This window comes from Gorilla gorilla, chromosome 20 (genome assembly GCF_029281585.2).
Source record: "Gorilla gorilla gorilla isolate KB3781 chromosome 20, NHGRI_mGorGor1-v2.1_pri, whole genome shotgun sequence".
Classification (NCBI taxonomy): domain Eukaryota; kingdom Metazoa; phylum Chordata; class Mammalia; order Primates; family Hominidae; genus Gorilla; species Gorilla gorilla.
The window spans coordinates 27,997,717-28,141,895 of NC_073244.2; the positions used below are offsets into that span (position 1 = coordinate 27,997,717).

The 144,179-nt window shown below is 42.1% G+C and overlaps 2 protein-coding genes and 2 long non-coding RNA genes across 4 annotated transcripts; 1 reads left to right on the plus strand and 3 right to left on the minus strand.

Moving 5' to 3' along the window:
- Positions 1-19,541: 19,541 nt before the first annotated feature.
- Positions 19,542-103,886, minus strand: LOC115931568 (zinc finger protein 724-like). Its single transcript, XM_031004015.3, is given in 7 exon segments — positions 19,542-20,034; positions 20,036-20,058; positions 20,060-21,038; positions 76,803-78,114; positions 89,728-89,823; positions 90,313-90,439; positions 103,725-103,886. Coding segments are annotated over 7 exon segments (2,727 nt in total). The 5' UTR covers positions 103,755-103,886; the 3' UTR covers positions 19,542-19,874.
- On the minus strand, positions 32,197-35,255 carry LOC115931570 (zinc finger protein 98-like). Its single transcript, XM_055370912.1, has 3 exons — positions 35,196-35,255; positions 33,125-33,251; positions 32,197-32,323 (listed from the first exon to the last, which is right to left on the minus strand). Exons 1-3 carry the CDS (start codon positions 35,253-35,255, stop codon positions 32,220-32,222), a joined length of 291 nt encoding a protein of 96 aa, XP_055226887.1. The 3' UTR covers positions 32,197-32,219.
- Positions 103,887-119,654: 15,768 nt separating the features above from the next.
- Positions 119,655-126,997, minus strand: LOC101144105 (uncharacterized). The gene is made up of 3 exons (XR_008674293.2): positions 126,778-126,997; positions 126,041-126,276; positions 119,655-119,885 (listed from the first exon to the last, which is right to left on the minus strand). It is a non-coding gene; the product is annotated as an uncharacterized lncRNA (long non-coding RNA).
- An 8,422-nt stretch (positions 126,998-135,419) lies between these two features.
- Positions 135,420-143,584, plus strand: LOC129528956 (uncharacterized). The gene is made up of 2 exons (XR_008674296.2): positions 135,420-135,814; positions 140,803-143,584. It is a non-coding gene; the product is annotated as an uncharacterized lncRNA (long non-coding RNA).
- The last annotated feature ends 595 nt before the right edge of the window (positions 143,585-144,179 follow it).

The window sequence follows — 144,179 nt, forward strand, 5'->3', positions numbered from 1 at the left end:
TTTATTTAGTTAGGGCATTCCATTTTATTAACTGGAGAACCCTATATAAGCATTTTTTTAAAATTATTGCTTCTTTTCACTTTTATAAGTGACAAGTAAATTTATTAATTGAGTCAATTTGTTCAGGTAAGTACTAGGGAGACTTCATAAGTCATGAGGATGTTTTTATATATAAATGTAGCAAACAAATATGAAAGTACCTCCTGTGTCACAGATGCTCCATAATAAGCCATAAATATTCCTGCTGGAGTTAGTTTGTATTTTCAAGTCAGAGATGAAAAATATCCATGGTGAAGAAATCTTCATGTGGCGAAGGCATTTTTGTCCAGGCTGCAAAGCTGACTCTTAATGAATTTAAAGAGAAATTTTGCTTCTCTTGTTTCTTATCCTGTTTTGTTTGTCTTATGTGTATTCCAAGGTTGTATGCATTACAATGAACTACAGTACTTCTTTTACTGTGTTATGGCAACAGTTTTCTCACTGTTGTCTTCATTTCACATGGTACTTTGAAGGTTCTAATGAGAAAGTTTTGTTTTGTTTTGTTTTGTTTTGTTTGAGATGGAGTTTCGCTCTTGTTGCCCAGGCTGGAGTGCAGTGGCACGATCTCTGCTCACTACAACTTCCACCTCCCGGGTTCAAGCAATTCTCCTGCCTCAGCTTCCTCAGTAGTTGGGATTACAGGTATGCACCACCACGCCTGGCTAATTTTGTATTTTTAGTAGAGACGGGGTTTCTCCATGTTGGTCTGGCTAGTCTCAAACTCCCGACCTCAGGTGATTCGCCCAAAGTGACTTGGCCTACCAAAGTGTTGGGATTGCAGGAGTGAGCCACCACACCTGGCTGAAAGTTTATTTTTTAATGCACTGAAAAAGTGGTTTTAACTGGGGAATTTGCTTATCAATATAACTTTTGGATTGATAAAATAAGAGGCACACGTTTTTCCTGGGTGAGAGAATTACATCACTTAGCATTGTTTGTCTGTAAAAGAAAAATCTTCATGTATTTTATTTTTTTGAGATACAGTCTTGCTCTTGTCACCCAGGCTGGAGTGCAGTGATGCAGTCTTGACTCACTGCAATCTCTGCCTCCTATGTTGCCGCAATCTCCTGAATAGCTGGGATTACAAGCACCCGCAACCACACCTGGTTAATTTCTGTATTTTAGTAGAGATGGGGTTTCACCCTGTTGGCCAGGCTGGTCTAGAACTCCTGACCTCAGATGATCTGCCCGCCTCAGCCTCCCAAAGTGCTGGGATTGCAGGATTGAGTCACCGTGCCTGGCTGGAAAAATCTATTAGATTCTTACACAAAGTGTGGTAAATATCAATTTTTTTTAGAAACTATCATTTTGTATTCCATTTTTTTGTTTGTTTCTTTGTTTTTGTTTTTTTGAGATGAAGTCTTGCTCTGTTGCCCAGGCTGGAGTGCACTGGCAATATCTTGGCTCACTGCAACCTTTATCTCCTGGGTTCAAGTGCTTCTCCTGTTTGAGCCTCCCAAGTAGCTGGGATTATGGGCATGCGCCATCACATCCACCTAATTTTTGTATTTTTAGTAGAGATGGGGTTTCACCATGTTGGCCAGGCCAATCTTGAACTCCTGACCCCAAGTGATCCACCCACCTTGTCTTCTGAAAGTGCTAGGATTACATGCATGAGCCACCATACCTGGCCAGGAACCATCTTTGAAATTAGATTTTTTTTTTTCCCTTTTGAGATGGAGTCTCGCTGTATTGCCGAGGCTGCAGTTCAGCGGCATGATCTTGGCTCACTGCATCCTCCACCTCCCCAGTTCAACAATTCTCCTGCCTCAGCCTCCTGAGTAGCTGGGATTACAGGCGCTCACCACCACACCCAGCTAATTTTTGTATTTTTTGTAGAGATGGGTTTCACCATGTTCGTCAGGCTGGTCTCGAGCTCCTGACCTCGACGTACACTCTTTGTGGACACCAGGATGCAAACTCTCTGTGGAGTCAGCAAGCAAAACGAGAGCAGAACACAACAGCAGAAGACCCAGAGACAGAACATGCATCCAGGGTGTGAGGAGGGGAGCTCAGTTCAAACTTCACATTGTCCAGAGAGACAGCAAATTAGAGGAGGAGGAAGGTGATCAGCAGGAGAGACATCTGCAGGGAAAAAAATGTAACCCAGAGATAATTTAAAGTTTTATAAACAAATGAAAAATATTTTAGGGCAAGTGTAAGTTACGAGGAGGTATTTCAGCAAGACTTAGCATTAGACATAAAATCAATCTACTATGGACTGCAATAATTATTAAAGAAATTTGTATTAACTAGTTGATAAAATCAATGTATACTGCTTGGATCTGTAGTTTTGCAGCGTTTACTGACTACAGTTTAGGTAAAATTACGCTATTAGTATTCCAAATTACTAGAGGGATGGGGAAGGGAAGTTGACAGAAAAGTGGTTCTCAAGTGTATGTTAGTATTGAAGAGTAATTTGTAGAGCTTATATGGTTTAGGTTCAAATGGAGAAAGAATGATTTAAAAACTGAGAAGGGGAGAAGAACTAGGCTGTATAAAAAACTGCAGCCAGGCACGGTGGCTCAGGCCTGTAATCCCAGCACTTTGGGAGGCTGAGGCGGGTGGATCACCTGAAGTCAGGAGTCCAAGACCAGCCTGGTCAGCATGGTGAAACCCCGTCTCTACTAAAAATACAAAAATTAGCTGGGTGTGGTGGTGCATGCCTGTAATCCCAGCTACTTGGGAGGCTGAGGCAGGTGAATCGTTTGAACCTGGGAGAAGGAGGTTGCAGTGAGCCGAGATCACTCCATTGCCCTCCAAACTGGGCGACGAGCAAAACTTCTCTGAATGAATGAATGAATGAATGAGCAAATTGAGAGCCCCCAAAGCAGCAGTTTCTGTGAAACTGGATGTTCTAGTACCAAACATAACAAACTGAAAGGACTAATAAAGAGGGGAACAAATTTAAAATAGTTTATGTGTCGACTAGTTTATGTATCTAAAAAGTAAAAATTAGGCCAGGCGCAATGCCTCATGCCTATAATCCCAGCACTTTGGGAGGCCGAGGTGGGAGCATCACCTGAGGTTGGGATTTCAAGAGCAGCCTGACAGAGAAACCCCATCTTTACTAAAAATACAAAAATTAGCTGGGTGTAGTGGCTCATGCCTGTAATGCCAGTCACTCAGGAGGCTGAGGCAGGATAATCGCTTGAACCCGGGAGGCAGAGGTTGTGGTGAGTGGAGATCATGCCATTGCACTCCAGCCTGAGCAACAAGAGTGAAACTCCATCTCAAAAAAAAAAAAAAAAGATAAAAATTAGGAGTCAATTTCACCATATAGTTTAAAACAAATTCATAGTTTTTTTTGTTTGTCTTTTTTGAGACTCTCACTGTCACCCAGATTGGAGTGCAGTGGTGCAACCTCGGCTCAATGCAGCCTTCGTCTCCTGGGTTCAAGTGATTCTCCTACCTCAGCTTTCTGAGTAGCTGGGATTACAGGCATGCGCTACCACACCCAGCTTATTTGTGTATATTTAGTAGAGATGGAGTTTCACCATGTTGGCCAGACAGGTCTCAAACTCCTGACCTCAAGTGATCTGCCCGCCTTGGCCTCCCAAAGTGCTGGGATTACAGGCATGAGCCACTGTGCCCAGCAAGAATTTTGTAATGCATTTATCCTGAATATACCTGCTTAGCATAATACCATAATTTTCTACATACATTTCTAAATACATTTAGGCTTATTTTCTACAAATATTATTCTGGACATCTTATAAATGCTAGGAACACTCTGGAAGAATGAATGTATTGAGTTTTACAGTATTTCAGGTATCTACCTAGAATATTAAATATTTCTTGTTTTTTGTTTTTTTGTTGTTTTTTTGAGATGGAGTCTCACTCTGTCGCCCAGGCTGGAGTGCAGTGGCGCAATCTCGGCTCACTGCAAGCTCCGCCTCTCGGGTTCACGCCATTCTCCTGCCTCAGCCTCCCAAAGGGCTGGGACTACAAGCGCCTGCCACCGCGCCCGGCTAATTTTTTTTGTATTTTTTTTTAGTAGAGACGGGGTTTCACCGTGGTCTCCATCTCCTGACCTCCTGATCCGCCCGCCTCGGCCTCCCAAAGTGCTGGGATTACAGGCCTGAGCCACCATGCCCGGCAAATATTTCTTAATCAAAATCCAATCTCTAAAGAATCTATTTAGAAATTTTAGTAGATTCTAATAAAAATGTTTTCCTGGAAGATTTTGTGAGGCGCATTATGCAGATTCTGGAAATATTAAGTGAATTAAAGCCTCTAAGCCTTTTTTTTTTTTTTTTTTTTTGAGATGGAGTCTAGCTCTGTTGCCCAGGCTGGAGTGCAGTGGTGCAATCTTGGCTCACTGCAACCTCTGCCTCCGGGGTTCAAGCGATTCTCCTGCCTCAGCCTCCCAAGTAGCTGTGACTACAGGTGTGAGCTACCATGCCTGGCTATTTTTTGGATTTTTAGTAGAAATGGGTTTCACCATGTTTGCCAGGCTGGTTTCAAACTCCTGACCTAAAGTGATCTGCCCACCTCCACCTCCCAAAGTGCTGGGATTACAGGCGTGAGCCACCATGCCCAGCCTCCAAGCCTAAATTTTTTTATTTTCCTGAATGCAATTTAAGGAATTTTATTTCCTGAATGCAATTTAAGGAATTTTAAATTGACCATTTGTCAATTTAAAAGGGTACTAAGGCTGTAAGAACCCAGTCATATGGACACACACACAGACACACAGAAAATATGAATCAGGTAAGTTGTGACCTCAAGTAGGCAAAAACCCAAATTATTTCTGAAAAGTTTCCTAGTTCATTTTAATATTTCAATATTCTTCTGAATATTCTACTTTTTGCCATTTTTTTTTTTGCTTCCATCTTTGCTATATAAGTGGAAAGCAACGAACATCCTATTGTTGAGCTCTTCAAAGAAGCCTTGGATAGAGAATATGAAGACTATTCCAGATTTTTCTTTGAGTGTAGACATCTTTGACAGTTTTCAAATTAAAGAAATATACAGGACAGGTGCGGTGGCTTACATTTGTTATCTTAACACTTTGGGAGGCTGAGTCGGGTGGATCACCTGCAGTCAGGAGTTTGAGACCAGCTGGACCAACATAGTGAAACCACAGCTCTACTAAAAATATAAAAATTAGCCAGGCATGGTGGCATGCGCCTGTAGTCCCAGCTACTTGACAGGCTGAGGCATGAGAACTGCTTAAACCTGGGAGGCGGAGGTTGCAGTGAGCCAAGATAGCACCACTGCACTGCAGCCTGGGAGACAGAGTGAGACTCTGTCTCAAAAAAAAAAACAAAAAACTACAACTAGAAATACTCTATTGTGTAGGATATATGGTACTGTCTTTATAACAATTATCTTTGCTTCAGTTTTTTTAAATTACTTTTATATTTTATTACTAAGTTTGGAAATTTTGTTTACTTATTTTAAGTTATTGTCAGTGCAGGCTAATTTCAAACTGTAATATTGGAATTAACAGAGTTTTGTAAGGATTTTTGTTTCTGCAAAATGTCCTCAATGTATGCACAAGTTTTTATATCCTAGAAACAATGTTAATTAGGGGACTTTTGTGTAAAATTGGTCTTCAACGGGGTTCAAATCATGGTGTGTATATATATATATATATATATATATATATATATATATAGATGATTTTATTTTTTATGTTTTTAAATTTAAATTTTTTATTTTAATTTCTATGATACATGTGCAAAACATGTAGGTTTGTTACATAGGTATACATGTGCCACGGTGGTTTGCTGCACCTATCAACACATCATCTAGGTTTTAAGCCCCACATGAATTAGGTATTTGTCCTAATGCTCTCCCTCCCATTGCCCCCCACACCCTGACAGGCCCCAGTATGTGATGTTCCCCTTCCTGTCTCCATGTGTTCTCATCGTTCAATTCCCACTTATGAGTGAGAAAATGCGGTGTTTGATTTTCTGTTCCTGTGTTAGTTTGCTGAGAATTATGGCTTCCAATTTCATCCATGCCCCTGCAAAGGACATGAACTCATTCTTTTTTATGGCTGCATAGTGTTCTGTGGTGTATATGTGCCACATTTTCTTATCCAGTCTATCATTGATGGACATTTGGGTTGGTTCCAAGTCTTTGCTACTGTAAAGAGTTCTGCAATAAACATATGTGTGCATGTGTGTTTATAGTATAATGATTTATAATCCTTTGGGTACATACCCAGTAATGGGATTGCTTGGTCGAATGGTATTTCTGGTTCTAGATTCTTAAGGATTGCCACATTGTCTTCCACAATGGTTGAACTAATTTACAGTCCTACCAACAGTGTAAAAGCATTTCTCCACAGCCTCACAAGCATCTGTTGTTTCCTGACTTTTTAATAATTGCCATTCTAACTGGCATGAGATACTATCTCATTGTGGTTTGATTTGCATTTCTCTAACGACTAGTGATGATGAGCTTTTTTTCATACGTTTTTTGGCCACATAAATGTCTTTTGAGAAATGTCGCTTTATATCCTTTGCCCACTTTTTGATGGGATTGTTTTTTTCTTATAAATTTTTTTAAGTTCCTTGTATATTCTGGATATTAGACCTTTGTCAGATGAGTATCTTGCAAAATTTTTCTCCCATTCTGTAGGTTGCCTGTTCACTCTGATGATAGTTTCTTTTGCTGTGCAGAAGCTCTTTAGTTTGATTAGATCCCATTTGTCAATTTTGGTGTTTGTTGCAGTTGCTTTTGTGTTTTAGTAATGAAGTCTTTGCCCATACCTATATCCTGAATGGTACTACCTAGGTTTTCTTCTAGTGTTTTTGTGGTTTGCGGTTTTACATTTAAGTCTTTAATTTTTCTTGAGTATATTTTTGTATAAGTTATAAGGAAGGGGTACAGTTTCTGTTTTCTGCATATGGCTAGCCAGCTTTCCCAGCACCATTTATTAAAAAGGGAATCCTTTCCCCATTGCTTGTTTTTGTCAAGTTTGTGGCAGATAAGATGGTTATAGATGTGTGGTGCTATTTCTGAGGTCTCTGTTCTGTTCCATTGGTCTATATATCTGTTTTGGTAACAGTACCATGCTGTTTTGGTTACTGTATCCTTGTAGTATAGTTTGAAGTCAGGTGACGTGATGACTCCAGCTTTGTTCTTTCTGCATAAAATTGTCTTGACTATACAGATTCTTTTTTTGGTTCCATATGAAATTTAAAGTAGTTTTTTTCCAATTCTTTGAAGAAAGTCAATGGTAGCTTGATGGGAATAGCATTGAGTCATAAATTACTTTGGGCAGTATGGCCATTTTCATGATATTGATTCTTCCTATCCATGAGCATGGAATTTTTTCCCATTTGTTTGTGTCCTCTCTTATTTCCATGAGCAGTGTTTTGTAGTTCTTCTTGAAGAGGTCCTTCACATCCCTTGTAAGTTGTATTCCTAGGTATTTTATTCTCTTTGTAGCAATTGTGAACAGGAGTTCACTCATGATTTGGCCCTCTGCTTGTGTATTGCTGGTGTATAGAAATGCTTGTGATTTTTTTTTTTTGAGACAGAGTCTCACTCTGTTACCCAGGCTATAGTGCAGTGGCATGATCTTGGCTCACTGCAACCTCTGCCTCCTGGGTTAAAGTGATTCTGTTGCCTCAGCCTCCCAAGTAGCTGGGACTAAAGGCACATGCCTCCACGCCCAGCTAATTTTTGTACTTTTAGTAGACATGGGGTTTTGCCATGTTAGCCAGGCTGGTCTTGAACTCCTGACCTCAGATGATCCACCTGCCTCAGCCTCCCAAAGTGCTGGGATTACAGGCATGAGCCACCATGACCAGCCAAATGCTTGTGATTTTTACACATTGATTTTGTATCCTGAGATTTTCCTGAAGTTACTTATCAGCTCAAGGAGCTTTTGGGTGGAGACGATGGGGTTTTCTAAATATACAATCATGTCATCTGCAAACAGAGACAAGTTTACTTCCTCTCTTCCTATTTGAATATCCCTTATTTATTTCTCTTGCCTGATTGCCCTGGCCAAAACTTCCAATACTATGTTGAGTAAGAGTGGAGGAGCCAGGTGCAGTGGCTCACTCATGTAATCCCAGCATTTTGGGAGGCCAAGGTGGGTGGATCACCTGAGGTTGAGAGTGCAAGACCAGCCTGACCAACATGGAGAAACCCTGTCTCTACTAAAAATACAAAATTAGCCAGACATGTTGTCATATGCCTGTAATCCCAGCTACTCGGGAGGCTGAGGCAGGAGAATCACTTGCACCCAGGAGGCAGAGGTTGTGGTGAGCCAAGATCATGCCATTGCACTCTAGCCTGGGAAACAAGAGTGAAACTCTGTCTCAAAAAACAAAAGAGTTGTGGGAGATGGCATCCTTGTCTTGTGCCAGTTTTCAAAGTGAATGCTTCCACCTTTTGTCCATTCACTATGATATTGGCTATGGATTTGTCATAAATAGCTCTTATTATTTTGAGATATGTTCCATCAATACCTAGTTTATTGAGAGTTTTTAGCATGAAGGGGTTTTGAATTTTATCAACAGTCTTTTCTGCATCTATTGAGATAATCATGTGTTTTTTGTCATTGGTTCTGTTTATGTGGTGGATTATTTTATTGATTTGTGTATGTTGAACCAGCCTTGCATCCCAGGGATGAAGCCGACTTGGTCGTGGTGGATAAGCTTTTTGATGCGCTGCTGGAATTGGTTTGCCAATATTTTATTGAGGATTTTCACATCAATGTTATTCAGGGATATTGGCCTGAAATTTTCTTTTTCTGTTGTGTCTCTGCCAGGTTTTGGAATCAGGATGATGCTGGCCTTATAAAATGAGTTAGGAAGGAGTCCCTCTTCTTCCATTGTTTGGAATAGTTTCAGAAGGAATGATACCAGCTCCTCTTTGTCTCTCTGATAGAATTTGGCTGTGAATCCATCTGGTCCTGGGCTTTTTTTGGTTGGTAGGTATTAATTACTGCCTCAATTTCAGAACTTGTTATTGGTCTATTCAGGGATTTGACTTCTTCCTGGTTTAGTCTTGGGAGGGTGTGTGTATGTGTCCAGGAATTTATCCATTTTTTTCTAAATTTTCTAGTTTATTTGCATAGAGGTGTTTATAGTATTCTCTGATGGTAGTTTGTATTTCTGTCAGATCAGTGGTGATATCCTATTTATCATTTTTATTGTGTCTATTTGATTCTTCTCTCTTTTCTTTATTAGTCTAGCTGGGAGTCTATGTATTTTGTCTATGTTTTCAAAAAACAGCTCCTGGATTCATTGATTTTTTGAAGGGTTTTTTGTGTCTCTATCTCCTTCAGTTCTACACTAATCTTAGTTATTTCTTGTGTTCTGCTAGCTTTTGAATTTGTTTGTTCTTGCTTCTCTAGTTCTTTTAATTGTGATGTTAGGGTGTTGATTTTAGATCCTTTCAGCGTTCTGATGTGGGCATTTGGTGCAATAATTTTCCTCTTAACACTGCTTTAGCTGTGTTCCAGAGATTCTGGTACTTTGTCTCTTTGTTCTCATTGCTTTCAAGGAACGTCTTTATTTCTGCCTTATTTTTTTTTTTTTTAATTGATCATTCTTGGGTGTTTCTCACAGAGGGGGATTTGGCAGGGTCATAGGACAATAGTGGAGGGAAGGTCAGCAGATAAACAAGTGAACAAAGGTCTCTGGTTTTCCTAGGCAGAGGACCCTGCGGCCTTCCCCAGTGTTTGTGTCCCTGGGTACTTGAGATTACGGAGTGGTGATGACTCTTAACGAGCATGCTGCCTTCAAGCATCTGTTTAACAAAGCACATCTTGCACCGCCCTTAATCCATTTTAACCCTGAGTGGACACAGCACATGTTTCAGAGAGCACAGGGTTGGGGGTAAGGTCATAGATCAACAGGATCCCAAGGCAGAAGAATTTTTCTTAGTACAGAACAAAATGAAAAGTCTCCCATGTCTACTTCTTTCTACACAGACACAGCAACCTTCCGATTTCCCAATCTTTTCCCCACCTTTCTCCCTTTTCTATTCCACAAAACCGCCATTGTCATCATGGCCCGTTCTCAATGAGCTGTTGGGTACACCTCCCAGACGGGGTGGTGGCCAGGCAGAGGGGCTCCTCACTTCCCAGAAGGGGCGGCCGGGCAGAGGCACCCCCCACCTCCAGAATGGGGCGGCTGGCCAGGCGGAGGCGCCCCCCCCACCTCCCTCCCGGATGGGGCAGCTGGCCTGGTGGGGGGCTGACCCCCCACCTCCCTCCTGGATGGGGCGGCTGGCTGGGCGGGGGCTGACCCCCACCTCCCTCCCGGACGGGGCGGCTGGCCGGGCGGGGGCTGACCCCCCACCTCCCTCCCGGGTGGGGCGGCTGGTCGGGCGGGGGCTGACGTCCACCTCCCTCCTGGACGGGGCGGCTGGCCGGGCAGGGGCTGACCCCCACCTCCCTCCCGGATGGGGTGGCTGCTGGGCGGAGACGCTCCTAACTTCCCAGACAGGGTGGCTGCCGGGTGGAGACGCTCCTAACTTCCCAGACAGGGTGGCTGTCAGGCAGAGGGGCTCCTCACTTCTTGGACGGGGTGGCCGGGCAGAGACGCTCCTCACCTCCCAGACGGGGTCGCGGCCAAGCAGAGGCGCTCCTCACATCCCAGACCGGGCGGCGGGGCAGAGGCACTCCCCACATCTCAGACGATGGGCGGCAGGGCAGAGACGCTCCTCACTCCCCAGACTGGGCAGCCGGGCAGAGGGGCTCCTCACATCCCAGACGATGGGCGGCCAGGCAGAGACGCTCCTCACTTCCCAGATGGGGTGGCGGCCAGGCAGAGGCTGCAATCTCGGCACTTTGGGAGGCCAAGGCAGGCGGCTGGGAGGTGGAGGTTGTAGCGAGCCGAGATCACGCCACTGCACTCCAGCCTGGGCAACATTGAGCACTGAGTGAAGGAGACTCCATCTGCAATCCCGGCACCTCCGGAGGCTGAGGCTGGCAGACGACTCGTGGTTAGGAGCTGGAGACCAGCCTGGCCAACACAACGAAACCCCGTCTCCACCAAAAAAATACGAAAAGCAGTCAGGCGTGGCGGCGCGTGCCTGCAATTCCAGGCACTCCACATGCTGAGGCAGGAGAATCAGGCAGGGAGGTTGTAGTGAGCCGAGATGGCAGCAGTGCAGTCCAGCTTTGGCTCGGCATCAGAGGGAGACCATGGAAAGAGAGGGAAAGGGAGACCGTGGGGAGAGGGAGAGGCTTCTTTTTCCTTTTTTGAGACAGAGTTTCACTCTTGTTGCCCAGGCTGGAGTGCAATGGCATGATCTCGGCTCACCGCAACCTCTGCTTCGGGTTCAAGTGATTCTCCTGCCTCAGCCTCCCCAGTAGCTGGGATTACAGGCATGTGCCACCATGCCCATCTAATTTTGTATTTTTAGTAGAGACAGGGTTTGTCCACGTTAGTCAGGGTGATCCACCTTCCTCGGCCTCCCAAAGTTTTGGGATTAGAAGCATGAGCCACCATGTCCAGCATCTTTTTCTGGGATTGCAGGCACCTGCCACCACGCCCAACTTTTTTTTAATATATATATATATTCTTAGTAGAGATGGGGTTTCACCATGTTGGTCAGGCTGGTCTTCAACTCCTGACCTCAGGTGATCCACCCGCCTCAGCCTCCTGAAGTGTTGGGATTACAGGCGTGAACCACTGCACCTGGCCTTCTTTTTCCTCTTGATGTGGTCATGTTTTGGTCTCCTCTATTAAAACCTATCCCAGGTGGGTGGTGATTACTTCTTGCATGAATGAGAGACGCCCCTTTTTCTTCTGCCATGGAATCCTCCTGTCCTTCCTATTGGAAGCAACACGTGTGAGGTATGAACAGTAAAAATACACAAATATATTTCCTGCCATATGGCCACCATAAGCAGCTTAAAACATGAGCCACCTAGAAGTCACTTACTTCCAGGCCAGCAAGGGTGTTTTACTATGTCTCTCTTTCTATTAAAAGCACCTCTGATTAAGTTTAGCCCAATCAGGACAATCTTTTCTTTTGAGGAAAACAAAGTCAACATATAAGCAGCCTGATTTCATGAGTAATGTTTCAACACAGTCATACTTTTTTTATACTCAAAAGAAAATGATTACACAGCAGGTGTGCAACAGAATGAGAACTTTGGAGATCGTCTTAGAATTGTGCCTATCCACTTGAAAAAATATATATATATTTTAGACGGAGTCTCACTGTCGCCCAGGCTGGAGTGCAGTGGTGTGATCACGGCTCACTGCAACCCCTGCCTCCCAGGTTCAAATGATTCTCCTGCCTCAGCCTCCCAAGTAGCTGGGATTACAGACACTTGCAACACATCTGGCTAATTTTTGTATTTTCATTAGAGATGAGGTATCACCATGTTGGCCAGGCTTGTCTGGAACTCCTGACCTCAGGTGATCCACCTGCCTCAGCCTCCCAGAGTGTTGGGATTACAGGCATGAGCTACTGCACCCAGCCAACTTGAACACATTTTTTAAATAATCTTTTTGTTGCTTTTGTCATCTAAGTAAACAAAGATATTATCTATAAATAATAACTACTTTCCAGTTTTTTTCATTACAAATATTAGCTTTTTTTCTGGCTTCTCCTTTATGTACCATTTTATACATTCACACACACATAGAATAAAAATGCATCCAATTATTCAATTTTTGTTAAATTTTTGTTTAAAGATGAGTGTTATAATTATTTTTTCACTTGAAGAGAATTTTTATTGTTGTACTTAATAGTGTTTTCTCTGATGACAAAGTTGCCTGTGTTTAAATACTGTCTCTGCTGTTGACAGCAAGTCATTTTTCCCAGGGTTCTGTTTCTTCCTCTGTTAAATGAGGATAATTATAATACTTACATTATTAAGTTACTGTGAGAGTTAAATTCATCAACAAATAGTGTTATAGTAACTGCTCAGCATAAATTAGCTACTTTTAGTAAGATATTTATATGCTGAATATTTCATATATGCTTTAACACAGATATATTCTTTTATGAGACACAAGTTTTTAAACCAATAGATATAAAAATTAATTCTTCTAAAAATGTAGGATACACAAGGAATATTATTCAGCCCTAAAAAGGATGAATCCCATTATACAACAAATATAAATTTAGAAGACATTATGCTAAATGTAATAAGCTGGACACAGAAGACAAATACTGCATGATCTTATTTATATGTAGAATCTAATAAAGTTTAACTCAAAAAAGTAGAAAGTTGAATAATGGCTATCAGAGGCTGCAGGTGGTGGTAAGGAAATAGGGTGTTGTTCATCAAAGGGTACCAAGTTTCAAATAGGGTAAATAGGTTTTCAGATTTATTGCACAGCAGGGTGACTAAAGTAAACAATTATGTCTTGTATATTGCAAAATAATAAAGAGTAAATTTCAAATGTCTCCACACAAAAAAATCATAGGTAAGCCAGTTGATAGACATGTGAATCAACCTAATCATTTCATATTATAGATATGTATAAACCTTACATTGTAATCCACAAATGTATACAACTATGATGTACCAGTCAAAAGGACTATTAATACATTTTTTAAGAAATAAACTTAAAAAAAATTGGATGAAAAAAAGTTTTTTCATTTAAAAATTCCAGAAAATATATACATATATATTTTTATTTCAAATGACTTGCTCATTTGGTGATGTAGGTAAGTAAACTTTAAATATGAATAGACTGACTCCAACACTCAGGAATAAAATATCTTGATTTTTAATATCCAAAATAATATAATACTTTGAAAGACAAATCCTAAAGCAACTTTTCAGAGTAAAATTCTCTCTAAATGTCTAAATAAATAATTTTCTTTGTTAGGAAAAAGGTATTTGAATATATATTTTACACTATATTTAAATTTATTCATCGAACATAATTACTCAACAATAAGACATTTCTTAAATAACTACATAAAGAAACAATTTGCCTCCTCTAATTTTAAAACTTTTTCAGTTGACATTTAAGTGCTTATTTAGTGTTACTGGAATGCTAAAGAGCAGTGCTAAAAGGAATCATTTCACAATATTTATGTCCATACTGTTTGTGAATATGTGGGAATTTGCCAAGCATAGTATTAAAAACATTCAACTACGGTTACAGCCCCAGACTAATTAGAATAAACATGGGTTCCAAACCATTGATGTGGCTGTCTCATTTTCAGGCTTAAAATTGATTATGATGTACCAGAATCAACAAATAGAAGTTAATAAATTTCCAGTACACTTGCTATGTGCTGGGCTTTCATCTCACTGTACAGGTAAAAACTCAAGCACATAAAGGCCAAAAAACTATTCAGGTGATACAGCTCATAAGTGGCAGAACTGGGACGTAATCAGGAACCACCTGATACCGAGTTTTAATCTTAATTATTATGCCCAACAACCTCTTACCAAAATCTTGTTTTCATTTTTGACTTAACATTTTGGGTTTGAATTTTCTAATTTAGTAGAAATAAAAAAAGAATTTAAAAACCACTTTTTTGTTTTTGTTTTTGAGATGGAGTCTTTCTCTGTTGCCTGGGCTGGAGTGCAGTGGTGTGATCTCAGCTCACTACAACCTCTGCCTCCAGGGTTCAAGCGATTCTTGTGTCTCAGCCTCCCGAATAGCTGGGATTACAGGCACTCGCCACCACACCTGGCTAAAGTTTTTTTGTGTTTTTAGTAGAGATGGGGTTTCGCCACACTGACCAGGCTAATCTCAAACTCCAGACCGCAAGCAATCCACCCACCTCAGCTCCCCAAAGTGCTGGGATTACAGGCATGAGCCACCACACCTGGCCCAAAAACCACTTTTTATAACTTTTAGATAGTATGTAGAACCTAATTTTTGGTTTAAAGTACTCATTACTAAGCTTAACACAAATACTTTGGTAAATAGAATCTAACAATATCCCTCTTATGACTTAAAAGAGCTTCTAATTTTACTTTTGAAATATATTGAATTTTTACATGAGAAGCTAGGATGAGCCTATAATTATATAGGAAATTTGTGGTCTGCATGTACATCATCATCCTATTTGGGTAGTCTAGTTTCTGAAAGTGTCAGAAATATTAATATAAAAATACTCTTTTGTTGAATAATTGAAAAATATTAAGTTTTCTCAGTGGCTAAAATGAAATAGATTGTTATTACTAATGACTTACCAATGACCAAGTAGTTGGCTATAGTCAAGTGACTTAAGTGTAAAAATTGTAGGCTGAACTTCACTCACTGAAAAAATTATGTAAGACTGTAAAACTTCTCCAAATTGTTATATAAATATGGAAAAGAAATTTTATTCCAAATTTCAAATCTATGAAGGTAATTTTATTTTGCAACATTTAACATTCACACTTAGAAGATTCTGCATAAAAACCTAAGTTGTACTCTATCATAGAAAATTAAATTTAAAAGTTTTCACTTACCATTCTCTTAAAAATCTAATTTCCAAAATAGTTTCTAACAAATATTGTATTTGCCATGCTTTGTGTAAGAATCTATTAACATTTTCCCTTTATAAACAAAACAATGCTAACTGATGTAATCTTCTCACCTGTGGAAAGTGTATGCCTCTTAATTAACTGATCAAAAGTTATACCCATAAGCAAAGTCTCCAGTTAAAATCGATTTTTCAGTGTACTAAAATTACCAACTTTCTCATCAGAACCTACAAAGTACCATGTGAAGTAACATGGCATGAAGACAACAGTGAGAAAACTTGCCATAACACAGAAAAAGAAGGGCTGTGTTGCACACATAGTCAAAATACACATAATAAGACAAAACTGAAGATAATTACAAAGAAAAGAAGCAGAATTTCACTTTAATTTAGCAGAAGTCAGCTTTGCAGTCTGGAAAAAAAAGTCCTCACCACATGGAGAATTAACGTTATTTTTCCACCAATGATATTTTCCATCTCTGACTTAAAGTTACAAACTAACTCGAGCAAAAGTATTTATGGCTTATTACGGAGCATCTATTACAGAGCAATAACTGTCATGTTTGTTTGCTACCTTTACATATAAAAACAAACTCATGACTTCTGAAGCTTCCCTAGTAATTACCTAAGCAAACTGACTCAATCAATAAATATCCTTTTGTCAATTATAAAAAGTCAAAGGACAATAACTTAAAAAAAGTAGGCTTATATAGGTTTCTTCAATTTATAAAACAACATGGAATGTTCTAACTAAGTAAAATGTAACTTAATACAGTAATTTTGGAATTAACACCTAAAAATTATTTTGTCTGCACTATTAAATTTCACATAAATTATTCATGTAAGCCCTGACCAGCTCACATAATACTTTATTAACTATAAAACAAACAAACAAAAGAAACAAGAAAATTATGGGCCTAGTATGAGTACCAGGGAAGTAAAAACAGAATTTTCATGGGGAGATTCTGAACCATAATGCATAAAATTTTACAGTAATAAATTTAATACAAAACAGAGTATAGATCTGCTTTCAGCATTCTTAAGGTTTTTAGTTTTCTAGTATATTAGTCCTTATTAAAATAATTTCATTCCAATATTGTTTTTTCTAAAAATAGGTACAAACTCATATACTCACTTATAATTTTTTTACACCTAAGATTTATCTTTAGAGTAATATATGAGTATGTTTAACTCTATGTAAATCAAAACTAAAAGTCTGTATGTGTTTGCAAGCAGAGAGGCCACACGTTCAAAGAAAAAAATATGTAACAAATATGTGAGAATGTCTATTCAGGACTCAGAAGTGTACTGGTTTTATTTATACTTTTTTTTTTTTTTTCTGAGACGGAGTCTCACTCTGTTGCCCAAGCTGGAGTGCAGTGGTGCAATCTCGGCTCACTGCAACCTCTGCCTCCCAGCTTCAAATGATTCTCTTGCATCAGCCTCCTGAGTAGCTGGGACTACAGGTGCACGTCACCATGCCCAGCTAATTTTTGTATTTTTAGTAGAGATGGGGTTTCACCATATTGGCCAGGCTGGTCTTGAACTCCTGACCTCATGATCCACTGGCCTCGGCCTCCTAAAGTGCTGGGATTACAGGCATGAGCCACCGTGCCTGGCCTGTTTATACTTCTATATAATTTTTATTATGACCATAAAAATGACTGTGTAGTCAACACGAATTTAATTGAACAGCATAAAATAACTAACGATGTATAATTGAACTGTTTGTAATATAAATGCTAGAGGTGATGATTACCTCATTTACTCTGATGTGATTACATATTGCATGCGTGTATCAAAATGTCATATATTGCATAAATATATACACATATTACGTAGCTATAAAAATTAAGAAAAATAAATTTAAATTAAAACCTGTGGGATATTCTTTAACTTATTTGCAATTTAAAGCCACTGGCAAAAGAGATTTCCTGAGGTGTTATTTTACAATATTACCAAATAGTACACTGCTATCATCTTTTACCTAATCCTTAAGTAAGGTGAGACAGGCTAAAGTTAGTGGCATAAGAATGCTTTTTTGAATACATAATAGTGTTAACATGGTATAAAATAATTAAGTTCACAAATAATCTTAAAATTTTTAAATTTACTGCATTTTATTACATAAAAGTACAATCAGTATGACATACTATTTAATTTTAATTCACTTTTAACTAAAATATTTTTCTCTCACTATAATACATTACTCTGAACACCCACCTCATACATCACTCAATAAATTAATCAAAGAGGCTCTCCATCTTATGCATCTCACATTTTAATGTCCTTACTCTTTTATATAAAGGGTCATAAATAATGCTCACCTAATAAGAACCTCTTGCATCTCTGATGCAGCAAGTGATCACATGTAAATACAATAGGAATAAAAAAAGCAAGAAATAATGAGACTTTAATTAATTCATCATTTTCTTTTCACAAATTTCAAATTTTGATTGGGCATGGTGGATCATGCTTGTAACTCCAACACTTTGGGAAGCTGAGGTGGGTGGATCACCTGAGGTCAGGAGTTCGAGATCAGCCTGGCCAACATGATGAAATCGCATCTCTACTAAAATACAAAAATTAGGTGGGCATGGTGGCTCATGCCTGTAGTTTCATCTACTCAGGAGGCTGAGACGTGAGAATAGCTTGAACCCAGGAGACAAAGGTTGCAGTGAGCCGAGATCATGCCACTGCTTTTCAGCCTGGGTGAGAGTGAGACTCCATATTGAAAAAAATCCATATTATTTTCAAGGAAAAAGTATACTTTTAATGTAATTTTAACTTTTCAAAATATCTTCTACTTTTAAAGTTATAGACATAATTTATCTAGAAACATTAGTTTTGGATTATTTTCTATACTTAGCACTCTTACTTAGTGTGTCTGAAGTTTCAGAGCCTTAGATGTTTCTACTGTGAATTTTCTGGTATTTACATTGATTCAATTTTGAATTAAATAGATATTTTTTTCTTTTTGAGATGGAGTTTCGCTCCTGGAGGCTGGAGTGCAATGGTGTGATCTCAGCTCACTGCAACCTCCACCTCCCAGGTTCAAGCAATTCTCCTGCCTCAGCCTCCCAAGTAGCTGGGATTACAGGGGCCCACTACCACATCCAGCTAATTTTTGTGTTTTTAGTAGAGACAGGGTTTCACCATGTTGGCCAGGCTAGTCTCAAACTCCTGACCTCAGGTGATCCGCCCACCTCAGCCTCCCAAAGTGCTAGGATTACAGGCATGAGCCACTGCACCCAGCCTAAATATTTTTCCATACTTGTTACATCTGCAATAGTATATTTTAGTATGAGCTCTCTGGTGTTTTCTAAGCTATAGTTTTTGAAAAAAATATTTGTTTTAAATTTATTACATTTGCTGGATTTTCTTAAATATAAGTTCCCTGATGTTGAACGGTTTGTGCAACTGCTTCAGGGTTTTCCTCTAGTACAAAATGTGTACAACAAGATCTGTGATATAAATAGAGGTACTACAATCCTCTTTGTATTTGTAACAGCAGTCTTCAGAATAAATACTGTGCCTTAAAGGCTATATTTTCTGAAAGATTATTTTACAGTACTTGCACTAATAATGCTTTTATTAAGTGTGAACTTTCTGATGTTAAGACCTGAGGAGATATTAATGGCTTTTCCACATCTTTCATGTTTGCACATCTTTTCCCAAGCGTAAATGCTTTCCTGTACATTAAGGTGTGAGCATTTAAGTTTTTTCATATTCTTCACACTTTTCTCCAGTATGAATTATCTTAGCTACAATAAAGTGTGACAACCATTTAAAGGCTTTCTAACATTCTTCATATTACTAGGCTTTTGCACCAGTATAATTTCTTTTATGTTTCAAAAAATTTGAGGTGTTGTTAAAAGCATTGTCACATCTTTCAGGTTTTTAAAGTTTCTCTTCAGCATAAATTCTTATGTCATTTAAGAACTGAAAACTAAGTCTGTGCCACATTCTAATTTAGTTCAATCATTGTGGAAGACAGTGTGGTGATTCCCAAAGGATCTTGAACCAGAAGTACTATTTGACCCAGCAATCCCATTACTGGGTATATACCCAAAGGAACATAAATCAATCTACTATAAAGACATATTCACACATATGTTTATTGCAGCATTATTTATAAGAGCAAAGATATGGAAGCAACCCAAATGCCCATCAGTGATAGACTGGATAAAGAAAATGTGGTACATATACAACTTGGAATATTATGCAGCCATAAAAGGGAATGAGATATGTCATTTGCAGGGATATGGATGAAGCTGGAAGCCATCATCCTCAGAAAACTAACACAGGAACACAAAGCCAAATACCACATGTTCTCACCCGTAAGTGGGCGGTGAACAATAAGAACACATGGACACAGGGAGGGGAACAACACATACTGAGCCCTCTTAGGTGATGCGGGGGTGAGGGGAGAAACAGCTAATGCATGTGGGGCTTAAAACCTAGATGATGGGTTGATAGGTGCAGCTAATCACCATGGCACACGTATACCTATGTAACAATCGTGTACGTTCTGCACATGCATCCTGAAACTCAAAGTTAAAAGAAAAATAAACTTTTTCACATTCTTCACATTTGTAGAGTTTATTTTTCATAAGAATTCCTGTGTCTAGTAAGAGTTGAGAATTTGGCTAAAGGCTTTGCCACATTCTTCACATTTGTAGGGTTTCTTTCCAGCATGAATTTTCTTATGTTTAGTAAGGATTGAGGACTGGTTAAAGGCTTTGCCACATTCTTCACATTTATAGGGTTTCCCTCCAGTATGAATTATCTTATGTCCAGTAAGGGTTGGGGAACAGTTAAAAGCTTTGCCACAAACTTCACATTTGTAGGGCTTCTCTCTAGTATGAATTTTCTTACGTGTATTAAGGTGTGAGGACTGCTTAAAGGCTTTGCCACATTCTTTACATTTGTAGGGTTTCTCTCCAGTATAAATTCTCTTATGTTTACTAAGAATTGAGGACTGGTTAAAGGCTTTCCTACATTCTTCACATTTGTAGGGTTTCTCTCCAGTATGAATTATCTTATGTTTAGTAAGGGCTGAAGACCAGTTATAAGCTTTGCCACATTCTTCACATTTGTAGGGTTTCTCTCCAGTATGAATTCTCTTATGTCTAGTAAGGAGTGAGGAACAGTTAAAAGCTTTGCCACATTCTTCACATTTGTAGGGTTTCTCTCCAGTATGAATTCTCTTATGTTGAGTAAAAGTTGAGGACACACTAAAGACTTTCCTACATTCTTCAGATTTGCAAGGCTTCTTTTTAGTATGAATTATCTCATGCTGTGTTAGATGTGAGTAACAGTTAAATGCTTTGCCACATTCTTCACATTTGTAGGGCTTCCCTCCAGTATGAATTATCTTATGTGTAGTAAGGTATGAGGACTTCTTAAAGGATTTGCCACATTCTTCACATTTGTAGGGTTTCTCTCCAGTATGAATTCTCTTACGTTGAGTAAGGGTTGAGGACACCCTAAAGGCTTTCCTACGTTCTTCAGATTTGTAAGGTTTCTCTCCAGTATGAATTATCTTATGCCGAGTTAGGTGTGAAAGTGTACAAAATGATTTGCTACATTCTATACATTTGAAAGGTTTCTTTCCAGAATGTCTTATGTGTATTTAAATTTGAAAATTCATGAAAGACTTTCACATATTCATTACATTGATATATTTTGCTCTGGATAGTTGTCAAACATTGGTTAAGTCCCTCATAACCTCTTTTGTGCACCTTACAGTCATCCACATTTTTACAGACTTTTCTTAATTGTAAGTTCTCATGTTCACATTTATCGTATCTCCTCAGTATCACTTTAGGGAAATAATCTTTTATGTCTTGCTCTAGGCAGAGGTCTTTAGCAAAATGAAAACACACAACTAAAAGAAATCAAACAACAAATTACTTCATTTACTAGACTCAGGCGAATACACACGTCTAACCTATAAAATTATATGAACTATATAAACAAGATAGCATAGCAAAATACCACGAGCTCTAATTTTTAAAACAAATGTATACATGTAACATATACTGACCAAAATACATTTGTGGAAAACTTATAAATGAGTTAAGTGTGTGTCATGCCCCAGGTGAGTACAATGCAAAGAGCCACATAGAAAAAAAAAATAGTCAGTTACATTTACCCAAATCAGGTCTTTTTACTCCCCAGTATAAAATAGTGCCTTCAAAAGTAAATTGCCAACTCTTGGTTTCTATTTTAAAAGTCAAGAAAAATACTGGGACATACATCTTCATTTCTCACTTCTACAGGTCTTTCCTGACACTGTTTCTTGTCTCCCATGACATAAAGTGCTGAAAGAAATGATGTTATACTTTGGCATGACAGTTTGAGTCTGATGAGATCGAAAATAAATGTTACAGCAGCAGAGAGACTGCAGTGCCCCAGATAGGGAACAGGTGTAGAAAATGGTTAGTATTAAGAAGAGACAGGCCAAGCGCAGTGGCTCATGCCTGTAATCCCAGCACTTTGGGAGGCCAAGGTGGGTGGATCACGAGGTCAAGAGTTTGAGACCATCCTGGCCAACATGGTGAAACCCCATATCTACTAAAAATACAAAAATTAGCTGGGTGTGGTGGTATGTGCCTGTAGTCTCAGCTAGTTGGGAGGCTGAGGCAGGAGAATCACTTGAACCCAGAAGGCGGAGATTGCAGTGAGCCAAGATCATGCCACTGCACCACTCCAGCTTGGACACAGAGAGAGACTCTGTCTCAAAAAAAAAAATAAAAGAAAAGAAAAAAAGAAACAGAAATAAACTATTTTAACTAAAAAATAAACACAAACTTTTAGACAAGAAACATCCTAAGAACATCTTTGAGAGTCTTTCAGAATCTCTAGTGAAGACAACTGGTTTCAGACTGCCAGGAAAAAGCAACATTATAAATATTGTGATGGGTAGCATTTTTAAAATGTCCAAATCTCAATTAAAGATTACAATGTATACAAAATACTAGGGCAACATGGCCCCATCATAAAAATTATCAAATTTTCAGAAAGCAACTACCAAAAAAGATGTATAGATTAATTTTACAAATGTAAAATAAAGTGAATAATACTAAATCAGTGAAATAGAAACAGACAACTATTGAAAATCAGACAATAGTTGATAACTATTTTGATAACACCAAAAATATTAAAAATATCAAAAAACAAATTGTGGAGGTAAAAAATACAAAAAGAAATAACTGAGACATTCTAGTAGTAAGATAAATGATATAAAAAACAAGTTCAAGTAACAAACTAGTACACACAAGATATTTATAATAAACACATACATAAGCACAATTTCAAAAGTCACAGGCAAGACAATCTTACAAGCTGCAAGACAAAAGTGTTGTGTCATTTATAAGCACAGTCTTATATGATAACCTGTGAATTTGTCAACATAAATTCTGTGGGCCAGAAATAAACTGTGTGATATCATCAAAGTCCTGAAAAAAAAAAAAATAGGTATCATGTGAGAATAAGACCATCAGCAAAAATGTCCTACCAAAAAAAAGGCAGGAAAGAAAAGACCTTCTAAAATAACCAAATCCCAAGAAAGTATGTTGACACTGCATATACCCTATATACCTAAGATGCTGAAAGGGTTCTTTCCACTGGAGAGAAACATGATGCAAGAATACAACACATAATCATAAGAAAATACATAACTTTCTGGGAAAGACATGCACATAAACAAAAATAAAATTCCTCAGCATTATCATAATGGTGCAGAAAATGTCTTATTCTCTACAATTTGAAAGATAAAAGCATAAAAGTTATTATAAACATCTATTAATAAATATACAACACAAAAAGATATAGTAAGCAACACACAAAAAAAGTTGAGGGCAGATGTAATGAGGAAGAACTTATGTCTACAACTGAACTTAATTTTTTCCAGATTAAAATATACTGTTGTATCTTTTAGATGTTTTATATAATCTCCAAAGTACCACAAAGTAAATATCCATATAGATACATAAAAGAAAATATGAAATAAGTGAAAGCATATCAATACAAAAATTAAAAAGACACAAAGGAAGACAAATGGAGAAAATGAGAGACGAAGATACAAGAACTGAAACTAACAAAATAAAATTAGTAAGTTTTTCTTTTTCATAAAATTATTTAAATATATATAAAGTTAACTTTCCAATCAAAAGACATACTTTTAATAAAAGGATTTTAAGGAAAAAAAATGGACAAGAATCAACTTGCCTTTCTACAAGAGTCAGTAAAGATCTAATGACAAAAATTACGAAAAGTGGAAAGACAGTAGACATTCCATGCAACTATTAACAAAATGAAAACAGAAGACATCAAAATAATATTACACAAGCTACATCTTATGTCAAAAACTGTCATATTTTATAAAATGTACTTGAAGTCAAAGCTCCAAAGGGACAAAGAAGGACATTAAACAATAATAAATTCATTCACTGGGAACCTATGAAAAATTTGTGTGTGTGTGTGTGTGTGTGTGTGTGTGTGTGTGTGTATCCCACACTAGGGTCCCCAACATGTAAAGCAAATACTGACAGAACTGAAGAAACACAGAGAGAGCAATAAATTATAGAAGGATATTTTAATACTTCTCTTTCTGTAATAATAATAAAACAAGACAGAATACTGGTAAGGAATATTACTAAGACAGAATATTAGCAAGACAGAATATTAATAATAAAACAAGACAGAATATTAGTAAGGAACCAGAGGAATTGAAGGCAGTATAAAACAATTATTCCAAGCAGAGGTATAGAGAACACTCCTCAACATCAGTATAGACACCCTTCTCAATAGCTCATACAACATACTCCTTAATAGACCACCTGTTAGGCCAAAAGAAAAGTCTTAACACACTTTTTAAAATTGAAATTTTATGGATTACTTTCTCTGACCAAAATGGAATGAGTATTTATAGAAAAAACTGAAAAATTCACAAATATACAGAATTAAGCAACACACCCTTTAGCATGCTCTTATTGAAAGGTTCAAATAGGCCTGGGGTGGTGGCTCATGCCTATAATCCCAGCACTTTGGGAGGCCAAGGCAGGCGGACCACGATGTCAGCAGTTCGAGACCAGCCTGGCCAACATGGTGAAACCCCGTCTCTACTAAAAATACAAAAAAAAAAAAAAATTAGCTGGACATGGTGGTGGGCACCTGTAATCCCAGCTGCTCGGGAGGATTCTCCTGCTGAGGCAGGAGAATCACTTGAACCCAGGTGGCAGAGGTTGCAGTGAGCCCAGACCATGCCATTGCACTCCAGCCTGGGCAACAGAGCAAGACTCCATCTCAAAAAAAAATAAAGTAAAATAAATAAAATAAAGGTTCAAATAATTAATATTGTGAAGATTTTCATACTGCTTAATGTAATCTAAGGATTTACTGCAATGTTTTTCAAATTTCTCATTGCATTTTTGAAGAAATAGAAACAGCAACCTCAAAAGTATATGGAATCTAGAGAGACAATAAAGTACTCAACAATTTTCAAAAAAGGACACAATGTTGGTGGCATCACAGTTCCTTATGTTATTTTTTTTGAGCCAGAGTTTTGCTCTTGTTGCCCAGGCTGAATTGCAATGGTGTGATCTTGGCTCACCACCACCTCTGCCTCCTGGGTTCGAGCGATTCTCCTGCCTCAGCCTCCCGAGTAGCTCGAATTACAGGCACCCGCCACCACGGCTGGCTAATTTTTGTTGTATTTTTAGTAGGGACAGGGTTTCATCATGTTGGCCAGGCTGGTCTCAAACTCCTGTCCTCAAGTGATCCACCTGCCTTGGCCTCCCAAACTGCTGGGATTACAAGCATGAGCCATGGCACCTGGCCTACAGTTCCTTATTTTAAAGCACATTACAGGCCGGGTGCAGTGGCTCACACCTGTAATCCCAGCACTTTGGGAGACCAAGGCGGGTGGATTACGAGGTCATGAGTTCAACACCAGCCTGACCAACATGGTGAAACCCCATCTCTACTAAAAATACAAAAGTTAGCCAGGCATGATTGCACACACCTGTAATCCCACCTACTCAGGAGGCTGAGGCAGGAGAATGACTTGAACCTGGGAGGTGGAGGTTGCAGTGTGCCGAGATCATGCCATTGCACACCAGCCTGGGAAACCAAGTGAGACTCCATCTCAAAAAAAAAAAAAAAAAAAAATCACGTTACAAAGCTACAGAATTAAAACAAGTTGGTATGAGTATCAAAGTGAAAAAGTAGTTTAATCAAGTATAATGCAGCACATATGTAAACATTCATATATATGGTGATATGAAGTCTCATTTGCATACCCATAAGTTTTTGCAACATTGTTGCTGAAAGCCAATAGGTAAAAATAATGCAAATTTTTGTCAGCAAATCATTCAGTAGATATAATTTGAAATATAAAAGTACTGGAATATTATCTAGGTTTTGAAAAGCAGAAAGTATTCTAAAAACTAAAAATAAAGCTCAACAACCTTTTCCAAAAAAATGAGCCAGCCATGGGTTTGGAGAACATAGACACCAAATCGTATTACAGACCGACTAGGCTTAACAGACTGGTACAAAACTTTCCAGTCAAAAGCAAAAGACTCTCTCCAGTCAAAATCACAATATTCTTATTTGTACCTGGTGTATTCTGTTCAAACACATACCAACTCATTAAATTTAAGAATTCCAGCTGGGTGCAGTGGCTCATTCCTATAATCCCAACACTTTCAGAAGCCATGGTGAGAGGATCACTTGGGGCCAGATGTTTGCGAGCAGCCTGGGCAACATAGTGAGACCCTGTTTCTACGAATAATAAAAAAAATGGCCCGACATCGTAGTGCATGTCTGTAGTCCCAGCTGCTTGAGAGGCTGAGATGAAAGAATCACTTAAGCCCAGGAAGTTGAGGCTGCATTGAACCAAAATCATACCACTACACTCCAGCCTGGGTGACAGAGTAAGATCCTGTCTCAAACAACAACAAATTTAAGATGACCAAAATTATACACTGTGTGTTTTCTGACCAAAACTGAATGAATCTAGAAATTAAAAGCAAAAGTGTAACTGGTAAATCCAAAAACATATGAAAATAAAACACTCTTCAACATTTTCTTGCTTAGGGTTCAAAACATTTAATTTTTCAAAGATGCCAAAAAAACCTACAGTGTTGAACAAATTCAACATAATCTCTATAACAATCTCTATAACAATCCCAATGGTATGGTTTTTCACAGAAATATTTTTTAAAATTTTTAAATTTGATTGTAAACTATAGCCAAATACCCAGGAAAAACAACAAAGAAGCATTACGCTTTCTGGTTTGAAAACATATTAAAAGCTACAATAAGAAAAACAATCTGGTATGAACAAAAAGATCAACAGATGAAAGAACAGAATAGAGAGCTCAAAAATAAACCCTTCGGTATCTGATCAAATGATCTTCTGCGAAGCTGCCATGAGCACACAGTAGACAGAATATAATTTATTAAAAAAAAGTTGAAAATTGGATTATGAACACTAATAAAGCTGGAATATTTCCTTGAACAATATACAAAATATATTTTAAGTAAAATACTTAAGACCTTAAAAAATAATTAATAAATCTCTTAGAAAAAATATAGGGGATCACATGACATTGGTCTTGGCACCATTTTCTTTTCTTTTTTTTTTTTCTTCAGACGGAGTCTCGCTCTGTCGCCCAGGCTGGAGTGCAGTGGTGCAATCTCAGCTCACTGCAAGCTCCACCTCCCGGGTTCACACCATTCTCCTGTCTCAGCCTCCAGAGTAGCTGGGACTACAGGAGCCCGCCACCACTCTCAGCCAATTTTTTGCATTTTTAGCAGAGACGGGGTTTCACCATGTTAGCCAGGATGGTCTCGATCTCCTGACCTCGTGATCCACCTGCCTTGGCCTCCCAAGGTGCTGAGATTACAGGTGTGAGCCACCGCACCCAGCCGGTCTTGGAACCATTTTCTTAGAGACGACATTAAATGCATGAGCAACAAAGAAAAGAACAGTAAAAACTTAACGGCACTGTACTTCAAAATTACTGCACATCAAAGAATACATTTAATGGAGTGATAATGCCTCCTAGGAAATGGGTGAAAATATTTGCAAATCACGTGTGATAAGAGTTAATATTCAGAATATATAAATAACTTTAAAACTGAACAATAAAGTTGAATAATTTGATTTAGAAATAAACAATTGAACTAAATTTTCATCAAAAAAGATACACAAATGGGAAAAAACATTTAAAAGGACATGCAAAGTTACTAATTTGTAGAGAAATGCATAACTATTACAATGAAAAACAAAATCACCTCATACCCATTAGAATGAAACTATAAATCTTTTAAAAACACCAAATCTGTTTATGATGCAATGAAAATGAAACTCATGCTTATTGGTGGTGGAAAACAAGAATGCAGCCATTATTTCAAAATGTTATAAATCTTGGTCAAATAACTAAAAATGAAATTATCAAATACAGAAATCCCATTTATGAATCTATATCTGAAATATACAACATAGGACATGGAAGAAATATTTGAACATCCATGTTTACTGTAACAGTATTCACAAAAGCTGAAAGGCTGAAGCAACCCAGATCTCTCTTAATTTACGAAAACATGAAAAAATGTAACACGTGTATAGAATAAAATATTATTCAGCCTTAAAAAAATTCTGTCACATTTTAAGTTAAACATTAAGAATATTATGTCACCTGAAATAAGCCAGTAACAAAATGATGAATACTGGATGATCTCACTTATATGACGTATTTTAAGTAGTTACACTCATACAAACAAAAAGTGGAAGGGTGTTTGTCAAGGGCTGCAGAGAATGTAAAATGGGTTGTTACTTAATGGGTATTGAGTTTTAGTTTTACAAGATGTAAAATTTCTAAAGTCTTTTGCATAACAATGAAAATATACTTAACATGCCCGAAATGTATAGTTTTCTTTTGAGACAGGCTCTCACTCTGTCAGCCAAATTGGAGTACAGTGGCACAATTATGGCTCCATTGCAGCCTCAAACTCCCAGGCTCAAGTAATCCTCTCCCCTCAACCTCCCAAGTAGCTGGGACCACAGGTGCAAACCACCATGCCTGGATATTTTTAAAAAATTTTTTTACTGAGGGATCTTTATATGTTGCCTAGGCTGGTCTCAACATTTTGGGCTCAAGTGACCCGCCTGTCTTGGCCTCCTAAAAATCCTGGGATTACATATTTGAGCCACCACCATGCCTGAGCCTGAAATGTACACTTAAATGGATTTCAGATGATAAATTTTATGTTATGTGTTTTTACAACAATTTTTTCAAAAAAAAAAAACAGAGAGAACTGTAAGTCTTTTCAAAAATTAACCTCAAATCACAAAAGTGTTTCACTCACACAAAGAAAAAAACACATTCATCATTAAACATATGGTGAAAATAAGACTATTCCCATAACTACTCACTTAGAGAAGATAAACAACCATTGCAAATCAGCTAAGAAACAATATATACAAGCCATAACTAAAATTGAGGTCATATCGACAGATAAACACACACACACATATAATCTGATTGTGATAAGACATATGGTTGACTTACCTACTATTTAAACCCCATACCGACTTAAAGTGTACAAGTGGAATTGCAAATTGTCTAAAAGTATAGTATATAAGTAAAACCAAAAAACAATAAACTGATATAAAAAAACTACACTGAAAAACACACTAATATGTAAGTGCCAAACAATACTAAGAAAAATGTTTATTTGTAAAATCTGGTATGCAACATTGGTGTACCATTAAAAAACAATTTGTATAGTTAACTATAATATTTGACTGTAACTGTGCTCAGGAAAGGCAGGTATTTTTAATCATTAGCATGTACTGTATGGAAGTAAAATTTCACAGAAAATGCAGTATAATCCCGAATAGAAGATTCTAATGAGAAACTTTTAATAAATAAGCATTTTAAAAATGAATTGTTTTATGTTTTACATATATGCTATACTTACACAAAATGAAATTGCTATAATCCAACTTAAGAAGCAACTAGCCTTACATCACTAAATAAAAATTATATACGTATCTCTCTCTCTCTCTCTCAGAATACAGTTAGAACCTCTGATATATAAAACACATATTTGGGAATATATTAGGTTATTATTTAGATATAGGCTGAAGAATGTGGGTGAAAATCCTATAATTCCTTTTTGCCTGCAGCAAACTTAAATTTACAAGTAACTATTTTAGTAAATATGGAGTGCCTACTAATTATCTAATTTACTTCGAACATAACATGTAAATGCTGGCATATTGTCCTAAATGTCTGAATCTAAAATTACATACAAATTTAAAACAGAAAACAGAAGTAAAGGCCAGACACCATGGCTCATGCCTGTAATCCCAGCACTTTAGGAGGCAGAGGTAGGTGAATCACCTGAGGTCAAGAGGTCAAACCCCATCTCTACTAAATAGAAAAATTAGCTGGGTGTGGTGGCAGGCGCCCGTAATCCCAGCTACTTGGAAAGCTGAGGGATGAGAATCCCTTGAACCTAGGAGGCAGAGGTTGCAGTGATCTGAGATTGCAACACTGCACTCCAGCCTGGGTGGATGACAGAGTGAGTGACAGAGTGACAGGTGACAGAGTGGGACTCCGTTTCAAAAAAAAAAAAGAGAAAATAGAAGTGAAAACATATAGGGAGAATGACATCAGTAGGAAAAAGAAATAAAAGGTTCCCTATTTACTTATCCCCCAAAGGCAAAAAAATCTGTCAGCCATCCCTGACAAAAATGCCTTTCTAAAAGAGTCAGGCATCATGGCTCACACCTGTAATGACAACTACATTGTACATTAAAATCAGAGAATTTCTTCAGGCCAGAAGTTCATGCCAGCTTGGGTTATGTAGCAAGACCCCATCTCACAAATAAATGCCTTTAAGAGAGCTTTGAGGTCCAGGGAGGGAATTGTGAAACGCTGCTAAAGCCCAGAATTGAGCAGTGTTCCTTTTCAGAGGGCAGGTTCTAATTCAGGTGGCAAACTATGGGACCCCTGTTCTTGGCTGCAGACAGGAAATGGCCTACTCAACTTGGTCCCACTGAGAATTCTGAACTTACTCTGTAATCATCCCAAACTCCTCCCAGCCACAGTCTGGGAGAGGTCCTGTCCTTCCAGAGGCCTGGAGGGAGACACCCATTTATAGCCATGCAGCAGGCCTGCAGACCTTGACCTTTACTGTGGTCCCTGAAGCAGTTCAATGACTCAGTTCCAGCTCGCTGAGCCACAGTTCATGGCCAGTTTTGCCTACATAGAAACCCACACAGTGACCTGGGGAAATGCTCTGTGGTTTTTAGTGAAAGCCATACTCTTCCACATCCCAATATAAGGCCCAGCATTTGGAGACCTGACTGCAAAAATCTGCCCTAGTGTCTTCCCTACAGAGCAAAGTCGTGAAGGATAGTCACTCTGTCCAAAAATAAAATGAGAATTACAACTACTCAAGCCCCTTGTAATGAACCAACTAAAGGTGGACCCTAGTGAAGACCCAGCAGCCTTTGTGACCAAGCTACAACCCCTCTCTACTACAAACCCGGAGGGCATCCCATCATTCTGGGGGCCCAACAAAGAGGACTTTTACCTCTTGAAAGCAGTTTCTAAAAACTTGAAGAGGTGTTTGCTCCTTCAAATTCACAGACACCAATGCAAAACTATATTGTGCCCATTGTTAACACTTCTATTTTAATATATCACTGAAAGTGTGTGGCAAAACAATCAGTCAAAAAATAAAAAATAGTCATTGAAATTGAAGACAAATAAGTAAAAAGTTGCTGTTGATGGATTATATAATGTTAGATATAAAAAAACCACAAGCAGTACAGTAAAACCTTTCTAAACTGACAAATACCCTCAGTAAATTAGTAAAATATAAAATTAAGATACAAGTTATGGTTCCATATACCTAAAACAAACTATCTGATAAAAGAGGAAGAAAACAATCTTATTCACAATAGCATTAAAATAATAAATTTCTGAAAACAAATTTAAGGAAGGAGGTTAAAAATCTTTACATTTAAACATATATTAAAGAAATCAGAAGACACATAAATTTAAAAATATTTCATGTCTACGGATTGAAAGAATAAATATTGTTAAAGTGCCACATTATCCAAAGTGATCTATAGATTCAATAAACTCCCTATCAAAATTTCAGTCATATTTTTTCACAGTAATAGAAAATACTATCCTAAAATTTGCATGAAACTACAATAAACTTTGAATACCCAAAGCAATCTTGAAAAAAATGAACAAAGCAGAGAGACATCCTACTTTATAATTTCAAACTATATTTCAAGACTATAGTAATACAAACATGATGGAATATACAGAAAAAAATTAACAACAACAAAAAAACCCCTAATGGAACTGAAATCACTACTCTCACACATTTCAGACAGGATGCAAAAAGAGAACTTAAAAAACAGTTTAACATAGAATTTCTCAAAATTATGCAGATATTTGTGTGTCCCCAAAAATAATGAAGAAACAGTCAAATTGCACAGTCTCTTATATGCCACAACGAAGACTTTGGTGCTCACTGTAAATTTGAAGGCAGTTCACTTAAGGGAAAATAGAATCCTCACAGAATTTAAAAGCCTAAGACAGAAAATGCCCCTAAGTAAGACAAAAATTAAAAAACAAAAACAAAAAACAGCTTTCAGAAACTATTTCTTTTGAAACACAGCTTCCCAAATCACATTTTAAAAACTGGCTTTTCTCCTTGACCTTTGGACCTCTCAACTGTGTCATCTGTTGTGTTCACTCTCACCTACCTGGGGTTTCATCTACCATCTCGTGTCTCTTCATATTCCAGGGCTCTTCTTCTTTCTCCAGACAGGTGATTAAATCTGGCTTAGAGGCAGCAATACCTGTTTTATTAAAAATAAATAACATAAATTTGCATATATTCTGTAATTACCAACTTAGTAATGTGCTCAGTAAAGAGAATGTAACAGAATATTCTAGGGCTGGGTGCATTGGCTCATGCCTGTAATCCCAGCACTTTGGGAGGCTGAGGCGGGCAGATCACAAGGTCAGGAAATTGAGACCATCCTGGCTAACACAGTGAAACCCCGTCTCCACTAAAAATACAAAAAATTAGCTAGGCGTGGTGACACACACCTGCAGTCCCAGCTACTCCAGAGGCTGAGGCAGGAGAATCGCTTGAACCCAGAAAGCAGAGGTTGCAATGAGCTGAGATCACACCATTGCACTCCAGCCTGGGCTACACAGTGAGACTCCATCTCAAAAAAAAAAAAAAAACAAAGAATATTCTAGTAAGTTAACCCCAAAATACTAATTTATAACAGAAATTCCTAAATATTTAGAAAATATTTTAAATGTGTAGGTTTTTAATTTTAGTACCTGGTACTACTAAATCAAAAATTGATGATGGCACTCAGATTTTAAGCTGTGGGCAACAGTATTTTATGCCACTAAATTTCTGGAATTACCACTAATTTAGATTGAAGTATTCAGATCAGCTCAGGAATGTAGAATGCTCAGGTCAAGATGTAACATCACGAAGGCATTCTTTTTTACACGGACAAATCCCCAAGATTTTCTTGAAAACAGGGATCTGAAAATAATTTGTGCAAAGCATAAATTACCAAAAAACACTCTACAAAGAAATGAAACATTTAGGGTATATTAGAAATTATTATCCTCACCGAGGAAGACCAGGTATCTGTAGTTTTCTAACATCACATTTCTATATAAATTCTGCTGTGTTGTGTCCAGGCATTGCCACTCTTCCAGGGAGAATTCTATGGCCACATCCCTAAATGTCAATGGTCTCTGAAAAGAAATCACACACAACACACACAAACACGCAACACACACACACACACACACACATACACATTTAGAAAGTGACCATGGGCAGAATTTTAAATTTGACTCAGTGTGAAATGAAAGAACTGGTTCTGGACTTACAGGAGTGACTGAAATTATCCAATAAAATAATTTTCAACACAGAAGTATTCCCTGATGTATTCTCCAATCTGAGAAAAAACAATGGCATAAGATCCACAACATCAGGGTATATGTGATATTTTTCTGAATAATGAAGTTTTAAATTAGAGGCATGAACACAAACATGTACATTTTTTAGTGCTATATTTACACCATACAGAATGAACTGTGCATATTTGTCAGATCAAAGAGACATGCTGAGTTAGCAAATACCTTTCAAATTTTAATGTGTACAATAAACTGAAAATCTTGTTAATGCAGATTATTTTTTCAGAAGATCTGGAATAAAGTTTGAGTTGCTGAATTTCTAACAAGCCCACCAGTAATACCAATGTTTTAGACCCAAAAATACTATTTTCTCAGACATCCAGTAAGTGAAAGTATTTTTCCCGGTTTTTCTGGCCTGTACAAAGATGAGAGCCTTCATTTTCCAAAGACAGATATAAGCAAAGAAAACCTAAGAAAGAAGGGCAGCCGCCAGATTAAATATGATGATTTATGCACATCAGCTGCATAAAGATACTTAATAATAAAAAGAAACATAATTAACTCTACAGTGAAAAAATCTGTGAGAGAGCTCTTTAACCAAGTGAATCACTAACATCAAGTGCACTAGGACAAGTTTTTACGATGTGCTGCTACACACAAAAAGACACAGCATCACTGCTGTGATACTGCCTCCCCAAAAGCAAATTATAGTCTGAATTTAACCATAAAGAACCATCAGTTTTGGACACGTGCAGTGGCTCACGCCTTTAATCCCAGCACTTGATAAAGGTCAGGAGATTGAGACCATCCTGGCTAACATGGTGAAACCCCGTCTCTCCTAAAAATTAAAAATAAAAAATTAGCTGGGTGTGGTGGCAGGTGCCTGTAGTCCCAGCTACTTGGGAGGCTGAGGCGAGAGTATGGCGTGAACCTGGGAGGCGGAGTTTACAGTAAGCCGAGATCACACCACTGCACTCCAGCCTGGGAGACAGAGCTAGACTCTGTCTCAAAAAAAAAAAAAAAAAAAGAACCATCAGTTTTATGCAAAGTTCAAGATACAGATATCTCCCATGTCCTGTAACTTTTAATAGTGATTTTAAGTAGTCTTTCTTAAGCACTCTAGAGAGCAGGTATCTCCTAATATTTTTTTCCAGAACATTTTCGGTAATAAATGTCATCCTGTTTAAATAAGCATTTTCTTAATCCTGTTCTGTATAGAGCTAATAGAGAACACAGATCAAACCTTCACACTACACATTCTCCATCTACACTAAGAATCCCAGCTTTTACGAAGAGGAATATTGAGTATCCACACCTTCCCATGTTCAACAGCAATGAAGGGAACATTTTTAACATTGCAACTTATAAATTCATAGTGAAAATTTTGCATGGTATATAAGCCATGATGTAGAGAATGTAAAAAAAAAAAACTCTGATATATAAAAAATATTTTTCAGAGACCCTTGACTACCATAATGATTTTAAAAAGTAGTTAAACTCATTAAGGAGGAAAAGCACAAGTAAAAAGTAAAAGTTTGCAAGTACTAAACGCATGGTATACCAGGAGGAAAAGTGGACACAGATGATTTGAGACATGTTTAGCTGAAAAAAAAAAAAAAGGCCATTTTTTCTTCTTTCTCCTCCTCCTCTGAAATTCCTGCTCAGATGAGATTCTCTGGACAAATTATACCTGCATCTTGAGAATATGCCCTTAAAGGTGTCAGCACTGCCTGTTTACCTGCTACCACCACACTCACAGGCAGAAGAACCAAGGCTTACAGAAAAAGTCCCCCCATTTCTGTCTAACAGAAGAGATTCAGGAACAAAGAGCTGCTCCATGAAGCTAAAAATGTAAGTTTCTCCTTTCCTGTCCTCAGGTGCCCTCCCCTGCCACAGACACCAGCAATTTCTGCTACAGTAATGAAAATGTGGCCAACTGCCCTGTCCCAACCAAACCCAAACAACGAGCAGGGCCTGTGACCACCCTTTAGTGCAAAGGTGGAATTTACCTCTCATGAATGTATCTTGAAGCCCTCATACCTGATTCTGGCCTCAACTTAGAGTCACATGAGCTAGTTAATTAAAACAACATGGATGCTTCCCCCCAGAACAATAAACAGAACCTGTGGAAAGGGCACAAGTAAAGAGTTTTCTGCAAATTGGCATTACCTCTCAAGCTTTTTTTTTTTTTTTTTTTTGAGACAGAGTCTCGCTCTGTCGCCCAGGCTGGAGTGCAATGGCATGATCTTGGGTCACTGCAGCCTCCGCCTCCCAGGTTCAAGTGATTCTCATGCCTCAGCCTCCCAAGTAGCTGGGATTACAGGCATGAGCCACCATGTCCATCTAATTTTTTTTTTTTTTTTGAGACACAGTCTCACTCTGTTGCCCAGGCTGGAGTGCAGTGGTGCAATCTCAGCTCATTGCAAGCTCTGCCTCCCAGGTTCAGGCCATTCTCTTGCCTCAGCCTCCTGAGTAGCTGGGACTACAGGCACCTGCCACCATGCCCAGCTAATTTTTTGTATTTTTAGTAGAGCTGGGATTACAGGTGTGAGCCACCGTGCCCGGCCAAATTTTGGTATTTTTAGTAGAGACAGGGTTGGCCAGCTTGGACCTCTCAAGCTTTAATGAGCTCAAAAATCACTTGTAAATTTAGCCCCATTTTATGTAATGAGATTCTGAGGTTTGGAAAGGGTCCAAATGAGAGTTTTAAACCAGTCCTCTGTCAATGCTGATGTTGCTACTCCTGGACTCATTATTGGCATTAGTTAGAGAAAGCAGGCACAGGCCAGGTGCAGTGGCTCACACCTGTAATCCCAGCACCTTAGGAGACCGAGGCGGGCACATCAACTGAGATCAGGAGTTCCAGACCAGCCTGGCCCACATGGCGAAACCCTGTCTCTACTGAAAATACAAAAATTAGCTGGAGGTGGTGGCAGGTGCCTATAATCCCAGCTGCTTGGGAGGCTGAGGCAGGGAGAATGACTTGAACCCAGGAGACAGAGGTTGCAGTGAGCCGAGATTATGCCACTGAACTCCAGACTGGGTGACAGAGTGAGACTCCATCTCAAAAAAAAAAAAAAAAAAAAAAAAGAGAAAGGCACAGCACAGAGTCCCTTACACTCAGCACTCTTGTTATAACACAAATACTTCTGGTACAAATGAAGACAACCAATCTCCATCCTAAAGTTTCATATTCTTTCCTGGCTCTTTAAAAGTTTACAGAGGAAACAGAAGGCAGCAGTGTCTGAATGAGTCTGCATTAGAAAAACAACATGTACATGTGTACTATTGCAATGTTTGCTATGTGCTCAAGAGTATGTTACAAAGCACTGTGCTGGGAATAACACATTATATGACTTAATCCTCAAAACACCCTGAAAGTTGGTACTAAGAGATTAACAATTCCCCAAATTTAGATAAAGGGCCCAGCATTTTTATTTCCTCTTCTGTTTCTCTATTATTGATTTTTAAAAAACTGTAGAGAATAACAGCTAAACATAGAACAGAGGAGAGGAATATAGAAAGGAAAAGTTTAATAGAGTTTAGACAAATTTTTATAGTGTTTATATTTAATTTTTGTGACTTGTGGAACAACTACTGGATCTGCAGGAATAGAAAACAAGTTGCTAAATGGAATGTCTCTGCAAGCACTGGTTTTAATAAAAATTAAGACCCTAAAATACATACTTTATTTTTCCTATTTATCTGCTTTTGGGTTTCAGGAAATCGTGAGCACCAGCTCTAGAAAGGCACCAGAATTCCCCAGCAAAAACTCATCTCTTCTAATCAATTTTGACAGGCAACACTCCAGGGCTGGGTCAGATCTAATAAGGCCTCCAAAAAGGGTGAATCTGAACAGAACTGGAGTACACATTGGACCCTATATGGAATTCTGTTCTCTATGCCACAGGGGTATTTCCAGTTGGCTATGATAGCCAAGTCTCTGGATGTGCTCTTGAATTCTTGGACATCTGAATTTCAGTAGACACGGGATTCACGCATTTAAATAGTAACCTCGGGCACCCTGTGTGCACTTAAAAGAATGTTTATGAAGAAAAAAGCAGAAGAGAGAAAGTGTTTTAAAAAAATCTATGGGTGCACATGAATAAAGCAAGTCCTATGAAGAGATGTCAGTTCTGACACAATAATACAACACCCCACTGACACTATTAGACAAATCACTGAGACAGAAAATTAACAAAGACATAGGACCTAAACTCAACACTTGACCAAATAGTCCTAATAGACATTTATAAAACTCTCCATCTAAAACCAACATAGTATACATTCTTCTCATTATCACGTGTGACACACTCTAAAATTGACCACACAATCAGAAATACAATAATCCTTGGCAAATTCAGTAATCCCAAAATCATACCAAATGCTCATTTAGACCACAGCTTCATAAAGATATAATTCAACACAAAGAAAAACACTTGAAAAGATACAATTACACGAAAATTAAACAACCTTCATCTGAATGACTTTTGGGTAAATAATGAAATTAAGGCACAAATCAAGAAGTTCTTTAAAACAAATGAGAACAGTGATACAGCATACTAGAATCTCTCCAACACAGCTAATGTGAGGTTAAAAGGGGAATTTACAGGATTAAATGCTCACATCAAAAAGGCAGAAAGATTTCAATTTAACAATTTAACATCATAAATAAAAGAATGAGAGAAGCAAGAGCAAACCAACCCCTAAGCTAGCAGAAGACAAGAAATAACCAAACTCAGATCAGAAGTGAAGGAGATTTAGACATAAAAAGTCATACAAGGCCAGGTGCGGTGGCTCACGCTTGTAATCCCAGCACTTTGGGAGGCTGAGGCGGATGGATCACGAGGTCAAGAGTTTGAGACTGGCCTGACCAACATGGTGAAACCCCATCTCTACTAAAAATACAAAAAATTAGCTGGGTGTGGTGGTGCATGCCTGTAATCCCAGCTACCTAGGAGGCTGAGGCAGGAGAAGAACTGCTTGAACTTGGGAGGCGGAGATTGCAGTGAGCCAAGATTGTGTCAAAGCACTCCAGCCTGGGCAACAGAGCAAGACTCTGTCTCAAAAAAAAAAAAAAAGTGATTCAAAAGATCAAGAAATCCAGGAGTTAAATCTTTTAAATAAATCAATAAGATAAATAAACCACTAGCAAGATTAGTGAAGAAGATCCAAATAAACCACTAGCAAGATTAATGAAGAAGATTCAAATAAACACAAGAAATGACAAATGGGACATTACCACTGACCCCACAAAAATGCAAGTAACTACTGAAGTCTACTATGAACACCTCTATGCACACAAACTAAAAAATCTAAAAGAAATGGATAAATTTCTGGACAAATACATCCTCCTAATATTAAACAAAAAGAAATTAAAGCCCAGAATAGAACAATAACAAGCTCCAAAATTGAATTAGTAGTAAATAGCCTACCAGCCAAAAAAAGCACAGGACCACACAGATTCACAGCTGAATTCCACCAGATGTACAAAGAAAAGCTGGTATTATACTTCCTAAAACTATTACAAAAAATTGAGGAGGGACTCCTCCCTAGCTCATTATATAATAAGAGCCATCATTCTGATACCAAAACCTGGTAAAGATAAAGCAAAAAAAGAAAACTTCAGGCCAAAATCCTTCATGAATACTGATTCAAAAAAACCCAAATGCAGCAGCACATCAACAAGCTAATCCACTATGATCAAGTAGACTTTATTCCTGGAATCAAGGTTGGTTCAACATAAACAAATCAATAAATGTGATTCATCACTTAAACAGAACTAAAGGCAAAAACCACAAGATTATCTCAATAGATGCTGAAAAAGCTTTCAATAAAAATTAACATCTTTCATGTTTAAAACCCTCAACAAACTAGGCATTGAAGGTACATACTTCAAAATAATAAGTTATCTGTGACAAATCCACAGCCAAAATACTCAATGGAAGCAAGCTGGAAGCATTCCTTCTTAAAAACTGACATAAGACAAAGATGTCTTCTCTTACCACTTTTATTCAACATGGAATTGGAAGTCCTGGCCACAGCAGTCAGGCAAGGGAAAGAAACGAAAGGTACAAACAGGAAGAGAGGAAATAAAACTAATGCTGTTGGCAGATGACATCTTTCTGTATCTAGAAAACCCTCTAGTCTTGGTGGAAAAGCTCTTTAAACCAACAAACAACTCCAGCAAAGTTTCAGGATACAAAGGAAATGTACAAAAATCAGTAGCATCCCTGTACTTCAACAGCATCCAAGCCAAAAGCCAAATCAAAACACAATCTCATTCACAATCGACACAAAAGAATAAAATATCTAGAAATACAGCTAACTAAGGAGGTGAAAGATCTCTACAAGAATGGTCATACTGGCCTGGCATGGTGACCATCGCCTACAATCCCAGCACTTCTTTGGGAGGCAGAGATGGGTAGGTAATTTGAGGTCAGGAGTTCAGGACTGGACTGGCCAAAATGGTGAAACCCCGTCTCCACCAAAAAATACGAAAATTAGCCAGGCATCTTGGTGCACACCTGTAGTACCAACTACATGGGAGTCTAAGGTGGCAGAATTGCTTGAACCAGGGAGATGAAGGTTGCAGTGAGCCGAGATGGGGCCACTGAGCTCTAACCTGGGTGACAGAGTGGCAGCTTGTTTCAAAAAAAAAAAAAAGGTATGAGGCCTAATGAAATTTACAGATTTAATGCTATTCCTATCAAACTACCAAAACATTCTGAACAGAACTAACAAACACTATTTTAAAATTTACATGGAACAAACAAACAAACAAAACCCCAAATAGCCAACCAATCCTAATCAAAAAGAACAAAACTAGAGGCATTACATTACCTGACTTCAAACTATATTACAAGGCTATAGAAACCCAAAGCAGCATGGTACTGGTACAAAAGCAGACTTACAGACCAATGTGATAGAGAGAGCTCAGAAATGCCACCCATTTACAACCATCTGATTTTTGACAAAGCTGATGAGAAGAATGTGTGAAGAATTCTCTATTTAATAAATGGTGCTGGGATAACTAGCTAGCACTACATAGAAGACTGAAAATGGACCGCTTCCTTACACCACATACAAAAATCAACTCAAGATAAACTAAAGACTTAAATGTAAAATTTAAAATTATATTAAAAAAAATAGGCCGGGTGTGGAGCTCACGCATGTAATCCCAGTACTTTGGGAGGTCAAGGCAGGCGGATCACCTGAGGTCAGGAGTTCGCAACCAGGCTGGCCAACATGGCGAAACTGTGTCTATACTAAAAATATAAAAATTAGCTCCCCCTCCCCCTCCCCTCCCGCTCCCGCTCCCCTTTCCACAGGCTCCCTCTCCCTCTCCCCTTTCCACGGTCTCCCTCTCATGCCGAGCCAAAGCTGGACTGTACTGCTGCCATCTCGGCTCACTGCAACCTCCCTGCCTGATTCTCCTGCCTCAGCCTGCCGAGTGCCTGCGATTGCAGGCGCGCGCCGCCATGCCTGACTGGTTTTCAAATTTTTTTGGTGGAGATGGGGTTTCGCTGTGATGGCCGGGCTGGTCTCCAGCTCCTAACCGCGAGTGATCCGCCAGGCTCGGCCTCCCAAGGTGCCGGGATTGCAGACGGAGTCTCGTTAACTCAGTGCTCAATGGCGCCCAGGCTGGAGTGCAGTGGCGTGATCTCGGCTGGCTACAACCTCCACCTCCCAGCCGCCTGCCTTGGCCCCCCAAAGTGTGGAGATTGCAGCCTCTGCCCAGCTGCCACCCTGTCTGGGAAGTGAGGAGCATCTCTGCCTGGCCGCCCATCGTCTGGGATGTGAGGAGCCCCTCTGCCTGGCTGCCCAGTCTGGAAAGTGAGGAGCATCTCTGCCCAGCCGCCATCCCACCTGGGAAGTGAGGAGTGCCTCTTCCCGGCCGCCATCCCATCTAGGAAGTGAGGAGCGTCTGTGCCCGGCCGCCCATCGTCTGAGATGTGGGGAGCGCCTCTGCCCTGCCGCCCCATCTGAGATGTAAGGAGTGCCTCGGCCCGGCCGCGACCCCGTCTGGGAGGTGAGGAGCGTCTCTGCCCGGCCGCCCCGTCTGAGAAGTGAGGAGACCCTCCGCCTGGCAACCGCCCCATCTGAGAAGTGAGGAGCCCCTCCGCCCAGCTGCCACCCCGTCTGGGAAGTGAGGAGCGTCTCCGCCCGGCAGCCACCCCATCTGGGAGGGAGGTGGGGGTCAGCCCCCACCAGGCCAGCCACCCTGTCCGGGAGGGAGGTGGGGGGTCAGCCCCCCGCCCGGCCAGCCGCCCCGTCCGGGAGGGAGGTGGGGGGGTCAGCCCCCCGCCCAGCCAGCCATCCTGTCTAGGAGGTGAGGGGTGCCTCTAACCAGCCGCCCCTACTGGGAAGTGAGGAGCCCCTCTGCCCGGCCAGCCACCCCGTCCGGGAGGGAGGTGGGGGGTCAGCCCCCTGCCCGGCCAGCCGCCCCGTCTGGGAGGGAGGTGGGGGTGTCAGCCCCCCTGCCCGGCCAGCCGCCCCGTCTGGGAGGGAGGTGGGGGGGTCAGCCCCCCTGCCTGGCCAGCCGCCCCGTCCGGGAGGTGAGGGGCGCCTCTGCCTGGCCGCCCCTACTGGGAAGTGAGGAGCCCCTCTGCCCGGCCAGCCGACCCGTCCGGGAGGGAGGTGGGGGCGTCAGCCCCATGCCCGGCCAGCCGCCCCATCTGGGAGGTGAGGGGCGCCTCTGCCCGGCTGCCCCTTCTGGGAAGTGAGGAGCCCTTCTGCCCGGCCACCACCCCGTCTGGGAGGTGTACCCAACAGCTCATTGAGAACGGGCCATGATGACAATGGCGGTTTTGTGGAATAGAAAAGGGGGCAAGGTGGGGAAAAGATTGAGAAATCGGAAGGTTGCTGTGTCTGTGTAGAAAGAAGTAGACATGGGAGACTTTTCATTTTGTTCTGTACTAAGAAAAATTCTTCTGCCTTGGGATCCTGTTGATCTATGACCTTACCCCCAACCCTGTGCTCTCTGAAACATGTGCTGTGTCCACTCAGGGTTAAATGGATTAAGGGCGGTGCAAGATGTGCTTTGTTAACCAGATGCTTGAAGGCAGCATGCTCGTTAAGAGTCATCACCACTCCCTAATCTCAAGTACCCAGGGACACAAACACTCTGCCTAGGAAAACCAGAGACCTTTGTTCACTTGTTTGTCTGCTGACCTTCCCTCCACTACTGTCCTATGACCCTGCCAAATCCCCCTCTGTGAGAAACACCCAAGAATGATCAAAATATATATATATATATATATATATATATATAAAAATTAGCCGAGTGTGGTGGTAGGCAACTGTAATCCCAGCTACTCAGGAGGCTGAGGCTGAAGAATTGCTTGAACCAGGGAGGCAGAGGTTGCAGTGTGCCAAGATTGCGCCATTGCACTCCAGCCTGGGTGACAGAGTGAGACTCCAACTCAAAAAATAAAAAAAAAAAAAAATTCCCTGGAAGGTAACCTAAATAATACCATTCCAGACATAGAAACTGGCAGATATTTTATGAAGAAGATACCAAAAGCAATTGCAACAAAAGCAAAAACTGACAAATGGAACCTTATTAAACTAAAGAGCTTTATCACAGCAAAAGAAACTATTAACAGAGTAAACAGGCATCCTACAGAATAAAATAAAATATTTGGCTCTCCCTCTCCCTCTCCCTCTCCCCACGGTCTCCCTCTCCCTCTCTTTCCACGGTCTCCCTCTGATGCCCAGCCGAAGCTGGACTGTACTGCTGCCATCTCAGCTCACTGCAACCTCCCTGCCTGATTCTCCTGCCTCAGCCTGCTGAGTGCCTGCGATTGCAGGCGTGCGCCGCCACGCCTGACTGGTTTTCGTATTTTTTGGTGGAGACGGGGTTTCGCTGTGTTGGCCGGGCTGGTCTCCAGCTCCTAACCGCCAGTGATCTGCTAGCCTCGGCCTCCTGAGGTGCCGGGATTGCAGACGGAGTCTCGTTAACTCAGTGCTCGATGTTGCCCAGACTGGAGTGCAGTGGCGTGATCTCAGCTCGCTACAACCTCCACCTCCCAGCCGCCTGCTTTGGCCTCCCAAAGTGCTGAGATTGCAGCCTCTGCCCGGCCGCCACCCTGTCTGGGAAGTGAGGAGCATCTCTGCCTGGCCGCCCATCGTCTGGGATGTGAGGAGCCCCTCTGCCCGGCTGCCCAGCCTGGGAAGTGAGGAGCGCCTCTTCCTGGCCACCATCCCGTCTAGGAAGTGAGGATCATCTCTGCCCGGCCACCCATCGTCTGAGATATGGGGAGCGCCTCTGCCCCGCCGCCCCGTCTGGGATGTGAGGAGCGCCTCTGCCCGGCCGTGACCCCATCTGGGAGGTGAGGAGCATCTCTGCCCGGCCGCCCCGTCTGGGAAGTGAGGAGATCCTCCGCCCGGCAGCCGCCCTGTCTGAGAAGTGAGGAGCCCCTCCACCCGGCAGCCGCCCCGTCTGAGAAGTGAGGAGCCCCTCCACCCGGCAGCCACCCCGTCTGAGAAGTGAGGAGCCCCTCCGCCCGGCAGCCACCCCATCCGGGAGGGAGGTGGGGGTCAGCCCCCGCCCGGCCAGCCGCCCCGTCCGGGAGGGAGGTGGGGGGGGTCAGCCCCCACCCGGCCAGCCGCCCCGTCCAGGAGGGATGTGGGGGGTTCAGCCCCCGCCCGGCCAGCCGCCCGTCCGGGAGGGAGGTGGGGGTCAGCCCCCGCCCGGCCAGCAGCCCCGTCCAGGAGGTGGGGGGTGTCTCTGCCCTGCCACCCCTTCTGGGAAGTGAGGAGCCCCTCTGCCCGGCCACCACCCCGTCTGGGAGGTGTACCCAACAGCTCATTGAGAACGGGCCATGATGACGATGGTGGTTTTGTGGAATAGAAAAGGGGGAAAGGACAGAGAAATCAGATTGTTGCTGTGTCTGTGTAGAAAGAAGTAGACATGGGAGACTTCATTTTGTTCTGTACTAAGAAAAATTCTTCTACCTTGGGATGCTGTTGATCTGTGACCTTACCCCCAACCATGTGCTCTCTGAAACATGTGCTGTGTCCACTCAGGGTTGAATGGATTAAGGGGGGTGCAAGATGTGCTTTGTTAAACAGATGCTTGAAGGCAGCATGCTCGTTCAGAGTCATCACCACTCCCTAATCTCAAGTACCCAGGGACACCAACACTGTGGAGGGCCGCAGGGTCCTCTGCCTAGGAAAACCAGAGACCTCTGTTCACTTGTTTGTCTGCTGACCTTCCCTCCACTGTTGTCCCATGACCCTGCCAAATCCCCCTCTGAGAGAAACACCCAAGAATGATCAATTAAAAAAAAAAAATTAAAAAAAAAAAGAATGTATGCATACCAAGAAGTGAAACAAAACCAGTTTTGTGCAGTATTTCCACTGTTCTGGTAATAACAAGATACAAGTATATGCCCAAGCTATGAAATTCCAGTGAAGTGATTCTGTATGTATGTGTGTGTGTGTGTATTCTTACATCTGCATCTAAAATTGGCATTGCACAACATAAAGATGAACAGTAAAATTTATGCTAATGGTTTAAAATTTTAACTTTAAAAAAATAAAAAAATAAAGTATTTGCAAACTATGCTTCTGACAAAGATCTAACATGCAGAATCCATGAACTTAAAAAAACTTATTAAAAAGTAGGCAAAGGACACGAACAGATCTTTTTTTCTTTTGAGATGGAGTCTTGCTCCGTCTCCCAGGCTGGAGTGCAGTGGTGCTATCTCAGCTCACTGCAACCTCCGCCTCCCAGGTGCTGGTTCAAGCAATTCTCCCGCCTCAGCTTTCGGAGTAGCTGGGATTACAGCCATGCACCACCATGCCCAGCTGATTTTTGTATTTTTAGTAGAGACAGGGTTTCACCATGTTGGCCAGGCTGGTCTTGAACTCTTGACGTCGTGATCCACCTGCCTCGGCCTCCCAAAGTGCTGGGATTACAGGCATGAGCCACCACGTCCGGCCTGAACAGATGCTTTTTAAAAAAAGACATATGTGTGGCTAAAAGCATATGAAAAAATGCTCATCACCAATCAGTAGAGATATGCAAAGAAAAACCACAGCAAAATACTTTCTCACACCAGTCAGAAAGGCTATTACTCAAAAGTTAAAAAATGACAGATGCTGGCAAGGTTGTGGAGAAAAGGGAATGCTTATACACTGCTGGTGGGAGTGTAAATTAGTTCAACCATCGTGAAAAGCAGTGTGGTGATTCCTCACAGAATTAAAGACAGAATTACCATTTGACCCAGCAACCTCATAATTGGGTATATGCCCAGAGAAATATAAGTTATTCTGTCATAGACACAGGCACATGCATGTTCACTGTGGCACTATTCACAATAGCAAAGACTTGGAATCAACATGCTCATCAAAAATGGCAGACTGGATAAAGAAAATATGGTATGGCTGGGCAAAGTGGCTCATGCTTATAATTCCAGACTGTGGGAGGTCAAAACAGATGGATTGCCTAAGTTCGAGTTTGAAACCAACCAAGGCAACATTTGTTGGTCTACAAAAAATACAGAAAGAAAAATTAGCCAGTTGTGGTGGCGTGCACCTGTAGCCCCAGCTACTTGGAGAGCTGAGGTAGGAGGATTGCTTGAATGCAAGATGTTGAGGCTTCAGTGAGCCAAGATTGTGCCCATCACAGGACAATGGGCACCCAGACTCCAGCCTAGGTCTCCCCCCAAAATAAAATAAAATATTTAAAAGAAAATATGTTACATAAACATCATGGAATACTATGTGGCCATAAAAAAAGAACAAGATTATGTCCTTTGCAGCAACATGAACAGAGCTGAAGCCCATTAACCTTAGAAAACTAATACAGAAAGAGAAAACCAAACGCATGTTCTCATTTATAAGTTAAGAGATAAAAACAAGAAAACATGAGGCCGGGCGCAGTGGCTCACGCCCGTAATCCCAGCACTTTGGGAGGCTGAGGCAGGTGGATCACGAGGTCAGGAGATCAAGAGCAACCTGGCTAACACAGTGAAACCCCGTCTCTACTAAAAAAAAATACAAAAAAAATTAGCTGGGCGTGGTGGCAGGCGCCTATTCGGGAGGCTATTCAGGAGGCTGAGGCAGGAGAATGGCGTGAACCCGGGGGGCGGAGCTTGCAGTGAGCCGAGATCGTGCCACTGCACTCCAGCCTGGGAGACAGAGTGAGACTCTGTCTCAAAAAAAAAAAAAAAAAAAAAAGGAAAAAAAAAGAAAAGGAAACATGGACACAGGCTGGGCACAGTGGCTCACGCCTGTAATCCCAGCACTTTGGGAGGCCAAAGTGGGCAGATCACCAGAGGTCAGGAGTTCAAGACAAGCCTGGCCAAGATGGCAAAACCTCATCTCTACTACAAATACAAAAATTAGCCATGCATGGTGGTGCATGCCTGTAATCCCAGCTACTTGAGAGGCTGAGGCAGAAGAATCACTTGAACCCAGGAGGCCAAGGTTGCAGTGAGTCGAGATGGCACCATTGCACTCCAGCCTGGGTGACAGAGCAAGAATCTGTCTTAAAAAGAAAAAAAAAGAAAAAGAAAAAGAAAAGGAAAACATGGACACAAAGAGAGGAACAGACACTGAGGCCCAGTTCGGAGTAGAGAGTGGAAGGATAAAGATCAGAAAAAATACCTGTTGGGTACTATGCTTAGTACTTCAGTGATAAAATAATCTATACCAAATTTCCATGACAGTTTTATCTATATAATAAACTTGCACATATACCCCTGAACCAAAAATAAACATTAAAAAGTAAAAACTCCATTAGTGGGGGAGAGTCTAATGTAGGTAGAAGAACTGGTTTGTGCTATTTCTGGGTCCACGTAGACTGATGAGGTTATGAACAGGTGGCCCAGAACCCTAAGTGGAGAAAACAGGTTTCTGCTGCAGATTCAGTGTCTGGGTGTGGGGATATGCCAGACTTATAGACACTTTTGTGGGTTTTTGGCAAGAAACACTAGAATGAAAAACACCATGGTGAAGTTCGTGATGGTGGTGCCTAGTCCGGGGAGGGGTGTGGACATGTCAATGTCTAGTGGGTATGTTTATGAGTGGGTGGGAATACTGTGGTGGCAGCTGTGGGAAAAGGGGGACTGTCATCAGAGCTCCTTAAGTTTTCATCCTCTCTTACTCTGGGAGGAGACCTAGAATCACAGGACAATGAGCAGCGTGACAGCCTGTGTACAGGAGAGCAGAGCCTCCCATTCCCAGACACCCAGAGATTAGTCCAAGCCAGGATTCCATATCTTTTCTCTGTCACCAAATCTGTAGAGTTAGCTGTACACCAAGCAATTCTGCAACACCAACTAATTGTCTAACATTTGAATTCTGACCCTACCCAGAGTCAGCACAGAACCTGATTCCAGGCTTAGTCTCAATACATTGACCTCACTGCAGATGCCAATCACAAACCCCTTGGGCCCATCTGTGCTTGTAAGCTACTGTTTAAAAATTCAGAACTCCCATAAGCTCCCTGAAGTTCAATAATTTGATAGAGCTACTCACAGAACTCAGCATGTTTACCAATTTATTATAAAAGCCACAACCCAGGAAAAGCCAAATGGAAAAAACATATAGGACCAAAAAAAGAGCCGGGAAAAAAATGAAGCTGATACATAATCCTAGAAAATAGCTGTGATTAATAAAATTATCCATCCATCGTGTGCTCCAGGAACAGCTTATGGAAAGAATCACCCTTCCCATTATGACTTAGATGGTGCTGTCTTTTCTTACCTATCACATAGCCAGACACAGACTCTGCACATTTTCTTCTTGTTCTCAAAAAAAAGGTGCCAGACACAGTGGCTCACACCTGTAATCCCAGCACTTTGGGAGGCCAAGGCGGGTGGATTACCTCAGGTTGGGAGTTTGAGACGAGCCTGACCAACATGGAGAATCCCCATCTCTACTAAAAATACAAAATTAGCCAGGCGTGGTGGCGCATGCCTGTAATCCTAGCTAGTCAGGAGGCTGAGACAGGAGAATTGCTTGAACCTGGGATGGGGAGGTTGCAGTGAGCCAAGATCACGTGATAGCATTTCCAGCCTGGGCAACAGGAGCAAAACTCCATCTTAAAAAAAAAAAAAAAAGAGGAGGTGAATTTGTCCTCAGTGGTGAAAATAAAACACTTATAAAGCAAACTTCAGTTAAGTTTATCTCCTTCCCACAGATTCCTGAACTTTGAGCTACCTTCACTTCGAGTCAACATAAAACCTCATTTTATATCCCTCCTAAGAACATGCTGACTTCAGGGAAAAACATTCTCTGATCTAAAATCTGATTTTTTTACCCTCCACTTGCCATTGCCCTCCCAACTTCTTTCTATTCTTGTTTGCTCTTCCCTATGAAGAAAGCCCTTGTCTGCCTAAACTTTGCAATCCTTAAAGATCTTATAGTTGGTACTTCCTCCTGTTGCAATGCTCCTTTGGACACTGAATTTTCTTACATAAATCCAACTTTATTTTTAAAAGTCAAGAAACTGCCTCAAAACAGTAACAAGTTCACCTTTGGTAAGATTCTCCCAGTCTCTTTTTATCTTAACCTTACTAGCATCTGCCTGTGGGTCCCCAGCTTTCCAGGGCTCTGTAGCTTCCCTCAGGATTAAGGCTTCTTTTATAGCTGGGCCGAGCAGGCTGGGACTTCTGCAGGGGAGGCTCCCCAGAAAGAACTAACTGGGCCTTTAATAACCTCCTTTTGCAGGCTCAATATTAGCTTTTTCTTGGAGTCACTGGGCTCAGGCTTTAATTTCCATGTCAGAGTTATACACTTGATTTTTGAAACTAAGTGTTTGCGAAATTCAGCAAAATTACTCAAACACAGTGTTCATATATGGAAAATAAATTATAAGGTGCTTAAAATTTTTTTTTTTTTTTTAGACAGAGTCTCACTCTGTCACCCAGGCTGTAGTGCAATGGCGCAGTCTTGGCTCAATGCAAACTCCGCCTCCTGGGTTCAAGTGATTCTCCTGCCTCCTCAGCCTCCTGAGTAGCTGGGACTACAGGTGCATGCCACCACACTTGGCTAACTTTGTATTTCTCGTAGAGACGGGTTTCACTATGTTGGCCAGGCTGGTCTCGAACTCCTGACCTCGTGATCTGCCCGCCTTGGCCTCTCAAAGTGCTGGGATTACAGGCATGAGCCATCGCCCCTGGCCTACATTTTATACCTCAATAAGACAGCAAAAGTATCTATTTCTTTCAGATAATAAATTTATTATTGTATTATTTCTATTAAAAATAATGTAGTAAACAATTAGTCATAGGGAAAAACTTCTAGGAGGTACCAAGTTTCATCTCATGAAATTTAGTATGAAACTCAGAAATCAAGATAACAGGATACAGAACAGAGATATCCACTCTCAGAAATTTACCCTGCAGAAAGAGGAACTAATGTTTTATAAATTTATGTAACTCACCAATTATCTACAATATTTCCTCGTGGAAATGTATTCATTTTCTACAGCCAAAATCGAAGGAGATTTTCCCTATTATTTTCCTTGGTAGCATTCTAAAAGCTGAGCCTTGGAATTCTGTTTGAAATCACCTACAGAAAACACACCTGAGAAAATTCCTAAACTCTCTCTGGGAAAGAAAAAGGTAAGTAAGAATTTTTAACATACGAAATATATGATTAGATATTAATATTTTTTGAAACCCACCACTTTTATGCCCTATGTAAATGTTTTTGAACCTTTCAAGCTCTACTAATAAAATGCAATTTACAGTTTAAAAAATTGAAGTCAATATAAGTGAACAAATCTTTTCAAGGTGACAAACCCAGGGAGTAGCAGTGCTGATTAAAAAACAGATGTGTCTGACTCATGTGTCAAGTCAGGTCATCTAATCACGTGAGAGATTCTCCCACCCCAGACTGCTCACTTAACTGCTCAATGACTAACCTCTCAGGAGACACTGCACTATGTTCCAGTGAGTGGCCCAGGTTTTACTTTCGGAAATTTTTGCAGCATCTCTCTGGGGTCAGGTTTTCTTTTGCTTTTTTTTGGGGGGGGGTTACTATTTTTTCTTTCACAAATCTTAGAGAATCCAGGGGACAGAAATTATTTCTGTTTTCCCCTTAATACCAGCATCTGATTGGCTGACCAGCAATGTGTCTCCAAGATATGAAAGCTGGGTTGGGTGAAAACAATGTTAATGTCTCAAGGGGTTACTTTTTTAAAGGAAGAGCACACCAGGAGACTTCTCTCAGCCCCAGTGCATCCATCTGCTTCCTTGAGAGGCTACACTCCATACCTCAGGCTGTCCTATGAAAGAAAATGACCCAGGATCTGAGATTCCCTAGACACTGTGGCAGACATAGCCATGGCTGATATAATGGTTTATTCACAGACAGTACTGAAACCGATGACCAAGAAAAAACTAAAGGGTGGTTGAGGACACATCACCCAATAAAGCTTCCCCCCACCAAAAAAAAACCTTTACCCCAAAGCATTCTCGTAAGAGCTCTGTGCGTAGGGAAGGTAAAAGGAAAAGAGGCACAGAGACTTTTCACAACACAGTGTCAGGGGTTATTCTTTGCTGTCTTCTCATGGGAAATATTTACAAACAGAAAACGAATCTTTTAAAATGTGCCATCCAATGGTTTGTACAAAAGTAATTAAAATACAGTATTGAAAATATACACTAAACGACAAATAGGTGACAAGGTGAACTAGGGAAGGCAGGCTGGCATTTGGGATTGTCAGAAGGAACTGGAAATTTAGTATTTTACTTCAAGCCCGAGTTAGGCTGGAGGAATGGGGGATGAGGGGTAGACTTGAGACCGCACTTGGGACACATTTAAACAATTCAGGGGGAAAAAAAAATCAGTCTCCTGTGAAGTGTGTATGCTCAAACGTATATTTTTTGTGTGTAAATTTTTGTAAATTGCATTGGAGAAAACAAAATTTAGGCTTAACCAACTAACTGTAAATAGCCAATTAAGCTCTGATTACATAACCAGAAAATTTACACGCTCAAAGTGGAAATTAAGAAAGTACTTGACTGCCTATAGTCCCAGCTACTTGGGAGGTTGAGGCAGGAGAATCACTTGACACCGAGAGGTTGCAGTGAGCTGAGATCACGCCACTGCACTTCAGCCTGGGTGACAGAGCAAAACTGTCTCAAAAAAAAAAACAAACAAAAAAAGTACGTAACTGTACCTAACCGATTATTGAATTTGGTTTTTTTTTTTAAACATGGACCTTATAAAAGTCTTTCCTTCAAGTTCCTCCCATGAACCACAAACTAAAACCCATAGCTGAGTACTCTACAATTTTTGAGCCACTCTTTGATTAAATTCTTTAATATTTTTGCGGTGACTCCATAAATTTTTAATAGATGAAAAGAGGGACTAGGAACCCCACCGACCAAAACTCTTCCCATTCATGAACCCTCACCCGAGTCGGGATTCTCCCCTGACTACCCTCCCGTGGTCCCTGCACAATTGGCCAGAGACAAGGCACTGCAGCTGCAGAGCTGCCCAGAGAGGCCTCCAGGCCAGGGGACCGTCACCAGGTCACTGCGCAGACAGGACGCCCAGTGTGGGGAAAAGCAAGAGAGATCAGATTTTTACTGTGTCTGTGTAGAAAGTAGACATAGGAGACTCCATTTTGTTCTGTACTAAGACAAATTCTTCTGCCTTGAGATGCTGTTAATCTATAATCTTACCCCCAACCCCGTGCTCTCTGGAACATGTGCTGTGTCAAACTCAGGGTTAAATGGATTAAGGGATGTGCAAGATATGCTTTGTTAAACAGATGCTTGAAGGCACCATGCTCCTTAAGAGTCATCACCACTCCCTAATCTCAAGTACCCAGGGACACAAACACTGCAGAAGGCCACAGGGACCTCTGCCTAGGAAAGCCAGGTATTGTCCAAGGTTTCTCCCCATGTGATAGTCTGAAATATGGCCTCATGGGAAGGGAAAGACCTGACCGCCCCCCAACCCGACACCCATAAAGGGTCTGTGCTGAGGAGGATTAGTATAAGAGGAAGGCATGCCTCTTGCAGTTGATACAAGAGGAAGGCATCTGTCTCCTGCCTGTCCCTGGACAATGGAATGTCTCGGTATAAAACCCGATTGTACATTCCATCTACTGAGATAGGGAAAAACCGCCTTAGGGCTGGAGGCAGGACATGCGGGCAGCAATACTGCTTTGTAAAGCATTGAGATGTTTATGTGTATGCGTATCTAAAAGCACAGCACTTGATTCTTTACCTTGTCTATGATGCAAAGACCTTTGTTCACATGTTTGTGTGCTGACCCTCTCCCCACTATTGTCTTCTGACCCTGACACATCCCCCTCTTGGAGAAACACCCACGAATGATCAATAACTACTAAGGGAACTCAGAGGCTGGCGGGATCCTCCATATGCTGAACGCTGGTTCCCTGGGTCCCCTTATTTCTTTCTCTATACTTTGTCTCTGTGTCTTTTTCTTTTCCAAGTCTCTCGTTCCACCTAACGAGAAACACCCACAGGTGTGGAGGGGCAACCCACCCCTTCAGCCCAGGGTCCTGCTGTCAGCACAGCCACCATGCTATGGCTGAAGAGGACTGAGGCCGAGTTGGGCAAGGAGAACTCAGGGCGCAGACTGTGGAGCTGACTGACGGGAGACCCGAGTCCCAGCACAGCCGCTTCCCACCAGTTCCAATCAACTCCTTCCCTTCTCTCAGGATGTCGGACCCGGCACTCTCACCATTTCTAGGCTTCCAGGGGGTCCTGGCATCTTAGCTGTGGATCTCCCAATACCTGCAGGTCACAAGGTCACGGAGACTCGGCCTCTGAAGACTAGACTAGAGCTCCAGCTGCAGCGGGAGACAAAGGCCCCCATATTCCGGAAGCTGTCCTGCCCGCTCCAGCTGAGTGCCTGATTGGAGGGTTTCCAGCCCCGTGTTGCTGATTGGATAACGCTTAAATCCCCGCCTCCTCAGGTCGTGATTGACAGAAGATGTGACCAAACGCTGGGCTGAATGAAGAAAGAGTGACCGCCTAAGCTGCAGCCCGCTCAGAAAGGGCTTCGTCCCTGAGCTGAGCCAGGCCCACCCCAGAGGTTGTTTGCATGTAATCTTGTGTATAAGGTTATATGCATTTATAAATAATATACTGTATGGCTATTCACAAATGAAAAGAATATAATAATAATGATTTTGCAATTTCAGGTTTTATAACCTTCCTGGCTTTGAGAAGGCAGCATGAGATTTTTTGTCTTTGCTTTTGTTTTTTGAGATGGAGTCGCTCTGTTGACCAGGCTGGAGTGCAGTGACACGATCTCGGCTGACTGAAAGCTCCGCCTCCCGAGTTCACACCATTCTCCTTCAGTCCCCCGAGTAGCTGGGACTACAGGCGCCTGCCACCATGCCTGGCTAATTCTTTGTATTTTTAGTAGAGACACGTTTCACCGTGTTAGCCAGGATGGCTCGATCTCCTGACCTCATGATACGCCCGCCTCGGCCTCCCAAAGTGTTGAGATTACAAGCGTGAGACACTGCATCCGTCTGTTGTAACAATTTAATTAAAGCAATATATCCAAAATATTATTTTAATATGTGAGCAATGTATAATTATGAATGAGATATATATTTATATATAACATATAATTATGTATCTATAGATTGCATTATACTATGTATTTTTATCCATATTATATATAGATATTTTTATCTATGTGTTGTATATATTTATATTTATGGAAATAAATCTTTGAAACTAACTCTGCATTTTACCTTTCTTGCAAATTGCAGCTCAGACCAGCCACATTCCAGGCACCCAGGAGCCACACATGGTCAATACCTGCCACATTGAAGTGCAGCTCTGTTGTCAGGTCTGTGAAAGGCCTGAATATCCCTTTTCTTCCTGTTAGGAATAACGCTCAAAATCCTAAGGAAATTGAACACTCAAACAAAGGATTCCTAGCAAAGCAATTTTAGTTCTGCACAGAGGGGTGCGTTCTTGTCCAGTCGCCATGAGAGCACACCTGAACAAAGGGGCACAAGAGCCTTTATTCCTGACACAAGTCCTGCCCCTGTACCCTTTCCCCATTGGCCAGGATCGGGTAGTACAATCTAAACTAATCCTGGTTGGCTAAACATTTGATTTTTTTAGATAAGGTGGGCATGCAAAAGAATGCAGAGAGGAAGGGGAAGGGGTGTCTGCATTGAGCTAGAAAGTTAGTCCTCTTTCCAAATAAGGGAAGAAATGTGAGCTGGTACTGATAATGCCTGGTACTGTGGCGTGCCTGGGCATCTAACAAAGGCAGAAAGGAAAAAGGAGAAAAAGGAAAAAAAGGAGTGTGTGTGTGGGTACTATGAATTAAAGAATAAAAGATTGATCAGGCTATTTGAAGAGAAACCTCATCATATCTCACATGCCTGAGATGAGGGAACAACCTCTTTCTACTAACATCTGTCTTCGGTTCCAAGGGTGGAACAGATAGTGGTCATAGAAAGAGCAGAAGGTAACAAGAACAAAATAACCACAGGTAGACCACTGAAGAATGATGGGGCCACAGGAGAACAAAACTCTATGTCTTCAGACCTGTCCACAGTATTGACCTCCAATTTTTAGATATGAAGAAAATAGATTAAAGGCAAACTTTGGCTATTTGGCCTTGGCCATAATGGTCAGGCTCTGGTTATTGGTTTTTTCCTGTGGTGCGGGGGACTGTGTGCATATAAGCACCAATCACATGCATACATGTCTACAAGTATTCCTGCATTAGTCAACATTGCCTTACAAGAAATTTAACTTTAAATCGGGAAAAATGTCAGTACCTTTAGGGTGCCCACTGTTAGAAGGTGACTAGTAATCAAACTGTCTTTAAATCTTGGCACCCAATCTGCACTGGGTGCATGTATTAGTTAGGTATGGCAGCATAACAAATCATCCAAAACTTATTAGCTCACAATTGAGATGGTCAGCCATTTAGGCTAGACTCTGTGGGGCCATTCTTCTGTTCCCAGCTGAGCTCCTTCAGACATGTATTGTCAGCTGTTTGTTGACTAGGCAGCTGTGCTTCTGGGAGTGAGCTTCTGCTTCAAGATCTGTCAACAGGGGCAACTTGCCACTCCTCCTCATGGTATTTTATCCTCTAGGTGGCTAACATGGGCTTTATTTATGGAGACAGCAGCATTCTGAAAGAAAAGCAGAAGCATTCAACACCATTTGAGCCCAGGCCCCAAACTAGCCCACTGTCATGTTCACAAGTATCTAATGCCTTGAGCAAATAAGGCTAGCCAGATCTAGGGTTGGGAAAACAGATTCTGTATCTCAATGGGAACAGCTGTAAGAGCACCTGGAAATAGGCATGGATAGGAGGGATGAAAAATTGCTACCATTTTTGCAATCAATATCATTATGCCTTTTTGCATATGTGGTTTATACAACTCTTTCGCATTAAGAAACTTGTCCAAAGACTCACAGCTACTAAATGGCTGGCCTGAGACTCTGTATCAACTCTTCTGACTCTAAAGCCCATGCATCAAACTCTTGGCTGCTGTAGATCCTTGAAATCCTGGAGAGAGATGCTGCTACAGTAAAAGCCAGATTTTTAAAAAATTTGTGCCCATATAGTACTATTTATGATTGGGAATAATCCTTTCAAGAAATTGCAGAAGCACAGGGTGCCTCACACCTGTAATCCTAGCATTTTGGGAGGCTGAGATGAAAGAATCACTTGAGTTCAGGCATTTACGTGCAACCTTGGCAACATAGTAAGATCCTGTGTCCGTGAAAAAAAATTTAAAAATTAGCCAGTCATGATGTTGCATGTCTGTCGTCTCAGCTCTTCGGGTGGCTGAGGCAGGAGGATTGGTTGAGCCTGAAATGTTAAGGTTGCTGTGAGACATGATTGGTTGCACCACTACACTCCACCCAGAGTGATACAGAGAGACACTGTCTCAAAAAAATTGCAGAAGCATTTGAATGGACATATAATAATTTTGAAAAATAGCTGAGGAATGAGTTAAGAAAATCAAAGCCCAAGAACACATTATTTATTTTCATCATAGAAAAAAGAAAAAGAAACTTTAGAGAAATTAAATTTATCAGAGTTTAATTGAGAAAAGAATGATTTGCAAATTGCGTAGCCTGTGTAGGCTCAGAGAGTCTCCAGCATAGCCACATGGTGGTAAAAAATTTATGAACAGAAAAAGCAAATTGACATACGGAAAATGGAAGCCAGGTACAGAAACAGTCAGATTGATTACAGCTTGGGAGTTGCCTTATGGTTTGAACAGTTGACATCCTTTTACTGGCCAAAACACAGTGATTGGTACAAGAATGGGTACCGTCTATTTACATATCCAGGTAGGTTTCAGTTTAGTATTTTAAAGAAAAACTATTGACCAAAATTAAACTTGAAAGGGGGCAGCTTTATGGTGTAATTAATTTAATAATTTGTCCCTTTGGTCATCTTAATTTTGAGAGATAGACCAAAACTTTAGACATTGGCCGGGCGTGATGGCTCACGGCTGTTATCCTAGCATTTTGGAAGGCCGAGGTGGGTGGATCACTTGAGGTCAGGAGTTTGAGACCAGCTTGACCAACATGGTGAAACCCCATCTCTATTAAAAATACAAACCAATTAGCCAGGCCTGTTGGTGAGTGCCTGTAATCCCAGCTACTCAGGAGACTGAGGCAGGAGAATTTCTTGAACCCAGGAGGCAGAGGTTGCAGTGGGCTGAGATCGCGACACTGCACTCCAGCATGGGCAACAGAGTGAGACTCCATCTAAAAAAATAAAACAAACTTGGATATCAATATTACTCTCTCACTATAAAAAAAGTACTTATTTAGTCTGAAATCCCACTGTGAAATAGCATAACTGTGGGTTTTTTAAAGTAGAAACAAGGACTTCAGGTTATTATTATTTTATTATTATTATTTATTTTTAAAAGAGTAGAGGGAAACTCCTTGTGTTGAAATCTGCTGTTTACCAAAACAAACAAACAGACAGACAAACCTCATCTGTTTTAGGATGTACCTATTTTCTTTTTTCTTTCTTTTTGTTTTTGAGATTGAGTTTCACTATTGTTGCCCAGGCTGGAGTGCAATGGCACCATCTCAGCTCACTGCAACATCCACCTCCCGAGTTCAAGTAGTTCTCCTGTCTCAGCCTCCCAAGTAGCTGGGATTACAGGCATGTGCCACCACACCTGCCTAATTTTGTATTTTTAGTAGAGATGGGGTTTCACTATGTTGGTCAGGTTGGTCTTGAACTCCAGACGTCAGGTGATCCACCCACCTCAGCCTCCCAAAGTGCTGGGATTATAGGCATGAGCCACTGTGCCCAGCCCTACCTATTTTCTGAAATTTTCAATTTGATTATGTCACATTTAGCATGAGTGACTTACTTTTTTTGTTTTGTTTTTCTGTTTGAACCTAGTGCAGAAGTTAAGAATGATGGCCTCCGATAAATTTGTTTAAAAAATTCTCCCATTTTGGCAAAGTTCTCACATAGATCAGAGTGTAAAAAACTCACGATCTTAGTGCCACTGTCAATTTCCATTACTTTTGGGTTTTGTCCATATTATGTCATTCGTAGGTTATGGTGTCTTCATAGTCACATATGTCTCAATTGTTGTCATTCTAGTTAAAGAGAGACCATTTGTCATTCTAGAGATGACTCATGCATGATAACATTTATAACTTTTGAGAGAATACAGTGCAGTAGGGAGACTAGTATTTTGAGTATCAGGAGGATAATACCAAGAGTTTGAAATGTGCTGTTTAGCCAGGGTCCCCATAAACAACCAACTAAAATTAAATAGATCAAATAATTAGCTAGATAAATGGTCTCTCCATTTCAACCAATCAACCTGTTCATTAATCCCCTACAACTGCATCTCTGTAATAACCGATGTATTTCTCTATGTGCAACTAAAAGTATTAGCAACTGCACAGATACTTCTGTTTGTTCAGTATGTAATCTAAAAAAATTATTTAGCACAACTTTAGTAAGAAAATTTAAAATCTATTGTGGGGTGGGCATGATGGCTCACACCTATAATTCCAGCACTTTGGGAGGCCAAGGTGGTTGGATTGCTTGAGGCCAGGAGTTTGAGACCAACCTGGTCAACATGGTGAAGCCCCGTCTCTACTAAAAATACAAATCAATTAGCCAGGCATGGTGTGGGCACCTGTAATCCCAGCTACTGGGGAGGCTGAGGCAAGAGAATTGCTTGAGCCTCAGCTGCAGAGGTTGCAGTGAGCTGAGATCACACCACTGCACTCCAGCCTGGGGGATACAGTGAGACTCTGTCTCAAAAAAAAAAAAAAAAGTGTATAGTGTAACCATAGCCTTTACAGTGTAATCTGCTATAGAACCCTATTATGAGGAAGAAATTTCTAACCATTGCCTCATTTACTCTAAACCAAGGGAAAAAATGATGTAACAAATGATGGTTATTCAGAACAGTAATGGCCTCCTAGCAATGCTCTTTATCCTATTCTGAATAAGTTTTCTTTAACTTACAAAGTAGGTTAAAAACAGTGGATCAGTATTCTGTTTCTAATATTATGAGGCAACAAATGTCCCATTAAAATTTCTCACCCACTTTGGCCCTTCATCTTTATATATAATGTTGGCTGCAAAATCTTCTACATATAAGATTACCCCATGAGTGCACACAAGAGACCCCTCTTTTATTTCTGTTTGTAGGACCATTTTAAAAATGTGAGCTAACACTGTCATAACAGCAGAGATGCCTTGATTTTTGATCTTGTGAAAAAAGCTATCTACATTAAGGTTTTCATCTGCTTTTGAGGAGAAACTTCCCTGGTTAGCTTTACCTTAAGATCTCCTATGGGTATACAATTGCAAGAGTTTGGAGGGGCCCTTCTAAATTGTGAGATTATGAACCCAAGGTTCAAGATCTTGAAGTCTTGCTTCAGTGTAGATGGCAGGCAGACTCAACCTCTGGGTTCTATATTATAAAGAGTTTTACTGTCCTCAGTCAGTAAACTAACTATTAAAGGCTTTCTTCACCTGGTGAAAATATGCATTAAAGCCTTGTTGCATTTAGTAATATTAGACTTCAGTAGCAGAAGATACATGAGGTTCTGTTAGGTGCATAAGCCTTCCAATGACTATTTTATAAGGGCTGACATATTTTTTCTACTCTCAGTGAATCTGATTGTCCTCAATCTGCAATTATGAAAGCAATCCAGTAAATTTAGTTAGCGTTGCACAATAATATTGTATCTGTAATACCTTATTTAACAATTTCACAACTTACTTAGTGAAATAAGTATCTTTATCGATGGAGACTTTTTAGAAATGTCCCATGAGGCAAACATATTTCCTTATATCCTTTTAGATACTGTTATAACATCAGCCTTCTTGCATGAGAAAGCTTTTACAATACCAGAGAACATGCACTGAAAATAGCAATTGAATACAATTTCTGTATAAATGCTTAATTAGCCCATCAGGTAGCAGAAGTGTACATGAAGTTTGGATTGTCTTCTCAGGATTATATGTTTGACAAGAAAACATTGGTCTTAACCTATTTTAGTAGTTTATTTTATAATAATCACCACACACACACACACACACACACACACACACACTTAATTTATATTCTTAATTACCTAGTAGATGGGCCAAGAGATATTTCCCAATGCCCTCTGTAGATAGGGCTCAGAATCATCAAAAGAGTCACATAACCTAGGGGCTAGGCCCAGCTGTATGTCACAATTACCCTAGTTGGCAGAGCCTTGATATGAGAGGGAAGTCACGTCACTTGGGTGCTGTACACAACGATTTGTCACAATTATCTCTGCAAGAAAAGCCCGGGTGTGGGAGACACACCACCTGGTTGCTGAACCCAGAGATATGTCACAGTCTTCTGTGTGGGCATGGAGCAGCCAGAAGAGGAGAGTCACACCTCCAAAGTGATGGATGCAGAGATCTGTCTCAAGGTCTCCTGTGGGTAGGGCCTAGGCAAGTAACACAGAGTTACTGATGTCATATCTGGCCAGGCTCGGTGGCTCATGCCTGTAATCCCAGCGGTATGGGAGGCCAAGGTGGGCAGATCAGCTGAGGTCAGGAGTTTGAGACCAGCCTGCAACATGGTGAAATCCCGTCTCTACTGAAAATACAAAAATTAGCTGGGTGTGGTGTCACACAACTGTAGTCCTAGCTTCCTGTGAGGGCTGAGGCAGGAGAATTGCTAGAACCTGGGAGCGGAGATCACGCCACTGCACTCCAGTTTGGATGACAAAGCGAGACTCCATCTGAAAAAAAAACAAAATAGTCCTATCTAAAAAAATTTTAGTACTGGCTGATTTAGCATAACATATTAAAATATGTTGCCCATTGGAATACACATAGAGTATTTTTCTAATACTCAATTAATTCTTGTTTTGCCTGGGTTAACAGTTTTATGAGTCAGTTTCTTAATTAGGATTCAAACAATGCTTACCTAGTCCAAACAATATGATCCCAAAATGATCAGAAAGCTGTACTCAACTTGTCTGGGCCCTTTCCATCTTTTCATGAACCTTCTTAGAGACACAGTACTCTAGGATTTTGCAAGCTTTTCAGGTTTTTAGAAATGAAATCAGAATTAAACCATTAACTGTGGAAATGACTTAAATGATTATAAAGAAACAAATTTAAAAAGTTGATTGTATTTGTGGCCTATAATAATTTATCATAATAACCATAATTAAAATGACTAGCATATACTCAAGTATATTAGATTTTAAATAATTTCATGTTTGAAATCAATATTAATCACATATTTATTAAAATATAAGTTGATTGGGAGGCCGAGGCGGGTGGATCACGAGGTCAGGAGATCGAGACCATCCTGGCTAACATGGTGAAGCCCCGTCTCTACTAAAAAATACAAAAAATTAGCCGGGTGCGGTGGCACGCGCCTGTAGTCCCAGCTACTCGGGAGGCTGAGGCAGGAGAATGGCGTGAACCTGGGAGGCAGAGCTTGCAGTGAGCCGAGATCGTGCCACTGCACTCCAGCCTGGGCAACAGAGAGAGACTCCGTCACCAAAAAAAAAAAAATAATAAGTTGAAGAAGGTCAAACATTTTTATTTTGTATTTTTAAATTTTTTCTATTGTTTGAGATAGAAATTTTTTATTTTTAAAATTATTCATTTAATTTTTTATTATTCTGTCACCCAGGCTGGAGTGCAGTGGTGCAATCTCGGCTCACTGCAACCTCCACATTCCAGGTTCAAGTGATTCTCCTGCCTCAAACTCCCGAGTAGCTGGGACTACAGGTGCATGCCACCACATCTGGCTAATTTTTTATTTTTGGTAGACTTGGGGTTTCACCATGTTGGCCAGGCTGGTCTTTAACTCTTGACCTCAAGCAATCTGTCCCCCTCGGCCTCCCAAAGTGCTGGGATTGCAGGTGTGAGCCACCACGCCTGGTCCAAACATCATTTTTAATTTGACAATGCTTCCTGTGTAATTTAACATGTCAAGTTATTCTGTTTATTATTCTTCTAGATGCTGCATTGGCCCTCTGTAGCATCCAAAAGTTAGGAGTTAAAAAAAAAAGACAATTTTTAAGCTGAAATTTGATTTTGGGAAGCCTGTAAAATATGACAAAGTGTTAAAATACTTTTTGATATTTGTCAGCTGTTTATGATTTTCCACACTGACTAGACCTAATGTGCCTGAAACAACTTTTTACGTTGAAATCAAGTGACTATAGACAGATCTGCTAAAAAGACATTTTATTCTGCTTCAATTTAGCAAAATAGCTGAGTATATCTTGAAGTTGTCTCTTTTTCTTATTTTCTGAGATGGAGTCTCACTCTGTCATCCAGGCTGGAGTGCAGTGGCATGATCTTGGCTCACTGAAACCTCCTCCTCCAGGATTCAAACAATTCTGTGACCTCAGGCTCCCAAGTAAATGGGACTACAGGTGCATGCCACCACACCCAGCTAATTTTTGTATTTTTGGTAGAGACAGAGTTTCACCATGTTGGCCAGGATGGTCTCAAACTCTTGACCTTGTGATTCACCTGGCTTAGCCTCCCAAAGTGCGGGATTACAGGTGTGAGCCACTGTGCCCAGCCATCTTTTGATTTTTACAATGGCAGAGCTGCTTTTCAAGATCCCAAAGTCAGAAGCAGCCATGGGGGACAAATCGTAGCAGCACACATGGAAATCTCACATAGTGAATGCATCCCTCACCCTGAACCAATTGTTTTTACCCTAGTTTGCATGTAAAAATCACCTGGGGGGTGATTTTAAAATCCCCCAAACACAGATTGCCACACACCAATTAAATCAGAATTCCTGGAGTGGAATCCAGGCAACAGTGGGGTGATCTAGGTGATGACAGAGTGCAGCCAAGCTCAAAGCCACTGCTGTAAACCTACTTTTAGGTGATCTAGTTGCAAATTATTTCTCAAATGAATGTAAAAATGTTTGCCGGTAAGTCGTGGCCTTTCACTCTTACCAGAATTACCAAATTATTATTCTTTGTAGAACCAACCCTGCTATTGGTTTTGTTCCTAAATCAACCCAGCTCCGTATATACTGAGTGCACCCTATGTGCAACGCACTGTGCCAGGTGCCCTGGCATTAGTGATCATTACTGTTACAGAAAAATTTTCTGGAAAAAAGATTGCATTTCCCCAAAATTGAAAACATGCCACATACCAGACTGAGGCAAACATGAAAACAGCTATGGTCTCACCCAAAGGTTAGGGCTTTAATACTCCCTTTGAAATATTAAAACCTGTATGATCATGTCCTGAGTGAGTCTGTTCCACCATAAAACAACAATAACAAAAAATGCTACCAGTATTCTGAGATACTGAATTAGCATTTTGTGCAAATATGTACTATGTAATCTATTATCAATATATATAATGCATACAAAAATAAATGCACAAAGCATTCATTCATATAATGCTAAATAAATTGTTTCAAAGAATACACTTGTGTAATTAGAAAATAAAACTAGGCTGGGTGGGGTGGCTCATGTCTGTAGCACTTTGGGAGGCCGAGGAGGGCGGATCACTTGAACTGAGGAGTTTGAGACTAGCCTGTGCAATATGGCAAGACCCTGTCTCTGCTTTACAAAAATACCAGAAAAGAGAGCCAGGCTTGGTGGTATATGCCTGTGGTCCCAGCTGCTCATGAGGCTGAGGTGGGAGGATTACTTGAGCCCAGAGGGTAGAGGTTGCAGTGAGCTGAGATCACACCCCTGCATTCTAGCCTAGCCGACAGAGTGAGATCTTGTCTTTAAAATAAAATAAAATAAAATAAAATAAAATAAAATAAGCCTCATTCATGTTCGAACAATTACTTTCTTTTTTCTTCTCCAACAATAACCATAATCTTAAGAGTTAACATTATAGATCAATTTTGTGTTCTTATTCAAGTGTTTTATTACAAAAACTTAAACATATGCAAAACAACAACAACAAAAATAATTTAATAGACCTGTCATGAAGCTTCAACAACTAATAATCTTGTGCCATTCTGGTTTCACCTATTCTTCTCTACTTCAGTCAGCCCTGGTCAACCCATTGCCCACCCTCCATTATTTTCTTCAGTTTTGTTTTTTGTGAGGTCCAACGTACATACATTGAAAGGCACAAATCCTAACTAAAGATTTTAAACAAACAAACATACCCATACAACCTTCATATCTTTTAATAATAAATAAAATATTTTCCTTCTCTATTAATAGAATTTATAATAAAATGATAGAACACTTTTATTAGTCCCAGATAATTCCCTCCTACTTTTTTCAGACAATTTGATTCTCTACCAAGGCTATTTGATAATTTTTTTTTTAACCATTAGTTCATTTTTCCAGACGTTATACAATTTGTATTATTTTATTTCAAGCTTGTCTCAGCAGGTTTATGAGATTCATCCAGGGTGTGTGCTTCAGTAGTTTGTTTCTTTCTGTGGCTGAGTAGTCTTCTCTTGTATGAATGAGCTACAATTTGTTTATTCATCTTCCTAGACATGGACATTTGGGTTGTTTTCTGCTTTAACCAATTATTACTAAAAGGTCTACAAACATTCTTGTACAAATACTTTTTGATATATAATTTAATTTCTTTATTAGCATTTAAGTGACAACTCTTTACATTTTTTAGTGGTTTCTTCAGGGATAACCATATGCATCTTTAACATATCACAATCTACCTAAATACTGTACAATTGTAATAAATGTAAAATATGAAGTCCTTGCTATTCATGAGCTTGTTACCTCCTTTTATTTTTGTGCTATTCATAAATTTTACATGTACACATTCTATATCTCAGAATAGTTACATTATAACTTTTCCTTTAAATAGTCATAAGTCTTATAAAGAAATTAAGAGAAAATGGTATTTATAAATATTTGGAGGCAGATACTTTGAGCTATGTAAATACACTGTGTCTCCTTTAAATTTTACCCACAATTTCTGCATTCTTTTTTTTAAGATGGAGTCTTGCTCTGTTGCCAGGCTGGAGTGCAGTGGCATGATCTCAGCTCACTGCAAACTCTGACTCCTTGGTTCAAGCGATTCTCCTGCCTCAGCCTTCTGAGTAGCTGGGAATACAGGCATGCGTCACCATGCCCAGCTAATTTTTGTATTTTTAGTAGAGATGGGGTTTCACCATGTTGGCCAGGATGGACTTGATCTCCTGACCTCGTGATCCACCTGCCTTGGCCTCCCAAAGTGCTGAGATTACAGGCATGAGCCATGGTGCCCATCCAATTTCTGCATTCTTCAATATATCTTATATACAGTAATTATTACTGTGGTGTCCTAGTAGTGATTTCGTATTTTGCATTATCCATCTACATTGATTAGTACTTAGAATTCTGTTAAAAAGATTTTTTTTCTCTTTCTTCTTTCCTTTTTTCTTATTATATTTTGTCTATATCTGCATGGACTCATGTATAGCTCTTTTATTCTCTAGGTTATAATCCAAGGGTATTATTATTTTGTTTCTCACATTGTTTCAGCTTGGCCTGCTGGAAACTCTTTCAGGTTGGCTTCCTCTGACATGTCTCTTTCAGTTGTTCATAAAGCACTTTTTAACTTTCTAGCTTTACAGAATACTCTACCTTAAGTTTGATTTTTCACTCCAGTCCCAGAATTATCTATTTGTCCAAGTAGTGTTGCTGCCTCTTATTAAAGAACAGTACATAGAAACCGTAATATGAGAGCTAGCTGTTCTCATTAATAGTGGGGTGTTACTGCTTCTGATACCTCTTAGCAGACAGAGTTTGGAAATGTGCTTATTAATATACACACATATATAAACACATCTCTCTTCCTTTCTGTCTCTTTCTGTGTGTCTCCCTGTCTCTCAAGGAATAAATTATGAGACATGCATTTATCCAAATATTCCTGGCCAGGCATGGTGGCTCATGCCTGTAATCCCAGCATGTTGTTTAGCTCAGAATGATTCATCCTGACCCTCACAGCAGAACAGTCAGGTGGAAAGGATACACATAATTATGGTCCCTATTGCTTTTTTTTTTTTTTTTTTTTGAGACAGAGTCTCTCTCTGTCACCCAGGCTGGAGTGCAGTGGTGCAATCTCGGCTCTTTGCAACCTCTGCTTGCTGGGTTCAAGTGATTCTCCTGCCTCAGCCTCCTGAGTAGCTGGGACTATGAGCACACGCTACCACATCCAGCTAATTTTTATATTTTTAGTAGAGGCAGGGTTTTGCCATGCTGGCCAGGATGATATCAAATTCCTGACCTCAGGTGATCCACCCACCTTGGCCTCCCCAGCTGCTAAGATTACAGGAGTGAGCTACCACGCCCAGAGAGTCCTTATAACATTTCTTGTCTGATTGTTCATTGCTAGTTTAGTTTAAAAAGTTGACTTTCTCCCTCTCCGTCTCTGTCTCCGTCTCCCTCTCCCTCTCCCTCTCCCTCTCCCTCTCCCTCTCCCTCTCCCCATGGTCTCCCTCTCCCTCTCTTTCCATGGTCTCCCTCTGATGCCGAGCCAAAGCTGGACTGTACTGCTGCCATCTCCGCTCACTGCAACCTCCCGACTGATTCTCCTGCCTCAGCCTGCCGAGTGCCTGCGATTGCGGGCGTGCGCCGCCACGCCTGACTGGTTTTCTTGTTCTTTTGGTGGAGACGGGGTTTCGCTGTGTTGGCCGGGCTGGTCTCCAGCTCGTAACCGCGAGTGACCCGCCAGCCTAGGCCTCCCAAGGTGCCGGGATTGCAGACGGAGTCTCGTTCACTCAGTGCTCAATGGTGCCCAGGCTGGAGTGCAGGGGCGTGATCTCAGCTCGCTACAACCTCCACCTTCCAGCCGCCTGCTTTGGCCTCCCAAAGTGCCGAGATTGCAGCCTCTGACCGGCCGCCACACCATCTGGGAAGTGAGGAGCGTCTCTGCCTGGCGGCCCATCGTCTGCGATGTGAGGAGCCCGTCTGCCTGGCTGCCCAGTCTGGAAAGTGAGGAGTGTCTCTGCCCGCCCACCATCCCATCTAGGAAGTGAGGAGCGCCTCTGCCCTGCCGCCCATCGTCTGAGATGTGGGAAGCGCCTCTGCCCCTTCTGGGATGTGAGGAGTGCCTCTGCGCAGCCGCGACCCCGTCTGGGAGGTGAGGAGTGTCTCTGCCCAGCCACTCCGTCTGAGAAGTGAGGAGACCCTCCGCCGGGTGGCCGCCCCGTCTGAGAAGTGAGGAGCCCCTCCGCCCGGCAGCCGCCCCGTCTGAGAAGTGAGGAGCCCCTCCACCCAGCAGCCACCCCGTCTGGGAAGTGAGGAGCATCTCCGCCCGGCAGCTGCCCCGTCCAGGAGGGAGGTGGGGGTCAGCCCCTGCCAGGCCAGCCGCCCCGTCTGGGAGGGAGGTGGGGGGTCAGCACCCCACCCGGCCAGCCGCCCCGTCCGGGAGGGAGGTGGGGGGGTCAGACCCCGCCCGGCCAGCTGCCCCATCCGGGAGGGAGGTGGGGGCTCAGTCCCCGCCCTGCCAGCCACCCCGTCTGGGAGGTGAGGGGCGCCTCTGCCTGGCCGCCCCTACTGGGAGGTGGGGAGCCCCTCTGCCCGGCCGCTGCCCCGTCTGGGAGGTGTGCCCAGCAGCTCGTTGAGAGCGGGCCATGATGACGATGGTGGTTTTGTGGAATAGAAAAGGGGGAAAGGTGGGGAAAAGATTGAGAAATCGGATGGTTTCTGTGTCTGTGTAGAAAGAAGTAGACATGGGAGACTTCATTTTGTTCTGTACTAAGAAAAATTCTTCTGCCTTGGGATCCTGTTGATCTGTGACCTTACCCCCAACCCTGTGCTCTCTGAAACATGTGCTGTGTCCACTCAGGGTTAAATGGATTAAGGGCGGTGCAAGATGTGCTTTGTTAAACAGATGCTTGAAGGTAGCATGCTCGTTAAGAGTCATCACCACTCCCTAATCTCAAGTACGCAGGGACACAAACACTGCGGAAGGCCGCATGGTCCTCTGCCTAGGAAAACCAGAGACCTTTGTTCACTTGTTTATCTGCTGACCTTCCCTCCACTATAGTCCTATGACCCTGCCAAATCCCCCTCTGCGAGAAACACCCAAGAATGATCAATTAAAAAAAAAAAAAAGTTGACTTTTGTTTATTGAAGCTGTATATAATGAACTTGCTAAATTCTTTATTACACTGGCTGGGATCGCCAATGGAATGTAATAGAATCAATAATAGCAGGCATCCTTGTCTTTTTCCTGATCTTAGAGGAGAAACTTTTAGTAGTTTACAATTGAGAATTATAATACCTGGTAAGGCACAGTAGCTCATGCCTGTAATCCCAGCACTTTGGGATGCCAAGGTGCATGGATCACTTGAGGCCAGAAGTTTGAGACCAGCCTGGCCAACATGGTGAAACCCCATCCCTACTAAAAATACAAACATTAGGCCAGACACGATGACTCACACCTGTAATCCCAGCACTTTGGGAGGCCAAGGGGGGCAGATCACAAGGACAGGAGATCAAGACCATCCTGGCTAACATGGTAAAACCTCGTCTCTACTAAAAACACACCCAAAAAAATTAGCTGGGCATGGTGGCAGGTACCTGTAGTCCCAGCTACTTGGGAGGCTGAGGCAGGAGAATGGCATGAACCCAGGAGACGGAGCTTGCAGTGAGCCAAGATTGCGCCACTGTACTCCAACCTGGGTGACACGGAGAGACTCTGTCTTAAAAAAACAAACAAAAAAAACCCACAAAAATTAGTGGTACAGACCTGTAATCCCAGCTACTTGGGAGTCTGAGGCAGGAGAATCACTTGATCCTGGAGGTGGAGCTTGCAGTGAGCCGAGATCATGCCACTGCACTCCAGCCTGGGTGACACAGCGAGACTCTGTCTCAAAAAAACAAAAAAAACCCACAAAAATTAGTGGTACATACCTGTAATCCCAGCTACTTGGGAGTTTGAGGCAGAAGAATCACTTCATTCCGGATGTGGAGGTTGCAGTGAGCTGAGGTTACACCACTGCACTCCAGCCTGGGTAACAGAGTGAGACTCTGCCAAAAAACACACACAAAAAATTATGATACTTACTGTAGATAGTCTAAAAGTAGGTACCTTTTATTAAATTAAGTAAGGTGTCTTTCATTCTAGATTGTTACTGTTTAGAAAATTATGAATTGGCATTCAATTTTTTTTTTTGAGATGGAGTCTTGCTGTGTTGCCCAGGCTGGAGTGCAGTAGCATGATCACGGCTCAGTGTAGCCTCTGCCTCCTGGGTTTAAGCAATTCTCCTGCATCAGCCTCCCAAGTAGCTGGGATTACAGATGCTGCCGCCATGCCCAGCTAATTTTTTTTTTTTTGTATTTTTAGTAGAGACGGGGTTTCACCATGTTGACCAGGCTGGTCTTGAACTCCTGACCTCATGATCTGCCCACCTTGGCCTCCCAAAGTGCTGGGATTACAGACACGAGCCACCATGCACAGTGTTCAATTTTTAAAAATGCTGTTCCTACCTCTGTTAAGATAATCTTGTAGATTTTTCTACTTATTCTGTTAATGCAATAATTTCATGAGCGGTTCTCAACCAAGGATAATTTTTCTACCTAGAGAGCATTTGGCAATGTCTGGAGACATTTTTGATTGACTCAGTTGGGTGTGTGTCTGTGCTACTGGCATCTAGTGGGTAGAAGCCAGGGGTGGTGACAAACATTCTACAATGCACAGAATGTCTCCCCACAACAAAGAATATTCAACCAAAATTGTTAATAGTATTGAGGTGTGGAAACCCTAATTCACATAGCTTAATCTTTGAGTGTTAAATGGAACTTTTCTTTTGAAAATAAAAGCAACTTGGTTGTGATATATTCTTTTTATATATCACTGTATCTAATTTTGTAATTTGTTTATAATTTGTATATCTATGTTCATGAGAGAGACGGGCCTATAATTTTTCTTTCATGTAATGTCCTTGTCAAGTTTTGTCATTAAGAGTTCTTTTGTTCTCATAAAATGAATTAGAATGTTCTCCCTTTTTCAATTCTCTGGAAGAATTTGTGTAAGATAGATGCACTCTTTGCCTTCCTTTACCATCAAACCTGCCTCTGGTGACCTTTTCAACTCCATAAGTCATTTATGTCCTTTGACCCTAAGACATTTGCTGAACCAAACAGGATTAGTATTTCTTAAAGATCAGAGCTCACTTGAGCCTACTGGATTTCTGCAGGAATGGAGACAGGTAAAGACTCACTTTAGCCTCAGGCTTAAGTATGTTTTTATTTATTTTTATTTTTTTAATTTTTGAGACAGAGTCTCACTCTGTCGCACAGGCTGGAGTGCAGTGGCAGGATCTTGGGTCACTGAAACATCCACCTCCCAGGTTCAGGTGATTCTCCTGCCTCAGCCTCCCGAGTAGCTGGGACTACAGTCATGTGCCACCATGCCCAGCTAATTTTTTGTATTTTTAGTAGAGATAGGGTTTCACCATGTTACCCAGGATGATCTTGATCTCCTGACCTCAAGATCTACCGTGTAGGCCTCCCCAAGTGCAGGGATTACAGGCGTGAGCCACTGCGCCTGGCAGTATGTTTTTATTTTTTATTTTTTTGAGACAGAGTCTCACTTTGTCACCCAGGCTGGAGAGCAGTGGTGCAATTTTGGCTCACTGTAACCTCTGCCTTCCGGGTTCAAGCAATTCTCCAGCCTCAGCCTCCCAAGTAGCTGGGATTACAGGTGTGTGCCACCACACAGGGCTAATTTTTATATTTTTAGTAGGGACGGGGTTTTGCCATGTTGGCTGGGCTGGTCTTGAACTCCTGACCTCAGGTGGTCTGCCTCCCTTGGCCTCCCAAAGTGCTGGGATTACAGGCATGAGCCACTGTGGCTGGCCAGACCTAAGTTTTATACTCTTGTCTATAGCACCTTGGGTAGGAACCCTATGGGAAGAGCAAGGCAGGATGAAGCCTTCCTTGGGATGTTGGCCATAACACTATCACAGCAGTGATGAAATCTTACCTTCAGCCACTCCCATCCAATGTGTCTTCTGTGGTTAACTAAATATTCAGCTCCTTTCTTGGGGTGGAATGCCTTTTAGTTTATTCTACACCTTGACTGTCACGGGATCATTAATAGGGGAGAATACAGGTTTTTGGATGAGATAAACCTGGGTCAAATTCCAGTTTTGCCACTATTAGTAGAGTTACCCCTAACAAAACATTTAGCTGTTTACTCATCTGTGGAGTGGGACTCATAATGTCTACTTGTGTGGGTTAAGAAGACAAAAATTCATGAACCTATTTCCCATTTGCACTGAGAATATATAAGTTTTTATATTTTATTTTCAAGATAAAAATCATTCAGATTTGCTTCAGCCTCAAAGAGGATGTTCATGTAAAATTAAATGAGCACTGGCAGCCAGCTGCACTTTTTCTTCTAAATGGGAAATGTGTTAAGTGGTTTAGATGGCTCACAGCCTCAAAGGGCTGAAGACGGAAACTCTAGGCTCAATTTCCAGAAATGGCTCTCAACACCACACAGAGCTGGTCTATTAGGAGAAGCACTAAATCAGAAGATTGCCTTAGAGTTAGGAAGCCAATGCTGAACTCAAGCCCACAAAATATCCTAATCCTGCCTCTTTGCTAGATTCAAAATCCCATTCACGTGCAGCTAATTGGAGAAATAAACATCACATTTGTTTTTTGGTTTTTTGTTTGTTTGTTTTGTGATGGAGTGTCACTCTGTCTCCCAGGCTGGAGTGCAATTGTGCGATTTCAGCTCACTGCAACCTCCACCTCCTGAGTTTAAGCAATTCTCCCACCTCAGCCTCCTGAGTAGCTGGGATTACAGGCGTGTGCCATCATGCCTGGCTAATTTTTGTGTTTTTCTAAAAACAGGGTTTCATCATTTTGGCCAGGCTGGTGTAAAATTCCTGATCATAGGTGATCCGCCCACATCAGCCTCCCAAAGCGTTGGGATTACAGGCGTGAGCCACCGTGCCCAGCCCACTTTTGTATCTCTAGCTGTAATCAAGTCTGTAAAACATGTTTTTGTTTTTTTTTTTCCTCTCCAGCCTTTGCATGCTGGGAAGGGGTTGGAATTGTTGATGGGAAAGCCTATCCAAGTATCCACTACAGTTTATTTTATTTTCATTCCTGTTTTCTTCCATAGTTGTTCTGCGCATTTGTATTCTCAGGCCCTGCTAATAAATCCTGATTATTCTTGCTCAGTTATGAAAACTCTCTTCCTTTTACAGCTATTGGTAGTCACACGACCCAGTTCTGACCAGTGAGAGTAAAGGGAAGCCTGCTGGGGAGGCCATGGGTGGAGGATTCTGGGAAGAATTTTGCTTTCCAATAAAATAAACAGTTGCTGCTTATGCCAGCCATTTCCCTTTTGTTCTGCCTTGAATGTCGAGCTGCAACCACCACTATGTCAGCACAAGGCAACAATTATGAGGTTGATTGGCCAAAGAAAAGGCTGGCAGAACAGAAGTATGGAAGATCCTGAGCTCCTGTTGGCAATGGTGATCTGTCGAGCCAACTGGAATAAATGCTTCCTTCTAGACTTATTGTTACACAAGGAAAATACATTTGTATTGATTTAAACAACTGCTAGTTCTCTGTTATGGTAGCTGAAAGCCTTTTTAACTGATAGATAATTCTTCCCATGGCTGGGAGCGGTGCTGTAATCCCAGCACTTTGGGAGGCCAAGGCGGGTGGATCACCTGAGGTCAGGAGTTCGAGACCAGACTCAACATGGAGAAACCCTCTCTCTACTAAAAATACAAAATTACCCGGGCATGGTGGTGCATGCCTGTAATCCCAGCTACTCAGGAGGCTGAGGCAGAATTGCTTAAACCTGGGAGGCAGAGCTTGTGGTGAGCCAAGATTGTGCCATTGCACTCTAGCGTGGGCAACAAAAGCGAAACGCTGTCTCAAAAAAAAAAAAATTCTTCCCATTAGCAAGGTTGTGGCTAAGCTGCTGATAATGTGGTCAATGAACAAGATTATCTAATTCACAAACAGACTTAAAAGTTTTCATATCCTCTCTTGGGGCTTAAAATTCATGAGATTTTCCCTGGGGATAGGAGGGGACATCTCCTGGAGGCTGAGAAGAGGGGCTGGTGGTGTGAGCAGGAGATACCTGTGACTCTCAATCTGATCTGAGAAGGCATCCTCAGGAAAGCAATGCCTCCAAGTCGTGGAAAGGATGAGAAACCAAGGTGTTAAGGATGTCTCTATGGGTCAGTAGAGAAGCTCGCAGATATTTAGAAGATAGATACAGCTGAAGACTGGGGATTTCTGACTGCACAACTGAGAGAGAAAACATTTGAGCAGCTAACATCATTGTGGCTGATCTGGACGTCCTGGTGGAAGTTTCTAACCAGTAAAGAAAGGTACTTTCAGGCAGGTGGACAAAAGACACCAAAATAGAGAACAGAGTTGTATCCTTGGGACCAGGAAGTGATATTGGGGAGATGGCACTCAAGGGAGGTGACTCAGGTAGAAATGACGTGTCCAAGTGACTCTGCCTCATACACAAGCTGTTCTCAGTGCTTATCTTATGATCTACAAAGTGGGATGCACTTGGGGTGAGGACAGCTTTGAGAACCAGGGATCAAGTGGAGAACTGTGTAATTTACAAACGCCAACCTTCTTATGCTTGTTATGTGCATCCACTTATACCTCACTCATCCACATGGGCAGCAAGCACTGGTCCTTACTCTGTGTGAAGCTCTGTGCCAGGTACCAGATAAAGGAGGGGGAAGTTCCCATCTCTAAGGAAGCAAGGCTAGTCCTGGGGAAGCAGAGAGGTGAACTAACTTATTTTTGGGAGCCCAAAAGAGGGGCGCTCCTCGGATCTGAGAAGGCATCCTCAGGAAAATGATGCATCCAAGGTGTGGAAAGGATGAGGTGTGGAAAGGATGAGAAGCCAAGGGACGTATTAGTGGAGGGAGCAGCAGTGAACAGGCTCAAGGGCAGGAAATATTTCAGTTCCCAACTGATCACGGCTGAAGCATGGAGTTCAGGGGAGGGTGTGAGGATGTGGACAGCACAAGAATGACAGGGCTGAGCTATAGCCTAGGGCAGGAATCAACATTTTCTATAAAGTTAAATATCTTAGGCTTTGTAGGCCTAAAATATTTACAATTTGGATCTTTACAGAAAATGTTTGCTGACTCTTTTAGGATCTTGAATCTGAGAATCTTGTTTCTATTGGTGTTAAGGATGTGCTCAGGTATCTTTCTATAAAGATACTCCTGCTACAGACCTTGCTGGGCCTTGGCTGCTCAATGCAGGCCTCGAGACATCCCTGTGGAAATGTATCGTGTTCCTAGGCAGGGAACAGAGCAACCCACCACCACATTGCCCATGCTAGCCATGACATAGTGGCCTACTGTGTGTTGTTTGGAGATGGTGTGGGGGTGAGGACAGGGCATGACATGTCCTTATGTGCCCTCCAGATGCTGTACACAGGGGAGCCAGATATATAAGCAAATAATTAGCATGCATGGGCTATGGAAAGGTGCTCACGATGGATTGTGTTCAATAAAAAAACTGTAGGCTAGGCGCGGTGGCTCATGCCTGTAGTCCCATTACTTTGGGAAGCTGAGGTGGTCAGATCACGAGGTCAAGAGATCAAGACCATCCTGGCCAACATTCTGGTGAAACCCCGCCTCTACTAAAAATACAAAAATTAGCTGGGCATCGTGGTGCACACCTGTAGGCCCAACTACTCAGGAGGCTGAGGCAGGACAATCACTTGAACCTGGGAGGCGGAGGTTTCAGTGGGCCAAGATCGTGCCACTGCACTCCAGTCTGATGACAGAGTGAGACTATCTCAAAACAAAAACAAAAAAACTATATGCAATGCACGCTCAGGGTTTTGTAAAATAAACGTATGGAAAAAGTTGTATCAAAAATGTCACAGTGATGGGTGGTCTCTGGGTGCTAATGAGTCTTAAGTCCCTGGAAAAGAACACTAGACCCCTGTCCTAGAGGATGGAGAAAGGATGTTCTTCCAAGATCATGGATTCTCCCATTGCTTCTCTCCTACTAACACATTTAAAAAAATAATACCTAATATCACTATGTACTTATTATGAGCCAAGCACTGTTGCTAAGCATATTATATAACTCACTTAACCCTCATGGCATCTCTACCAGGCCTGATTCCAATGCTTATTGCCCATTGTTTCTCCAAGTGTGGCTGCATTTAGGGGAATGTTTTCCTCCTTTGTAGGGTTTGAAACTGTTCTTTATCTGTGAAGAGATATTTTCTGACTTAACTGACTGATATTTTCTACTTTTTCTGCAATGTCCAGCTATCTTTTTTCCACTCGAAAAAAGAAGGCAGGCTTGCAAGTTTATTTTTGTCATTATGCCAAGAGGTATGATGTACGGACCTGGGAAGTCTTGTGGAAGTGTAGAAGAGAGACTGGTTCATACCAGTTTAGGAAACTGGAGAAGCCACCCACAGGTGACCTGAATTTTAAAGGAAGTACATGAGCTCACCAGATGAAGGTAGAACTTTTGTGGCCAAGGTGTGACACTGTACTTGGGACACAGTAAACAGTGAATACAGGAGTCACATGGTGGGGAGTGCAGGAAGTGAGACTAGGAGGGGGCCAGGGACCTGGTCACAAGGGTGTGGATGCTTAGGAGCTGGGATTTTTCCAAGGGCCAGTTGTGGTGGCTCACGCCTGTAATCACAGCACTTTGAGAGGCTGAAGCAGGTGGGACCTGAAGTCACGAGTTCGAGACCAGCCTGGCCAAAATGGCAAAACACTGTCTCTACTAAAAATACAAAAAAATTAACCAGGCATGCTGGTGGTCACCTGTAATACCAGCTACTCACAAGCCTGAGGCAACAGAACTGCTTGAACCCTGGAGTCGGAGGTTGCAGTGAGCCAAGACGGCACCACTACACTCCACCCTGGTCAACAGAGTGGGTCTCCATCTTGGAAAAAAAAAAAAAAAGCACAGCCAGGTGAGGGATTGTTTGGGGTGCTGTTTTGGAAGCTCAGGCTGGTGCTTCATGAAGGGCAGGCAGCCTGGGGACAGAGAGGCCAGTGAGAGGCAGGAGCAGCAGCCCAGGCTGTCACTGAGGAAGGGACAATGTGGCAAAAATGGAGAAGTGCATAGGAATCTGGGAGGTCCAGACTGATGTGGGTTTCCCCACCTCCTCTCCCAACTCCCCATTCACTTATTAGCTGTGAACCCTGAGTGAGGCACTTCCCTCTGAGCCTTTATGACTTAGCCAAGGTGACAACTAAATGGGAAAAGTGCCTGAGTGGTGACCCATAGTAAGTAGGTGAAGTGGTAGCTTATTTCCCTGCCCTGTTGAGGTGGAAGCTGGTGACCAAGGGTTCCCTCTGAGTGACCCAGCTGGTGGCAGGGAAAGTCTGAGGCTGCTTGTTCAGAGAGGGTCACCACTATGCATGGGCAGCATGGCAGACTTGCTGCTGGGACAAGTGCTGGAGGTCAGAGACCTGGAGGGCTTGGTCTGTGATGGCTGAACAAAGAAACGAACAAAGAAAAAAGCCAGTTGAGGCAGAGGTTGCGGAGAGCTGATGTTGCGCCATTGCACTCCAGCCTGGGCAACAAGAGCGAAACTTTGTCTCAAAAAAAGAAAAAAGAAGAAAGAAAACTAACACAGGAACAGAAAGTCAAACACATGTTCTCACCCATAAGTGGGAGTTGAACAATGAGAACACGTGGACACAGGGAGGGGAACAACACACACTGGTGCCTCTTGGGGGATATGGGGTAAGGGGAGAAACAGCTAATGCATATGGGGCTTAAAACCTAGATGACGGGTTGACGGGTGCAGCTAACCACCGTGGCACATGTATACCTATGCAACAAACTCATACATTCTGCATATGCATCCCCAAACTTAAAGCTAAAAGAAAAATAAACTTTTTCACATTCTTCACCATTTGTAGGGTTTATTTTCCAAATGAATTCTTATATTTAGTAAGAGTTGAGTACTGGTTAAAGGCTTTGCCACATTCTTCATGTTTGTCGGGTTTCTTTCCAGCATGATTTCTCATGTTTAGCAAAGGTTGAAGACCAGTTATAAGCTTTACCACATTCTTCAAATTTGTAGGGTTTCTCTCCAGTATGAATTCTCTTATGTCTAGTAAGGTGTGAGGAACAGTAAAAAGCTTTGCCACATTCTTCACATTTGTAGGGTTTCTCTCCAGTATGAATTCTCTTATGTCTAGTAAGGCTTGAAGAGCTTTTATAAGCTTTGCCACATTCTTCACATTTGTAGGGTTTCTCTCCAGTATGAATTCTCTTATGTTTATTAAGGGTTGAAGAGCATTTATAAGCTTTGCCACATTCTTCACATTTGTAGGGTTTCTCTCCAGTATGAATTCTCTTATGTTTATTTAGGGTTGAAGAGCAGATATAAGTTTTGCCACATTCTTCACATTTGTAGGGTTTCTCTCCAGTATGAATTCTCCTATGTCTAGTAAGGGCGGAAGAGCATTTATAAGCTTTGCCACATTCTTCACATTTGTAGGGCTTCTCTCCAGTATGAATTCTCTTATGTGCAGCAAGGTGTGAGGACTTCCTAAAGGATTTGCCACATTCTTCACATTTGTAGGGTTTCTCTCCAGTATGAATTCTCTTATGTGCAGTGAGGTGTGAGGATCTCTTAAAGGATTTGCCACATTCTTTACATTTGTAGGGTTTCTCTCCAGTATGAACTCTCTTATGTTGAGTAACGGTTGAGGACACACTAAAGGCTTTCCTACATTCTTGAGATCCGTAGGGTTTCTTTTTAGTACGAATTATCTTATGCCAAGTTAGGTGTGAGGAACAGTTAAACGCTTTGCCACATTCTTCACATTTGTACGGCTTCTCTCCAGGATGAATTCTCTTACGTTCAGTAAGGTTTGAGGACACACTAAAGGCTTTCCTACATTCTTCAGATTTGTAGGGTTTCTTTTCAATATTAATTACCTTATGCCGAGTTAGGTGTGAAAGTATACAAAATGATTTGCCACATTCTTTACATTTGAAAGGTTTCTTTCCAGTATGTCTTGTCTTGTGTGTATTTAAATTTGAAAATTTATGAAAGACTTTCCCATCTTCATTACATTGATGAATTTTGCTCTGGGTAGTTGTCAAACGTTGGTTAAGTCCATTATAACCTTGTTTGTGCACCTTACACTCATCTACACTTTTACAGACTTTTCTTAATTGTAAGTTCTCATGTTCACATTTGTCATATCTCCTCAGTATCACTTTAGGGAAATAATCTTTTATGTCTTGTTCCAAGCAGAGGTCTTCGGCAAAATGGGAACAGATAACTAAAAGAAATCAAAATAACAAATTACTTCATTTACTAGATTCAGGCGAATATACTTTACAAATCTAACCTATAAAATTATACAAACTACATAAGCAAGATGGCAGAGCAAATTACCAAAGGCTGTAGTTTTTAAAATAAATATACACATGTAACATATACAGACCAAAATACATTTGTGGAAAATTTATAAATGAGTTAAGTGTGTGCAGTGCCCCAGGTGAGTACAATACAAAGAGCCATAGAGAGAGAGAAAAAAAAGTCAGTTACCTTTACCCAAAACAGGTCTTTTAACTCCCCAATATAACATAGTGCCTTTAAAAGTAAATTGCCAACTCCTGGTTTCTGTTTTAAAAGTCAAGAAAAATACTGGCACATACATCCTTATTTCTCATTTCTATGGGTCTTTCCTGACACTGTTTCTTGTCTCCCATGACATAAAGTGCTGAAAGAAATGATGTTATACTTTGGCATGACAGTTTCAGTCTGATGAGATCGAAGGTAAATGTTACAGCAGCAGAGAGACTGCAGTATCACAGACAGGGAACAGGTGTAACAAATGGATAGTACTAAGAAGAAACAGGAATAAACTCTTTTAACTAAAATATAAACACAAACTTTTAGACAAGAAACATCCTAAGAACATGTTTGAGAGTCTCCTAGAATCTTTAGCAAAGACAATTGGTTTCAGACTATGACAGGAGAAAGCAACATTATAAATATTGTGACAGGTAGCATTTTTATAATGTCCAAATCTCAAAGATTACAATGTATACAAAATATTAGGGCAACATAGCCCCATCATAAAAATTATCAAATTTTCAGAAAGCAGCCACGAAAAAAGATGTATAGATTAATTTAAGGACTGTAAAATAAAGTGAATAATACTAAATCAGTGAAACAGAAACAGACAACTTGAAAATCAGACAAATAATAACACCAAAAATATTGAAAATATCAAAAAGCAAACTGAATAGGTTAAAAATAGAAAATAACTGAAAAATTCTAGTAGTGACAAAAATGATATAAAAAAGTTCAAATAACAAACTAGTATACACAAGATATTTATAACACATATATAAGCACAATTTCAAAAGTCATAGACAAGAAGAGAATCTTAGAAGCTGCAAGACAAAAGTGATGTATCATTTATAAGCATAGTCTTATATGATAACCTGTGAATTTGTCAACATAAATTCTATGGGCCAGAAGGAAACTGTGTGATGTGGTCAAAAGTCCTGGAAAAAAACAAAAACCTAACAAGTGAGAATAATACCATCAGCAAAAATGTCCTACCAAAAAAAAAAAAAAAAGAGGAAAGAAAAGACCTTCCGAATCCTGAGAACGTATGTTGGCACTGCACATACCCTATATATCAAAGATGCAGAAAGGGTTCTTTCCCTGAAAAAAACATGATGCAAAAATACAACACATAATCGTTAAGAAAGTACATAACTTTCTGGGAAAGACATGCACATACACAAAAATAAAATTCCTTAGCATTATCATAATGGTGCAGAAAACATCTTATTCTCTAAAATGTGAAAGATAAAAGCATAAAAGTTATAAAAATGTGTTAATGAATATACAACACAAAAAGACATAATTAGCAACATGAACAACAAAGTTGAGGGCACATGTAATGAGGAAGAACTTTTGTCTGCAACTGAAGTTAATTTTTTACCAGATTGAAATATATTGTTGTATCTTTTAGAGGTTTTATATAATCCCCAAAGTACCGCAAAGTAAATATCCGTATAGATGCACAAAAGAAAGTAAGAAATAAGTGAAAGCATATCAATACAAAAATTAAAAAGACACAAAGGAAGACAAATAGAGAAAATGAGGGACAAAGATATAAGAATTGAAACAACTAACAAAATTAGTTTTTCTCTTTCATAAAATTATTTAAGTATATATAAAATTAAAATTCCAATCAAGACATACTTTTAATAAAAGGATTTTAAAAAAATAAATTGACAAGATACAACTTGCCTTTCTACAAGAGTTAGTTGAGATCTAATGATAAAAATTACTAAAAGTGGAAAGATAGTAGAAATTCCATGCAAATATTAAAATGAGAACAGAAGTCAAAATAATATTACACAAGCTACATCTTATGTCAAAAACGGTCATATTTTATAAAATGTACTTGAAGTCAAAGCTCCAAAGAGACAAAGAAGGACATTAAACAACGATAGATTCATTCACCTAAGACAAATTTGTATATGCATGTGTGTGTGTGTGTGTGTGTGTGTATGTGTGTGTGTATCTCATATTAGGGTCCCCTATATAAAGCAAATATTGATAGAACTTTAGAAACACAGAAAGAGCAATAAATTATAGTAGGATATTTTAATACTTCACTTTCTGTTATGATAATAAAACAAGACAAAATATTAGTAAGGAAACAGAGGACTTGAAGGCAGTATAAAACAATTATTCCAAGTAGAAGTATAGAGAACACTCTTCAATAAGATCAGGATACACACCCTTCTCAATAGCTCATAGGAGAATGTTGATTCTCCTTAATAGAGCACCTGTTAGGCCAAAAGAAAAGTCTTAACACATTTTTTAAAACTGAAATTTTATGGATTACTTTCTCTGACCAAAATGGAATGAGTATTAATAGAAGAAACTGAAAAATTCACAAATATACAGAAATTAAGCAACACACCCTTCAGCATGCTCTTATTGAAAGGTTCAAATAATTAATATTGTGAAGATTTTCATACTGCTCGATGTAATCTGCAGATTTAATGCAATGCTTTTCAAATTTCTCATTGCACTTTTGAATAGAAACAGCAACCCCAAAAGTATATGGAATCTCAAGAGACAATAAAATACTCAAGAATCTTCAAAAAAGGACACAATATTGGTGGCATTACAGTTCCTTAAAGTACATTAGAGGCCAGGTGCAGTGGCTCACACCTGTAATCCAAGCACTTTAGGAGGCCAAGGCAGGCAGATCATGAGGTAACGAGTTGAAGACCAGCCTGACCAACATGGTGAAACCCCGTCTCTACTAAAAATACAAAAATTAGCTGGGTGTGGTGGCGCGCACCTGTAATCCCAGCTACTCAGGAGGCTGAGGCAGGAGAATCACTTGAACCTGGGAGGCAGAGGTTGCAGTAAGCCAAGATTGTGTGCCATTGTACTCTTGTACTCTAGCCTGGGTGACAGCTATCTCAAAAAATAAAAGCACGTTGCAAAGCTACAGAATTAAAACAAGGTAGTAGGAGTATCAAAGTGAAAAAGTAGACTAATCAAATATAATGTAGCACATATATAAACATTCATACATATGGTGATATGAAAACTCATTTGCATACCCATAATTATTGAAACACTGTTGCTGAAAGCCAGTAGGTAAAAACAATGCAAATTTTTGTCAGCAAATTATCCAGTAGATATAATTTGAAATATGAAAGTACTAGAATATAACCCAGGTTTTGAAAAGCAGAAAGTATTCTAAAAACTAAAAATAAGGCTCAATGACCTTTTCCAAAAAAAATGAGCCTGCTATGGGTTTGGAGAACATAGACACCCGAATCATATTATAGACCAACTAGGCTTAACAGATGCACACAAAACTTTCCAGTCAAAGAAAAAGGCTCTCTTCAGTCAAAATCACAATATTCTAATTTGTACCTGGTATATTCTGTTCAAACACATACCAGCTCTTATTAAATTTATCGGCTGGGTGCAGTGGCTCATTCCTATAATCCCAACACTTTCAGAAACCAAGGTGGGAGGATCACTTGGGGCCAGAAGTTTGAGACCAGCCTGGGCAACATAGTGAGACCCTGTTTCTACAAATAATAAAAAAATTGGCCTGACCTGGTAGTGCATGTCTGTAGTCCCAGCTGTTTGAGAGGCTGAGATGAAAGAATCACTTAAGCCCAGGAAGTTAAGGCTGCATTGAGCCAAAATAATGCCACTGCACTCCAGCCTGAGTGACGGAGGAAGATCCTGTCTCAAACAACAAATTTAAGATGACCAAAATTATACACTGTGGGTTTTCTGACCAAAACTCAATGAACCTAGAAATTAAAAGCAAAAGTGAAACAGGTAAATCCAAAAACAAAGGAAAATAAAACACACTCTTCAACATTTTCTTGCTTAGGGTTCAAAACATTTAATTTTTCAAAGATGTCAATAAAACCTACAGTATTCAAAAAATAATGTTGAAAACTGGATTATTAGCATTAATAAATTTGGATTATTTCCTTGCACAATATACAAAATATATTTTAAATAAAATACTTAATACATTAAAAAATAATTAACAAATCTCTTAGAAAAAATATAGGGGAAACACATGACATTGGGCTTGGCACCATTTTCTTAGATACGACATTAAATGCATAAGCAACAAAGAAAAGAACAGTAAACTTTAACTGCACTGCACTTCAAAATTTCTGCACATCAAAGAAAACATTCAAAGGAGTAATAATGCCTCCTAGGAAATGGATGAAAATATTTGCAAATCACGTGTGTTAACAGTTAATATTCAGAATATATAAACAACTCTTAGAACAATAAAGTTGAATAATTTGATTTAGAAATAAAAAATTGAACTAAATTTTCATCAGTAAAGATACACAAATGGGAAAAAGCATTTAAAAGGACATGCAAAGTTAACAATTTGTAGAGAAATGCATAAAAATCAGAACGAAAAACAAAATCACCTCATAGCCATTAGAATGAAACTATAAATCTTTTAAACTCCAAATCTGTTGATGATGCAATGAAAATGAAACCCATTCTTATTGTTGGTGGAAAACAAGAATGCAACCAATATTTTAAAATGTTATAAATGATCTTCGAATAACTAAAAATGAAATTATTGAATACAGCATCTCATTTATGAATCTATATTTGAAATATGCAACACAGGGCCTGAAAGAAATATTTGAACATCCATGTTTACTGTAGCAGTATTCACAAAGGCTGAAAGGCCAAGGCAACCCAGATCTCTCTTGATTTACAAAAACATGAAAAAATGTAATGTGTATACAATAAAATATTATTCAGCCTTAAAAAAAATTGTCACATTTTAAGATAAACTTTAAGTATGTCACCTGAAATAAGCCAGTAACAAAATGAGGAATACTGTATGATTTCACTTGTATGAAATATCTTAAGTAGTCACACTCATATAAACAAAAAGTGGAAGGGTGTTTGTCAACAGCTGCTGAGAATGTAAAATGGGTTGTTGTTACTTAATGGGTATCGAGTTTTAGTTTCACAGATGTAAAATTTCTAGAAGTCTTCTGCATAACAATGAAAATACACATAACGTATCTGAAATGTACAGTTTTCTTTTGAGACAGGTTCTCACTCTGTCATCCAAGCTGGAGTACAGTGGCACAATTATGGTTCACTGTAGCCTCAAACTCCCAGGCTCAAGTAATCCTCTCCCCTCAACCTCCCAAGTAGGTGGGACCACAGGTGCAAACCACCATGCCTGGGTATTCAAAACAAATTTTTTTTTTTTAGAGACGGGGTCTTTACATGTTGCCTAGGCTGGTCTCAATATTTTGGGCTCAAGTGATCTGTCTGTCTTGGCCTCCTCAAAATCCTGGGATTACGGATTTGAGCCACCACGATGCCCGAGCCTGAAATGTACACTTAAATGGATTTCAGATGGTAAATTTTATGTTATGTGTTTTTACAACAATTTTTTCAAACAAACAAAAAAACCCTAAAAACATAGAGAACTATAAGTCTTTTAAAAAATTAACCTCAAATCACAGAAGTATTTCTCTCACACAAAAGAAATACATATTCATGGCCAGGTGCGGTGGCTCACGCCTGTAATCCCAGCACTTTGGGAGGCCGAGGCAGGCAGATCACGAGGTCAGGAGATTGAGACCATCCTGGCTAACATGGTGAAACCCTGTCTCTACTAAAAATACAAAAAATTACCCGGGTGTGGTGGTGGGCGCCTGTAGTCCCAGCTGCTCAGGAGGCTGAGGCAGGAGAATGGCATGATCCCAGGAGGTGGAGCTTGCAGTGAGCTGAGATCGTGCCACTGCACTCCAGCCTGGGTGACAGAGCAAGACTCTGTCTCAAAAAAAAAAAAAAAAAAAAAAAAAAAAAAAAAAAATACACATTCATCATTAAATACAGGGTAAAAATAAGACTATTCTCATGACTACTCACTTAGACAAGATAAACAACCATTGCAAATCAGCTAAGAAAGAATACATACAAGATAAGCCATAACTAAAATTGAGGTTATATTGATAAAATACACACATATATAATCTGATTATAAGACATATAGCTGATTTATCTACTATTTAAACCCCACATTGACTTAAAGTGTACAAGTGGAATTGCAAATTGTCTAAAATTATAATACATAAGTAAAACCAAAAAACACAATAAACTGATGTTAAAAAAATAAACTACACTGGCCGGGCACAGTGGCTCATGCCTGTAATCCCAGCATGTTGGGAGGCCGAGGCAGGTAGATCACAAGGTCAGGAGTTCAAGACCAACCTGGCCAACAAAGTGAATCCCCATCTCTACTAAAAATACAAAAATTAGCCAGGCAGAGTGGTGCATACCTGTAGTCCCAGCTACTCAGGAGGCTGAGGCAGAAGAATCGCTTGAACCTGGGAGTTGGAGGTTGCAGTGAGCTGAGATCAGGCCACTGCACTCCAGCTTGGGCAAGAGTGAGACTTCATCTCAAAAAAAAAAAAAAAAAAACAAAACCCCACAAAACAACAACAACAAAAAACTAAACTACACTGAAAAACACACTAATATGTAAGTGCCAAATACTACTAGTAGAAATGTTTATTCATAAAATCTAGTAAGCAACATTGGTGTACCATTAAAAAACAATTTAAATGCCCTCTCCCTCTTTCCACGGTCTCCCTCTGATGCCGAGCGGAAGCTGGACTGTACTGCCACCATCTCTGCTCACTGCAACCTCCCTGCCTGATTCTCCTGCCTCAGCCTGCAGAGTGCCTGGGATTGCAGGTGCGTGCCGCCATGCCTGACTGGTTTTCGTTTTTGGTGGAGACGGGGTTTCACTGTGTTGGCGGGGCTGGTCTCCAGCTCCTAACTGCGAGTGATCTGCCAGCCTCAGCCTCCCGAGGTGCCGGGATTGCAGACGGAGTCTCATTCACTCAGTGCTCAATGTTGCCCAGGCTGGAGTGCAGTGGCGTGATCTCGGCTCGCTACAACCTCCACCTCGCAGCCACCTGCCTTGGCCTCCCAAAGTGCCAAGATTGCAGCCTCTGCCCGGCCGCCACCCCGTCTGGGAAGTGAGGAGCGTCTCTGCCTGGCCACCCATCGTCTGGGATGTGAGGAGCCCCTCTGCCCGGCTGCCCAGTCTGGGAAGTGAGGAGCGCCTCTTCCCGGCCGCCATCCCATCTAGGAAGTGAGGAGCGTCTCTGCCCGGCCGCCCATCCTCTGAGATGTGTGGAGCGCCTCTGCCCCGCCGCCCCATCTGGGATGTGAGGAGCGCCTCTGCCCGGCCGCGACCCCGTCTGGGAGGTGAGGAGCGTCTCTGCCCGGCCGCCCCGTCTGAGAAGTGAGGAGTCCCTCCGCCCGGCAGCCGCCCTGTCTGGGAAGTGAGGAGCATCTCCGCCCGGCAGCCGCCCCATCCGGGAGGTGGGGGGCAGCCCCCGCCCAGCCAGCCACCCCGCCAGGGAGGAAGGTGGGGGGTGCCTCCGCCCGGCCGCTGCCCCGTCTGGGAGGTGGGGGGCGCCTCTGCCCGGCTGCCCCCCCGTCTTGGAGGTGTACCCAACAGCTCATTGAGAACGGGCCATGATGACGATGGCGGTTTTGTCAAATAGAAAAGGGGGAAAGGTGGGGAAAGGATAGAGAAATCAGATTGTTGCTGTGTCTGTGTAGAAAGAAGTAGACACAGGAGACTCCATTTTGTTCTGTACTAAGAAAGATTCTTCTGCCTTGGGATGCTGTTGATCTATGACCTTACCCCCAACCCCCTGCTCTCTGAAACATGTGCTGTGTCCACTCAGGGTTAAATGGATTAAGGGCGGTGCAAGATGTGCTTTGTTAAACAAATGCTTGAAGGCAGCATGCTCGTTAAGAGTCATTACCACTCCCTAATCTCAAGTACCCAGGGACACAAACACTGCGGAAGGCCGCAGGGTCCTCTGCCTAGGAAAACCAGAGACCTTTGTTCACTTGTTTATCTGCTGACCTTCCCTCCACTATTGTCCTATGACCCTGCCAAAACCCCCTCTGCGAGAAACACCCAAGAATGATCAATTAAAAAAAAAAAAAACAATTTAAATACTTCTAGGAGAAACGTTTATTCATAAAGTCTAGTAAGCAACATTGGTGTACCATTAAGAAACAATTTGTAGAGTTAACTATAATATTTGACTGTAACCGTGTACTCATGAAAGGCAGGTATTTTGAATCATTGGCATGCACTGTATGGAAGCAAAATTTCACAGAAAATGCAGTATAATCATAAATAGAAGATTCTAATGGGAAACTTAATAAATAAGCATTTTAAAAAATGAGTTAATTTTTATGTTTTATATATATGCTATACTTAGACAAAATGAAACTGCTGTAAATCAACTTAAGAACAGCCTTACATTATTAAATAAAAATTATATCTCACAATATAGTTAGAACCCTTGACATATAAAACTCATATTTGGTAGATGTAGGCTGAAGAAAGTAGGTGAAAATCCTGTAATTCCTTTTTGCCTGCAGCAAACTTAAATTTATAAATAGCTATTTTAGTAAATATTGAGTGCCTACTAATTATCTAATTTGCTTCAAACATAACATGTAAATGCTGGCATATTGTCCTAAATGTCTGAACCTAAAATTACATACAAATTTAAAACAGAAAACAGAGGTAAAGGCTGGGCACGGTGGCTCACACCTGTAATCCCAGCACTTTGGGAGGTGGAGGTGGGTGAATCACCTGAGGTCAAGAGGTCAAACCCCATCTCTAAATACAAAAATTAGCTGGGCGTGGTTGCAGGCACCTGTAATCCCAGCTACTTGGGAGGCTGAGGGATGAGAATCCCTTGAACCTGGGAGGCAGCGGTTGCAGTGATCCGAGATGGCAACACTGCACTCCAGCCTGGGCGACACAGTGAGACTCCATCTCAAAAAAAAAAAAAAAAAAAGAAAAGAAAAAGAAAATAGAAGTGAAAACATATAGGGAGAGTGACATCAGTAAGATAAAGAAATAAAAATAAAAGGTGCCCTGTTTACTTATCCCCCAAAGGCAAGAAAATTTGTCAGCCATCCCTGACAAAAATGCCTTTCTAAAAGAGCCAGGTATCATGGCTCACACCTGTAATGATGACTACATGGTACATTAAGATCAGAGAATTTCTTCAGGCCAGAAGTTCAAGACCAGCCTGTATTATGTAGCAAGATCCCATCTCACAAATAAGTGCCTTTAAGAGAGCTTTGAGATACAGGCAGGGAGTTGTGAAACTCTGCTAAAGCCCAGAATTGAGCAGTGTTCCTTTTCAGAGGGCAGGTCCTAATTCAGAGGGCAATCTATGGGACGTCTGTTCTTGGCTCCAGATCAGGAAATGGCCCACTCAACTTTGTCCCACTGAGAATTCTGAACTTACTCTGTAATCATCCCAAATTCCTCCCAGCCACAGTCTGGGAGAGGTCCTGTCCTTCCAGAGGCCTGGAGGAAGACACCCATTTATAGCCATACAGCAGGCCTGCAAGACCTTGGCCTTTACTGTGGTCCCTGAAGCAGTTCAATGGCTGAGTTCCAGCTCGCTGAGCCACGGTACATGGGCAGTTCTGCCTACATAGAACCACATAGTGACCTGGGGAAATGCTCTCTGGTTCTTAGTGAAAGCCATACTCTTCCACATCCCAATGTAAGAGGCCCAGCATTTGCAGACCCGACTGCAAAAACCTGCCCTAGCGTCTCCCCTACAGAGCAAAGTCCTGAAGGACAGTCACTCTGTCCAACAACTAAATGGGAATTACAACTACCCAAGCCCCTTGTAATGAGCCAACTAAAGGTGGACCCAAGTGAAAACCCAGCAGCCTTGTGATCAAGCTACAGCCCCTCTATACTACAAACCCAGAGGGCATCCCATCACTCTGAGGGCCCAACAAAGAGGACTTTTACCTCTTGAAAGCAGTTTCTAAAAACTTGAAGGGGTGTTTGCTCCTTCAAATTCGCAGACACCAATGCAAAACTATATTGTGCCCATTGTTAATGCTTCTATTTTAATATAGCACTGGAAGTGTGTGGCAAAACAATCAGTCAAAAAATAAAAATAGTCATTGAAATTGAAGACAAACAAGTAAAAAGTTGCTGTTCATGGATTATATAATGTTAGATATAAAAAACCACAAGCAGTATATTAAAACCTTTCTAAACTAATAAATACACTCAGTAAATTAGCAAAATATAAAATTAAGATACATGTTATGGTTCCATATACATAAAACAAACTGATAAAATTGAGGAAGAAAACAATCTGATATACAATAGCATTGAAATAATAAATTTCTGAAAACAAATTTAATGAAAAAGGTTAAAAATCTTTACAATTAAAGATATATTAAAGAAATTAGAAGACACATAAATTAAAAATATTTCATGTCTATGGGATTGAAAGAATACTGTTAAAGTGCCATATTATCCAAAGTGATCTATAGATTCAATAAACTCCCTATCAAAATTCCAGCAGTATTTTTTTCACAGTAATAGAAAATACAATCCTAAAATTTGCATGAAACTACAATAAACTTTGAATAGCCAAAGCAATCTTGAGAAAAATGAACAAGATCCTACTTTATAATTTCAAACTATATTTCAGGACTATAGCAATGCAAACAAGATGAAATATGCAGAAAAAATTAACAACAAAAAAACCATAATGGAACCAAAATCACTACTCTCACACATTTCAGACAGGATGCAAAAAGAGAACTTAAAAAACAGTTTAACACAGTTTCTCAAAATTATGCAGATATTTGTGTGTCTCCAAAAATAATGAAGACACGGTCAAATTGGGCAGTCTCTTACATGCCATAAAGAGGACTTTGGCTCTCACTGTAAACTTGAAGGAAGTTCACTGAACGGAAAGTAGAATCCTCAGATAATTTAAAAGCATAAGACAGAATATGCCCCTATGTGACAGAAAAATTTAAAAAACAAAATCAAAAACAAAACAGCTTTCAGAAACTATTTCTTTTGGAATATAGCTTCCCAAATTACATTTTGAAAACTCGTTTTCAGCCGGGCGCAGTGGCTCATGCCTGTAATCCCAGCACTTTGGGAGGCCGAGGTGGGAGGATCACCTGAGGTCAGGAGTTCAGGACCAGCCTGGCCAAGGAGGCGAAATCCCGTCTTTGCTAAAAATACAAAAATTAGCCAAGCTTGGTGGCATGCCCCTGTAATCCCAGCTACTCGGGAGGCTGAGGCAGGAGAATCGCTTGAACCTAGGAGGCGGAGGTTGTGGTGAGCCGAGATCGTGCCACTGCACTTCAGCCTGGGAATAAGAGTGAAACTCCATCTCAAAACAAACAAACAAACAAACAAAAAAAAACTGGCTTTCTCCTTGACCTTTGGGCCTTCTCATCTGTGCCGTCTGTTGTGTTAACTCTCACCTACCTGGGGATTCATCTACCATCTTGTGTCTCTTCATATTCCAGGGATATTTTTCTTTCTCTAGACAGGTGATTAAATCTGGCTTAGAGACAGCAATACCTGTTTTATTAAAAATAAATAACATAAATCTTGCTCATATTCTGTAATTACCAACTTAGTAATGTGCTCAGTAAAGAGAATGTAATTGAATATTACAGTAAATTAATCCCAAAATACTGATTTATAACAGAAATTTCTAAATATTCAGAAAATATTTTAAATTGTAGGTTTTTAATTTCAGTAACCAGTACTACTAAATCAAAAATTGATGGTGGCAATCAGATTTTAAGGTGTGGGCAACAATATTTTATGCCACTAAATTTCTGGAATTACCACTAATCTAGATTGAAGTATTCAGATCAGCTCAGGAATGTAGAAAGCTCAGGTCAAGATGAAAACATGATTAAGAAATTCTTTTTTACATGGACAAATCCCCAAGATTTTCTTGAAAACAAGGATCTGAAACTCATTTGTGCAAAGCAGAAATTACAAAAAAAATTCTACAAAGAAATGAAACATTTAGGGTATATTAGAAATTATTACCCTCACCTAGGAAGACCAGGTTTCTGTAGTTTTCTAACATCACATTTCTATATAAATTCTGCTGTGCTGTGTTCAGGCATTGCCACTCTTCCAGAGAGAATTCTATGGCCACATCCCTAAATGTCAATGGTCTCTGAAAAGAAATCACACACAACACACACACACACACTTTTAGCAAGTGACCATGGGCAGAATTTCAAATTTGACTCAAGGGGAAATGACAGAGTAAAGAGAACTGGTTCTGACTTACAGGAGTGACTAAACTTACCCAATAAAATAATTTTCAACACAGAAATATTCCCTAATGTATTCTCTAATCTGAGAAAAAACAATGGCATAAGATCCACAACATCGGTGTATATATGATATTTTTCTGAATAATAAAGTTTTAAATTAGAGGCATGAACACAAACATGTACATTTTTTAGTGCTATATTTACACCATACAGAATAAATTGTGTGTATTTTTCAGATCAAAGAGACGTGCTGAGTTAGCAGGTACCTCTCAAATTTTAATGTGTACAATAAACTGAAAATCTTGTTAATGCAGATTATTTTCTCAGAGGATCTGGAATGAAGTTTGAGTTGCTGAATTTCTAACAAGCCCATCAGTAATGCCACATGTTTTTGGCCCAAAAATACTACTTTGTCAAACATCCAGTAAGTATTTTTCCCGGTTTTTCTGGCCTGTAAACAAAGATGAGAGCCTTCATTTTCTAAAGACAGATATAAGCAAAGAAAACCTAAGAAGGCCAGCCACGAGATTAAATATGATGATTCATGCACATCAGCTGCATAAAGATACTTAATAATAAAAGAAACGTAATTAACTCTACAGTGAAAAAATCTGTGAGAGAGCTCTTTAAGCAAGTCAATCATTAACATCAAGTGCACTAGGACAAATTTTTATGATGTGCTGATACACGCAGAACGACACAGCATCACTGCTGTGATACTGCCACCCCAAAAGCAAATTATAGTCTGAATTTAACCATAAAGAACCATCAGTTTTATGCGAAGTTCAAGATACAGATATCTACCATGTTCTGTAAATTTTAATAGTGATTTTAAGTAGTCATTCTTAAGTACTCTAGAGAGCAGGTATCTCCTAATATTTTTTTCTAGAACTTTCTGGGTAATAAATGCCATCCAGTTTAAATAAGCATTTTCTTAATACTGTTCCACATAGAGCTAACAGAAAACACAGATCAAACCTTAACATTAAACGTCCTCCACCTTTACTAAGAACCCCAGCTTTTACCAATAGGAATATTGAGTATCCAAACCTTCCCATGTTCAATAGCAACGAAGGGAACATTTTTAATGATTTAAAAAAGTAGTTAAACTCACTAGAGAGGAAAAGCACAAGTAGAAAAGTAAAAGTTTGTCTGGGCATGGTGGCTCATGCCTGTAATCCCAGCACTTTGGGAGACCGAGGCGGGGGGATCACCTGAGGTCAGGAGTTCGAGACCAGCCTGGCCAACATGGCAAAACCCTATCTCTACTGAAAACATAAAAATTAGCTAGGCATGGTGGCAGGTGCCTGTAATCCCAGCTACTCGGGAGGCTGTGGCAGGAAGAATTACTTGAACCCAGGAGACGGAGGTTGCAGTGAGCCAAGATTACACCACTGCACTCCAGCCTGGGTGACAGAGTGAGACCTCGTCTCCAAAAAAAAAGGCACAGCACAGAGTCCCTTACACTCAGCACTCCTGTCTGTCACAACACAAATATTTCTGGTATAAATAAAGATAAGCAATCTCCATCCTAAACTTTCATATTATTTGCTGGCTCTTTGAAGTTTACAGACGAAACAGAAGGCAGCAATATCTCAATGAGTCTGCATTAGAAAAACAACATGTAGGCTGGGTGGTGGCTTATGCCTGAAATCCCAGCACTTTGGGAGGCCGAGGCGGGCAGATCACAAGGTCAGGAGTTCCAGACCAGCCTGGCCAACATGGTGAAACCTCGTCTCTACTAAAAGTACAAAAATTAGCTGGGCGTGGTGGTGGGCACCTGTAATCCCAGCTACCTGGAACTTGGGAGGCTAAGGCAGGAGAATCGTTTGAACCCAGGAGGTGGAGGCTGCATTGAGCTGAGATCGCACCATTGCACTGCAGCCTGGGCAACAATGCAAGACTACGTCAAAAAAAAAAAAAAAAAAAGAAAAGAAAAAAAAAAACACGTACACATGTACTAATGCAATGTTTTCTTAGGAGGTAGTATGTGCTCAAGAGTATGTTACAAAGCACTGTGCTGGGAATAACACATTATATGATTTGATCCTCATAACACCCTGAAAATTGGTACTAAGAGATGAACAATTCCCAAAATTTAGATAAAGAGCCTGGCATTTTTATTTCTTCTTCTGTTTCTCTATTACTGGTTTTTAAAAAACTGTAGAGAATAAAAGCTAAATATAGAAAAGATAGGGGAATACAGAAAGGAAAAGTTTAATGTAGTTTAGAAAAATTTTTATTGTGTTTATATTTAATTTTTGTGACTTGTGGAACAACTACTGGATCTGCAGGAATAGAAAATAAGTTTTTAAATGGAATGTCTCTGCAAGCACTAGTTTTAATAGAAATTAAGACCCTAAAATACATACTTTATTTTTCCTATTTATCTGCTTTTGGGTTTCAGGAAATTGTGAGCACCAGCTCCAGAAAGGTATCAGAATTCCCGAGAGATGAGCCAAACTCATCTCTTCTAACCAGCTCTGTGAGGCAAGACTCCAGGGCTGGGTCAGATCTAATAAGGCCTCCAAAAAGGGTGAATCCGAACAGAACTGGAGTACACAGTGGACCCTATATGGAATTCTGTTCTCTATGCCACAGGGGTATTTCCAGTTAGCTACAATAGCCAAGTCTCTGGATCTGCTCTTGAATTCTTGGACATCTGAATTTCAGTAGACACGGGATTCACGCATTTAAATAGTAACCTCGGGCACCCTGTGTGCACTTAAAAGAATGTTTATGAAGAAAAAAGCAGAAGAGAGAAAGATGTTTTACAAAATCTATGGGTGCACATGAATTTTAAAGCAAGTCCTTAGAGACCTATGAAGAGACTTCGATTCTGACACAGTAATACAACACCCCACAGACACTATTAGACAAATCACTGAGGCAGAAAATTAACAAAGACATAGGACCTAAACTCAACACTTGACCAAATAGTCCTAATAGACATTTATAAAACTCTCCATCTAAAACCAACATAGTATACATTCTTCTCATTATCACGTTACATACTCTAAAGTTGACCACACAATCAGAAATACAACAATTCTCGGCAAATTCAATAATCCCCAAATCATACCAAATGCTCACTTAGACCACAGCTTCATAAAGATATAATAATTCAATACAAAGAAAAACACTTGAAAACACACAATTACATGAAAACTAAACAACTTTCATCTGAATGACTTTTGGGTAAATAATGAAATTAAGGCACAAATCAAGAAGTTCTTTAAAACAAAAGGGAACAGTGATACGTAGACTCTTTCCAACACAGGTAATGTGGTGTTAAAAGGGAATTTACAGCACTAAATGCTCACATCAAAAAGTTAGAAAGATCTCGATTTAACAACCTAACATCAAAAATAAAAGAATGAGAGAAGCAAGAGCAAACCAACCCCTAAGCTAGCAGAAGACAATAACCAAAGTCAGATCACAACTGAAGGAGACTTAGACATAAAAAGTCATATAAAAGATCAAGAAATCCGGGAGTTAAATCTTTTAAATAAATTAATAAGATAAACCACTAGCAAGATTAGTGAAGTAAGAAGAGAAGATTCAAATAAACACAATAAGAAATGACAATGGCATATTACCACTGACCACACAAAAATACAATTAACTACTGAAGTCTGCTATGAACAACACCTCTATGCACACAAACTAAAAAATCTAAAAGAAATGGATAAATTTCTGGACAAACACATCCTCCCAATATTAAACAAAAAGAAACTGAAGCCCAGAATAGAACAATAACAAGCTCCAAAATTGAATTAGTAGTAAATAGCCTACCAGCCAAAAAAAGCCCAGGACCACACAGATTCACAGCTGAATTCCACCAGATGTACAAAGAAAAGCTGGTATTATACTTCCTAAAACTATTACAAAAAATTGAGGAGGGACTCCTCCCTAGCTCATTATATAATAAGAGCCATCATTCTGATACCAAAACCTGGTAAAGATAAAGCAAAAAAAGAAAACTTCAGGCCAAAATCCTTCATGAACACTGATTCAAAAAAAACCAAATGCAGCAGCACATCAACAAGCTAATCCACTATGATCAAGTAGGCTTTATTCCTGGAGTCAAGGTTGGTTCAACATAAACAAATCAATAAATGTGATTCATCACTTAAACAGAACCAAAGACAAAATCTGCAAGATTATCTCAACAGATGCTGAAAAAGCTTTCAATAAAAATTAACATCCTTCATGTATAAAACCCTCAACAAACTAGGCATTGAAGGTACATACTTCAAAATAATAAGTTATCTGTGACAAATCCACACCCAACATACTGAATGGATGCAAGCTGGAAGCATTCCTTCTTAAAAACTGGCACAAGACAAGGATGTCTTCTCTCACCACTTTTATTCAACAGAGAATTGGAAGTCCTGGCCAGGGCAGTCAGACAAAAGAAACAAAAGGTCCAAACAGGAAGAGAGGAAATAAAACTAACGCTGTTGGCAGATGACATCATTCTGTATCTAGAAAACCTTCTAGTCTTGGTGGAAAAGCTCTTTAAACCAACAACTTCAGCCAAGTTTCAGGATACAAAAGAAAAGTATAAAAATCAGTAGCATTCCTGTACTTCAACAACATCCAAGCCAAAAGCCAAATAAAAAACACAATCTCATTCACAATTGACACAAAAAGAATATCTAGAAATACAGCTAACTAGGGAGGTGAAAGATCTCTGTGACAAGAGTGGTCATACTGGCCAGGCAGACTGGCCCTCATCTACAATCCCAGCACTTTGGGAGGTGGAGATGGGTAGGTAACTTGAGGTCAGGAGGTGAGTACTGGCGTGACCAACATAGTGAAACCCTGTCTCTACCAAAAAAAATACAAAAATTAGACGGGCATCTTGGTGCACGTCTGTAGTCCCAACTACATGGGAGTCTAAGGTGGCAGAATCGCTTGAACCAGGGAGACGAAGGTTGGGGTTAGCCGAGATGGGGCAACTGAGCTCTAGCCTGAGTGACAGAGTAGAACCTTGTTAAAAAAAAAAAAAAAATGGCCATGAGGCCCAATGAAATTTAATTTCATTGATTTTATGCTATTCCTATCAAACTACCAAAACATTTTCTTTTTTTTGAGACAGAGTCTTGCTCTGTCTCCAGGTTGCAGTGCAGTGGCAGGATCTTGGCTCACTGTAACCTCTGCCTCGCTGGTTCAAGCAATTCTCCTGCCTCAGCCTCCCAAGTAGCTGGGATTACAGGTGCCTGCCACCACGCCCAACTAATTTTTATATTTTTAGCAGAGATGGGGTTTCACCATGTTGGCCAGGATGGTCTTGATCTCCTGACCTTGTGATCCGCCCACCTCAGCTTCCCAAAGTGTTGGGATTACAGTCATGAGCCACCGCACCTGGCCCCAAAACATTCTTAACAGAACTAAAAAACACTATTTTAAAATTTACGTGGAACAAAAAAATGCCCAAATAGCCAACCAATCCTAAGCAAAAAGAACAAAACAGGAGGCATTACATTATCTGACTTCAAACTATATAACAAGGCTATAAAAACACAAAGCGGCATGGTACTAGTACAAAAGCAGACTCATATACCAGTGCAAAAGAATAGAGAGACCAAAAATAATGCCACCCATTTGCAACCATCTGATTTTTGACAAAGCTGACAAGAGGAATGTGGGAAGAATTCCCTATTTAATAAATGGTGCTGGGATAGCTAGCTAGCACTGTGTAGAAGATTGAAACTGGACTGCTTCCTTACACCATATACAAAAATCAACTCAAGATAAATTAAAGACTTAAATATAAAATTTAAAATTATCAAAAAAAAAAAAAAAAAGGCCGGGTGTTTGGGCTCACGCCTGTAATCCCAGCACTACAGGAGGCCAAGGCGGGTGGATCAACTGAGGTCAGGAGTTTGCGACCAGCCTGGCCAACATGGTGAACCTCTGTCTCTACTAAAAATACAAAAATTAGCCTGGCGAAGTGTTGGGTGCCTGAAATCCCAGCTACTCGGGAGCCTGAGGCTGGAGAATTGCTTGAACCCAGGAGACAGGGGTTTTAGTGAGCAGAGATTGCACCATTGCACTCCAGCCTGGGCGACAGCGCGAGACTCCATCTCAAAAAATAAGATAAAATAACTTCAATTTATAAGAAAAAACTACCTTATTAAAAAGTAGGCAAAGGACATGAACAGATGCTTTTTAAAAAAATACACATACATGTGGCTAAAAGCATATGTAAAAAATGCTCATCACTAATCTGTAGAGATATGCAAAGAAAAACGACAATGAAATACTATCTCACACCAGTCAGAATGGCTATTACTACAAAGTTAGAAAATGACAGATGCTGTCAAGATTGTAGAGAAAAGGGAATGCTTATTCTCTGCTGGTGCTTAGTTCAACAACTGTAAAAAGCAGTGTGGCGATTCCTCACAGAACTAAAAACAGAATTACCACTTGACCCACCAACCTCATAAATGAGTATATGCCCAAAGAAATATGTTATTCTGTCATAAAGACACATGCACATGCATGTTCACTGCCCCGCACTATTCACATAACAAAGACACAGAATCAACCCAAATGCCTATCAATGGTAGACTGGATAAAGAAAATATGGTATGGCTGGGCGAGGTGGCTCATGCCTATAATTCCAGCACTGTGGGAGGTCAAAACAGGTGGATTGCCTGAGTTCGAGTTTGAGACCAGCCAAGGCAACACTGGGAAACCCCATTTCTACAAAAAATACAGAAAGACAAATTACCCAGGCATGGTGGCATGCACCTGTAGTCCCATCTACTTGGGGAGAGGAGGTAGGATTGCATGAATGCAGAATGTTTTGGCTTCAGTGAGCCAAGATTGTGCCACTGCACTCCAGCCTGAGTCTCCTCCCACAATAAAATAAAATAAAATAAAATAAAATAAAATAAAATAAAAATTTAAAAGAAAATATGGTACATAAACATTATAGAATACTGTGTGGCCATAAAAAAAGAACAAGATTATGTCCCTTGCAGCAAAACGAATGGAGCTGAAGCCCATTATCCTTAGAAAACTAATGCAGAAAGAGAAAACCAAATGCATGTTCTCATTTATAAGTAAGAGCTAATAACAAGAAAACATGGACACAGGCCAGGCATGGTGGCTCACGCCTGTAATCCCAGCACTTTGGGAGGCCGAAGTGGGCAGATCACCAGAGGTCAGGAGTTCAAGACCAGTCTGTCCAACATGGCAAAACCCCATCTCTACTAAAAATACAAAAATTAGCCGGGCATGGTGGTGCATGCCTGTAATCCCAGCTACTTGGGAGGCTGAGGTAGGAGAATCACTTGAACGAGGAGGCAGAGGTTGCAGTGAGTTAAGATCACACCACTGCACTCCAGCCTGGGTGACAGAGTGAGACTCTGTCTCAAAAAAACAGAAAGGAAAAGAAAACATGGACACAAAGAGAAGAATAACAGACACTGAGGCCTAGTTGAGAGTGGAGAGTGGAAAGATAAAGAAGATCAGAAAAAGTTGGGTGCTATGCTTAGTACTTCAGTGATAAAATAGTCTACACCAAATTTCCATGACACAATTTAATCTATATAATAAACTTGCGCGTGTACCCCTGAATCAAAAATAAATATTAAAAGGTAAAAACTCCATTAGTGGGGGAAAGTGCAATGTAGGTGGAAGAACTGGTTTGTGCTATGTATTTCCGGGTCCATGAAGACCAATGAGATTATGAACAGGAGGCCCAGAATCCTAGGTTGGTGGAGAAAACAGGTTGCTGCTGCAGATTCAGTGTCTGTGTGTGGCGATATGCCAGGAGACTTATAGACACTTTGTGAGTTTTTGGCAAGAAACACTAGAGTCAAAAATGCCGTGGTGAAGTTCGTGACAGTGGTGCCTAGTCCTGGGAGGGGTGTGGACGTGTCAATGTCTAGGGTGTGTGTTTGTGAGTGGGTGGGATGCCTGTGGTGGCAGCTATGGGAAAAGGAGGACTGTCATCAGAGCTCCTTTCCTTTAAGTTTTCATCCTCTCTCACCCTGGGAGAAGACCTGGAATCACAGGAAAATGGGCAATAGGACAGCCTGTGTACAGGAGAGCAGAGCCTCCATTTTCAGACACCCAGAGTTTGGTCCAGGACAGGATTCCATGATATCTTTTCTCTGGCACCAAATCTGTAGTTTGCTGAACACCAAGCAATTCTGCAACACCAACTCATTGTCTAACATTTGAATTCTGACACTACCCAGAGTCAGCACAGATCCTGATTCCAGGCTTGGTCTCAATACACTGTCCTCACTGCAGATGCCAGTTAGAAACCCCTTGTTCCCATCTGTGTTTGTAAGCTACTGTTTAAGAATTCAGAACTCACATAAGCTACCGCGAAGTTCAATAATTTGATAAAGTTACTCACAGACCTCAGCATGTTTACCAGTTTATTATAAAAGCTACAACCCAGGAAAAGTCAAATGGAAAAAACGTATAGGACCAAGAAAAGAGCTAGGAAAAAATGAAGGTCATAGATAATCCTGGAAAATAATTGTGATTAATACATTATCCATCCATCGTGTGCTCCAGGAACAGCTTATGGAAAGAAACACCCTTCCCATTATGACTTAGATGGTGCTCTCTTTTCTTACCTATCACATAGCCAGACAAACACTCCACATTTTCTTCTTGTTCTCATAAAAAAAGGGGCCAGGCGTGGGTGGTAATCCCAACACTTTGGGAGGCCGAGGCGGGCGGATCACCTGAGATTGGGAGTTAGAGATGAGCCTGACCAACATGGAGAAACACCATCTCTACTAAAAATACAAAATTAGTCAGGCGTGGTGGTGTATGCTTGTAATCCCAGCTAGTCGGGAGGCTGAGGCAGGAGAATCGCTTGAATCCGGGAGGTGCAGGTTGCAGTGAGCTGAGATCACACCATTGCACTCCAGCCTGGGCTACAAGAGCGAAACTCGGTCTTAAAAAACAAAACAAAACAAACAAACAAAAAAAACCTGAATTTGTCTTCAGTGGTCGAAAGAAAACACTTATAAATCGAACTTCACTTAAGTTTACCTACTTCCCACAGCCTCCTGAACTTTTAGCTACCTTCAGTTTGAGTGAACATATAACCCCATTTTATATCCCTCCTAAGAACATGCTGACTTCAGGGTAAAACATTCTCCGATCTAAAATCTGATTTTTTTACCCTCCACTTGCCATTGCCATCCCAACTTCTTTTTTTTTTTGAGACGGAGTCTCACCCTGTCACCCAGGCTGGAGTGCAGTGGTGCGATCTCGGCTCACTGCAAGCTCCGCCTCCTAGGTTCACGCCATTCTCCTGCCTTAGCTTCCCAAGTAGCTGGGACTATAGGCGCCCGCCACCACACCTGGCTAATTTTTTGGGTTTTCAGTAGAGATGGGGCTTCACTATGTTAGCCAAGATGGTCTCAATCTCCTGACCTTGTGATCCGCCTGCCTCGGCCTCCCAAAGCCTCCCAACTTCTTTATAATCTTGTTTGCTCCTCCCTATGAAGAAAGCCCTTGTCTGCCTAAACTTTGCAATCCTTAAAGATCTTATAGTTGGTACTTTCTCCTGTTGCAATACCCCTTTGGACACTGAATTTTCTTACATAAATCCAACTTTATTTTTAAAAGTCTAGAAACTGCCTCAAAACAGTAATAACTTCATCTTCAGTAAGATCCTCCCAGTACCCTTTTATCTTAACCTTACTAGCACCTGCCTGTGGGCCCCCAGCTTTCCAGGGCTCTGTAGCTTCCCTCAGGATTAAGGCTTCTTTTATGGCTGGGGTGAGCAGGCTGGGACTTCTGAAGGGGAGGTTCCCCAGAAAGAACTAACTAGGACTTTAATAACCTCCTTTTGCAGGCTCAATATTAGCCTTTTCTCGGAGTCACTGGGCTCAAGCTTTATTTCCACGTCAGAGTTACACACTTGATTTTTGAAACTAAGCGTTTGAAATATTCAGCAAAACTACTCAAACATAGTATTTATCTAAGGGAAAGAAATTATAAGGTGCTTACTTTTTTTTTTTTTTTTTTGAGACAGAGTCTCACTCTGTCACCCAGGCTGGAGTGCAATGGTGTGGTCTTGGTTCACTGCAACCTCTGCCTCCCAGGTTCAAGCGATTCTCCTGCCTCAGCCTCCCAAGTAGCTGGAGCTACAGGTTCGCACCACCACACCTGGCCAATTTTTGTGTTTTTTGTAGAGACGGGGTTTCACTATGTTGTCCAGGCTGGTCTTGGACTCCTGACCTCATGATACGCCTGCCTCCACCTCCCAAAGTGCTGGGATTACAGGCGTGAGCCACCAGCCCAGCCTACATTTTATTCCTCAATGAGAACAGCAAAAGTATCTATTCCTTTCAGATAATGTTTATTATTGTATTATTTCTAATAAAAATAATATAGTAAACAATTAGTCATAGGCAAACACTTCTAGGAGGTACCAAGTTTCAATTCATGAAATTTAGCATGAAACTGAGAAATCAAGATAACAAGATACAGAACAGAGATAGCTAATGTCACAAATTTACCCTGCAGAAAGATGAACTGACGTTTTTATCAATCTATGTAACTCACCAATTATCTAAAACATTTTTCTCGTCGAAATGTACTCATTTTCTATAGCCAAAATCGAAGAGAGATTTTCCCTATTATTTTCCTTGGTAGCACTCTAAAACCTGAGCCATGGAATTCTGTTTGAAATCACCCAGTCACAAAAAACACACCTGAGAAAATTTCTAAACTCACTCTGGGAAAGAATAAGGCAAATAAGAATTTTTAACATATAAAATATATGATTAGATATTAATATTTTTTTGAAACCCACCACTTTTATATCCTTTGTAAATATTTTTGAACCTTTCAAGCTCTACTAATAAAATGTAATTTACAGTTTAAAAAATTGAAATCGGCAGGGCATGGTGGCTCATGCCTGTAATCCCAGCACTTTGGGAGGCCGAGGGGGTGGATCACCTGAGGTCAGGAGTTCAAGACCAGGGTGGACAACATGGTGAAACCCCGTCTCTACTAAAAACACAAAAAAATTAGCTGGGCGTGGTAGAGGGCACCTGTAATCCCAGCTTGAACCCGGGAGGCGGAGGTTGTGGTGAGCCGAGATCACACCACTGCACTCCAGCCTCGGCGACAGAGTGAGACTCAGTTTCAAAAAAAAAAAAAACAAAAAAACTAATATATATATATAATTGAAGTCAATATAAGTGAATAAATCTTTTCAAGGTGACAAATCCAAGGAGTGGCAGTGCTGATCAAAAAACAGATGTGTCTGACTCATGTGTCAAGTCATGTCATTCAATCACATCAGAGATTTTCCCACCCATCCTGCTCACTTAAGTGCTCAATAACCAACCTTCAGGAGACACTGCACTATGTTCCAGTGAGGACCCCAGGAGCATTTTACTTTTGCAGATTCTTGCAGCGTCTCTCTGGGGTCAGTTTTTGTTTTGTTTTGGATACTATTTTTTTCTTTCATAAATCTTAGAAAATCCAGGGGACACAAATTGTTTGTTTTCCCCTTAATACCAGCATCTGATTGGCTGACCAGCAATGTGTCTCCAAGATATGAAAGCTGGGTTGGGTGAAGACAATGTTAATGTCTCAAGGGGTTACTTTTTTAAAGGAAGAGCACACCAGGAGATTCCTCTCAGCCCCAGGGCATCCACCTGCTTCCTTGAGAGGCTACACTCCATACCTCAGGCTGTCCTATGAAAGAAAATGACCCAGGACCTGAGATTCCCTAGACACTGTAGCAGACATAGCCGTGGCTGATATCTTGGTTTATTCACAGGCAGTACTGAAACCCAGGACCAAGAAAAAAACTAAAGGGTGGTTGAGGACACATCACCCAATAAAGCTTCCCACCGCCAAAAAAAAAAAACCTTTACCCCAAAGCATTCTCGTAAGAGCTCTGTGTGTAGGGAAGGTAAAAGCAAAAGAGGCACAGAGACTTTTCACAACACAGTGTCAGGGGTTATTCTTTGCTGTCTTCTCATGGGAAATATTTACAAACAGAAAACGAATCTTTTAAAATGTGCCATCCAATGGTTTGTACAAAAATAATTAAAATACAGTATTGAAAATATACACTAAACGACAAATAGGTGACAAGGTGAACTAGGGAAGGCAGGCTGGCATTTGGGATTGTCAGAAGGAACTGGAAATTTAGTATTTTACTTCAAGCCCGAGTTAGGCTGGAGGAATGGGGGATGAGGGGTACACTTGAGACCGCACTTGGGACACATTTAAAAAATTCAGGGGGAAAAAAAAAAATCAGTCTCCTGTGGAGTGTGTATGCTCAAATGTATATTTTTTTGTGTGTGTAAATTTTTGTAAATTGCATTGGGGAAAACAAAATTTAGGCTTAACCAACTAACTATAAATGGCCAATTAACCTCTGATTACATAACCAGAAAATTTACACGCTCAAAGTGGAAATTAAGAAAGTACTTGACTGCCTATAGTCCCAGCTACTCGGGAGGTTGAGGCAGGAGAATCGCTTGACACCGAGAGATTGTAGTGACCTGAGATCGCGCCACTGCACTTCAGCCTGAGTGACAGAGCAAAACTGTCTCAAAAAAAACAACAACAAAAAAGAAAGTACGTAACTGTACCTAACCGATTACTGAATTTGTTGTTTTTTTTTTTTAAACATGGACCTTATAAAAGCCTTTCCTTCAAGTTCCTCCCATGAACCACAAACTAAAACCCATAGCTGAGTACTCTACAATTTTTGAGCCACTCTTTGATTAAATTCTTTAATATTTTTGCGGTGACTCCATAAATTTTTAATAGATGAAAAGAGGGACTAGGAACCCCACCGACCAAAACTCTTCCCATTCATGAACCCTCACCCGAGTCGGGATTCTCCCCTGACTACCCTCCCGTGATCACTGCGCAATCGGCCAGAGACAAGGTGCTGCGGCCTGCAGAGCTGCCCAGAGAGGCCTCCAGGCCAGGGGACCGTCACTGGGTCACTGCGCAGGAAAGAGACAGAACGCCCAGGGTCCTGCTGTCAGCGCAGCCGCCATGTTATGGCGGAAGGGGACTGAGACCGAGTTGGGCAAGAACTCGGGGCGCAGACTGTGGAGCTGACTGGCGGGAGACCCGAGTCCCAGCACAGCCGCTTCCCACCAGTTCCAATCAACTCCTTCCCTTTTCTCAGGATGTCGGACCCGGCACTCTCACCATTTCTAGGCTTCCAGGGGGTCCTGGCATCTTAGCTGTGGATCTCCCAATACCTGCAGGTCACAAGGTCACGGAGACTCGGCCTCTGAAGACTAGACTAGAGCTCCAGCTGCAGCGGGAGACAAAGGCCCCCATATTCCGGAAGCTGTCCTGCCCGCTCCAGCTGAGTGCCTGATTGGAGGGTTTCCAGCCCCGTGTTGCTGATTGGATAACGCTTAAATCCCCGCCTCCTCAGGTCGTGATTGACAGAAGATGTGACCAAACGCTGGGCTGAATGAAGAAAGAGTGACCGCCTAAGCTGCAGCCTGCTCAGAAAGGGCTTCCTCCCTGAGCTGAGCCAGGCCCACCCCAGAGGGTATTTGCATGTAATCTTGTGTATAAGGTTATATGCATTTATAAATAATATACTGTATGGCTATTCATAAATGAAACGTTATAATAATAATGATTTTGAAATTGCAGGTTTTATAACCTTCCTGGCTTTGAGAAGGCAGCATGAGGTTTTTTGTTTTTGTTTGTTTTTGTTTTTTAAGACGGAGTCGCTCTGTTGACCAGGCTGGAGTGCAGTGACGCGATCTCGGCTGACTGCAAGCTCCGCCTCCCGAGTTCAGCCATTCTCCTGTCTCAGCCCCTGGAGTAGCTGGTACTACAGGCGCCCGCCACCGCGCCCAGCTAATTTTTTGTATTTGTAGTAGAGATGGGGTTTCACCGTGTTAGCCAGGATGGTCTCATCACCTGACCTCGTGATCTGCCGGCCTTGGCCTCCCAAAGTGCTGGGATTACAGTTGTGAGCCACAGCGCCTGGCCGAAGGCAGCCTGAGATTTTTAAAAGGCCATCTTCTGAAATAAAACGTGAGCCACATATGATTTTAAATTTTCTAGTAGCCAAACTTTAAAAACAAACAAGAAACAGGTGGAATTGTGACTTTTTTTTTTGAGACGGATTGTCACTCTGTCGCCCAGGCTGTAGTGCAATGGCGCCGTCTCGGCTGACTGAAAGCTCCGCCTCCCAGGTTCACTCCATTCTCCTGCCTCAGCCTCCTGAGTAGCTGGGACTACAGACGCGTGCCACCATGCCTGGCTAATTTTTTGTATTTTTAGTAGAGACGCGTTTCACCGTGTTAGTCAGGATGGTCTTGATCTCCTGACCTCGTGATACGCCCGCTTCAGCCTCCCAAAGTGTTGGGATTACAGGCGTGAGACGCCGCATCCGTCTGTTGTAACAATTTAATTAAAGCAATATATCCAAAATATTATTTTAATATGTGAGCAATGTATAATTATGAATGATATATATTTATATATAACATATAATTATGTATCTATATATTGCATTATTCTATGTATTTTTATCCATATTATATATAGATATTTTTATCTATATGTTGTATATATTTATATTTATGGAACTAAATCTTTGAAACTAACTCTGCATTTTACCTCTCTTGCAAATTGCAACTCAGACCAGCCACATTCCAGGCACCCAGGAGCCACACATGGTCAATACCTGCCACATTGAAGTGCAGCTCTGTTGTCAGGTCTGTGAAAGGCCTGAATATCCCTTTTCTTCCTGTTAGGAATAACGCTCAAAATCCTAAGGAAAGTGAACACTCGAACAAAGGATTCCTAGCAAAACAATTTTAGTTCTGCACAGAGGGGTGCATTCTTGTCCAGTCGCCATGAGAGCGCACCTGAACAAAGGGGCACAAGAGCTTTTATTCCTGACACAAGTCCTGCCCCTGTACCCTTTCCCCATTGGCCAGGGTCGTGTCGTACAATCTAAACTAATCCTGGTTGGCTAAACATTTGATTTTTTTAGGTAAGGTGGGCATGCAAAAGAACGCAGAGAGGAAGGGGAAGGGGTGTCTGCATTGAGCTAGAAAGTTAGTCCTCTTTCCAGATAAGGGAAGAAATGTGAGCTGGTACTGATAATGCCTGGTACTGTGGCATGCCTGGGCATCTAACAAAGGCAGAAAGGAAAAAGGAGAAAAAGGAAAAAAAGGAGTGTGTGTGTGGGTACTATGAATTAAAGAATAAAAGATTGATCAGGCTATTTGAAGAGAAACATCATATCCCACATGCCCGAGATGAGGGAACAGCCTCTTTCTACTAACATCTGTCTTCGGTTCCAAGGGTGGAACAGATAGTGGTCATAGAAAGAGCAGAAGGTAACAAGAATAAAATAACCACAGGTAGATCACTGAAGAATGATGGGGCCACAGGAGAACAAAACTCTATGTCTTCAGACCTGTCCACAGTATTGACCTCCAATTTTTAGATATGAAGAAAATAGATTAAAGGCAAACTTTGGCTATTTGGCCTTGGCGATAATGGTCAGGCTCTGGTTATTGGTTTTTTCCTGTGGTGCGGGGGACTGTGTGCATATAAGCACCAATCACATGCATACATGTCTACAAGTATTCCTGCATTAGTCAACATTGCCTTACAAGAGATTTAACTTTAAATCGGGAAAAATGTCAGTACCTTTAGGGTGCCCACTGTTAGAAGGTGACTAGTAATCAAACTGTCTTTAAATCTTGGCACCCAATCTGCACTGGGTGCATGTATTAGTTAGGTATGGCAGCATAACAAATCATCCAAAACTTATTAGCTCATAATTTAGATGGTCAGCCATTTAGGCTAGACTCTGTGGGGCCATTCTTCTGTTCCCAGCTGAGCTCCTTCAGACATGTATTGTCAGCTGTTTGTTGACTAGGCAGCTGTGCTTCTGGGAGTGAGCTTCTGCTTCAGGATCTGTCAACAGGGGCACCTTGCCACTCCTCCTTGTGGTATCTTATCCTCTAGGTGGCTAACGTGGGCTTTATTTATGGAGACAGCAGCATTCTTAAAGAAAAGCAGAAGCATTCAACACCATTTGAGCCCAGGCCCCAAACTAGCCCACTGTCATGTTCACAAGTATCTAATGCCTTGAGCAAATAAGGCTAGCCAGATCTAGGGTTGGGAAAACAGATTCTGTATCTCAATGGGAACAGCTGTAAGAGCACCTGGAAATAGGCATGGATAGGAGGGATGAAAAATTGCTACCATTTTTGCAATCAATATCATTATGCCTTTTGCATATGTGGTTTATACAACTCTTTCGCATCAAGAAGCTTGTCGAAAGACTCACAGCTACTAAATGGCTGGCCTGAGACTCAGTACCAACTCTTCTGACTCTAAAGCCCATGCATCAAACTCTTGGCTGCTGCAGACCCTTGAAATCCTGGAGAGAGATGCTGCTACAGTAAAAGCAAGTTTTTAAAAAATTTGTGTCCATATAGTACTGTTTATGATTGGGAATAATCCTTTCAAGAAATTGCAGAAGCACAGGGTGCCTCACACCTGTAATCCTAGCACTTTGGGAGGCTGAGATGAAAGAATCACTTGAGTTCAGGAACTTACGTGCAACCTGGGAAATATAGAAAGATCCTGTGTCCATGAAAAAAATTAAAAAATTAGCCAGGCATGATGTTGCATGTCTGTCGTCTCAGCTCCTCGGGTGGCTGAGGCAGGAGGATTGGTTGAGCCTGAAATGTTAAGATTGCAGTGAGACATGATTGGTTGCACCACTACACTCCACCCAGAGTGATACAGAGAGACACTGTCTCAAAAAAATTGCAGAAGCATTTGAATGGACATATAATAATTTTGGAAAATAGCTGAGGAATGAGTTTAGAAAATCAAAGCCCAAGAACACATTATTTATTTTCATCATAGAAAAAAGAAAAAGAAACTTTAGAGAAATTAAATTTATCAGAGTTTAATTGAGAAAAGAATGATTTGCAAATTGGGTAGCCTGTGGATCCAGAGTAGGCTCAGAGAGTCTCCAGCATAGTCACATGGTGGTAAAAAATTTATGAACAGAAAAAGCAAATTGACATACGGAAAATGGAAGCCAGGTACAGAAACAGTCAGATTGATTACAGCTTGGGAGTTGCCTTATGGTTTGAACAGTTGACGTCCTTTTACTGGCCAAAACACAGTGATTGGTACAAGAATGGGTACAGTCTATTTACGTATCCAGGTAGGTTTCAGTTTAGTATTTTAAAGAAAAACTATTGACCGAAATTAAACATGAAAGGGGGCAGCTTTATGGTGTAATTAATTTAATAATTTGTCCCTTTGGTCATCTTCTTAATTTTGAGAGATAGACCAAAACTTTAGACATTGACCGGGCATGATGGCTCATGGCTGTTATCCTAGCATTTTGGAAGGCTGAGGTGGGTGGATCACTTGAGGTCAGGAGTTTGAGACCAGCCTGACCAACATGGTGAAACCCCGTCTCTACTAAAAATACAAACCAATTAGCCGAGCCTGTTGGCGAGTGCCTGTAATCCCAGCTACTCGGGAGGCTGAGGCAGGAGAATTTCTTGAATCCAGGAGTCAGAGGTTGCAGTGGGCTGAGATCGTGACACTACACTCCAGCATGGGCAGCAGAGCCAGACTCCTTCTAAAAAAAAAAAACTTGGACATTGATATTACTCTCTCACCATTAAAAAAATGTACTTATTTAGTCTGAAATCCCACTGTGAAATAGCATAACTGTGGGTTTTTTAAATTAGAAACAAGGACTTCTGGTTATTATTATTTTATTATTATTATTTATTTTTAAAAGAGTAGAGGGAAACTCCTTGTGTTGAAATGTGCTGTTTACAGAAAAAAAAAAAAAAAAAAAAAAAACCTGGTCTGTTTTAGGATGTACCTATTTTCTTTTTTCTTTCTTTTTTTTTTCTTGAGATGGAGTTTCACTATTGTTGCCCAGGCTGGAGTGCAATGGTGCTACCTCTGCTGACTGCAACCTCCACCACCCGAGTTCAAGTAGTTCTCCTGTCTCAGCCTCCCAAGTAGCTGGTATTATAGGCATGTGCCACCATGCCTGCCTAATTTTGTATTTTTAGTAGAGATGGGGTTCCACTATGTTGGTCAGGTTGGTCTGGAACTCCTGATGTCAGGTGATCCACCCACCTCGGCCTCCCAAAGTGCTGGGATTACAGGCGTGAGCCACTGCGCCCGGCCCTACCTATTTTCTGAAATTTTCAATTTGATTATGTCACATTTAGCACGAGTGACTCACTTTTTTTGTTTGTTTTGTTTTTCTGTTTGAACCTAGTGCACAAGTTAAGAATGACAGCCTCCGATAATTTTGCTTAAAAAATTCTCCCATTTTGGCAAAGTTCTCGTGTAGATCAGAGTGTGATAAAAACTCAGGATATTTGTGCCACTGTCAATTTCCATTATTTTTGGATTTTGTCCATGTTATGTCATTCATAGCTTATGGTATCTTCATAGTCACATGTCTGAGATGTTGTCATTCTAGTTAAAGAGACACCATTTGTCATTCTAGAGATGATTCATGCATGATAACCTTTATAACTTTTGAGAGAATACAGTGCAGTAGGGAGACTATTATTTTGAGTATCAGGAGGATAATACCAAGAGTTTGAAACGTGCTGTTTAGCCAGGGTCCCCATAAACAACCAACTAAAATTAAATAGATCAAATAATTAGCTAGATAAATGGTCTCTCCATTTCAACCAATCAGCCTATTCATTAATCCCCTACAACTGCATCTCTGTAATAACCGATGTATTTCTCTATGTGCAACTAAAAGTATTAGCAACTGCACAGATACTTCTCTGTTTATTCAGTATGTAATCTAAAAAAATTATTTAGCACAACTTTAGTAAGAAAATTTAAAATCTATTGTGGGGTGGGCATGATGGCTCACACCTATAATTCCAGCACTTTGGAAGGCCCAGATGGTTGGATTGCTTGAGGCCAGGAGTTTGAGACCAACCTGGTCAACATGGTGAAACCCCGTCTCTACTAAAAATACAAATCAATTAGCCAGGTGTGGTGTGGGCACCTGTAATCCAGCTACTGGGGAGGCTGAGGGAGGAGAATTGCTTGAGCCTAGGCTGCAGAGGTTGCAGCGAGCTGAGATCATGCCACTGCACTCCAGCCTGGGGGACACAGTGAGACTGTGTCTCAAAAAAAAAAAAAAAAGTGTATAGTGTAACCATAGCCTTTACAGTGTAATCTGCTACAGAACCCTATTATGAGGAAGAAATTTCTAACCATTGCCTCATTTACTCTAAACCAAGGGAAAAAATGATGTAACAAATGATGGTTATTCAGAACAGTAATGGCCTCCTAGCAATGCTCTTTATCCTATTCTGAGTAAGTTTTCTTTAACTTACAAAGTAGGTTAAAAACAGTGGATCAGTATTCTGTTTCTAATATTATGAGGCAACAAATGTCCCATTAAAATTTCTCACCCACTTTGGCCCTTCATCTTTTACCTTTCAAGACATAATTTTGTTCATATATAATGTTGGCTGCAAAATCTTCTACATATAAGATTACCCCATGAGTGCACACAAGAGACCCCTCTTTTATATCTGTTTGTAGGACCATTTTAAAAATGTGAGCTAACACTGTCATAACAGCAGAGATGTCTTGATTTTTGATCTTGTGAAAAAAGCTATCTACATTAAGGTTTTCATCTGCTTTTGAGGAGAAGCTTCCCTGGTTAGCTTTACCTTAAGATCTCCTATGGGTATACAATTGCAAGAGTTTGGAGGGGCCCTTCTAAGTTGTGAGATTATGAACCCAAGGTTCAAGATCTTGAAGTCTTGCTTCAGTGTAGATGGCAGGCAGACTCAACCTCTGGGTTCTATATTATAAAGAGTTTTACTGTCCTCAGTCAGTAAACTATTAAAGGCTTTCTTCACCTGGTGAAAATATGCATTAAAGCCTTGTTGCATTTAGTAATATTAGACTTCAGTAGCAGAAGATACATGAGGTTCTGTTAGGTGCATAGGCCTTCCAATGACTATTTTATAAGGGCCGACATATTTTTTCCACTCTCAGTGAATCTGATTGTCCTCAGTCTGCAATTATGAAAGCAATCCAGTAAATTTAGTTAGTGTTGCACAATACTACTGTATCTGTAATACCTTATTTAACAGTTTCACAACTTGCTTAGTGAAATAAGTATCTTTATCGATGGAGACTTTTTAGAAATGTCCCATGAGGCAAACATATTTCCTTATATCCTTTTACATACTGTTATAACATCAGCCTTCTTGCATGAGAAAGCTTTTATACTACCAGAGAACAGGCATTGAAAATAACAATTGAGTAAAATTTCTCTATAAATGCTTAAATAGCCCATCAGGTAGAAATGTACATGAAGTTTGGATTTTCTTCTCAGGATTACATGTTTAACAAGAAAACATTGGTCTTAACCTATTTTAGTAATTTATTTTAGAATAATCACCACACACACACACATACACACATACTGCGGCATCTGGCCAGCAGCCTGCAATGGAACAGGGCTCTTTCTTTGTTCCCAGGCAGATCGTCAGGTCGAGAAATAATAGACACACACAAGATAGTGAAAGCTGGGTCCAGGGGGATCACCGCCTTCTGGTCCTGTGATGCCACCAATGCACTGGATATGCCAGCATTTATTAATAACTTTAGTGAGGGTGGGGGTAGGTTAGTGAGGGATTTAGGGTCATTTGATTATGAGGTGAGATGGTCACATGGGGATGAAGTAATTCTTTAACATAACGTCAGTATGCAGAAGTAAGTATACAGAGATAAGAATTTACAGTATAGTGTGTGCATCAGTAATATCTAACAGAGCCTTAAAACAGAAATACAGTCTCTCCATAACCTATGATTAGCAAGATATTAATCAGCAGTAACAGTTACAGCAAAAGCTGCAACTTTACAATCCATAGAAATAGGACGTCAAGCTAGACAACCGGTTAGACCAGAAATTTTCAGAAGGGAGTATGCCTTAACCCTAAAGAGGCCTAGGAGAGCTGTGTCAAGATGAGGGTGTTTATAGCCCTATCTTATCCATATGAACAGGTGCCCCTCATGCGTCTGTTTATAGGCTCTCCACAAGAGTTGCATTCCATTCCCAGAGCTATGAATATCTGCTTTTCAGGGATAGGAATCTTGGTGATGTGAAACCTCCCTGACTGCACATTGTTCATAGACTCTCTGCAGGGGGAAACACATCACGAGCTGTTGGCACATTCTGGCAGTCCAACCTGGCATTGTCGTTACACAATCCTGCATGCAATTTTGTATTTACAATAATCAGGAGAATTTTATCTTTTATTCTGTAGCAATAGTTTCAGGGGGTCTCCCTACACACACACACACACACACACACACACACACACACACACACTTAATTTACATTTCATTTAGATTATTTTATCTCTTCTGCAATGAGTAATGGAATGCAGAGCTTTTCATAATGGAAGCTTTAGGAACTCAGGAATGAACAAGTGGCTGTTGGCTGTCTAGGTTCTTCATGAGTCCACACTTAACATTAAATTTATTTTCTCTTATATACATGTTTGTTTCTCCAATTTAGGAGCATAGCACTGATAACTGAGGGGCTATCATAGGTAATTTGACTTAGACCACAGAGTTCATTCAAATGTCATATCTGGCCAGGCTCAGTGGCTCAGGCCTGTATTCCCAGCGGTTTGGGAGGCTGAGGTGAGCAGATCACCTGAGGTCAGGAGTTTGAGACCAGCCTGGCAACATGGTGAAAACCCATCTCTATTGAAAATACAAAAATTAGCTGAGTGTGGTGGCACACAACTGTAGTCCCAGCTTCTCAGGGGGCTGAGGCAGGAGAATTGCTTCAACCTGGGAGCTGAGATCACATCACTGCACTCCAGTTTGGATGACAAAGCGAGACTCTATCTGAAAAAAAAAAAAGTCCTATCTAAAAAAATTTTAGTACTGGCTGATTTAGCATAATACATTAAAATACGGTGCCACATTGCAATACACATAGAGTATTTTTCTAATATTCATAATTCTTGTTTTGCCTGGGTTAGCAATTTTATAAGAGTCAGTCTTTTCATTAGGATTCAAACAATGCTTACCCAGTCTAAACAATATGATCCGAAAATGATCAGAAACCTGTACTCAACTTGACTGGGCCCTTTCCATCCTTTCATGAACCTTCTTAGAGACACAATACTCTAGGATTTTGCAAGCTTGTCAGGTTTTCAGGAATGAAATCAGAATTAAACCATTAACTGTGGAAATGACTTAAATGGTTATAAAGAAACAAATTTAAAAAGTTGATTGGGGCCGGGCGCAGTGGCTCATGCCTGTAATCCCAGCACTTTGGGAGGCTGAGGTGGGCGGATCACGAGGTCAGGAGATCAAGACCATCCTGGCTAACATGGTGAAACCCCATATCTACTAAAAATACAAAAAATTAGCCGGGCATGGTGGCAGGTGCCTGTAGTCCCAGCTACTCGGGAGGCTGAGGCAGGAGAATGGTGTGAACCCAGGAGGTGGAGCTTGCAGTGAGCTGAGATGGCACCACTGCACTCCAGCCTGGGCGACAGAGCGAGACTCCGTCTCAAAAAAAAAAGTTGATTGGCTGGGCACAGTGGCTCATGCCTATAATCCCAGCACTTTGGGAGGCCGAGATGGGTGGATCACGAGGTCAGGAATTTGACACCAGCCTGGCCAATGTGGTGAAACCCTGTCTCTACTAAAAGATACAAAAAATTAGCTGGGCATGGTGGTGCATGCCTGTAATCCCAGGTATTCGGGAGTCTGCGGTAAAAGAATCACTTGAACCCGGGAGGCAGAGGTTAAAGGGAGCCGAGATCACGCCATTGCACTCCAGCCTGGGTGACAGGGCAAGACTCAGACTCAAAAAAAAAAAGTTGATTATATCTGTGACCTATAATAATTTATCCCCATAATTATAACTACTAGCATATACTCAAGTATATTTAAATAATTTCATAGAAGTTTGAAATAAATGTTAATTTATTTTAAATATTTATTTAATGTTAATTTTAATTTTAACATTAAAATTAAATGTTAAAAATTTAAAATTAAAATTTTAAATTTTAAAAGTTTTAAATTAAAAGTTTAAATTTTAAAAATTTAAAATTTTAAAAATTTTAAATTAAAATTAATTTAAAAATTTTTAACTTTTTTTAATTTAAAAAATGTTAATTTTAAATATTTATTAAAATACAATTTGAAGGTCAAACATCATTTTTATTTTGTATTTTTAAATTTTTTCTATTTTTCAAGATGGAAATTTTTATTTTTGATTACTTAATTTTTTATTATTCTGTCACCCAGGCTGGAGTGCAGTGGTGCAATCTCGGCTCACTGCAGCCCTATCTTCCAGGTTCAAGTGATTCTCCTACTTCAGACTCCTGAATAGCAGGGACTACAGGTGCACGCCACCACACCTGGCTAATTTTTGTATTTTTAATAGACACGGGGTTTCACCATGTTGGCCAGGCTAGTTTTTAAACTCTTGACCTCAAGTGATCCGTCCCCTTCGGCCTCCGGCATGGTGGCACCTGGCACAGAGGGAGTGATCTTGTAAGGAACGTGTTCACAGCACATGTGCTCTGAGTCCCTTGGCACAGCACCTATGGTGGGCAGAATTCTGAGATGATTCTCCTGACCTCTGCCCCCTGGTGTTAATGCTATAATTATGTGACATGGCAAGAGAAATTTTTTAGATGTCATTAAAGTTAGTAATCAGCAGACCTTATGCTAGGGAGATGGGTGGGCCTAACCTAATCACAGAAGCCCTTTGAAAGCAGAGTCTTCTTTGGCTAGCAGCAGAAAAGGCCATCAGAGGTTCATAGTGGGAGACAGATTTGACTTGAGGCTGGTTTTCAGTTACTGAGTTGGAGGGGTCCTTGAGACAGAACTGAGAACAGTCTCTAGGAGCAGAGAGCAGCACCTTGGCTGGCAGCTATAAAGAAGGACCTGGGTCTGGGCGCAGTGGCCCATGCCTGTAATCCCAGCACTTGGGAGGCCAAGGCAGGTGGATCACCTGAGGTCAGGAGTTCGAGACTAGCCTGGCCAACATGGTGAAACCCCGTCTCTACTAAAAATACAAAAATTAGCCAGGCATGGTGGCAGGTGCCTGTAATCCCAGCTACTCGGGAGACTGAGGTAGGAGAATCGCTTGAACCTGGAGGTGGAGGTTGCAGTGAGCTGAGATTGGGCCACTGCACTCCAACCTGGGCAAGAGAGCAAGACTCCATCACAAAAAAAAACAAAAAAAAGAAAGACCTGGGTACTACAATCGCAAGGACCTGAATTCTGCCAATGACCTGAATGAGCTTGGAAGAGGATTCTCCCCAAGAGCCTTCAGAGAAGGGCCCAGCCCAGCCAACACCTTGACTTTGGCCTTGTGGGACCCTAAGCAGGGAGCCCAGTTAAACCCACCTGGACTTCTGACTTATAGAACTATGAGGAAGTCAATAGGGATTATTATAAACTGCTACATTTGTCATAGTTTGTTGTGCTACAGTAGAATACAAATATATCCCTCATCTCTGGAGAGCAGTTTTACTCCTATTTTACAAGTGAGGAGACCCAGAGGGGTGAAGTCACTTGCCCAAGATTGCACTGCACATGAATGACAGGGCTGAGCTACAGCCTAGGGCAGGAGTCAACAAATATTTTCTTTTCTTTCTTTTTTTTTTTTTTTTGAGATGAAGTCTCGCTCTTGTTCCCCAGGCTGCAATGCAATGGCGCAATCTCGGCTCACTGCAACCTCCACCTCCCAGGTTCAATAGATTCTCCTGCCTGAGCATCCCGAGTAGCTGGGATTACAGGTGACCGCCACCATGCCTGGCTAATTTTTGTATTTTTAGTAGAGACTGGGTTTCACCATGTTGGCCAGGCTGGTCTTGAACTCCTGACCTCAGGTGATCTGCCCGTCTCAGCCTCCCAAAGTGCTGGGATTACAGGTGTGAGCCACCGCACCCGGCCCAAACATTTTCTATAAAGTTAAATATCTTAGGCTTTGTAGGCCTAAAATATTTACAATTTGGATCTTTACAGAAAATGTTTGCTGACTCTTTTAGGATCTTGAATCTGAGAATCTTGTTTCTATTGGTATTAAGGATGTGCTCAGGTATCTTTCTATAAAGATACTCCTGCTACAGACCTTGCTGGGCCTTGGCTGCTCAATGCAGGCCTTGAGACATCCCTGTGGAAATGTATCGTGTTCCTAGGCAGGGAACAGAGCAACCCACCATCACATTGCCCATGCTGGCCATGACATGGTGGCCTACTGAGTGCTGTTTGGAGATGGTATGAGGGTGGGGACAGGACATGACATGTCCTTACCTGCCCTCCAGATGCTGTACACAGGGCAGCCAGATATATAAGCAAATAATTAGCATGCATGGGCTATGGAAAGGTGCTCACGATGGATCGCGTTCAATAAAAAACTATATGCAATGCATGCCCAGAGTTTTGTAAAATACATGTTAGGAAAAAGTTATATCAAAAATGTCACAGTGATGGGTGGTCTCTGGGTGGTAATGAGTCTTAAGTCACTGGAAAAGAACATTGGACCCCTGTCCTGGAGGAGGGAGAAAGGAGGTTCTTCCAAGAAGATCGTGGATTCTCCCATTGCTTCTCTCCTACTTACAGAGTTAAAAGAAAATAGCTAATATCACTAAGCACTTACTATAAGCCAAGCACTGTTGCCAAGCATATTATATAATAACTCATTTAACCCTCATGGCATCTCTACCAGACCTATCTGATTCCAGTGCTTAGTACTTGTTTCTCCAAGTGTGGCTGCATTTAGGGGAATGTTTTTCCTTCTTTGTGGGGTTCGAAACTGTTCTTTATCTGTGAAGGGAGATATTCTGATTTCTTTTAACTGACTGATATTTTCTAATTTGTCTGCAGTTTCCAGCGTTTTTTTTTTTTTTTTGAAATGGAGTCTCACTCTGTTGCCCAGGCTGGAGTGCAGTGGGACCATCTCGGCTTACTGCAACCTCTGCCTCGCGGGTTGAAGCAATTCTCCTGCCTCAGCCTCCTGAGTAGCTGGGACTACAGGTGCATGCCACCAAGCCCAGCTAATTTTTGTATTTTTAGTAGAGATGAGGTTTCACTATGTTGGCCAGGATGGTCTCGATTTCCTGACCTCGTGATCCACCTGCCTCGGGTTCCTAAAGTGCTGGGATTACAGGCCTGAGTCACTGTGCCCGGCCTAGCTATCTTTTTTCCACTGGAAAAAAGAAGGAAGGCTTGCAGGTTTATTTTTGTCAGCATGTCGAGGGGTATGATGTATGGACCTGGAAAGTCCTGTGAAAGCCTAGAAGAGAGACTGGTTCATACCACTTTAGGAAACTGAAGAGAAGTCACCCACAGAAGGTGACCTGAATTTTAAAGGAAGTGCATGAGTTCACCAGATGAAAGTAGAACTTTTGTAGCCAAGGTGTGACATTGGACCCAGGACACAATAAACAGTGAATTCAGGTGCAGGAAGTGAGACTAGGAGGTGGCCAGGGACCTCGTCACAAGGGTGTGGATGCTTAGGAACTGGGATTATTCCGAGGGCAATGAGGAGCCACTGAAAGGCACAGCCAGGGCTGCGCGGTGGCTCACGCCTGCAATCCCAGCAATTTGGGAGGCTTAAATGGGCGGATCTCCTGAGATCAGGAGTTTGAGACCAGCCTGGCCAACATGGCGAAACCCTGTCTCTACTAAAAATACAAAAAAATTAGCCAGGCATGGTGGTGGTCGCCTGTAATACCAGCTACTCGGGAGGCTGAGGCAAGAGAACTGCTTGAACCCTGGAGTCGGAGGTTGCAGTGAGCCCAGACTGCGCCATTGCACTCCACTCTGGTCAACAGAGTGGGTCTCCATTTCGGAAAAAAAAAAAGGCACAGCCAGGTGAGGGACTGGTTGGGTGCTGTTTTGGTAGCTCAAGCTGGTGCTTCATGAAGGGCAGGCAGCCTGGGGACAGAGAGGCCAGTGAGAGGCAGGAGCAGCAGCCCAGGCTGTCACTGAGGAGGGAACAATGTGGCAAAAATGGAGAAGTGCATAGGAGTCCGGAAGGTCCAGACAGATGTGGGAACCTCACCTCCTCTCCCCACTCCCCACTCACTTATTAGCTGTGAAACCCGAGCAAGGCACTGCCCTCTGAGCCTTTATGACTTAGCCACTTTTCACTAAATGTGAAAAGTGCCTGACTGGTGACCAGTAATAAGTAGGTGAAGTGGTAGCTCCTTTCCCTGCCCTGTTGAGGCGGAAGCTGGTGACCAAGGGTTCCCTCTGAGTGACCCAGCTGGTGGCAGGGAAAATCTGAGGCTGCTTGTTCAGAGAGGGTTACCACTATGCCCGGGCAGCATGGTAGACTTGCTGCTGGGACCAGTTCTGGAGGTCAGAGACCTGGAGGGCTTGGTGTCTGACGGCTGAACAAAGAAACAAGCTGGTTGAGGCGAGGTTGCCGTGAGCCGAGATCGCGGCATTCACCCTAGCCTGGGCAACAAGAGCGAAACTCCGTCTCAAAAAAAAAAAAAAAAAAAAAAAAAAAAGCCTGTTTTGTCAAAGCAGCAGGTGGCAAACACTGAGTCAAAAGACTTTCCCGGCCGGGCGCGGTGGCTCACGCCTGTAATCCCAGCACTTTGGGAGGCCGAGGCGGGCGGATCACAAGGTCAAGAGATCGAGACCATCCTGGCCAACATGGTGAAACCCCGTCTCTATTAAAAGTATAAAAATTAGCTGGGCGTGGTGGCGGGCGCCTGTAGTCCCAGCTACTTGGGAGGCTGAGGCAGGAGAATCGCTTGAACCCGGGAGGCGGAGGTTGCAGTGAGCCGAGATCACGCCATTACACTCCAGCCTGGGCAACAGAGCGAGACTCCGTCTCAAAAAAAAAAAAAAAAAAAAAAAAAAAAAGACTTTCCCCTCTTTGGGCCTCAGTTTCCCTTTCTGTAAAATGCAGGTGAAGAGGCATGAGCTCAGGATTCCTAAAGCCCTACGGGTCTGAGCAAGGACGGTGCTCTGCGTTTGCCTCCCTTCCCCCAGCCCGCCTGAGAGGGTTTGCTGGGGCAGGGTGGCCCCCGGGACGGGTTCCAGACAGTTCCAGGCGCTCGGGTTCGCAGCTGTGCTACCCCCGCCGCCCGGGACGCCCCGTCCCCGCCAGGGCCCTCTCACTGTAGCTTTAAGGAGGGCTGGGGCCGGGTGCAGCGGCACCTGGAGTCTCGGTGGAACCTGGCAGCGGTGGGCGCGGACCCCGGAGAGGCCGCCCCGAGCCCGAGCACCCCCTGACCAGGCGCTCACCAAGGGTGTTGGGACAAGCAGCGGAGCCTGCGGGCTGGAGCCAGGCTTGGACCCTCCGCGCCGGGGCGGGCGGCCGAGCGGACGCAGCTGGCAGTGGCGGCGGGAGAGCGCCCCGGACCCGCCCGGAGCCCAACCCCGTGGCACTTCGGCTGGCTAGGGAGCGGCGCTGGGGACAAGGCCGGGCCTTCTGCAACGAGCGCCTGCGTGGGACTCCAGGGGCCGGCGCCCCGCTCCGCTCCCCACAGGCCTCAACCCCGCTGGCTACCCGCGCTGAAACCTCACCTGCCGCCGGCTGCAAACGGACGGCGCTCCAGGTGGGTGGAAACGTCCTTCTCCTACTTTTCTGGGCGCACTCGGCTCCCTGTGACGCGATCCCGCTTGCACCCTTGCCCTTCACGTTGACCGCAGTGGCTGGTGGGCAGTGGGGGACACCCTGGGCTCCGCCTGGGTTTTCTCTTGCTGGTGACTTGGGCCCTGGCGCTCAGTGTCCCTGGTCGTTAGACAAGGGTGCTTTGAGCCACTTGTTGCTCAGGCGGTTTCTTCTTTACAGAAAGTGGCCCCCCACACGCCATTCCTGGTGGCAGGAGCAGGGTAGTGGGCAGCGTTTCTGCCCTGCTCCATGGGGCTGGGGGAGGAGGCGGCTCTCCCATTCCTGCTGTCCGGACAGGAGCGGGGCCTTTCTATTCGCAGACTTTTGCTGAAGACACTGTCCCCCGCCCCCGCCTCCACGCCAGCGGCAGAGAAGAGATCCAGGCTGGCCCCGCTCCTGGTTGGTGGGCAGGGCAAGCTGGAGGGGGGGGCAGGTACTAAGTGTTGCTGTGGAAATAAAAATCATTGTAACAGGAGAATAAATGGTTTTCGTATATTTTAATTCTATCAAAAGGATATTCTTCTGCCCATTTGTCAGAGGAGGGCACCACGTGGAGAAGCTTCATAACATGAGGGCCAGGGCCCATCTTCTGTCCATCCCTGTGTAACCTGCTTCCCTTACAGCTCGCTGTCTCACGCTCTCATCTTCATAACCTGCATCCCCTGGAGCAGAGATTCGAGCTCAGAGGTGTTGAGCAGCCTGTGCAAGGTCCCAGAGTTCAGAGGAGGAAGGACCACCATAGTGACAGGGAGTGACAGGTGGAGCCATCTGGTCAGGGAGCACCCTCCCCTGGCTGGAGGGAGATGGGGACAGCCGCAGACAGGCTTCAGGGAAGGGGTGAAATGAGGGCCCTGGATGGGAGCAGAGGGCTCCCTGGAATGGGGCACAGGCCTAGTAGAGGCTTCCAGGTGATAGGAGTTTGGGGGAGGACATTTGAGGGAGGCAGGGCCACCCTCCGAGGCCCTGCATGAGTGCTAGGGTTGGGGGTGGGACTTCTCAGGGATAGGGGAGTTCCTGGCTTGCCCTGGGGTGGGCTTATGCATTCCAGGGCAGGTAACTCTTCTTTTCCTAGCAGGGTACAGGTTCTGGAGGTACACAGTGTAAGGGACCAGTAACCTGCTTCACCAATTCTCTGATATGGCTCAAGGAAATTCTTGGGGTGGGACACCCTGCTGACAGTTACTGCAAAAATAGTCACTGCAAAACAAAACAGGCTGTCCTTCATCCAGTAGACACTGACCCTCTCCACGTGCCCCTAATCCCCCAGATGGCAGGTTAGCATGTGCCCTGCCTGCCATGGGGGAGCCACATGGAAGGAGGGAGACCCACATAGAAGGAGATGACCATGATGCCACGTGAGACCATGCAAAGGGCAATTGCAGGGGCTGGTCCAAGGTGTGGGAGAGGTTAAGCCAGTAAGGCAGGCAGTGCATTCCAGAGTGAAAACTGCCTATGCCAAAGACTTACACCTGCACCCATTCACAGCATGGCCTCAACTTTATGTATTAAAAGATAGTGGCTGGGCGTGGTAGCTCACGCCTGTAATTCCAGCATTTTCAGAGGCCAAGGTGGGCAGATCATGAGGTCAAGAGATCGAGACCATTCTGGACAACATGGTGTGTTGGGAGCAAGCCCCCAAAGTCTGGCCATAAACTGGTCCCCAAACTGGCCATAAACAAAATCTCTGCAGCACTATAACATGTCCATAATGGCCCTAACGCCCAAGCTGGAAGGTTGTGGGTTTACAGGAATGAGGGCAAGGAACACCTGGCCCGCCCAGGGTGGAAAACCACTTAAAGGCACTCTTAAGCCACAAACAAAAGCCTGAGAGATCTGTGTCTTAAGGGCGTGTTCCTGCTGCAGTTAACTAGCCCAACCTATTCAATTAATTTGGCCCATCCCTTTGTTTCATATAAAGGACTTTTAGTTAATTTAACATCTATAGAAACAATGCTAATGACTGATTTGCTGTTAATAAATACGTGGGTAAATCTCTGTTCAGGGCTCTCAGCTCTGAAGGCTGTGAAACCCCTGATTTCCCACTTCACACCTCTGTATTTCTGTGTGTGTCTTTAATTCCTCTAGCGCCGCTACGTTAAGGTCTCCCGACCGAGCTGGTCTTGGCAATGGTGAAACCTCGTCTCTACTAAAAATACAAAAAATTAGCTGGGTGTGGTGGCACATGCCTGTAGTCCCAGCCACATGGGAGGCTGAGGCAGGAGAATCGCTTGAACACGGGAGGCGGAGGTTACAGTGAGCCGAGATCACACCACTGCACTCCAGCCTGGCGACAGAGCGAGACTCCATCTTAAAAAAAAAAATAGTGGTAAGCTGGGCACGGTGGTTTATGCCTGTGATCCCAGCACTTTGGGAGGCCGAGGTGGGTCGATCACTTGAAGTCAGGAGTTTGAGACCAGCCTGACCAACATGGTGAAACCCTGTCTGTACTAATAATACAAAATTAGCTGGACGTGGTGGTGCATGTCTGTAATCCCAGCTACTCGGGAGGCTGAAGGCAGGAGAATTGCTTGAACCCGGGAGGTGGAGGTTGCAGTAAGCCAAGATCACGCCATTGCACTCCAGCCTGGGTGGCAAGAGCGAAACTCAGTCTCAACAACAAAAACAACAACAAAAATAGTGATAAACTTGGCTGTGCACACAGGCAGGGATTTGATTCAGACTAGAGCTGGGTCCAAATCCAGCAGCAACCTTGGACAAGGGGTCACCCTAGGAGTCCCAGTGTTCTTGGGACATATAACACTATTGTGAGGAATAAGTGAAGAGATGTCTGTAAAGTGCTTAGCGTGGTGCCCGGCCTCTAAGTGCCCAGCACACACCTGGTGCCACCATCGTCCTGTGTGGTGTGGAGAGAAAGGGAGAAATGCACAGGGCGAGGGAGAAATGGACAAGATACTTTATATGGAGATTATGCTCATCCGTGAGAAGCAAGATTCGTGGGGATTTGTATTTTTCATTCTCATTTTCCTGTGGCTTTCTCTTTTTCCCACAATGAGCAGCAGCTATTGTATTGACAGAAAGTAAAATGTATTGTAAGTTGCCTTGTGCAGGTGTGCCCAGATGTGAGCTCCTCTAGTGCTGACAACCCTGCTGTACCCGGCTACAGGCAAGATTCTTCACCATTTGGGGTTCAGTCTCCTCATCTGTAACATGGGAATTTTCTCCAGCCCAGCCACCTGCCTCAGTGTAGGGAGGCGGGTGAGATGCTGGGGATGAAGAACTGTTGAGTATTGTATCACACAGACAAGGGTTACTGTTCTTAATTTGCTTGTGTGTTTTCCCCAAAGTGTTTTTTCCTCTTTTTTTTTTTTTGAGACAGAGTCTCCCTCTGTCACCTGGGCTGGAGTGCAGTGGCACAATCTTGGCTCACTGCAAACTGCACCTCCCAGGTTTCAACAATGCTCCTGCCTCAGCCTCCAGAGTAGCTGGGATTAGAGGTGCATGCCACCACACCCGGCTAATTTTTGTATTTTTGGTAGAGATGGGGTTTCACCGTGTTGGCCAGGCTGGTCTCGAGCTCCTGACCTCAAGTGATCCACTGGCCTCGGCCTCCCAAAGTACTGGGATTACAGGCGTGCGCTACTGCGCCTGGCCAAGTGTTTTCTCCTCTTAACAGCCTTTCCTGGCTGTCAACTTTGAGGAGTTGGGGGTAGTCAGGTTCTTTTTCTCTCTCCATGAAAATGCTTTGATCTGGAGACAGGAAGTACTTGCCCCCAGGACAGATTCACAGGAGGCGAACTGCAGGGAATTTACAAATGGCATTGTATGTGTCCAGTAGTCTAAGGGTTCAAAGATACTGGGGTCCATTCCCAGAGCACTCCTTTTACATGTATACATTCTCTCTCTGTCTCTCTCTCTCTCTCACACAGACACACACACATGCACACACACACACATTTGTAAACATATTTGAAACTATACCCCTTTGAAATCTAAAGTTTCACCTCCTATATCTTAAAAATGTACCATGCCTTTCACCTCCCACGGGAATATGACTTTGAACCACTGTGTATTGTCGTTTAGCTGGGCAAGCCTGATTTTGAAGGGATTGCTGGTTCCTGACATCTTCCTTAGGGTTTATGCTCCTTTGCTTCCTGCTGCACCAACTCAGCCTCTGGAAGAGCAGATGGCTGGTGTATCTGCAAATCCTCCTCTCAGCCTGCCAGAGAGCCTGCCCTTTAAGTGATAGCAGGCCCAGGCAGTTGAGCGGTTTTCCCCAGGACAAGCTGCAGAGCGAGAACCAAATCCAGGACTGCACTCCCTCAACAGTGCTGTGGCAGCTGGAATCCTGCATTCTTGCCCCTTTCTCAGCTCTTCGCAATGGTGGGGGAGGATTTTCACCCAATGAGCATCTGCTCATCCGGCAGCACTTTCCCTCATTTCAGAAGATTTACTCAATGAACGTTTATTGAGCAGCTATTATGTGCTAGGCACTGGGGGGGATATAGTGGTGAACAAAGCCAGAATGGATCCAGCCCTCTGGGAGCTCACAGTCTGGGATAGTGGACAGGTGTAGCAGAAGTTAGCACAGGTGCGTGCTGTGGTGAGGACAGCCCAGAGGACTTGGGTGTTAAAGCGAAAAGTGTCAGCAGAGAAGGAGTCTCAGGTGAGGCTGAGCTGGCCCTTGAAGAGAGATAATGGGATAACCTGGACCTAGGTTTCAGCTTCTTACCGTGGTCTGGGGCCAGGTTTTTACCCAGATTTATCTCCCCATCCATGGTTTTCTTTACTTAATTTAGATAACACTCTATATATTTCTTGGTATACTTAAGTTGAAAAAAAGTAACATATCATAAGTGTTTTCTCCTGTTATTAAACCTTTTTGCTGAGCTTGATTTTTTAAAAACCATTAATATTAGTTACTTCATCTAGAAGTTATGTCATATTTTACTTACCATTTCTTTATAATTGGACATTTGAGCATTTTTCAAATGATAACCATTATAAACAAGGGCATGGTGAACATCTTTTTGCACAAAGTTTTGCTCCATGTTGTTAGTTTCAGTTTCAGACATTTCAATGCTCTGTTTCAATGTTCTGTTTGCCCTAGGTCCCAGTGTCTTCTTTGTCCAATGGAGTTAACAGCGTGGATCTCATGGGATTGTGACCACATGAAGTAAGGCAGAGCATAGCCAGCAAACCCTGATTCTGGCAGGCCTGGTCCACCCAAAAAGTATTCATTCTCCTCCCTCTCAGCTTCCCATAAGGCATCAGGGTGGGGAATCATTATTATTATTATTGTTTGAGACAAAGTCTTGCTCTTGTTCCCCAGGCTGGTGTGTGATGGCGTGATCTCAGCTCACTGCAACCTTCGCTTCCTGGGTTCAAGCGATTCTCCTGCCTCAGTCTCCTGAGTAGCTGGGATTACAGACATGTGCTAGCACGCCCGGCTAATTTTTGTATTTTTAGTAGAGATGGGGTTTCACCATGTTGGCCAGGCTGGTCTCGAACTCCTGACCTCTGGTGATCCTCCCACCTTGGCCTCCCAAAGCGCTGGGATTACAGGTGTGAGCCACCACACCCAGCCGTGGGTGGGGAATCTTAATATGCAGCAGTAGATGAGGCTCCTGAGGACTGGGGAGAGGCCTAGAGTGTCACACTTAGTTCCTACCATGTCCCAGGCGCAGTGCTGATACCCATTATCTCTGACCTTCAAAATAGTGCTGCAAAGTCCAGGACATCATCTCCATTTTGCAGATGAAGAAACTGAGGCACAGAGGCATCAAATGACCTCTCCGAGGTTGTAAAGTGACATAGGGTAGAGAAATACTAACACCTAGGTCTCCAGTACCTTTCATGTGACCCATTTCCTCTTCTCTCTCCTGTGTCCAGATGTGTGATGGGGGCCTCTACTATTGCATGATGGTCAGCACCATGGTGGTTCTTGTGGCTGGGACACTGCTTGACTTGGTGGAGCTAAGGGGATGCAGGTGCCCAGCCTGGCCAGCTGTCCCACCCACAGAACACCCTGTGCCTGGGGACCCCAGCCCCTGCTCCAGTGGGTCAGCTCCTTCTGTTGTGGCACAGGTGGCCTGCTGCTGCTCCTCAGTCTGCTGTGGTCTGGCAGGGCCAGCACCCAGGGGTCACCTGATGGGACCCATACCACCTTTCCAGAGGCCTGCACCACCTCACAGTGGAATCCTCAGAGGAGAGCTGCAAGTCACTGGGGCAGGGTGGGCCAGTGGTTGGGGGCCACAGGTGGGGGCTTAGTCACATCATTCAGCATTTGCTTAGTAAACTCTCATGGGGTTCCTTATCTGGGCCAGCCCTTGCCCTGTACTCTGGGAACATTCTAGAAGCTGAACACTGCAGTCCTGAGGGAATTTAAAGCACCATGAGAAAGGGTGACAATGACAAACTAGAGAAGTTGGAGCTGTTAGAGATAGGCAGACATGATCTTATGGTGACACGGAGAAACCCAGGAAGGCTTTCTAGAGGAGGGGGCAGCTGAGCTCAGCATGCAGTTTGTATTGCGAGCATTATATGTAAACATCCAGCCACAGTTGGAATGCTGACTAATTTCTTAACCCAGCTTATAGCCAGTAGAAGACTCTCCTATCTGGACCCAGACAGTTGAAGAGATGTTGGTTCTCATACCTGGGTTCAGGGCCATAGGTATGATCATGGGTTAATACCAACACAGGGACTCAGAGAGAATTGTGACTCTCATGCATACCAGTTAAAGCCTCAGGCCAGTAAGCGTCCTAACAGGGCCTAGTACACAGATGAGATTGTAACACTCATATGCACCCGCATCCCACAATAAAGATTGTCATCCACACACATGAACACAACTCACTGTTGAGGTTCTGAATCTCACAGCTGGAGACAGTTGAAAGTTTGAACACTGACTCTTGTAAGTGGATCCGGTCCACCAGTGGGTTGGCGACTCTCAGACCAAGATTCAACACACCGTGAGGCTTTTACTCCACTGAGGAGACACTGTCTACAGGAAGAATTGAGGCTCTCAGTATAGATTGTCCACCACTGTGTCTCATGTACTTAGAGCCAAAATACAGATGTTGACTTTCATACCTAAAACAAGGACATGTTCAGTATTGTTAATCTCATCCCTGGGCCTTCCTGCAGGAGTGATTTTAACATCTGCCTCTGCTCAACACTTCGGTGATTTTACTCTCCTTCCTTAGCTCAGCCCACGGATGGGATAGTGACATATCTCTTGGCCACCATCCAGCTGATGTGACTCTTCTCTTTTTGCTAGGTTCTGCTCAGGATCTGACATATTGTTGGACTAAACACCAAGGTTATGTCACTTTTGTGCCTTGGCCCTGACCTCAGACGGCATTGTGACATACTGTTGGGTTAATCACCAAGGTGATGTGGGTCTTCTGCCTGGACCCTGCCCACACTGGGCATTGTGACATTTAGGGCCCATCAACTATCTGGCATGGCCCTCCTCTCTTATCTGACCGTTGCCTATAGGAGAGATTGTAACACATCTCTGGATTTAGAATGTAGGTGATGTGACTCTTCTCTCCTGACTGGGCCATGGCCAGAGAAGAGAGAGTGACTTACCACTGGATCCAGCACACGGGTTATATGATTCTTCTTTGTGATCTCTGCACAAAGGGGTCATTGTGAGATATCTCAGGGTTTATCACCTAGATGATGTGATGCTTCTTTTCTTCCTGGAACCTGTCTACGGTGGGCATTGTGACATATCACTTGGCCCAGCACCTACATGTTGTGACTCTGATCTCATGCCTGGGCCCTGCCAACTGGGGTGATTGTGACATATAAGCTGGGCACAGCCTTGAGGTTATATGACACTCCTCTTTTTTTGAGTTCTACTCACAGGGGGCATTGTGACATACCTCTGGGCTCCTTACCTAGGTGATGGGACTCTCTTTCCAGGGTCCTCCTGTCAGTGGGTATTGTGCCCAAGATGTAATTGTGATGCATCACTGGTCTTAGCACTTAACTGATGTGACTCTCCTCTCCTTCCAAAGCCCTGCATTTATTGTTTATTGTGACATATTTTCAAAACCTAGGTTAGGCAACTCTTTTGCATGCGTCCTGCTAATAGGGCTATTATGACATTTTTTTTTTTCACCTAGGTGATGTGACTCTCCCTTTCTGCCTAAACACTGTAAAAAGGGGAGAGCGTGACATATCACTGTACCAGCATCTAGGTGATACGGCTCTCCTTTTTCACCTTGGCTTCTTGTATTTTGGGTATTATGACATATCACTGGGTCAAACCAAAGGAGGGGGAGGCTCTTGCCTAGGCCCTGCCCACAGGAGACCTTGAGACAGATCTCTGCATCCATCACTTTGGAGGTGTGACTCTCCTCTTCTGGCTGCTCCATGCCCGCACAGAAGACTGTGACATATCTCTGGGTTCAGCAACCAGGTGGTGTGTCTCCCATACCTGGGCTTTTCTTGTAGAGATAATTGTGACAAATCGTTGTGCACAGCACGTGACTTCCCGCTCATATCAAGGCTCTGCCAACTAGGGTAATTGTGACATACAGCTGGGCCTAGCCCCTAGGTTCTGTGACTCTTTTAATGATTCTGAGCCCTATCTACAGGGGGCATTGGGAAATATCTCTTGGCCCATCTACTAGGTAATGGAACTCACCTGCCTGGGCTCTTTTTTTAGGCGGTATTGTGACATAGGGCTGGATCCAGACCTAGGTAATGTGACTCTCCTCTACTGCTTGGGCTTTACTCAAGGAGGAATTGTGATGGGTCGCTGAACCCAGCACCTGGGTTATGTGTTATGTGACTTTCCTCTTCTGCCTGGGCCCTGCATCAATTGTGGTTGTTTTTTTTTTTGAGACAGTCTCATTCTGTTGCCCAGGCTGGAGTGCTGTGGTGCCATCTCAGCTCACTGTAGCCCCCACTGCCCAGGTTCAAGTGATTCTCCTGACTCAGCCTCCCTAGTAGCTAGGATTACAGGCGTGAGCCACCACACCCAACTAATTTTTGTATTTTTAGTAGAAACGGGGTTTTACCATGTTGGCCAGGCTGGTCTCAAACTCCTGACCTCAAGTGATCCACCTACCCCAGCCTCCCAAAGTGCTGGGATTACAGGCATGAGCCACCGCACCTGGCACCCTGCATAAATTATACATTGTGACTTCACTGGGTACTAACACCTAGTTGTTCTGACTCCTCAGCATGGGCCCCGCCTACAGGTGTATTATGACATATCTTTTTGTTCCTCACCTAGGTGATGTGACTCTTTTTTGTGTCTTGACCCTGCCTAAAGGGGTGATTGTGACATATCGCCGAACTCAACACCTAAGTGATGTGACTCTCCTGTTTTGCCTGGGCCCTACATATATTTGGCACTGTGACAAATCTCTGGAACAAATACCCAGGGCATGAGAGGCTCCTGCCTGGGACCTGCCCAAAAGGGGCTTTTTGGCATATCTCTGCATCAATTAACTAGCAGATATAACTCTTCTTTTCTGCCTAGGTTCTGCCAAAACAAGTGATTGCGACATATCATTGGACCAGCAACTAGATGATGTGACTCTTCTCTTCTGCCTGAGCCCTGGATATACTGTGTATTGTGACACATGGCTGAGTCCAACATCAAGGTAATGTGATTCTCCTCAATGGGTTCTGCCCACAGAGGTATTATGACATATCTTTACATTTATTATCTAGGTTATGTGACTCTTCATGTGCCTGGGCCCTGCTGAAGTAGGGATTCTGACATATCACTGAACCTAGCACCTGGATGATGTGACTCTCTTTTATTGCCTGGTTCCTGCATATTTTGATTATTTTCACATGTCACTGGCTCCAGCACCTAAATAATGGGAGATAGTTGCTTGTGCCCTGCATACAGGGGGCATTGTGATATGTGTCTGGACCCATCAACTATTTGATGTGACTCTCCTCTTCTACCTGGGCTTTGCAAATAGGAGAGATTGTGACATATCTCTGGGACATATCTTGGTAATGTGAGTCTCCTCTCCTGCCTGGGCCATGCCCACAAAAGGGAGAGTGACTTCTCACTGGGCCAAGGACAATGTTGATATGATTCTTCTGCCTGGTTCCTGCACACAAGAGCCATTGTGACCTATCTCTGGGCCCATCATTTAGATGACGTGACCATCTTTTTCCTCCTGATTTCTATTCACAGGGGGCATAGTGCAAGGGTATTGTGACATATTGCTGGACCAAGCACCTAGGCGATGTGACTCCTCTCTAATGCTTGGCTTCTGACCAAGGAAAAATTGTGATATATCACTGTTTCCAGCACCTACGGGATTTGACTCTCCTGAATGGGCCCTGAATTTATTGTGTATTGTGACATATGGCTTGCTTTGATACCTACGTGATCTGACTCTCATTCATATGCCCACTGGGGTATTATTACATATCTTTTCTTTATCACCTAGGTGATGTGACTGACCACTTCTGCCTGGGCCATGCCGAAAAAAGGAGATTGTGACATATCACTGCATTCAATACCTAGATGATGTAAGTTTTTTCTTTTGCGTGGCTCTGCATATTTTTCATATTGTGACATATCATTGGATCCAGCACCTAGGTGACGATACTCTATTCTCCTGCCTTAGCACTGGAGAATAGAGTATCACTGGACGCAGCACCTAGAAGATAGGGCTGTATTCTACTGCCTTGGCGCAGCATACAGAGGGTGTTTTCACATATCACTGGGCCCTGCACACAGGTTATGTGGCTCTCCTGCTAGTGCCCTGCCTACAAGGGCCATTGTGACATATTGCTGGGTCTAACAACCTGGTGACACAACCCTCCTGCTGGGGCCCTGCCTCCCTGGCATTGTGACATACCTCTGTGCCCATCACTGTGGTGAGGTGATTCTCTTCTCCTGCCTGGTCCCTGATCACAGAGGGGATGGTGATATATCGCTGAACCCAACCCCTGGCTGATGTGACTTTTCTTACTAGGCTCTGCTCACAGAGGAGATTGTGTCTTTTTGCTTGGCCCAACGACTAGGTAATGTTATTTGTTTTGCCTTGGCCCTGCCCTCAGAAGGCATTGTGACATATTTCTGGGCCCAGCATAAAGGTTATGTGAATCTCCTGCTTGGACCCTGCTGACAGGGGGAATTGTGACATATCTCTGGAATTTGTCACATACAGTTTATCCTAAATTCCCCTGAAAATTGGAGGTCATCTCTGGTTGCCAATTGGCTATATTCAAAGGAAAAATAAACTTATGCTTTCGTGAGAGGCAGTTTGGAAACTTGGAGCCAGGTGCGTGATGAAGGTTGGCTCCTATCTTCCAACAGAAAGTGTGGAATAGAGCTCTATTTTCTTTGCTATTTACATTTTAAATAAATGATTTTCAGGTCCTAGAGAAAGACAGTCCTGAGTCAGAGATACTCACAAAAGACCTATTTAGCAGTTAGAATAATTTATATATATTTCAAGTTGGCAGAAAAATAATTTAAGTATAAAAGTTTTCTGGGCTGGGCGTGGTGACTCACACCTGTAATCCCAGCATTTTGGGAGGCCAAGGCAGGTGGATCATGAGGTCAGGCGTTCAAGACCAGCCTGGCCAAGATGGTGAAACCCCATCTCTACTAAAAACTACAAAACTTAGCCGGGCGCAGTGACAGGTGCCTGTAATCCCAGCTACTCAGGAGGCTGAGGCAGGAGAACCACTTGAACCTGGATGGCAGAAGTTGCAGTGAGCCAAGATCACACCACTGCACTCTAGCCTGGGTGACAGAGTGAGACTCCATCTCTAAAAAAAAAAAAAAAATTTCTAAAGTAAATGTGTTTAAAAAAAAGAGAAGAGAAAAATCTCTTTTTTCATGGACATCTGAATTCTAGTAGGTGCTGGATTCAGGCACCTGAGGGGTGACCTTGGGCATACTGTGCACATCAAAAGGGTTTGTGGGGAAGTAAAAGCAGAAGAGGTTGGGTGCAGTGGCTCATGCCTGTAATCCCAGCACTTTGGGAGGCCAAGGCGGGTGGATCACCTGAGGTCAGGAGTTTAAGACCACCCTGACCCACATGGCGAAACCCCGTATCTTCTAAAAATACAAAAAAAAAAAAAAAAATAGCTGGCATGGTGGCGGGCACCTGTAATCCCAGCCACTTGGGAGGCTGAGGCAAGAGAATTGCTTGAACCCAGGAGTTGGAGGTTGCAGTGAGCCAAGATCCCACCACTGCATTCCAGCCTGGGTGATACAGTGGGACTCTGTCTCAAAAAAAAAAAAAAAAAAAAAAGAAAGGCAATAGAGAGAAAGGTGTTATCAAGAACCCATGAGTGGGGGACAGTACATAATAGCTGGGAGAACTGTGTCCATGCAGGCAGATGAGATTATGACTGGTGGTCCACAGGTCTAGGTGGATGGAGGGAAAGGTTGCTGCTGCTGTTTGAGGATCAAGGGTAGGAAAGAGCCAGGAGTCCTCTAGGAACTTGTGTGAATTTTTTGGTGAGCAATTCTAGGTGCAAAGGCCCTATAGACTTAATTCCTGATGGTCAAGTCTTGTTTTGTGGAGGGTGTGGCCACATCAATTCCTAGTGGGTATGTTCATAAGTAGGTGAGAATCGTGTGGTAGCAGGTTGCGGGCAGGGGGTCTGTTCTCAGAACTCCTTTCTTCTAAGTCCTCAGTCCCTTTTTACCCTGAGAGGAGATCTGGAATCACAGGACAATGTGCATTGTGACGGACTGTGTGCAGGGGAACAGAGTTTCCCTCCTGCCTAAACCCCTGGGATATTTTTTCCTGACACCAAATGTATAGAGTTTTAACAGCAACCAATTCTCCAACACCAATTGGGTGTCCAATAATAACTCAATTCTGATACCATCCTGAGTCAACGCAGACCTCACAAGTTCAGGGTTCAGTCCCACAACACTGCCCCCACTGCAGATCCCAGCCGCGATTATTAGGGGCCCATCTATCCTTCTGAGCTACTGCCTATAAATTGGGGGCTCCCATAACCTGCTCCTCAAGTTTAATAACTTAATATAACTACTCACAGAACTCAACAAAACACTATACATGCATTTACCAGTTTATTATAAAGATACAAGTCAGGAACAGCCAAATGGAAGAAATGTAAATGGCAAGAAAAAGCGGTGGCGGGGAATGGGGTGGGTAGGTAACAGCAACAGCTGTGATTAAAGAAATCCCCCATCCTTTGTGTTTTCCAAGAGCATCTTACTGCAAAGAAACATCTTTCCTGTTTTTGATATCACAAAGCCACAGACTCTAAATTCCCTTTTTTGGGGGTCTCATAAACAATTAAATAATAAGTTTGTCTTCAGTGGTCAGAACAAAATACTTGTTAACCAAACTTTGTTTAAGTTTCTTTCCTTCCTCAGGCTCCCAAACTTTGACCTGACCTTACTCTGAGCTGACACACAACTCCTCTTTATACCCCTTTTAAGAACAGGCTAGCCAGGTGTAGTGGCTCATGCCTGTAATCCCAGCACTATGGGAGGCCAAGGTTGGCGGATCACCTGAGGTTAGGAGTTCGAGGCCAGCCTGAACAACATGGAGAAATCTCATCTCTACTAAAAATACAAAATTAGCCAGGCATGGTGGTGCATGCCTGTAATCCCAGCTACTGAGGAGGCTGAGGCAGGAGAATTGCTGGAGCCCGGGAGGCAGAGGTTTCAGTGAGCTGAGATCACACCATTGCACTCCAGCCTGGGAAACAAGAGCAAAACTCGGTCTTTAAAAAAACAACAACAACAAAAAAACACAACAGGCTAACTTCTGGGTGAAACATTCTCTGATCTGGGACCTGACTTCACCATGTTTTATTCCTCCCTCCCCCTCCCACCTTTCTTTCTGTCCTGTTTCCTCCTCCTTATGAAAGAAAGCCCTATTCTGCCTAACTTTTGAGATCTTCCAGCATCTTATAGTTGGTGCTTTCCCTTGTTGCAGTACTCCTTTAAAATCATGTAACTTCTTACCTAAATCTGAATTTGTCTTATTTTACAAAATCTAGAAATAGCCCCAGGAAAATAATGACTCCATCCTCAGAAAGAGCTTCCCAACCCCACTTTCATGCCAATCCCAACTGTGTCTGCCTATGGATTTCCAGCTTTTCAGGGTTTTGTCATTTCTCTAAGTATAAAAGGCTCTGTCCATGGCTATTGTGAGCAGGCTAGGGCATCTGCAGGGGAGGCTCCTCAGGCAGAACTGGCTGCTCCTTCAATAATCTCCCTTTGCAGGCAAAACTATTGTTAGCTTGGAGTCACTGAATTCAGGCTTCTACTTCCCAGTCAGGGTTATTCACTTAGTTTTAAATAAGAAAATGCTCAATGTTTGAAGAAAAGAGCAAAATCACTCAAACACAGTGTTTATAGAATATTGTAAGGAAATTGTAAGGCACTTAGTATCTATTTCTTTCAGAAAATAAACGTGTCATTTAAATATTTCCATGATAAATAATTTAATAAATAACCATATGGGAACATTTCTAGAAGGTGCTCAGTCTCATCTCATAAAATTTAGCATTAAACTTGGACATCCAGACCACAGGATACAGAACAGAGATGTCCACTGTTACAAATTCTAGACCCTGCAAATAATGGGAGCCAATGTTTTGAAAAATATATGCAATTCACCAATTAATCTATCACATTTGCTGTGGAAATATATCACTTTCTGTAGCCATAATGCAAGAGCGACTTTTCCTATTTATTTCCCTGGTAGCTTTGTTTTTTTTTTTTTTTTTTTGAGACAGAGTTTCACTCTTGTTGCCCAGGCTGGAGTGCAATGGCTTGATCTCAGCTCACTGCAACCTCCGCCTCCCAGGTTCAAGCAATTCTCCTGCCTCAGCCTCCCAAGTAGCAGGGATTACAGGCATGGGCCACCATGGCCAGCAAAGTTTGTATTTTTAGTAGAGATGGGGTTTCTCCATGTTGGTCAGGCTGGTCTCGAACTCCCAACCTCAGGTGATCTGCCTGCCTCAGCCTCCCAAAGTGCTAGGATTATAGGTGTGAGCCACCGCACTTGGCCTTCTGGTAGCATTTTCAAAGAAAAGCCCTGGAATTTTACTTGAAATCACCCCCCAAAAAGAACACACATAAGAAACTTACTACACTCACTCTGGGGATAATAAAGATAGATAAGAATCTTTAATGAAATAAATATATGACTAGATTTTACTGAAATCCACCTTTCTGGGTACTTGACTCTTGTAAAATGTCTTAAGTTCTACTAATAAAATGTAATTTAAGGTAATTAAAAAACTGAAGTTGAAATAAGTAAAATAATCTTTCCAAGGTGACAAACTCAGGGAGTGGCAGTTCCAACTGGAACACAAACATGTCTGACTCAACTGTCAAGTCAGACCATGGTGTCACTCAAAACATTCTCCCATCCCCATCCTACCCATTCAATTACTCAGTGACCACCTTCCCAGGTACTCCACTGTGGGCCTCAGGTACATTTTGTTTTGCAGGTTCTTGCATTGCCTTACTAAAATGGGTTCTTCTTAGTCTTTTGGAAAAAAATTTATTTCTTCACAAATCTGACGAATCCAAAGGGCAGGAATTATTTCTGGCTCTTCTCCTCAGTATGAACCTCTGATTGGCTGATCACCAATGTGTCTACAAAGAATAAAAATTGGGGTTTAAAAAAACCCTTTTTTTAACTGCTTGCACACTTGTGCATTTTTATTTCATTGGGGGAAAATCCTAAATACATTTCAGAGTCAAGGGGTAAATTCAAAAAAAGTAATAATTTCATTGAGATGGAGTCTCACTCTATCACCCAGGTTGGAGTGCAGTGGCGCAATCTCGGCTCACTGCAACCTTCGCCTACTGGGTTCAAGCGAAACTTGTGCCTCAGCCTTCCCAGTAGCTGGGACTACAGGCATGCACCACTACGCCTAGCTAATTTTCATATTTTTAGTAGAGGCGGGGTTTCACCATGTTGGCCAGGTTGGTCTTAAACTGGAACAGGAATTAAAATAAATTAAAGAATGTGTAAACAGAAACTCAGTCGTATGTAAGAAAACCCAATTCCCCCTGAGAAAGAGAAAGAGCTGGAGTCCTTTAAAAATTAACTGCCTGTTTTTCTGTGGCTAGTGAGCCTTATCTCTTCTCCTTTCCCAGGCACTGTTTCTCTAGCTGTGCAGCTGCAAGGTCACTAGACAGATAAACTCAAGTCATAAAACATGTTTTTCCTTGAAAAGTAAGAATGATGTAGTGCATGTCTCAATTAATTGAATAACTGTCTTTGTTTCTCGCTTCTGTAAAATGCTTCCCCCTGCACAGATCTCCCCCAACCCCACAAAATGCTTAAAAGATAACTTAGCTCTTTGTTCAGGGCTCAGTCCTTTGGATGTAATCCGACTAGGCCAGTGAACCTAAATAATAAATATCCTCCTCAACCCCTCGGTCTCCCTGATTCTTTAAAATATCCTGCAACATTTCTGGAGGCTTATCTGGGTTTGGAGATGATAGATTTACTGTCTCCTTTGCCCGGGGCTAGGGGAGACCCAGCATTCAAGGCGCGCCATGAGGGGGCTTCACCTGGATGGAGACCAGCTCTCCCCATGTCCTGGTGCCCTGCCCAGCAGTGCAACGGAACTGGGGACAGAGCTACAGGACAATACCAGCACTTCAGGAACCATGGTAAGGAGTGGGGGCCCAAGGCAGGAAAGCCCATCCCATAGGGATGAAGGGGACTGACCATTAATCCAACCCAGAGTGGCTGGGGGCAGCAGGAGTGGCCTGCCCATTTGATTGAACCTTGTGTCCCCATTAACAAAGTGAAAGTGGTTCACTGAATCTGGAAACAGGAACTGGGAGTGTGTGGGTGCATGTGAACCTACCCGGGATATGAGAGAGGCTCATTTCGTCCGATGAGGAGTCCTGGGGTAGGAGTGATGGGTTTATATGTGTGAATGTGGGAGCCTAACTAGGCTCACCCAGGACATGAGAGAGGCTCGTTTCATCCAATGAGGAGTCCTGGGGCAGGGGAGGTGTGTGAAAGTGTGTGAAAGAGATGGTCTCAGGAGAGGCCAACGTGGGGAGTGATGTGGGGAGGCACAGATCCCTTAGTGCAGGCTGTGTGCTCTGAGGTGAGTGTGGGCAAAATCAGACCTAGGATGTTGCATACAGCTGATAGGACCAGCTTTGCAGCCACAGCAGGCTGTGACAGGGGAAGGCACATTCCTGGCTAAGCAGCATCCAAAACTCCTGTAATAGGACCCAGTCTGGTGAACCTGAGCGTGAAAATGAGAGTGAGAGTGCACTGCAAGGGAGGAAATGAGAGGGAAAGCATTGAAACCAACTCCTTTGGAGTGCATGGTAAAGAATTTTTTTAAAAAAAGGATTTAGGAGTAATTATGGGATGAAACTGGATGTTCAAAAGTTAAAGACATACTGTGAATTAGAATAGCCCTGTTTTAGTGTTGGATGACTGGCCAAAGGCACTACAGAGAAATTGGCCATGTGTTTTAAGGTGGTGACTAGGGTCAGAGGACAGCCAGGACATTCAGACCTAGTCTTTATATTGACTCATGGCTAAATGAATGCAGCCCTGCTTAGCAGTTTATTGTAGAATGCTCACAGCTCATGCCAAGAGAAACCAGCTGCACTAGCAGCTACAGAGTTAAAGGGAAAGTCACAGAGGCTTATAGCACCAAAAGTGAAAAGTGAAAGCCAAAAGTGAAAGTAAAAATCAGCTGCCCTGGCAGGTATGGAGACAAAAGAAAAGTCTTAGGAAAAAGAAAACCAGTTTTGCAAGAACCACAGGAGGGAATAGAGACCCCTCCTCCCTACATTCCAATCTACCCCCCTTTACCAAAGCTAACTGCCCCTAAGGAGTTAAGTTCAAAGAGATACAGACTCCCAGTCTCACCTGAGAAGGAGAAATCAGAGCTCTGGGAAGTTAAAATGAAAGGCTGAAAAAGTCAGGCAGGCCGTCTCAGGTCGAGCCATGCCCAAGTTATGCTTCTACCTCCAAAAAGGACAAGAGGACCCCCACCAGGACCCAGATGATGCCGTCCAGCTTCAGCACCTACAAAAGTGCCAAGAAGCCCTTCTGCAAAGGCTAAAGGATGGTAAAAGAAAAAGGCAACCAATATAAAACATCTCAGAGGTGCTCCAGGGTGCAGATAAAAGCATCAGCCAGTTTTATGAAAGACTTTGTAAGGCATTTTGGTTGTACACTCCATTTAACCCTGAGGCTGCTGAAAATCAGTGCATGGTGAATACGGCATTTCTAAGGCAGACCCAAGGAGATATCAGGCATAAATTGCAGAAGTTAGAAGCTCTGTAGGCATGAATGCTACTCAGCTTATTAAAGTGGCTACCAAGGTGTACATTAACCAATATCAGGAGGCAAAGAAGAAAGCTGATCAGCAGCTTAAGAAAGGCTAATTTACTAGCAGCAGCCCTTGTGGGAAGAGAAGCTGGCTTTGCAAAGAGGCATGGATGCAGGCGCGAACACAGTCACAGAAAAGCCTAGTCTGGACAAGAGTTTGAAAGCTGGCCGAGGCTAGAGAGAGATTTATGTGCACGGTGCAAAAGGAAAGGACACTAGAAGGATAAACGTCAAAAGAATAAGGAGAATGGGCCGGGCATGGTGGCTCACGCCTGTAATCCCAGCACTTTGGGAGGCCAAGGCGGGTGGATCATGAGGTCAGGAGATGGAGACCATCCTGGCTAACACGGTGAAACCCTGTCTCTACTAAAAATACAAAAAAAAAAAAAAAAAGCCGGGCGTGGTGGTGGGCGCCTGTAGTCCCAGCTACTCGGGAGGCTGAGGCAGAAGAAAGGCGTGAACCCGGGAGGCAGAGCTTGCAGTGAACTGAGATCGCGCCACTGCACTCCAGCCTGGGTGACAGAGCGAGACTCTGTCTCAAAAACATAAAAAGAATAAGGAGAATGGTCAAGGCCATGGTATGAAAAAAAAACCACCGGCCAAGGGCTACTGCACCCAGGAAAAACCCAAGACCCCCTGCACCTGCTGTGAAAGGCAGGATATAAAGTATCAGAAAACAGCTCAAATCTGCTCTAAAAGTGTCCAGTATTTAAGCTTTTATATAAACCAAGAGGAAAGATGGCTTAGTAGTAAACAAAAGCAGGCTGTTTGTGTACTTCCTACTCCAACAACCTGGCATCAAATAAGAGAGTTCCTAAGGGCAGCAAGGTTCTGCCACATTTAGATCCCAAATTTCTTGCTCATGGCTAAGCCATTATACAAAGCCACAAAGAGGAGGAAAGAAAGAGCCTCTCCTGTAGGAGGCCAACCAGGAGAAGGCTTTTAAAGAAATCAAAAAAGCTTGACTCAGGCCCCAGCTTTAGGACTGCCAGATAAACTAACTAAGCCTATCTTCTTGTATGTCCACAAGTGAAAGGGAGGCCATAAGGGTTCTAACTCAAGCCATAAGGTTATGGCATCACCCAGTGACATACTTATCCAGGCAATTAGACTTTGTGGCACTTGGATGGCCTCCTTGTTTTAAAGCTATTAAAGCACTAGCTGCCACTGCCCTACTGGTGCAAGAAGCTAATAAACTGACTTTAGAGACTGTGAATAGCCTAAACCTGGCTACCTTGCTCCTCATCAAGTCAGTGCCAGGAGACCCCTTTCATTTCTGTGTCAACATGATAGATGAAGTTTTCTCAAGCCAGAGAGATTTGATAGCCCCTCGGGGAAACTGGACATTGAATATTTTACTGATGGAAGCAGTTTCATACTAAAGTTTTATGAAAGACTTTGTAAGGCATTTTGATTGTGCACTCCATTTAACCCTGAGGCTGCTGAAAATCAGTGATTTTCACTAAAATCACTAAAGGGAGTCTGCTGAGGTGGGTATGCAGTGGTGACTTTGGACTCAGTAGTAGAGGTGCAGTCTCTGCCTACAGAAACTTCTGCTTAGAAAGCAGAGCTAATATCTCTGACAAGAGCTCTCTGGCTAGCAAAAGACCAAAAGACAAATGTTTACACAGATTCCAAATATGCTTCTGCCACTTTGCATGTTCATGAGGTGATTTACAAAGAAAAAAGACTTTTAACTGCTGAAAGTAAAGAAATAAAGTACAAGGAAGAAATTCTACAGCTCTTAAATGCTGTATAGGACCCAAAAGAGGTGGCAGTGATGCACTGCAAGGGGAACCAAAAAGGAGGAACACTAAAGGCTAAAAAAATAAAAATAAAAAAGCAGACAAAGAGGCAAAGCAGGCTGCAATGACAGCTCCACCTTCTAAAGAGGAAGTCTTAGCTATGCCTCACCTCCCAGAGATTCCCCTCCTGGAGATCCCAAGCTATGCTCCAAGTGAAAGGGCTTGTTTTGCCCAGAAAAATAAGAACTACACTAAAGGAAGATGGTAAAAATTCTCCAGTGGGAGGCTAGCCATACCAGAAGTGGTGACCCCCAGATTTGTAAAACAGTTCCACCAAAGAACTCACATGAAAAAAAAAAAAAAAAAGCACTAAAGACATTATTAGGGCATCATTTCTATGTGCCATGGCTCACTGCTATTACTCAAGCCATTTGTAAGCAAACAGTGTTTAACTTGCACTCAGAACAATCCATGACAAGGAGGGCCTACTCGGCCCCTGGGAGTTCAGGAAACAGGAGCCAGGGAGCCGTGCCCTGTGAAAAACTGCTTATGGACTTCACCTAATTGCCCTGAGAGGGAGGGCTATCAGTACATGTTGGTGTTCATTTGCACCTTTTCAGGATAAGTCAAGGCCTTCCTCACCCAGACAGGGAAGGTACTAGAGGTGACCAAGGTGTTGTTAAAAGACATTATTCCCAGATTTGGACTGTCTCTAAGATCAGACAATGGACCAACATTTGTGGCTGAAATAGTTCAGGACTTTACTTGACTATTAAAAATAAAGTGGAAATTACATACAGCCTACAGGCCGCAGAGCTCAGGTAAAGTGGAGTGCGTAAACCAGACACTCAAACAGCTGCTGAAGAAATTTTGTCAAACTCATCAAAAGTAGGATCAGGTCTTGTCTGTGGTCCTCCTCCGAGTCAGTACACTCCCACCAAACAACTGGGTATTCGCCCTGTAAGATTTTATTCAGCCAGCCACCCCCCATCATAAGTCAGATTAAAGGTAATCTCTGTAAACTAGAAGAACTAACTTTAAGAAGGCAAATTCAGGCTTTAAGTATGGCCATGCAAAAATGCATGGCTGGATATAGAAAAAAATGCCTATAAGTCTAACAGACCCAGTACACCCTTTCAAATCTAAGGATTTTGTTTAAGTTAAAAAATGGAGGCAGGGCGTGGTGGCTCACGCCTGTAATCCAAGCATTTTGGGAGGCCGAGGCGGGTGGATCACAAGGTCAGGAGATCGAGACCATCCTGGCTAACATGGTGAAACCCCATCTCTACTAAAAATACAAAAAATCAGCCAGGTGTGATGGTGGGCCCCTGTAGTCCCAGCTACTCAGGAGTCTGAGGCAGGAGAATGGCATGAACCCAGGAGGCAGAGCTTGCAGTGAGCTGAGATCGCACCACTGCACTCCAGCCTGGGCGACAGAGTGAGACTCCGTCTCCAAAAAAAGGAAAAAAAATGGAATCCAACCACTCTAGGACCCATATAGGATAGGCCCCATATTGTGATCATGCCTAGTCCCACTGCTGTTAAAGTTGCAGGTGTCACACTTTGGATTCACCATAGTCGGCTGAAACCAGTGGCAGCAGTGACTCCCAACGACGACCAGTGGATTAGCCAACAAGACCCAGATTGCCCCACCTGAATAGTCCCCTGGTGAAACCCAACCACCGGTAAGAAGGACAACTGCCCTGCTCTGACCACACTGGAGGCTGGTCAGTCTATGCACGGCTGAAGCTTGAGGATCCTGCAAGCTCTGCTCTAGTCACATCCTGGAAGCTGACTAGTCTACGCACAGCCAAAGCTAAGAGGACCATCTCCGGATAAGTAAATGTGGATACAATTTATAAGCCTAGTTATAATTCTGTCAATACTGATTGTTCTGTTGTTATGTTATTACTGCAAATACTGCAAACGTCTATGCCCAGAGGAAGGTTTGCCATGCCCATGTGTAGTGTAAGCATGTTTCTATTACATACACTGATGTTGTTACCATTTCTGCCTATACTAGAAGGGGAGAAATCCCTAGAAGAATGCCTGTGTACACACTACCTGGATAAGGAATACCCTAGTTAAACCTCTACTGTGCCATACTGACTATGAATGTACAGGAACCAAGTTAGGAACCTGCACATACAACCAGAAACAGTCTGCAATAGTTTAACACAAGAGAGACTTAGCAGCAACAGTCCTAAACATCTGTACAGAAAACCACAAATCAGATGTCGAGACTGTACATTCAGTGGTCTTTGCTAACACAGCTCCAACACTTACATTCAGGAAGGACTGCTCTGCTAATTAGTATGTCAACCAAACCAGATTGTAAGACAAGAACATGCAATCCTTTAAATTTTACTATCTTAAAGCCAGAGCTACCTTCTTGGTCTACATGACAGATGACACTATTATGAGTTGATAGACAAGGAGCAGACCTTGGAGTTCCACTACTAATTGTCAAAAAGACTAGAAGGACTCAAATGTATCCAACCCCACAATTCTAGGTCCGTAAGTCACTCTATAAGCATTTTGATCAGTCAGTGCTGGAGCTTCCCCCATCAACCAAAAACTTATTTGCTCAACTAGCTGAAAACAAAGCTGGCAGCTTAGGAATTTCCTCATGCTATGTATGTAGAAGAACTAATATGGAAGACCAGTGGCCATGGGAGGCAAAGGAATTAATGCCACAAGATCCCTTCGCTTAACACTGCTAGTGAACCAACAGCCTCATCCAGTGTTTGGTTGTCAAATACCTCCATAATTGGAAAGTACTGTATCACCCGATGAGGAAAGGCTTTCACAGAGGCAGTGTGAGAAACAACCTGCCTAGGACAACAGTATTATGATGAGACTAAAAACAAAACTCTATGGAGAAATGCCCAGAATGACTCCTACTTAATAGATCCAAACCCTTTCTCTCAATTCTCTAGTCTAAGCCACACTTGGCATCAGCTAGAGGCTCCTAATGCTTGAAAGGCACCCTCTGGCCTATATTGGATCTGTGGAGCACAGTCATATCAGCAACTGCCAGCTAAATGGACAGGGGCATGTGTGTTAGGAACAATCAAGCCATCATTCTTTCTAATTCCTCTAAAGCAAGAGGAACTCTTAGGATATCCAGTTTATGATAAAAATAAAAAAACAACTAGAAGCATAATCACAAAAATAGACACAAATATCAAAAAGGATGTGGACATAGGAAACTAGAAAGATAATAAATGGTCTCCTGAAAGAATCATTAAATGTTATGGGCCAGCTACCTAGGTGCAAGATGGGTCATGGAGGTACTGTACCCCCATCTATATGCTCAACCGCATCATAAGGTTGCAGGCAGTCCTTGAAATTATAACCAATGAAACCTCAAGGGCACTAGATTTATTGGCAATACAAGCAACACAAATGAGGCATGCCATATATCAAAATAGGCTGGGTTTAGATTACCTATTAGCCTCAGAAGGAGGAGTATGTGAAAATTTTAATTTAACCAACTGTTGCCTAGAAATTGATGATAATGACCGAGCTGTCATGGAAATCACAGCTAGAATGCACGAGTTCACCCATGTTCCAGTTCAAACTTGATCTGGGTGGTCCCTGGATTCCTTGTTTGGAGGATGGTTCTCAACCTTAAAAAAAAAAATTAAAACCCTCATTGGTGGGTTCTTGCTTATTTTTGGCATCTGCCTCATCCTCCCTTGCCTTTTACCTCTGTTTATTAGGAGTATTCAGTCAACTATAGAGGCAATAGTAACCAAAAAAACTACCGTGCAGTTGATAGCATTAACCAGATTATCAGCCACTGCCAGTAGAATAAGAAGCACAGCCCTGTGAAGAGGTGACAGTGGTGCTTTCTGTTAACATCTTTGTTATAAAAAGCACCAAAAGGAGGAATAGAACAGGAATAAAAAGAAATTAAAGAATGTGTAAAGAGAAACTCGGTTGTATGTATGAGAAAGAGAAAGAGCTGGAGTCCTTTAAAAATTAACTGCCTGTTTTTCTGTGGCTAGTGAGCCTTATCTCACCCTTTCCCAGGCATTGTGAAGACTCTGTTTCTCTAGCTGTGCAGCTGCAAGGTCACTAGACAGATAAACTCAAGTTGTAAAACATGTTTTTCCTTGAAAAGTAAGAAATGATGTAATGCATGTTTCAATTAATTGAATAACTGTCTTTGTTTCTCACTTCTGCAATGTGCTTCCCCCTGCACAGATCTCCCCCTGCCCCACAAAATGCTTAAAAGGTGACTTAGCTCTTTGTTCAGGGCTCCGTCCTTTGGATGTAAATCTGACTGGGTCGGTGCACCTAAATAATAAATATCCTCCTCAATCCCTCAGTATCTCTGATTCCTTAAAATATCCCACTACAGACCTCCTGATCTCAGGTGATCTGCCTGCCTCAATCTCCCAAAGTGCTGGGATTACAGGCATGAGCCATTGCATGTGGCCTAAAAAATAATTTCTTTAAAATGGTATACTCTGCATCAACATTGACACAAAAGCTTCTGTTAAACTCTGACACCCACTCAGATGTCACCTCCTCTATAAAACCCTCCTTGATTTCCCTCACTGCTATCTCAGGGGGAGAATTAATCACTACTACCATTTGGCTGCCTCAATACCTTATATCTTTTTATGTACAAGCATTATTCTCCAGAATAAATTAATCATTTATGCATCTATCCACACTAATGGACTATAAATGAGGGAGATATGTTGAACTCTACTCGTTTATGTAATCCAAATATCTGATACATAATAGGTGTTATATATATATACACATGGAATCAAAATGCTCTCAGGGAATTATTGGAAAAGCTACCAAATTCTTTTTATTTTTTAATTTTTTTTAAGTTCTTTTAAGTTCGGGGGTACATGTGTAGGTTTCTTACATAGGTAAATGTGTGTCATGGGAGTTTGTTGTG

What these genes read in the sequence shown, in the direction of transcription:
- LOC115931570 (XM_055370912.1), bottom strand. Translation starts at nt 35,255, where the DNA reads ATGGAGCAGCTCTTTGTTCCTGAATCTCTTCTGTTAGACAGAAATGGG. An exon ending in GAAATGGGGGGACTTTTTCT is followed by an intron (nt 33,252 to 35,195) that starts GTAAGCCTTGGT and finishes ATTTCTTTTCAG; the next exon opens with AGACCATTGACATTTAGGGA. An exon ending in CAGATACCTGGTCTTCCTCG is followed by an intron (nt 32,324 to 33,124) that starts GTGAGGATAATA and finishes TTAATAAAACAG; the next exon opens with GTATTGCTGCCTCTAAGCCA.